Consider the following 124,814-nt stretch of genomic DNA (forward strand, 5'->3'; position numbering starts at 1 on the left):
TTTTATGCTGATTAGCCCAGTCGGGATAGCATTTGACCTTGCATTACGAGCTGCTCCAAATTGTATTTTTCTAATCTTTAGAGGGGGTCAATAGTAGTATACATTTAAAATCTCGACTGAATTCCACCGTTGCGTTAGCCGCCATCTTAATTTTAAACGAGAACCGTTTTTGATCAATATCTCCGCTATTTTCAACTTTTCGACAAAAACTGTAGAAGCTGAAAATGTGATTTTCTATAATTTCGTTTATTATATTTTTTTTCGTGCAGTCGATATTTTTTGAGTTATGGGGGGAAAACAGTGACAGAGCATAATGATTGAATTATCTCGTTTATTATTAGTTTTGCAGCAAATATCTACCCATACAAAAATTAGGAGAATTAAATTTTTTACAATTATTTTGATGTCCTTAATTTTTTTGGTAAAATCAATATTTAAGGTAGTACGTATCGGTAAAGGTGCGAGCGTAAGACTTGAGTGATTTTATAGCAATTGTTTTTGTTCAATATCTCCGCCATTTCAACTTTTCGACAAAAAGTGCAAGGACTGAAATAATTGTTGCTACATATTACAATTTTCCGAGAGAACCAGTGGCGGGTTAATGGGGAAATTTCCCCTAACAGGGTCCAAAATTTAAAAAAAATGTTGAAATATTAAAATATATATTATTTATGTCTTTTATGTACTTAGTTTGGTTGGTGTGTTAATAATAAATGAGACAATTCAATTATTATGCTTCCACTATTTTCCCCTTAACTCGGAGAATTTTGATCACATAAAAAATTGTGCAAAAGAAATTGTAGGAAATTGCATTTCCAACAATTTTAATTCCTACCGTTTTTGTCGAAAAGTTGAAAATGACGGAGATATTAAGCAACAACGGTTCTCCTTTAAAATGAATATGGCGGCTAATGCAGCCGCTGAATTCAGTCGAGATTTTAAATTTACACTACTATTGATCTCCCCTAAAGAATAGAATTATAAAATTTGGGGCAGTTCGGAAACAAGATTCAATTCAATAATTATGCTCCCCCACCACTTCTTACTATTTTTCCAAAAACATGAAGAGAAGTATCCATTCTCAAATGTGGTCTCGAGGTAACGAAGTACGAAAACTCAAAGAAGTACCACAAAATGTATATATTAAAAGGTCATACAAGGACACGTTTTGGCTCTTCACGAGCCATCATCAGCTTAAAAATACAGGAACAAAGACAAAGGACTGACCAGACCAGGAAGGAGAAAGAATCCACTAGTTTACATTATCTATGGTTCTATAGACTTCATTATTATATCTTTTATAAGTTATATAGACATTATGTTGTAATTTGAATATAAAAATTTAAGAAATTATTGTAAGACTTTCACGTTGGGAGGAACCATCTTGCGAACAGATCAGTGTAAGGAACTTTCTTACACCTTAGGAACTTTCTTACACCTGATCTGTTCGCAAGATGGTTCCTCCCAACGTGAAAGTCGTACAATAATTTCTTAAATTTTTATATTCAAATTACAACATAATGTCTATATAACTTGTAAAAGATATAATAATGAAGTCTATAGAACCATAGATAATGTAAACTAGTGGATTCTTTCTCCTTCCTGGTCTGGTAAGTCCTTTGTCTTTGTTCCTGTATTTTTAAGCTGATGATGGTTCGTGAAGAGCCAAAACGTGTCCTTGTATGACCTTTTAATATATACATTTTTTGGTACTTCTTTGAGTTTTCGTACTTCGTTACTATTTTTCCACTTGACTCGCAAAATATCAACCGCATGAAAAAAATTGTTAACAAGAAATTGTAGCAAATCATATTTGGAACAATTTTAGTTGAAAATGGCGTAGATATTGAACAAAAACAATCGCTATAAAATCAATCAGGTCTTACGCTCACGCCATTACCGCATACGTACTACCCTAAACATTAATTTTAGCAAAAAAATGAAAGAGATCAAAATTGTGTAGAATTTAATTCTCTCTATTGTTGTATAGGAACATTTGCGTCGTAAAACTAATAATAAACGAGACAATTCGATAATTATGCTCTAACTGTAACTATTTTCCGCCATAACTTGGATAATATCGACCGCATGAAAAAATTGTAATAATAAAAATGATAGAAAATCACATTTTCAACAATTTTGGTTCGTATACTTTTTGTCGAAGCGTTGAAAATGGCGGAGATAATGAGCAAAAACGGTTCTCATTTAACATCAAGATAGTGGCTAACGCAACGGCGAAATTCAGTCGAGATTTTAAATTTACACTGCTATTGAGCCCCCTAAAGATTAGAAAAATAAAATTTGGGGGAGCTCCTAATGCAAGGTTATGCCTGTTATTCGTCTAACCCGACTGGCCTAGATGTTCTTATCCTACACTATCGGGTTCAGATTTCGTATGCAGTCTCTTGTTTGTCCTAGTCCTAGTCTATTGTTTATATCATCCTCGCGGTTGTTCCTTTGTTTAATATTATAAAACCTAAATACTTGTACCTTAAGGCGGAGATACATATGCGCTCTGCTCGGTGTGCGAGCCGCTCGCGCGCAGCGTATTCGTCAGATTAGTACGTGTTTTCAAGTGACGCACAAACGGCACGCACACGGCGCACCACGATCTAAATTCTGTCGGTTTTTCAACAAACGCTTTGATGGTTCGCAATACGTATTTGGACGGGTTTGCGAGTAGTTTGTTGGTTTTGGCGCGCATGAGTTGAATATTTGTTAGTAATGGAATGGTCGGAACTGTCGGAAGGAAATTGATGTTTACCGTGGAAAATCATTATTGTGGGATCCTCAATAAAGAACCATTTAATTTAAAGAAAAAACTTAAATCCGATCTGAACGGAAATAGAAGCTGAAATAAAAAAATGTACATGCGGACCTTTTTAAAAAATGTTAGTTCATTGTTGTACTAAAAATAACATGTATTAAAAATAAGATTTATTATTTTATTTGGGCATAAGCCACAATTCGAGTTTGAAATCAAGTTTACTTGACCTTTCGACTTTCACTTCGGAAATAGTTATCAATATCAAAAAAACATTCATAAGCAGATATATATTAGGTTTGTTCGTAGTACGATCCAATCGATCAGCAACCGTTGCCAACCATCAGACGCATGCGCAGTGAACAGTTAGCGTTGCGCAGTTAGTTAGCGTTCGTAGACTACGAACGCGCATGCGTCTGATGGTTGGCAACGGTTGCTGATCGTTCTACGAACAAACCTATTATGTGTCACCGGAAAGCGAAATAGGTAACGCACGACTTGGAGAACCTATAGTTTTCTAACTTCGTGTCTGGTGAAGCAACGCAGTTGAAACAAGCGGATATATTATAATTGTGTCACCGGAAAGCGAAAAAGGTAAGGCACAACTTGGAAGACCCAATAGTTTTCTAACTTCGCTTCTGGTGAAGCAACAGAGTTGGAACAAGCAGATATATTATAATTGGGTCACCGGAAAGCCAAAAAGGTAACGCACAAATTGGAAGACCCAATAGTTTTCTAACTTCGCTTTTGGTGAAGCAACGGAGTTGGAACAAGCAGATATATTATAATTGGGTCACCGGAAAACGAAAGAGGTAACGCACAACTTGGAAGACCCAATAGTTTTCTAACTTCGCTTCTGGTGAAGCAACGGAGTTGGAACAAGCAGATATATTATAATTGGGTCACCGGAAAGCCAAAAAGGTAACGCACAACTTGGAAGACCCAGTAGTTTTCTAACTTCGCTTCTGGTGAAGCAACGGAGTTGGAACAAGCAGATATATTATAATTGGGTCACCGGAAAGCCAAAAAGGTAACGCACAACTTGGAAGAGCCTATAGTTTCCTAACTTCGCTTCTGGTGAAGCAACGGAGTTGGAACAAGCATATATATTATAATTGGGTCACCGGAAAACGAAAAAGGTAACGCACATCTTGGAAGAGCCTATAGTTTCCTAACTTCGCTTCTGGTGAAGCAACTGAGTTGGAACAAGCAGATATATTATAATTGGGTCACCGGAAAGCGAAAAAGTTAACACAGGGCTTGGAAGAACCTATTGTTCTCTAATTTCGTTTCTAGTGAAGCTACGCAGTTGAAACAAGCAGATACATTACAATTGTGTCACCGGAAAACGAAAAAGGTATCGCATGACTTGGAAGTACCTATAGTTCTCTAATTTTGTTTCTGGTTGTAGGAACAAGCAGATATATATCTGTAGCAGATATATTATGGTAGGGGAGCAAAGTATGCTAAATGTGCAGTCACTCGAGCGCTTTGGCGACCTATTGGGTTGTGATTATTAGGTCCTAAAACCAAAAAAGTTAAGTAAAATTTTCCATTTTAGTGGGGACTTCCCATTTTTTAATTTAATTTTCCATTTCCAACAATCTTTTTTCCGATTATAGCGCCATCTATCCATAATTCAAAAAAATGTTTCGAATAAAAGTTGTTTATTTTTATACAAACAATCCAAATCTGCAATAAGAAACGGGGTCTACCATTTAAGATTTTAAAGTAACCCCCCACCTCACCTCCGTGGGGGGTCGTGTTTGGAACCATTCGATAGATTTTTCAAAAACATTGATAAAGTTTATTTTGCAGTTTTTCGATATGATGTTTATTTTGCGAAAGATCGCGGGATTTGTATTTAAAATTTTAAATTTACCCCCCACCCCTCTCCGTGGGGGGTCAAGTTTGGTATTTTTCGATAGATTCTTGAAAAATATTGAACACGTAGTTTTTAGTTTTTCAATCTGACGTTCATTTCGCGAAATATTCGCTTTTTTTGTGAAACTTTTTGACTCACCCATTTCCGTACGCCCCGCTCAAATCGTCATATTTTTGAAATATAGACTCTTTTGCATGTACTTAACTTACCTTATCTTAATCTGACAATTTCGAATATTTTAAGGATAGATTTTTTTTAAAGCCCCCCTGAACGAACTCCCCTGTGTTAAGAGCCAATATATGGTGGAGGTACATCTGCAGGGTACCACGTTTCTCCCCATATGATAATCTGACGCGCTCGAGTAACTGCAAAAATCCCCGCTTGGGCTCCCCTACCATTATATTTGTGTTGCCAGGAAGCGAAAAAGGTAGTTCCCGAAATGTTCCCAAACTGTGGCTTATTCCACATAAAATAGTAAATTGCATAAGATGACACAAGAAAATAGTTTCAGAACAATACCAAAATAAGATGTAGTAGAAGTACAGGACAGAGACATGATTATCTACAATTACTAAACGTTCGTAAGTTTCCTCTGGATCGTCAAAATGAAAAATTTTAACGAACAATAACCGCGCCACGAACGCGCGGCGCACACACGGCGCGGAGTTCGCGGCGCGGATATGTATTTCCGCCTTTATATGAGCGAGAACATTTGGGATTTCAGAATAAGAATAGTTGTGTTTTCGTTGGATTGAGGGTTACTCTTCACATTGTGCAGGTAAAACTCCAAGTTAATTGTACAATAAATAAACAAGTTAAAAAATATTACTTTATTGGAACTTTTAATCAATACTCAGAGTTTTGAATGATCCTTGCATACCAAAATATTGAGAATGAGAATTATCACTGCCAGCTGGTCGTTTGGATTCATCCACTTTCCAATACTCATCATTTGTAAAATATTCTCTTTCATCTAGCATCTTTGTTCTCCATATCTTCTTCAGGTCTTCGCACGAACCAATTGTACCACCATATTCCTCCGGAAGCAAATCTCTTGGTATAAAGTCGAATAGAGTTTCAGAATTTGGAAGATGAACGTGAAGCTGTAATAATTTCAAAGAATATAATAAAAGTTGAGACAAATAGCGACAGCAATAAAAAGAACTGCCTTAACAAATAAAATCAAAACATTTGCAAAAATGTGGTTAGAGAGGATATACTGCTGAATAAATTCACTTTATAATGATGATACCATTTCCTCAGTATAGAAGGTTTGTAAACAAATGATTACAGAATAGAAAATAAAAAAGCACTCAGGAAACTAAAATTATTTTTTGATTGTCTCCTGGTTTTCCAGACATGATTATTACATAAAATCAATAGAAATCAGAGCAAATAAAACAGAAAGTGAAATATTAAAGAAATATTATAAATAATAGAAAATTAAAGAAGAGAAAGAACTACACACACCGGCAAAATTAGCCGAACACGTTAAAAATGGGACATGTTTGATATCTGGTATTTCATAAACTAGTGGTCCGATTTGAGTGATTCTTTTAGTATGTTATATTTAAGAATATCGGTGTAATAATATTGTTGCTAGACAGGTAAATGTCATTTTATACCGGGTGTAACAAGCATACTGTGTTTTTTTCTTAAAGTTCGGAACACCCTGTAGAATATTCCAGCATATATAAAATATTACAATTAAAACTCAATTGTAGAATTATGCTTTTTTAACATTTTCTTTTTTGATTCATTTGCTTATGTTGGAAAATAAAAAAGTTATGTGCTTTAACAACTAACCATGTTTTTTATCAATAAATCCTCATAGTAGGGGAGAAAAGTATGCTAAATTTGCAATTACTCGAGGGAGTGGATTGTGAAGAGTGGGTGCTACAACCAAAAAAAGTTAAGTTAAGTTTTCCATAAAGTGTGGGACTCTCCATTTTTCGATTTAATTTACATTTCCACCAATCGTTTTTTTCCGATTATAGCGCCATTTATCCATAATAGGAAAAAATGTTGCGAATAAAAATTGCTTATTTTTACGTCAAGGATCCAAATCTGCAATAAAAATTGGGGGCTCCTAGTTAATATTTTAATGTAACCCCCACCCCACCTCCGTGGGGGGTCGTGCTTGGTGCCATTCGGTAGATTTTTATGAGTTTTACGATCTGATGTTCATTTCGCAAAATATCGCAGGGTTCGTATTTATAATTTTTAATTTACCCCCCACCCCTCTCCGTGGGGTGTCACGAGCCCCACGGTGGTGGGGTGGGGGATTTAATTTAAAATCTTAAATAGGAGCCCCCAATTTTTATTGCAGATTTGGATTCTTTACGTAAAAATGAGCAACTTTTATTCGACATATTTTTTCGAATTATGGATAGATAGCGCTATAATCGGAGAAAAATGATTGTTTCAAATGGAAAATTAAATTAAAAAATGAAAAGTCCCCCACTTTAAGGAAAACTTAACTTCCTTTTTCTGATTTTAGCACATACTCTTCACAATCCAATAGGTCCCCATAACGCTCGAGTAACTGCAAATTTAGTATACTTTCCTACCCTACTATGAGGATTTATTGATGAAAAACATGGATAGCTGTTAACGCACATAACTTTTTTATTATCTCACATAAGTAAATGAATCGAAAAGGAAAATGTTAAGCAAGTATAAGTCTACAATCGAGTATTAATTCTAATATTTTACATATGCTAGAATATTCCACAGGGTGTTCCAAACTTTAAGAAAAAAACACAGTATGATTTGTACACCCGGTATAAAATGGTATTTACCTGTATAGCAACAATATTATTACAACGATATTCTTAAATAATAAGGCTATAACATACTAAAAGAATCACTCAAATCGGACTACTGGTTTATGAAATACGAGACATCAAACATGTCCCATTTTTAACGTGTTCGGCTAATTTTGCCGGTGTGTGTATATTATCGTAATGTGTATATAGGGCTTTTCATCGATTGTCATTTGTTTCGAGCTTCTGTCAGATATTGTATAATCTGTGTATAATATTTCTATACACGGATTATACGACATATGACAGAAGCTCGAAACAAATGACTGTGAATGAAAAGCCCTATAGGTAAATAAAAGTTTTTATTACCATTTTTACCACTTCACTTTTCAAAACAGGTCGTATTAGAAGCATTATTTTGTCAAAAAATGAGGTCGCATTGACAAAATGTATTTGCTTCAATCTTATTGGAAGTGCTTCCTAAAAAAAAGTTTTAATTAAAGCAATATTGTACCTTTATGTAATTAGAAAAAAAAATTTTTGAGCAGTGTGCGATTAACCATTAGGCAAAGTAGGCAGCTGCCTAGGGAAAGGGGGCTCGTAGGGCCCAAAATAAAAAAATAATATCAAAAATGAATAACCATTTTCAATTTCGTTGCAACACGAAACTACAGCCGCATCATTATTCCAGTTCAATCAGAGAGTGCAGCAAGCACCTCTACCGGTTTCGAAACTTATTAGTCTCTCATCAGGAGGCACATATGCTGCTCTCTCTGACCCAACTAGGACAAACCCCGGCGTGCAGGTACGGATTGCAACGAACGAAATGGCAGGGATGCGCGCTGAGCAGATGGGACGTGAATTATAAATTGTAAAATTCCCTCATCTTCCTTAGTCTCAGCATCCGTTACGGCTTGCAAATTGTAGAAACCTCTGAGGTGTTACCAGAGAAGGTTCCCATTGTTTTCAGTCTGGTAGGATGTAGAATAACATTTTTGGATGTTTTTTTTTATGTGCTATTAGAATGAAAACTTAGTTTTTTGATATCAGTTGCCGCTAGGGCATCCCTGCCATTTCGTTCGTTGCAATCCGTGACTGCACGCCGGGGTTTGTCCTAGTTGGGTCAGATAGAGCAGCATATGTGCCTCCTGATGAGAGACTAGTAAGTTTCGAAACCGGTAGAGGTGCTTGCTGCACTCTCTGATTGAACTGGAGTAATGATGCGGCTGTAGTTTCGTGTTACAACGAAATTGAAAATGGTTATTCATTTTTGATTTACATGTTTACTCCGATTGGAGTACGAATGGAACCTTTCTCGTTGAAACTTTACCGCGCTGAGCAGATGGGACGTGAATTATAAATTGTAAAATTCCCTCATCTTCCTTAGTCTCAGCATCCGTTATGGCTTGCAAATTGTAGAAGCTTCGGAGGTATTACCAGAGAAGGTTCTCATTGTTTTCAGTCTGATGTAGAATAACATTTTTGGATGTTGTTTTATGTGCTATTAGATTGAGAACTTAGTTTTTTGAAAAAATAATAATTAGAATTAAATAAAAAATATAAATGACATGTTGAAAAATTCAAATATCGCGCAATACAAATCCACAGCTAGTGAAAGCTGCCGCCAATGAAAATGCACGTGATGAAATAGAAATAGCTGAGGGAAACATAGCTTCCGTAACTGAAGAAGATGAAAAAACATACAATGACAATTATATACCAGTTCAAAAAAGAACCAGAAACCGAAACTAAGTTAGAAATTGAAGTTAAAGGTAAATTGGGCCCAGAATTCGGAAACAACATAGGATTATGGAATACCATAACTGAAGAAATATGGAAATTTTGGATTGGGAAAGGTTCTTCAGAATGTAAAAATCTTGATGGAAGTTTTTCAGCATCAAACAGAAATTTTGAGGGCATTACAAGATTTTTTACACAGTCTATGGTTTTTCGAAAATATACCAGTGTAACAAAAATTAAAAGTGGTTGGCTAACGTACTCTCCCTCAAATGGAAATGTTTACTTCTTTCCATGTATACTTTTTGGCGAACACTCATCGACAGGCAGCGCCTTCATGGTCGAATTGAGAGCTCTTTGGAAATTTAGTGTAATCAAGAACGAGATTACTGGATTAACGTTCTGAAGAGAGTAGTCTCTGTGGTTAAGTTTCTATCTTTTCGCGGATTACCGTTTAGAAGTGATACAGAGATCCTTGGTTCACAAAATAATGGGAACTACTTAGACATTTTGGAGCTACTTGCAGAGTACGATCCTCTTTAAGTTCTCATTTAGCTAAGAATGGCAATAACGGTATTAGAAAGCCTTCTTACTTATCTTCACAGATCAGGGAAGAAATAATAGAAGTAATGGGAAAACACGTTTTAAATACAATTGTTAAAGAAATTAAGGACGCCAAATACTACTCCTTAACTGTCGATTCAATACCAGATTTGTCTCATATTACCAGTTGACTGTTTATTAAGATGTGTAAATCCAGATGATGGTAAAGTGTATGAGGGTTTTCTCACATTCATACCAATATAGGGACCTTGCATAAAATTTTAAATTAAAAAAAATGTTATAAATCACAACAGAACATAATTTAAAACATGTATCAAAGATAAAAAGTTTTGTTTGTCTTTCGTTTGGCCCTAAAGACGATTAAAAATTCAAATTGTTCCAGCCAGGCCAAAACGCGTCGTGACGTCATCCGTTTATATGTTTACATTCATCCAACAAAGTAAACAGAATTTTAAATTAGACGTTATAAACGTCAGTAGAAAATACAGTTATGTGACGTTACCTTTACAAGTGTTTTTGATCGTTTGAACTATTCATAGAAAACTTGTACTTTTACTGAATGGTTTTATTTTCCGTAGTAAACCTTCTTTCCTTTCCTTCAATAACTATATCAAACTCCAATGTCAACAAACTGGTATATATTATTACAATGACATACGATAAATGTTAATAGAATATAAATATTTTTCCTTTATTACGCGACTAGGTATACCCCAAGTAGGTGGAGGCTAATAAACTAAAGAAGAAGAAGAAGAATATACCTAATTATAACCAATGACATATAAGAGGTTAGACACAGCAACAACTATAAAAAGTGTCCTAAACATATACTTCGCTGAAGTATGTTTTGATACGAAGTGGGAGAAATTTTTACGAACACGGCACGATCAAATATTGTTTTGTTTGTATGGGCGTATTTGATCGTTGTTTGTCTTGTGTTTATCATTGTGAAAATCAAATTATAATTTCAATTTTTGGAGTGTAGAGTGAAATTGTCTAATGATCTGTCGGACACACGATTCTGTGTCAGGTATAGGAGAGTTCTCCGTCCATCATTATAATCATAAACGGAACCATATAGTTAAACTGTGTGATGTCACGGGTCGTTTGAACTATTTTAAAATACAGATGACTTTAAATTTGTACTTCTAAGTTATGAGTTTTTGAAGCGTAAAATTTTGGAAATCTCATTTTTATACAAAACTGAACATTATTATGTAATAAAAAAAAATATGAAAAAATTATTTTTAAGAAACGCTTTTCTTTAGTTACGAGTGACTAAAATTAAACATATTATAAAAAAATCAAGCAAAAAACAAAAAAAATTGAAAAAATGTAACATTCGTCAAAGAAAAGCGTGGCGCGTCTTCATCGAATAAACGGTTTTCGCACCACGCTTTTCTTTAACGAATGTGTTAGATTTTTTCAATTTTTTTTTTGTTTTTTGGTTTTTGGTTGATTTTTTTATATGTTTAATTTTAGTCACTCGTAACTAAAGAAAAGCGTTTCTTAAAAATATTTTTTTCATATTTTTTATTTTTTACTTTTTAGTCTTACACTTTTCAAACATTAAAATATATCGTCATGTTTATTAAAATATGTATAAAACATATGATGTAGGTACAAACATGAAAAGTAGTCGGAATCGGCAAAAAATTTGAAACTTTATTGTTTATTTATGAAGCATAACGTAAACAATTAACGTAAAAAGTGAAATTATGTATAGTTCATGTAATTAGCTACAATCTGTAAAAGTTTCAAGTTTCTACATTGTAAAAAACAAGAGAATTTAAGCGTTTTCTATTAAAATCGTTTTTTTTTATTTAAACAATTAATAAACATAAAACTTTTTTTCCATTGACTATTCTTGTATTGTTCCAGCGAATGCATATGTCCTGCAAATTTTCATTCCTTTGCATCGAAGAAAAGTCAGTCAAATTAACGTCTAAAGATTTGATGCAAACTATTGAAGTAAAGAAAAGCGTTTAATAATAAAAAAAAAATGTGCAAGTTCCCTATTATGTAGCCATACTGGAAAATTTCTTTCTTTTGCTGTTTTAATCGTTTAAAAAGACTGTGGCATTGATGTAAACGACATGAGCGGACAATCATTCAGCAAACATGTCAGGCAAATGTAATGGTATCCAGGCTCATATATCTAAGATTAATAAACTTGCAAATTTACATTCCTTTTGCCGCACACTCGCTAAATTTAGTTGGAGTAAGTGCTGCTGAAAGTTGCGTTGGAGCAATATCGTATTTTGGGTTTGTGCAGTCCGTGTACAACTTTTTTTCAGCCTCTACCCACCGTTGGAAAGTTATGATCAAATGCTTAAATGAAACTCCACTAAGAGATCCCATTCGCCACGATCTAGTCATTAAAAGAACAAGCAGCATTAGATGGAGTGCCAGGGCTGACGCAACAAGAGCTTTGTCTAACGCTTTGGCCACACAGGCGATTTTTTACGGCGCGATAATTTACTGCGTCAATTGGTTTGACTACCTCCTCCAGCAATTTTAGATGAAATGATTGATTGATCGAGTAAAGGAATTCTACAAATTTTTGCTCTTTGCTAGCATATATGCCATATGGCGAAGATCAGTTCTTGCCAAACCGTGAAAGGACCCCGCACAAACCTTATGGAAAATAGGTCCCAGTGGATTTCGTTCATACTTTGGGAAAATACTCTTTGAAGCATCCTGATAAAAAGTTCTCATGGGCACAACTCAATCGTATGAAGGATTTTCAAGATATAGAGGCCCAAACTCGGAAAATTATAAGATTTACGGGGTATTCCAATTCCGTGAGTTACTGGCTATTTGGCAACATGTAGAAGTTTGGATCAAGGAAAAGTAATTGTAATCTAGGATTTTTTCCTGGCTATCCAATGGCGACCTTTACTTTTGACCTTGACCTTCAACGGACGTCATCTCCTAGAGTTTCGAGGGTTTTAGGCATTAAATTGATAGAAACAGATTACTCATGGGTTTTTGGGATCGCAAAACACGAATAGGCCATCAGAATTGCCCTCCGGATGACGTGGTGGCCAGGGCCACTGCAAGGGACGTCATCTTCTAGAGTTTCGATGGTTTTCGGCATTTAATTGATGCAAATGAATACTGGAGGGTTTTTTGAGGTCGCTAAACACGAATATGCCATCAGAACCGACTCCCGGGCACCTGGTTTCCAAGGTCAATGAAAGGGGCTCCTGGAGTTTCGAGGGTATTTGGTACTACATTGATGCAAACGGATTACCCATAGGTTTTTGGAGTTGCTGAACACGAATACTCCATCAGAACAAACATCGGAGTACCTGGTGCCAAAGGCACGTCATGCTTTGGAGATTCGAGAGCTTTCGGTACTAAATTAATGGAAACTGATTACTCACAGGTTTTTGGGGCTGCTGAACGTGAATTCGTTATCATATCCGATCCACGGAGCACCTGGTGTCTAAGACAGGTCTTCTTCTGGAGTTTCGACAGGTTTTGGCATTAAATTGGTGCAGATGGGTATTACTCATTAGTTCTTGGGGCTCCTAAACACAAATACGCCATCAGACACCAGGAGGCACGTCATCTTCTGGGGTTTCGACAGTTTTCGGTACTAAATTGATGCAAGCGGATTACTCTTGTGTTTTTAAGGTTGCTGAACCGAATATGACGTAGATAAAAGACTTTGGAGTATCTAGTGGCTACGATGAATACCACTATCAAAATAGAATGTAGTAAATCAATATTAAAATAAATGAATGAAAAACATTGTCAGAAATAAATTGAGTTTATATTTTTTATAAATAATTAAAACAACTGAATAGCACAACATAGTTATTTTAATAAAAATCTACAAATAGCGAAAAAAACTATTGATCAATTTATACGCTTTCTTTGAACAGCAACTCAAAAAACATCCGAGTACTCGGTGTGTACTAATCCGTGTGCATCGGTTTGGTACCGAAAACCCTCGAAACTCCAGAATATGAGGCGACATAGTGTATGTTCGGTAGTATGTTTGGCAACCCCAAAAACCTAAGAGTAATCCATTTTATTCCTCCGAAACTTCAGAAGATAACCCGTCTTAGACACCAGGTGCTCCTGTGTCTGTTCTGATCACGTATTCGTGTTCAGCAACCCCAAAAACCTATAACTAATCCGTTTGCATTAATGTAGTACCAAAGACCCTCGAAACTCCAGGAGCCCCTTTCATTGACTTTGGAAATCAGGTGCTCCGAGAGTCGGTGCTGGTGGCATATTCGTGTATAGCGTCTTCAAAAAACCCTCCAGTAATTCATTTGCATCAATTAAATGCCGAAAACCATCGAAACTCTAGAAGATGACGTCCCTTACGAGGCCCTGGCCACCACGTCATCCGGAGGTCAATACTGATGGCATATTTGTGTTTAGCGATCCCAAACACACATGAGTAATCTGTTTATATCAATTTAATGCCGAAAATCCTCGAAACTCTAGAAGTGACGTCCGTTATGAAGGTCAAGGTCAAAGTAACGGTCGCCATTGGATAGCCAGGAAAAAATCCTAGATTACAATTACTTTTCCTTGATCCAAACTTCTACATGTTGCCAAATAACCAGTAACTCACGGAATTGGAATACCCCGTAAATCTTAAAATTTTCCGAGTTTGGGCCTCTATATCTTGAAAATCCTTCATACGATTGAGTTGTGCCCATGAGAACTTTTTATCAGGATGCTTCAAAGAGTATTTTCCCAAAGTATGAACGAAATCCACTGGGACCTATTTTCCATAAGGTTTGTGCGGGGTCCTTTGCTCTCCATCATCAATATATATTCTACCAGCTGACCCTAGAGTTGGGAGCCCGATGTTGTATGTGGTCCTTATGTGGTGGCTGCTGCCTCTTCTGGGGACTGTTCATATTTTTGGCAAAAATGGAATAAAGTTGTTCTAGGCACAGAAATGCTGTGCCTCTTTCAAATATACAATTTTCTTTTCCCAGATGAATTTTATAGCTTTTGCCATTTTTTCTTAATCTAGGTTTTTCGTTTCTTGGTCGATTGTGAAGCCGACATTCTAAAAACAAATATAACACATAATGTTTAAAAGAAATAATGGCAAGTGAAAATAATGACATGTGAAAAAAAGACCCAATTATGGAATATTCCATAATTAGGCACTAACGACTGTCATTATTTGGATTTTTACACTAGCTCGCACTAGTATCAATAATTTTTGAAGTCGTAATGATTTAATTACAGAAGGTCATGAAATATTAAAATATAGGTAATATCGATGTACTCAAGAGATATCACAAGTCTGTATTTATGCATAATAATAACCAATTATGCAAAATAACCTCGTTAAATACATACCTTTGAAATTTTCTGCGAGACGATAAATAGTACATTCTTTCACGGTTTTTGCTCTAAATTTTAAAAAACCGCTTGGATGGACATGAAATTTGGCACACTTATAGCTTACATGTCAAAGAAAAAAAGTGATATTGTGCCGATGTGTGCTTTTGCCCTAGGGGTGACTTTCACCCCCTCGTTGGGGTGAAAAAATATATGTCCAAAATAAGTCCGGAAATGGGTAAACTGACTAATTTTAAGTAACTTTTGTTCTATAGAGCTTTTTCGCCAAGTCAACACTTTTCGAGTTATTTGCGAGTGAATATGTTCATTTTTCAACAAAATAACCACATTTTTAGACGTTTTTTCGCAAATAACTCAAAAAGTAAGTATTTTGTCGAAAAAACGTTCTTAGCAAAAATATAGCCTATAAAAAAGTAAAAAAATGGTGTTCGCGTTATGTTATACATTCATATTCACCAAATTTCAAATAGAATATTTCGACGTGAAATATTAAAAAAATTAAGCACTTTTTGGGGAAAACCCATTATAACTTTTTTAAAGTGTTTAAAAAAAGCTTTATTTCTGTTTTTACAAAAAGTTTCTAGCATTAAATTTAAGCAAGTTACGCTCAAAATAAAGTTGGTCCCTTTTATTTTAGCAAAGAAAAGAATGTGTGTGTACTTTCTACGCACGTAAGAAGATATTCTTCTATTATATAGGTAATTTCAACGAAGTAAATATACTTAACAGGTTATTTGTATTTTATTTAAAAATTAAACTAACTTTCTTATCTACCACTTTCAAAAAATTTTTATTAAAACAACCAAAAATAAAAAAAAATATGAATCGCCCAGGATTCGAACCCGCGTCATTCCAATCTCGGAGCTAACGCCCTAGCAACTACACCAGCGAGGTCCTTATAATTGACATGTAAGTTTTGGATATAATTACACAACACGGCGACAAATAGTGTAAATATTTTATTATTTTACTACAGAGAAACACAAATCCAAAAACACAAGAATTATAATAAATAATACATTTACTAAAAACACTAATATATTCTTTTAATGACTTATTTGCACGGATACAGATACATAAACACCTATCTTGAAAGATTAGCAAGGAACTACATACTGTCTGTGTGCGCAGGCGCGCAGATTTATGTACAATTTTACCCTCAATCGAATCGCGCCTAAAGAAGAATATCTTAAAAAATCGGGAAGACCACCCCTAATTAGCAACTTAAATGAAATGAATCGTTACCGCTCCACAAATTATTTTAGTTATGTTGTGTTTATATGATTTGTAAGTTTCATTGATTCAAAGTGCTTATTTTTGAAAAAATTTGGTTTCAAAGTAAAATTTTTAAAAATTTTAATTTTGAAAAATATGCTTTTTTTCAAAATAACTTAAAAATTGTTAGAGATACCAAAAATCTAGAAAAACAAAAAAAGTCAGCATTGCTTTTCTGAATATGATGTATTTTTTTGTTTTTCTGTTAGACAAAAATTGATTAAGATTTGGTGTTTCTTTTGCACACATTCGTGATCAGTGACTCGTTCAACCCCTTTTGACTACAGCCCTTTCAATAATAAGGACTTTGAACCGATGAAACTTACAGATCATATAAACAATACATACACGTACGACTCAAGAAACTTGTGAAGTCGTAACGACTAAGTTCATTTAAGATACTAATTAGCAGCGGCGGCTCGTGGGTCAATCTTCAGGGGGGTCATTTTGGTTTGAAAACTTCAAACTGTTGATTTTTTAAAGTATTTAAAAGATCTTTTAGCATTTATATTTTAGATAAAAAATACAGACTTAGATAAAACTCAATACTATTTACCCTAGTTTTCCGAAAATTAAATTTGTCTTTTTTTAGAGTAAATCTTTTAAAAAATATAGGAAAAATGGTATGAACAGGTTATTGACTGATATATAGATAGGAATATTTATAGTATAATAAATTGTAAATTTATTAAAACGAAACTTACTTTAAATATTTTTATATTTTAAGTCAATTCTTCTATCCTTTAGTTCTGCAAAATAGTCTATGACCTTCTCATTGAAATTTGGAATGCTCTTGACAAGCGTTTTCTCGATGCTCAGCATAGACAAGGCACTAAGTCTAGGTTGTCCCATCGTATTACGCAGGAATGTTTTTACTCTTTTTAAAGTAGAAAAACATCTCTCACTTTCCACGGTTGTCATAGGGAGTGTGCACAAAATATTTAATAACTTCACTGCTTCAGAAAATGTTTCAGACAAATTCATGTTAATAAAAAGCTGAAGTATGGCTACTGCACCAGCACTATTGCGAAAATCCTCACGACAATATAAGACTTCAAGTTCCGATTTTAGTTTGGAAATATTCACTGTGGGATAATTAGCCGTCACCATTTTTAAAATATTTTGCGGAAAGTTGGTAGTGTATGCTTCAAATTTCTCTATGTAGAATAACTGTGAAATCATGAGATGATCATTGAAACTAAACCTGTGATTTATTTCAGATATAATAATATCACAAATTTCAAGTGCAGTTCGTCGCTTTGGATCCTCTGCAGTAGTTTTTCTTTTTTTTGCTGTTGATGTGCTTGGTACTTCTGATTCCAAAATAGTATTTCTAATTATTTGGATATTGTTGTTAAAAGACAGGATACAATTTTTGACAGATATAACATCAATGTCTCGCATTTGCAATTGTTTAAACAATATATCAACATGGGGCATTATTTTATGGAAAAAATTTAACCAAAATAAAAAATGCTCATCTTCCAAATGTCTTTTTAAACCAGTTGCTTGATTTATATTGTTACCATCTTGCTCCTCATCAATAATTTCCTCTAAGCAAGATTTTAAATCATCTTTATAAGTGTATACAATTTCAACACATTTTGTATTGAAAGCCCATCGAGTAGGCGCAGCTTTAGGTAGCCTTACTTTAACCACTCTATCCAGAACCATCGTACGTTTTGGAGATCGGCCGAAAAAGGACGAAAATCCGTGTAAATTTGCAAAAAATATTTTTATCGGTTTGTGTTGACTCGCCGCTTTTTGGAGGATAAGATTAAATTGATGGGCATAGCAGTGAATGAAGTGTGCATTTGGGTATATTTCTTTAATTTTTGTTTGTACTCCTCCCAGTTTACCGCTCATGACTGATGCACCATCGTAACTTTGGGCAATCAATTTTTCAGGTGCTTCATTAATTTTTAATAATTGAAGTTCTTCCAATATTACATTAGTTAAATGTTGTGCTGTAGTACCTAGGGGGTTAACAAATTTCCAAAATCTTTCATGTACAATACCAGTTAATACATATCGCAATATGATAATCATCTGCGTTTTATTGGAGCTGTCTGTGGTCTCATCTACTTGAATGGCCACAAAATTTGTCTGGCCAATCTCCTTCATGATATGAGTATGCACAATGGCTAACATTGATTCTAAAATATCGTTCTGAATTGTTTTCGATGTTCCTTTAAATACTGTACTTTTTTCAATGTGTTCTTTAAACATTAAATCCAGTTCAGAAACAAAATCGATAAGGCCCAGAAAAATTCCACGATTATTGGAGCTGTCACTTTCGTCATGACCGCGCAATGCAATTTCGAAAACTCCACAAAATTTTACACAGTCGATTAGTTTGTTTAAAATATACCTATTTTTAGATACCAATTCATTAAAGTCATGCACAGATTTACGATATACACTATCAAGTTGCTGTCTTATGTTAACACGTCCTAAACTTGCGTAACTCATTGATGAATTTATATGAGTAGTTGAAGAGGCATGTTTTGTAATTTTCACTTTTAAATGCTTAATGTCAGTTACTCCATTTTTCGCCCATACAGCGTCATTCGAAAACAGTAAACACGGATAGCAAAAAAATGCATTTCTCACACTGCAGCCACAAATCCAATCACACAAATTGTACATTGATTCTTTAAAATATCTTTGAATGTCCTTACCCCTATCCTTTGTTGTTTGTTTTAAATTCATGTTTGGTTTTGGTCGACCACTTTCTTTTTTCTCAAGCCGCCGTTCATAATTTAGTGTTCCAGCAGATTTTAAGGCAATTATTTCGTCAACAACACTCATCTTGTTTTTGTTACAATCACAAAAAAATCCAACAAAACAAAATAAATTACGCAAATACGCCGCGATCGATATAGACCTGCCGTGAAGTGCGGTCAGCAGACGGTAACTAACTAAACGTGAGGCCGTCGACTCTACTAGAGGTATACGACGGAAAGGTCACTCCCACTCTCGCCCACGAAATTGCTATCTGCCGTCTCTTTTCTATTTTACATGCATTTGTCCATAAGCCATAAGAACTGTATATAGACAATTTAAAATACGGCCCAGCCACGGGCTTGTGTATAGCGCGAGGCGCGACGTTATTATATCTATTATATTTGTTTTGCCAATGCAGACTGCTGAGAGAGAATTTTATATTTCAGAGTGAAGTTTTAGATAAAAGATATTTTTAATAAAATTGGTATTTTTATGAGATTATTTTAGGGGGGTCATTGACCAATTGACCCTAAGGAGGAGCCGCGCTTGCTAATTAGGGGTGATTTTCTCGATTTTTTTACTAAAACAAAAAGGGACCAACTTTATTTTGAGTGTAACTTGTTTAATTTTGACGCTAGAATTTTTTTTAAACAAAAATTAAGCTTTTTTAAACACTTTAAATAAGTTGTAATGAGTTTTCCCCGAAATGTGCTTCATTTTTGGTCATTTCACGTTAAAGTATTCCATTTGGAATTTGACGAATATGAACCTATTTTTCATTAGTTATAACTCTGCTTCTGCTAGGTATAGAGACGTGATATATACACCATTTTTTTAAATTTTTTCCAGGCTATATTTTTGCTAAGAATGTTTTTTCGACAAAATACTTACTATTTGAGTTATTTGCGAAAAACCGTCTAAAAGCGTGGTTATTTTGTTGAAAAAATGAACATATTCACTGGCAAATAACTCGGAAAAGTATTGACTTAGTGAAAAAACTCTATAGAACAAAAGTTACTTAAAATTAGTCAGTTTATCCATTTCCTGACTTACTTTGGACGAATATTTTTTCACCCCAAAAGGGGGTGAAAACCACCCCCAGGGCAAAAGCACATATCGGCACAATATCACTTTTTTTCTTTGACTTGTTAGCTATGTGTATGCCAAATTTCATGTCAATCCAAGCGGTTCTTTAAAATTTAGAGGATTTGCAATATTTTACCGTTAAAGAACGGACTAAAAACAAAACACCTGGCACAGAGGTGTGAGTGCGATAGTCAAGAGAGCCAGAGAGCGAGTAAAATAGAAGATGGCCGTGTAGTGAGTTTCAAACTTATATTTTCGGAGAAATATAGGTATTCCATATTAGGATACTATTCCATATTTGGTTACTTTCCTCTATATAAAGATCTCAACTTATCAATGTATAAAATATTATCTGAATATTTTCGGGGAAACATACCTGAGAATATACTGCTTGTTTCCTCATAATCGGGAAGGCAAATTTCGTAAAATGTTTGATAGTAAAGTTTTTCATGTCAAATATAGGAACTTCGCCTTCTGATAGGCTACTTTCTTGAATCATCCTGACATCAGCAACCATCGTAAAAGTTTTTGCAGCATTTATGAAATTAAAGTTGTCGGCATCGCTCGTGTTTAAGCGATATACTAGTAGCTGGTACTTGTCTTTGGTCAATATGGGTAATGGTATGAGGTCCCTACAATAAAAAAACAATAATTTTAATGATATCTGATGGATACAGAGTGAGTTTTATGTATGGAAACCCGCAATTATCTCGGAAACGGCTTGGGCGATTTTTATAGATTTTGGTGGGTAAGGGTCTTCTCATGCGCATGCGGCCGATATTATAGTCGTAATTACATTGTTGTCAGGTCTTCCGTTTTTCTGTAAATCTAATGAACTTTCCTTTGAACACGCTGTATATTTTTTGCGTTTTGAAGTCTTTAAGAAATAAAATAAAAATTCCATTTTTTATTCAGTTGCAATGTGAAGGCAAAACAATCTTATTTTTCAATTAGAATACGGAGCGCAGTCCAGCCCTCTGAATCGACGATTTTCGACTCTTGTTAGAGTCTCATCGAAGAGAACGTAGGCCTGCTATACTCCATACTCCAATTGACCAACACCGAGAGTTTATCCCCCGGACCGCAACTGACGTGAATGGACTAGGTGACTAGCGTCATCTGGCAATTGAAAGATGAAGTAGTTTTCAATCCTAATAGCAATATTAATAATATTTAAAAATATTGAAATATTACTAAAAGATTTTTAAATTGAAAACTTATTGGTCCATTTTCTTGGTAACACCTCCATGGCTTCTAAAGTTTGCAATCCAGATGGATGCTGTAGCGAAGAAGACAAGAGGGAATTCAAAAACTTACAATTCACGACCCCGTCTGTTCAGCTGGTAAATTCCAACAGAAAATGGACCTAGTTACTCAAAGAAGTAACGACCAATATAAAAATAAAATAAAAATTCCATTTTTATTCAGGTTCAATGCGAACGCAAAACAATCTTATTTTTCAATTAGAATACGGAGCGCAGTCCAGCCCTCTGAATCGACGATTTTCGACTCTTGTTGGAGTCTCATCGGAGAGAACGTAGGCCTGCTACTCCATACTCCAATTGACCAACACCGAGAGTTTATCCCCCGCACCGCAACTGACGTGAATGGACTAGGTGACTAGCGTCATCTGGTCCGATGAGACTCCAACAAGAGTCGAAAATCGTCGATTCAGAGGGCTGGACTGCGCTCCGTATTCTAATTGAAAAATAAGATTGTTTTGCCTTCGCATTGCAACTGAATAAAAATGGAATTTTTATATTGGTCGTTACTTCTTTGAGTCCATTTTCTGTTGGAATTTACCAGCTGAACAGACGGGGTCGTGAATTGTAAGTTTTTGAATTCCCTCTTGTCTTCTTCGCTTCGGCGTCCATCTGGCTTGCAAACTTTAGAAGCCATGGAGGTGTTACCAAGAAAATGGACCAATAAGTTTTCAATTTAAAAATCTTTTAGTAATATTTCATATATATAATAGAAAACTTAAAAAACAACAAAGCACCGAGAGAAAACGGTATCATTGCAGAGTTTTTAAAAGATGGTGGCGAAGGGCTTCAAGAAGAAATCACCGAGTTAATATGCGAAGTGTGGATCAAAGAAAATATACCCAATCAGTGGAAAGAAGCTATCCTATGTCCTGTACATAAAAAAGGAGACGTTACAGATTGTAGAAATTACAGGGGAATAGCTCTACAAGATACAGTATATAAGATTCTGGCCATATTAATTAGAAATAAAATTAAAACAAAAGTGGAAAATTGTCTAGGTGAATATCAAGCGGGTTTTAGAGCACAAAGATCGGTAATAGACCAAATTTTTGCAATGAAACAAATTTTATCAAGCTCATATGAATTCAACCTAGCATTAAATATGTTATTTATTGATTTTAAACAGGCATACGATACCATAAAAAGAAGTAAAGTATATGAAACACTAGAATATTTTGAATTTCCACCAAAAATAGTAAGATTGACTAAATGCATACTTAGTGACACTAAAAGTAAAGTTATGATAGAAGGACGGGTTTCGGATAGCTTTATCACCAATAGAGGCCTGCGACAAGGTGACCCGTTATCAACAGATTTCTTCAATTTAATTTTAGAGAAGATTATACGAGAATGCAATATCTATACTAAAGGCACAGTTTATCATCACAGGCATCAATGTGTAGCATACGCAGATGATATTACCTTAATAACAAGGAGACCTGCAGAATTAAGAGAAATCTTCAATAGACTAGAAAGAACAGCCAAGGAATATGGTTTAGAAATAAACGAAGAGAAAACGAAATATATGGTGATGAAGGGAAATGAAAATCATCTGGGACAGTCCTTTAAGATACAAAGCCCAAGTAAAGAATATAACTTCGAAATTGTCGGCCAATTCGATCACTTGGGAGTAACACTAACAAATAGGAACGAAGAGAACCAAGAAATAGCAAAAAGAATGGCGAAAGGTAGTAAGAGTGCTGGAAGTCTAAATAAGATACTGAGGTCGAAGATAATATCCAGAAAAGCAAAAAAACGAATATATACAACAGTTATCCGACCTACGGTACTCTATGCTAGCGAGACCTGGACATTAAATAAAGATATGGAAGTAAAATTAGATAGATGGGAACGAGAGATCCTCAGAAGGATATATGGAGGCTTAAAAGAGGGGAATATCTGGCGAAGAAGAACGAATGAAGAAATAATGCAAATATATGGACAACCAAAAATAACAACACTCGCCAAAATTCAAAGATTAAGATGGCTTGGGCATATAGCAAGAATGGAAGAAGGAAGAGTTCCCAACCAACTAATAAACACGGAGGCTGGTACAAAAAGAAAAAGAGGACGCCCCCGAAGAAGATGGTTGGAGTCTGCAAAAGAAGATCTGAAGTCGCTGAGGGTACAAGATTGGAAAAACCTAGCACAAGACAGAAAGAAATGGAAGAAAACAATTGAAGCCTTGGGCCCCTAAGGCCTGTTGAGCTGAACTATATATATAATATTTTAATATTTTTAAATATTATTAATATTGCCATTAGGATTGAAAACTACTTCATCTTTCTTTAAGAAATATTGATTATTTTTTGTATACTATTCCTTATAGTATAATATGTATACATGCCATAATTTTGGAGTTATTGCTACATTTATTTAAAAAAAAAATATAAAGAAATTATTAAATTAATTTTTTTTGGCCCTGGCAGACATTATTTTATATTCTTTGAATCATTTGTAACAAAAAAGGTCGTTTTCATATTAACTTAAAACTGAAAAAAAAGGAAAAATGACGATATTCAAGGTTCAAAAACACAAGTAAAAAATATAATTTTTAAAATTAAGAAGTGTCTATTTTCAAGTTCAGTCCTTGATCTATTAGCTCCCTATAAGAATTTTTGGCATGTTTTATTATAAAACATTGTTTTTCTAATTGTTAATTAAACGCATATGAGAGGACGGACGATCCGGCTGCATTAACAACTAACAAACAATGTTTTAAAATGAAAAAAGCCAAAATTACTTATCGGAATTTGATAAAATAAGGTTTGAGCTTGAATCTAGGTACTTTGTGGTTTCAAAAATAATATTTTTTACTTGTGTTCTTGAGCCTTGAAAATCGACATTTTTCGATTTTTTTCATTTTTCAATTGTTTATACCTTAAAGAAAAATTACAAAAAACCTTTTTGTTCCCAGCGATTCAAAGAACCTAAAATAATGTCTGCCATGGCCAAAAAAAAAAATGATTTTTATAATTTGTTTATAAAATATTTTAAAGACAAATGTCGCAATAACTCCGAAATTACGGCATATAGGTACTTGTAGGGAATGTTACATAAAAAATAATCAGTATTTCTAAAGGACTTCAAAACGTAAAAAATATTAAGGGTGTTCTATTAGAGTTAAAGTTAATTAGATTTCCAGAAAAACTGAGGATCTGACAACAATGTAATTACGACTATAATATTGGCCGCATTAGAAGACCCTTACCTACCAAAATCTATAAAAATCGCCCAAGCTGTTTCCGAGATAATTGAGGGTTTCTATACATAAAACTCACTCTGAATATCCTGAACATATCTTCGAGTAAGCACTGCGCTGGGACTGGGAGAACTACAGGAAAGCGCATTAGTCAACGAAGTGCGACTAAACAATATTAGGTATGCCGACGACGAAGTAGTTTTTGCATATAGCCTAGATAGTTTGCAAATAATAATGTCGCGCATATCAGATATAAGTAGAGAACATGAACTTGATCTCAAAACGAAAAAAAAAGTAAAATAAAAATTTTATTTTTTTTTCAATTGGGGTATGGAGAACAAGCCTACGTTCTCTCCGATGAGGCTCCAATAAGAGCCGAAAATCGCGATTCAGAGGACTGGACTGCACTCCGTATTCTAATTGAAAAGTAAGATTGTTTTGCCTTCGCATTGCAACTGAATTAAAAATAAAATTTTTATTTTATTTTTATATTGGTCTTTACTCCTTCGAGTAACTAGGTCCATTTTCTGTTGGAATTTACCAGCTGAACAGACGGGGTCGTGAATTGTAAGTTTTTTGAATTCCCTCTTGTCTTCTTCGCTTCAGCATCCATTTGGCTTGCAAATTTTAGAAGCCTTGGAGGTGTTACCAAGGAAATGGACCAATAAGTTTTCAATTTAAAAATCTTTTAGTAATATTTTAATATTTTCTAAATATTATTAATAATGCTATTAGGATCGAAAATTTCATCTTTTGAAAAAAAAGTACATGGTAGACAGTAATAAGCGCGAAACATTAAATACACGGCTTTTGGTTAACAAACAAGCAATTTATTGATAGGTTTGACCGCTACACATACCTTGGTATCAACATAAACAGCCAATGGAACTACTCTTGTGAAATAAAACAACGCATAGGAAAAGCGAGACCAGCGTTCATAATGATAAAGTCTCTTTTCAGAAGTCACGATTTACCACTTGATACCAAAATCTCTATCATCAGGTGCTACGTATTTTCTACGTTATTATACGGAGTAGAGGCCTGGGCAATTTCCGAAGCTTCTTTAAGAAAACTGGAGGCATTCGAGATGTGGTGTTACAACAGCATTTTAAGAATTTCATGGGTGGAGCATGTGACTAATATTGAGGTCCTATACATATAATGGACAAGGAATGCAAGATAATTACCATCAACGAGCGCAAACTAGAATATCTTGGCTATGTTACGAGGAATGAACAGAGCTATGGCTTGATGTAACTCATTCTTGAGGGCAGGGTATTTGGAAAGACAGGACCAGGGAGAAGAAGAATATCTTGGCTTCAAAACCTGAGAAAGTGGTTCAGTACATTGACAAACGGACTATTCAGAATAGCAGCGAGCAAAGTTAGGATAGCCATGCTGATCGCCAACATCCGGAACGGATAGGCACCTTAAGAAGGAGAATCGAGTGTCATTAGTAGTTAATTTTTTTAATTGGTGTAGATTGTAGATCCTTATATTTTTTTTGTAAAAAATTAAAAAATTGTACATAGTTTGTCTCGACTAAAGGCTGTTGAGGTTGTATCACAGCCAGTAAAAGCATGTAAAATGCAGCTTCCATTTCTTTAACATATTATAGAATTTGGAAAGATCTATTAAATATTGTTAGCCCATACGTCAACGCGTCTCCCTGCCTTGACCCTCATGTATTTTAAACCCATTATTGACACATCATAATACTCGAAACATTTTATGTACTTACATAACTTGCCAAGCTTTATCTATATCTGGATGAGCAGGATCCCTATCTGAAAACAGTTCTGGTATTTGAAGTCTCATCGAATAAAACAGATCGATTAGTTTTTTCGCAACTTCAATACTTCCATTGCAGCAGTAAATGAAACGTGTAAGTAAAACATCATCTAAAACAAAAATAAGTACTACATATATACCTACAGTGTATGATGTCCACCATCCCATTAATTTAAACTATTTATTAGCATTAGAAAACAATGAGTTGGTATACCGACTATTGTATAAACATATTTTAGATATTAAACTTAAATGTAATTGTAAAATATAGAGTAAGCATTTATTGTAAATTGGTATAGAAAAAAGAGTATAATAAAAAAAATATAAAAAAATAAAAAAAAAGAAGGAAAAAATATATATATAAAAAAATATATTAAAAAAATAATAGAAAAAAAATATAATAATTAAAAACATTTTTCAAACATTACTATATTAAAAAATATATACGTAGATAAAAATGACAGACGAACTTGGATAGTCCATAGTAAAAAGATTTCGAATTAAGTAGAGGGCTAAAGAATGTTGCTGTTTTTGCTGTGGAACTCTGAGAACATAATTAAAAAAAATATATAATTAAAAAGAATACAAAAATAATTATTTATTAGTAGAATTATTTATTAGAGATATTACTATATATTACGCAAAAATGACTAATAAAATAAAAAATAGTAAAATTGGCGAATGGATTTAGTGTCCGCAGTCATATATAAACCCAAATAAACAACAATACCTACAGCTGTGTGTCGCATTTAAGATGAAGACACCCCTATATATTTTCGGCTATCAAAATAAATACACATTTTAATTTTACCACAGTCATAGAGGTTGAATGTTCACATTTTTTAAGATACTCAACTGGAATTTATATTATAAACGCAGCCTACTGCGAATACACAAACAGAGTACATTTTCGATATTGAGGAAAATGAAAAGAAATAAAACTCCGGGATAAAACAATATCGTTATAGAAGCCATAAAGATTAGAGGAGACAGACTTTTAAAGAACATAAAGGAACTGTGCAACTTATGTTTGCACCAAAGTGAAACCCCAACAAAATGGCACAGTGCACTTACCAACTTATTACACAAAAAGGACAATCCAACAGACCTCGAGAATTACCGACCAATAAGCCTATTGAACCACCTCTTCAAGTTATTTACAAGAATAATAACAAAGAGACTTAAAAGAAAATTAGATTTTGACCAACAGGCTGGTTTTTTTGACCAACTGGCTGCATAGAAAGGATTATAGAAAAATTCATCGAATACAATCGACCATTGGTCCTGGCTTTCGTAGACTTTTGCAAAGCATTTGATACTATAGAAATTACAGCATAATGAGTGCGTTGGAGGAAAGTGGTATAGATTATCGGTACTCCAAACTGATAGCGAAATACAATAATGCAACCATGACCGCCCGCGCGACTACACAAAGATACCAAATTTATAAATATCAAAAGAGAAATTAGACAGGGAGAGACGTTATCTCCCAAATTCTTTACGGCAGTACTTGAAAGAACATGCTTTCAAACAATCGGAGTGAGTGGGACACCCAAGGAATAAATGTCGACGGCGAAAGGCTCTCCCACCTACGATTCGCAGACGATATAGTTCTTATATAACAGACAACTTAAAAGATATTAGAACTATGCGTACTGAGTTAGATGCCGCCTGTAAGAAAGTTGCTTTAAACATAAATTTTGGAAAGACACCATACATGACAAACCTGGTGCCAAGAGAAAATCCAAAAGACATTTTCAATGAAATAATAGTATTGGTCCATAAATAATTAGGTCATGAAATCCAAATTGTCAGGGACAATCAAACTGCTGAACTTCAAAGAAGAATAACCTTATCATGGGCGCATATGGAGCTCTAACTGACATATTCAAGAACAACATGCCAAACTATCTGAAAAAGAAGACGTTCGAGAAATGTGTGCTTCCAGTCATGACTTACGGCGCCGAAACACTATCGTTAACCTTTAAGTACCCGCGCATCAAGTTATAACATAACTACACGCGTGGCGTACTTTATATGCCACAAGAAAATACACTTAAAAACAGCGGATTTGTTTATTTTTTTTTTGAAAAAATACACTTAATTGTTTGTTATAAACCTTATTTGGCATCAGTGAATACTTGGAGTTCCTTCTCAGTAAGCCAGTTGGGATTTATAACTGGAATCATGAAATAACTGGATTTCATGATAAATAAAATTACTAATAAAAATTTTTTTGAAATGTGATTTTTTACAGGAGAAAAAGTATTGTTTATAAAGAATAAATAATGACTAAAAAACAATTGAAATATTTAATTATATTACTACTTATATTAATATAATCGTGGCGTATATTGTCCACCACCGGAAACAACAAATAATAAACTGTAAATTACGATCTTCCCAGAACGCCGATTATAACGAAACTAAAACCAAATTGTACAGCACATTCCAGTGATAGGTTAGAGGGGTGGGCAAACTTTTTTTAATAAGGGCCACAAAAGTTTTTTGATATACTATCAAGGGCCGCAATGTTTTGGAATTTTTAACTTTGGGGGGAGGGGGATGTTAAGCAATTTTTTTTATTTCTTTGAAACTATGGTAGAATTATTTTATTTTTAAATTAAATAAACATATTCAATACAATTTAAAGAATATCCGAAAAAAATGTTTCAAAACCAACTATTGAAAAATAAGCCAACCGTGGCAAATTTTTACCGACACCTAAACAAAATAAGTTTCTCAGTAGACATCAGTGGCGGCTTTTCTTTATGTGCTGCTGAGCTGCAGAACTACCAAACAACCATAGCAAATCTTAATTATTAAAGAATAATTAATATAGTTTTATTTCAAATCTGCCATATTTTTTTTTTTTTTTTATTTGTGACTTTAGCACTTAGCTATTTAGCCAGATACAACTTGATAATAATTAATACTAATACAAAAAAAAAACTATTAAACCTAATACAAATTATTAAAAAGAAAAACATATTATTCTAATTTACTTAATACTAAATAAAAAAGTGTCTATCTATACCTACTATTGCAAACAGATCAAAATAGTCAAAAGAAAAAAAAAACCTCTTAAAAATTACTAAAAGACATTACTATAAATAGGGAAAAGGAGGGAAAATAAACAATTGGGTAAAAAAAAGGTTAACGAAATTGGCTAAAATTGATTACAGACATACATTTGTACTATGTATAAATTTGATTAGACAATCATATACTCTTTTGTCATTAGTAGCCAATAGGTTATTTATTTGGTACGGAGGAAATATTTGCAGCGTTTGCAAGCTGCTTAAAAGAGTTCCTGTATGCTGAATATATTTGGAACAGTTAAAAAAGATATGATTAAGATCTCCTTGTTCTTGACATGTTTCACATAAGTCTGAATTGTAAATTTTGATTTTAGCAAGATGAGTAGGATAACAAGCATGACCAAATCTCAATCTTATTAAGGTTGTTATATATTTACGGATGTTACTAAATTTCTTAAACCATCTCGAATTTGGAATTTGTGGTTGTATATAAATATATTGTGTTGTTGAGTGGTTACAAAAAGTTTGCCAATAAGTTTTCCAACGATCTATTTGATTTCTTTTAGAGATACAAAAAGTGTCAGGAATACAAATTCTCTCCTCTGGTACAATTTCAGCTGAAGAGGTTATTGCAGCTTTAGCTAAAGAATCAACATGCTTATTATATTTTATACCAATATGAGCTTTTACCCAAATAAAATTAGTAGTTTTATTTTTATTTTTAAGCTTGACAAGCATGTTCTTAATTTGGTAAATGAAAGGATTAGAATTATAATTGGGTAATTTTGAATTTTTGAGAGATAATAAAACTGACAATGAATCGGATATTATTAACACTGAATTATTGTTTAAACTATGGAAATATATCAAGGATTCAAGAATTGCAATTGCTTCTGCTCTAAAAATTGAGCAATTAGAAGGTAATTTGAACATTTTTTCTGTTGACTTAGATGGAATGTAGAAAGCACATCCGGTCCCTTCCGATGTTTTGGATGCATCTGTATAGATTACAGTTGCTTTGGGCCATTTGTCTATACAGGAATTCAAGATGCATGAATATAATAATGAACTATTATAATATGTAGGTATACGTATATCAGGTTCATAAAAAAATGCGAAATAGTCGTTAGTATCAAGGTTGTTGATATTGTTGATATACTTATTGTTGCACATGGTTCTAAAGGCTGTACACAGGGTTGGTGTATTTTTATGAGTCCAGTAACTGTTTGTTAGATCATCTGTGTTTAGTGAGCTTATGCTAGAATATAATGAATTATTGATACATGCAATTTTCACAACAAATTTTTCACTCAGATAATCTCTTCTAAAATTCAAGGGAGGTTCTAAAGCTTCAACATGCAATGGTGCTATTGGAGTAGACTTCATTGCTCCCATACAGATACGTAGAACAGTACGTTGAAATACATCAATTTTATTTAAAATTTGTTTACTTGCTGATCCATAAAGTATACATCCATAGTCCAGAATAGATCTGATGTAAGATTTGTAAAATAGTAAAGCTGTTTCTACATCAGCTCCCCACCAAGTTTTAGAAATGGATTTTAAAAAGTTTAGACCTTTATTGCTTTTGTCAAGCATATACTCGATGTGTAATTTCCAACTTAGCTTTTGATCTAGAAACATGCCTAGATACTTTATTGACTTGCAGAAATTTAAAGTTTGGCCATTTAATAAAATAGTATTTGTGTTAGGAATATTATGTTGTGAAAAAATACACACATTAGATTTACTAGTGGATAAATTAAAACCATTTTCACAAAACCATTTTGAGAAATATTCATGTAATTTTCTTAAGATTGTAAGGGAGGGTTCATATTTTGTCCTTTCTGTATATATGAGGAAGTCATCCGCATATTGGATTGTTTTGTAAGTAATACTTGGTGCATTAAGGCTATGAAAATCAGCCGTATACAAATTAAAAAGAAAAGGGCTTAAGACTGATCCCTGAGGTAATCCCCAACTATTATAACGTGGTCCAAGAAGTTCATTTTTATGGTTTCTAACGTATAGGCGTCTATCAGTGTAGAAATTAAGAATAGTTTGTGCTAGTTTTATGGGTATTTGAAACTGATTGATCATTTTGTCTTTTAATCGAGGTAAACACACACTGTCATAAGCGCCTTCTATATCTAGTGATAAAGTAGGCAAATAATTATTTCTAGAAAAATTACCCTGTATGTCCGCTACAAGTGTAGCTAAAGCATCTAAAGCTCCACATCCTCGTCTGTATCCAAATTGATTGTTTGGTAGTAACTTTTTAGTATGGACCCACCATTCTAGTCTGTTTTTTAACATACGTTCCAAAGTTTTAAATACACACGAAAAAAGAGAAATGGGTCGATAAGATTCGGCTGAATTTGGATCTTTTGTAAGCTTTAGAATCGGAATAACAATTATGTCTTTAAAAATATTTACGTCAGAATTGTCTTGAACTATACGATTAAAAAGGTCCAATAGAAAATGTTTTGCTACTTCTGGAAGGTTTAAAAGCATGGAGTATTTGATATGATCGTATCCTGGACTATTATCTTTACGATTATTTATAGCGAAAATTAGTTCATTGTAAGTAAAAGGTTTTAAGAGAAAATGATTTTTATCAGCTGGGGTTGATGCTATGGAGCTGGGAATTATTTGAGGGTTCGCAGTTGGGGGTGCAACTTTAATAAGAAAGTCATCCATCCATTTCTGATCTAAAGATTTTATGTTTGATAGCGGTTTTCTGTAAAGTTTTTTAGCTTGATTCCAAAGAGTTGTAGCGGATGTATTTTTATTGAGCGAAGAGACCCATTCAATCCAATGCTTTTTGGCTATACTTTTTAATGTTTTTTTGGTTCTAGCTGCAATCTCCTTATATTGAACATAATTTTCAAAATTACTTTTTTTCTTGTAATTTATTAGAGCCAATTTTCGTTGTTTGATAATATTGTCACAATCAATATTCCACCAAGGAGGTGGGTGCCTTTTACATTTATAAGGTTTATATTGGGGTATAGCTACTCCCGCAGCCGTATTTATATTATTTATGAAGAAGGAGTACTTATCAATTAGATTATCCGAGTGAAAATTGTTTGTATCGTGTAAATTTTGAATAGTAGAGGAATATAACGCCCAATTGGCTTTTTTAATATTCCATTTATTTTTAGGAGATATTTCATTTTCATTAATTGCAAAAAGAAGTTCTATAGATATGACATAGTGATTTGATCCTAGAGTGTCAGGAATGACATTCCAAGATGTTTTGTTAACCAATTCAGGTGAACAAAAAGTTACATCGACAGCCGAATCTTGTTGATCAGGACGTCTCAAAATTGTGGGTTCGCCATTATTTAAAATTGTTAAATTTAAATCATCTGCGACATTTATAAGTTGTGACCCTATGGTATCATTATTACGACAACCCCATATAGAGTGGTGTGCATTAAAGTCACCACCTATAATTAAAGGACCCTCAAATTGTTCAAAAATTTTAGTCCAATCGTCATATTTTGTTTGTATTTTTGGAGGTTTATAAACAGATAAAAAATTTAACAATAAAGTTCCATATTTAACTTGGATAGCACACACTAAAATATTTTCATTGTAATTTATATTGATTTTATGTTCAACAAAACGAAGAGATTTGTGTACCAAAATTGCCACACCAGCGTAGCCATCGTTTCTGTCATTGCGGACTATATTGTAACCACTAAAACTATATTTTTGATTTCTTTTGAACCAAGTTTCACTTATAATAGCAATGTCAATATTTTTATCATAAAGAAATTGTACCAGACTATTTTTGTTAGCTATAGCAGAACGTGCATTCCATTGCATTATATTTAAATTGCGTGTTTTGGGCATTTTATTGGTTTTTCAAAGTATCCTCCAATACCTGTTCTATGCTACTTGTAATTAATTTAATATCAATAGGTTGTCTATTGTTACTTGAAAGAATTTTATTTAAAAAATCCACGATAAAAATGGATAGGTTGCTAGCTATACTACTCTTCTTGGTTTCCAAACAAGCGTAGTTTGGTTTATTTGAATTTATCGGCAAAGGTTGTGAAGGTCCAAAGGAGAATGGAAATAATGGTTCATGGATAGGTGACTGGATAGTGGGAGAGTTTGATTTTCTCTTCTTTTTCATTGGAGGACTAAAGCTTACAGGATTGGGTTGGGAAAGGAAATTATTTTGATTGCAATTGGTATTTTTAGGAATTTGATTAGGTTGTGATAATGACATACGATGGTTGTTAGGAAGAACAGGAAAATTTTGGTCATAATTTGTTAGCGGTGAAAAAGAGTTGTGATTTACTAGACTGGATAAGGAGTTTTCAGAAATTTCTTTAGCTTCTTTAAAGGAGGTTTTTTGCTGTATCATTATATTTTTAATTTTTTTTTGATTATCGTAAGAGGGACACTTTTTTGAGATAGAAACATGATCTTTGCTTTTACAGTGTATACAAAAAGTTAAATTTTTATCACAATTATGTTTATCGTCTTTAATTTCTCCACAATTGATACACTTTTCTTCAGTACTGTTACACTGCTTAGATACATGCCCAAATTTAAAACATTTGAAGCATTGGGTCACTCTTCCTACAAATTGTTCGACAGGAAAAAAGACTCTATTAAAAGCTACTCGATCAGGTAAAATATTCCCCTCAAAAGTAACAACAATAGTTTTTTTTGGTACAAATTCAACTGTTCTGTCTTCTTTTTGGACTTTTCTATTTAATCTGTAGATATTAGTGACGCGTGAGTGTGATTCTATATTTTCCATAAGATAGTTGATATCGTAACGAGTATCAACATCTCTTACTAACCCTTTAATTTCAAGTAAGTGATTTGGAATAAATGCTTTGAAATTTTCTGACTTTAGGAGGGGATGTTTAACTAAATTATTTGCTTCTAATAATGATTTTAATAAAACCTTAATCCGGTTTCGGCCTATACTCTTAATTTCCAAAATGTTATTAAGTTTAAATTTTTTAAAAAGGATATGGGCAACTGTCATTGCATGCAATTTTCCTACATTATTTTCAGTGCTTTCTATGTATACCCAAATATTTTGTACATTGTACTTATCTGAAAGAATATTGAAAGTTTTCGGTTCCAACTGCTTTGTTTTCTGGAGGTTACTATCACTTGGATTATTACTAGTAACACTTGAAATTAAAATACTGTTATCCATATCAGCATCTGTCGTCACAAAAGACGTCGGTTGTGTAGTTTTGTCCCCCATCGGGGACCGATATTTATTAGTTGTCAGAATACACTTGTCTTCTTAATTGACTTTTCACTAAAATTTTAAAGTTTACCTATATAAATAGGTATACAATTTTATTCACTGACAAAAACTGTTACTTTTTCAACTCGTATGAAAGTTTAAATAATACTTTTTGAGCTAAAAATGTTAATTTTTACTAAGAGTAGATTTTACTTCGTACTATCAGTTTGAAGTTTAAAACGTCAATAATCTGCCATATTATCATATTAAACATCAACTATTAATAATAATTCACCAACAACGATGATTAATATTATTTTTTTTACGTATTTACTCCTCTAGTGAAACCGTATAATTTTTTTACGTATTTGGTGCTCCAGTGAAGCAATCTTTTTACGTATTTGCTGCTCCAGTGAAGCCGCGTCGATAACAACCGAAACACTGGCAGCGGTAAAATGCATTTATTAGGCAAACGGCGATCTTAGCCGATGTGCTTCGGCAATCGGCTGATTAACGGCCTCGGAAATGTGTTTGCGAGCTGCAATTCACGACAGTTATTCGTGACCGTTGCATCTGTGCCGTGTTTAGAAATTCTTAGGTTACAATTTTGTTTAATTTGTTTTGTTCGAGCGTGTTTAAAACAATGGAGTTTCAATTTAAATTAGGTGTAAATAAATTTCAAAAACTTCACTATCAACAACAGTTGATTATAAAAGAACGTGGCCGTCCTATGCCTGATCTTAATATTGAAGTGTCCGGTAAAAGCCGTGGAAAAACATATACGCGTAAATTTAATAAAGACATGTATCTACGAAATCAGTGGATTTGTGGATGTTCCGAAAAAAATGCTTTTTTCTGTTTTCCGTGTGCATTATTCGGCGCAGATAAAGAGGAAAAATTGTGGCGCGAGACAGGAGTGCGGGATCTAGTGCATTTAAGTGAAAAAATAAAGAAGCATGAAAACACGCAAACTCATATGAACAATGAAATGCGATTTGCATTATTTGGGAAACTTAATATACAGGCCCAACTTGACTCTGCTTATTGGATAAATATACAAAAACACAATGAAGAGGTGACGAAAAACAGGTATGTTTTGTCAAAAATAATTGACTGTATAAAATTCTGTGGGGCTTTTGAGCTCGCCTTACGAGGACACGATGAATCTGAAACATCAGATAACCCTGGAATTTTTCGTGGTTTAGTGAATTTTTCTGCTGAACTTGATAAAACACTTAGTGAACACCTTACAAATGCGACAATTTTCAAAGGTACCTCAAAAACAATACAAAATGATATTTTGGATTGCATGCTAGAAGTATACGCTGAGGAGATTTTAAACGAAATCAATGAAGCCCCATTTTTAGCAGTGATAGCTGATGAGACAACGGATGTTTCTATGAAATTTCAAATGGTCATTGTTTTTCGTTATGTAAAAAACGGTGCTCCAGTTGAAAGGTTTTGGACTTTTTTGCTTCCAGAAAAACATGATGCTGAAACCTTAGCTAACACAATTTTGAATGTTTTAGACCCAATATTAAAGAATAACAAAAATAAGCTCATTGCACAAAGTTATGACGGAGCAGCTGTTATGAGTGGGATACATGGCGGAGTGCAAACAATAATTAAGAGAAAATATGAAACTGCTCATTTTGTGCACTGTTACGCCCATCAATTGAATCTAATAATGTCAAGAGCATGTTCTATTAATTCCCAAGTACGCGTATTTTTTGGAGATTTACATGATATACCTGGATTTTTTAGTCATTCACCTCAAAGAATAGCTGTCTTAAATCAAATAGTTGGAAAAAATATTCCTCGTTCAATCCCTACACGCTGGAATTTCAATATTCGTACAGTAAATGTCGTTTACGAATATAGAGACTTTATTATTGAGTGTATGGAGCAACTAGAAGAAGAGTCAAATGCTATTACTTCCAAGGAAGCAAGAGGACTTAGACGTATTCTGGAAGATCAAAATTTTACTTTCTGGCTGACTGTTTTTCATTATATTATGCCACATGTTGACGTTTTGTACAATAATCTTCAAAAAAAGAACATGGACCCAACCGAAGCACAGAAAGCTATACATGTTTTTGAGCAAAGTATTAACAATGTCCGAAATAAAATAGACCCTATCATACATCAAGCTTCAAATTTAAATGCGGCGCCTAGTGTCCAAAAAAGGAAACGCCCAAATAACAGCCAACAGGATCACCGTATTGCCTGTCTAGAAGTTTGTGATGTTATTATAAACAATGCAAAAGAACGGTTTGCATATACAAATCATCTAGTTGCCGCAACACTTTTATCTTCAGAACATTTCGAAAAATATAATAATAAGTTTCCTGAAAATGAATTGGATTTAACTTGTACAGCTTATAACTTCTTTGATAAAAACCGTTTGCGAACAGAACTGTCAGTTTTGTATTCCAATATCGAGTGTAGAACATTAAAAGGTGCAGTGCCTTTACTAAAATTTATAATTTCTAATAATTTAGAGGACACATTAACAGAAACCAAAAAGTTGATACAAATTCTGGTGACTACGCCAATGACCACAGCAGAAGCTGAACGTAGTTTTTCAACTTTAAAACGGATCAAAACATTTTTAAGAAATTCAATGCGCGAAGACAGATTAACAGCCCTTTCCACACTCTCGATAGAAAAAAAGTTCATCGCTTCAATACCGAACTTTAACGATAAAGTAATCGAAAAGTTTGCGACAAAAAAGGACCGGCGTATTAATTTCCAATTTAGAAAAATGCAATAAATGTAAGTTAATCAGATTTTTATAGCATGTCGTTATTAGTTACTATTAATTAGTATTAAAGCTAATTTTATTGTTTTTGTTTTCGTATGTTATTCTATTTCTATTATTTTATATTGGCCGTGGTTCATGCAGCACACCCTATAGCAGATGTCACGAGCCGCCACTGGTAGACATCAGAACTTGTTATTGGATCATATGAAACAAAAAATTCAAAAATATTTTATTAGCTTATGAGTTTCTCGAGATAATACTGTCGAGTTTTTTTTAGTTTTGACGATTTTTGCGTTTTCGATATCACTCAGAAATGAGAATACCGAAATAGTGAAAATCAACACATTTGTTATTGTTACCTCACAAAATGTCTAAAGAAAATAAATGAAAAATTTCAGGTGGATCTGTCAAGTAGCCTTTGAGTTAATATATCCACCGCCTACAAAAAGCAGTTGAGCAGTTTTGAAAAAAACACGTTTAGTTTTGACAACTTTTATTTTCAATTTCTTCTCTCTGTCAAATAGTAAAGAGATGCACATCGGAATATGTATTTAAATCGCAGAGTAATTTACAAAGAAAATGAAACAGCTGTTAAACGTTTCTCACTACGCTCAACAAGCTGCTGCAAAGCGAGTCGAAGGTAGGGATATTAAACATGCTGTATATCTGGTAGTTTTCCTACGGTCAAACTGAAATTTTCAGAGAATATTTTTGAAATTATGTATTTTAATACAAAATAATAAAACAAATCGGAAATTTCAAAATTTTCAAACCATATCCCTACCACCCTATACCACATTCGCACTTATTTAAGCACGGTATTTGCCGCAAATATACAGGGTGTTTCATTGAGAAACGGGAATACTTAAATTGTGAATAGAGGTCACTAAGGCGGTTCTAGATATACTACAATTATTGCTTCAATGATTTTTATAACTGAGTTCCCACATAACAATGATGTTCGCATCATGTTCTAAGCATATACTACCAACATTCGTCGGAGTATATTCTTTTTAGTATATGTGTAGTACAAGCATAGCATCTACCTTAAAAAACATTCTAAATTTCATGTTCTTTGCATATACTTCAAAGTATATTCTCGTACCGAATATACTAAGTATATTCGTGTACGTAGGATCTTGGAATATTCGTAAAAGTTTATTCTTAGAATATACCTTTATCGAATATTCTTAACACATACTTATAAGTACATTCTTAACACATACTTATAAGTAGATACTTTTAAAATATCTTAAAAATAATTTGTATGTATAGGAAGTATAATATTAGCCTTATAGATTATCAACTTCGTTATTTTTTAGAATACATAATTAATAAAATTTATGTATGTAGGTAGTATTGGACGAATTTCATTTCAAAATTGTTGTAGGGTAAAAAAGTTTAAACATTAATTAATGACTTTACCATTTCGAGTTTATCATGAATCATTAGTATTTTTACATCCTTGGAATTTGAATTTAGGTACATTCAATTCAATAGGCCATTTCGCAGAACCAAAACGTGCCAAACTGCACAACCAAATGACCAAAGCAACCAAAGTCTTTGGCGTTGCCAACCGTCGAGTAAGCTTTTTCCGTCAACTTACCTTAAAAATTCCCACTTTTATAAAAAAAACTTCCCTCCTGTTTACAAAATCTGAGAAGATATGTTGAATTATTTTCAAATATTTTGAATTTTTCTTAATATTTTACAATTTGGACTGGAACAATAATTCCCTTTTGAGTTAACTTTTTCCCTTTATCACCTTTTATGTTGAAAATTCCCGCAAAAAGGGAAATTTCTCTCCGTTTGGCAACACTGACCACCGATTTTGTTATTCCACAATACATTCATAACATAACCCCCTCCCCCCCGCCCCATCATATTCTGACCATTTCTATTCCTACCTGAATGGATCAGGGATAGGAAAAAACCGTAAAATATGAAAAAGAAAACAGGCATTATTTCATTATTTGTATCATCTATGGATCTATGCAGTGTTAAGGATGAAGGCGAATGATGTAGTACTAGGACTAAAGAACATACATAATCTGTTTATTTTGTTTGCGGTGCTTCAAAATACATATAATCTATTTTGATAACTCAATATTACTTAAATAGGTAAGTACATATAAGTATTATATAAATTTTAGTTACTCATTATCCATAGTTTAGTTTAGCTAAATATTATATAATGATTTATATAAATAACTAAAATTTATAAATAGGTATGTACTTACTTTTTAAGTAATATTGTAGAATGTATAGGTACTAACTACATTCTCATTTGCAATTAAAATATGTAAATAGATATTTGGTAGAACCAGTAGAACCTAAGATGAGATTAGGTGATGCTGAAAACATACTTCTAAGCAATATAGCACTTGATAGCACTTTCTTAGAATATTCTTAAAAATATAATATTCTTCCCATACAAAGATGTGCGGTAGTACGTTCTTAGTATATAAATAGAAAGTTTATAGCACTTCCTTGGAATATTCTAAAAAGTACCTTCTTGGTATAAACTAAAAAGATGTGCGGTAGTATGTTCTAAGTGTACACATAGAAGGTTTATAGCACGTCCTTGGAATGTTCTAAAAAGAACATTCTTGGTATATACTGAAAAAGAAGTGCGGTAGTACATTCTAAGTATATACATAGAACGTTTAAGTACTGTAATGTAGTATATACTCAGTATCTGCTCTGCACATTCGCAATGGTAATTACGCACATTCTCAGTATATACTTTTTCTGAAAAGTATGTTCTATGAATCTACTAAGAACATGAAATTGTTATGTGGGTTACAAGGTGTTTTATCGATTTGCCCATGTCTTTCTGGAAGTATAACTTTAGAACCAGCTTGTATATTTTTTGATATTTGACATAGATATCTCTCATTTAAAATCCAAACCGCCCAACTTCTTATCACAAGAATAATCCAGATCCGGACTAAACAAAATTATTGGGAAATAATTGGACTAATTCTTTCTTTTTTATGTGATCAATGAATAGTTTGAATTTCATTACAAAAGTTTCATTTTGCGATCAACACATACATTTAGCAAAGTAGCAGTGTTTAATTTTTAGATAATTTTCTCCTCTAATTCACAGCATCTTTTAAGAACCTTTTCTAAACTTAATTATCGAATATGATTATTGATTGTGGTATAAGACATCAGTATTTTCTGTCTCTAACTCTTCCAAACAGTCTGTTCCTATTTCTATTTCTATTCTTCCAAAAATGCTTTGAATTCACGATGATTTAATCTTATTGAACTAATACAGTTAACAATATTAGTTATAATTGAAATGACGTTGTCCACTTGCAAAACATTTTTGCACAATATCATCTATGCAGTGGTTCTGCAAATGTTATGCAAATGTTATGTTCTGACAACTGTTGAACGTAATCAATAACGTTTTCTCAACGTTACAATATTTGCTCCTCTTTAATTTGGTGCTCCGTCAGTTGTTACTCTTACTAGGTGGTTACGGATTTAATTATCAATATAAATCTTGAAGTGAAAATAATTCACTTTTTCTCCTCGGGCCGCAAAAAAATGTCTAAAGGGCCGCATGCGGCCCGCGGGCCGCATTTTGCCCACCCCTGGGTTAGAGAGATAAACAAGGTCAAAAATTAAATTTTTAAATATATTTGCAGTAGAATTCTTATATCTGGCGTACAAAATACGCCAGCGCGTGTAGTTAAAGGTTAAACCAGGCCACAGCAACCAAACGTAGAGTTGCCCAAAGAAGAATGGAACGGTCACTATTTGGACTGACTCTCAGAGACAGGGTTACAACCGAGAAAATCAGAAGGACAGGCGTCACAGATGTCATAGGGCCAATAGAATGGCTGAAGTGGAATTGGGCAGGCTATGTAGCCAGAATGAAGGACGGGAGGTGGACCCAAAAAATTACATTGTGGAGACCACGAACAGATAGAAGAAGTAGATGTAGACTACCTACAAATGGACAGACGACGTCAAGCTTGGTTGTATAGTAATTTCCAGCCACTTCCAGTTGGTTAAAATGTAATCAAAGTAGCAAAAATAGTTACTAAATTCATTAGACAGTTAGGACTGGGATCAGCGAACCGACTGTAACAGCAGGAATTAAATGTTTACTATTTAGTAATTTAATAAATAAGTAAGAATGATTGTTAGTGTAATATTAGCGTAATTAACTAATTCAATATAGGTAAACGTACATTTCATTTTAACAAATCACCTATAACCACACATGCAAGGTCATTTTAAAGATAATTTTTTAGCAATTATGTACGTAATAGGAGTAACAACTAGGTACTTATTAAAACGGTTGTAATGTATTTTGGTTTGAAATAAACAATAATTTTAATTATTCCACTGTCAAAGAACCACCGCTTAAATATAATTATTGGTTTGTAAAAGTTGTTGTTGGAATACGTTTATTCAGCGTGAATTAGAAAAATATTTTGATTGATTAATGAAGTAATTCCCAACAAATATATTCAAAAGCAAACAAACGTTCGTAATCTGTTTTTTTTGTTTGTTTTCTGGCCTTGGTTTTTAACCTCTAACAACGCAATTACATGTAGTTTTCACTAGTTCAGGGGTATAATGTGTAGTGTACGTGTTGAGCAAATGCCTTGTTACTAAGTAAAGTCGACTTCATTGTCGTTACAAAGAGACGCTTTTTGTATTCCAACGTCAGCGGCCCCTGTTTGTAATTTGTAAGGATGGTGGCGTTCAGCGGTGAAAGAGCATAAAGTGATCTGAAGGATCACAAGTCGCTCCTTCACGCTGAACGACCTTTGCGTTGTGCGCTACATCGAATGAACATCGAAATTCGATTCGAAAATGTAGCGGAGCGGTCGCCATCTTTTGGAGCGGTGTTTGGTGGTAATACTTTAAGTGTAGCATAAAATGACGCATGCGTAAAAGCAACAAACAGGTACTTTTGGTCCCGATTCGGGTTTTTGAGGTTATGTTATTATTATAATAAGTATTATTTTTCAAGAAGTGTTGTTCCCGTCGTTCATTCGTGTTTATTTTATAAATCAAACAGCTTTAAAATGGCAAGTCGAAGTAATTAAAGTTTGGTTAAGTTCTTGACAGCTAAATAAAATATTTGACATTTGACAAACAAATTGGAGCAGAAAATGTAGCGGAATATAAAAAGCAGCATAGGGATTACGAACACTCGATACGAATCGTATCCGCCATGTTTTCCCGTAAGGCGCTATGGGAAAACATGGCGGATACGATGCGTATCGAGTGTACGTAATCCGGGCCCTGTTCGTTCGATGTATCAGTAGCGTAAATTGATCACTCACCGCTGAACGCATCCAAGTCAATGTTGGAATTACTGGCGGTTCTCCAAAGTTGTATTCCATATGTCCACACAGGTTTGAGAATGGCCTTATACAACAGTATTTTGTTGTCCAATGATAATTTATATTTGCGTCCAATCAGCCAATACATTTTGCTAAATTTAAGGCCTAGCTGTTTTCTTTTGGTAAATATTAGTCCAGGGCGCATCTGTTTTGAGATGGACGTTGAGAGGTGACTCAAATTTTTTTGTAGAAATTGCTTGAAAATAACTCAAATAACAATATTTCCGTTATCCTTCCTCTCAAAATGGCCCGGCCCGGAACATTGTTTAAATAATCAAAGTGTCAAAATATGACGGAAAAATTCGATTTTTTATTGGTTTTTTGATTATAACTTTAAAAATATTCATTTCTGAGAAAAGTTGTACTGACATAAAAGTTGCGTGATTAAATTTCCTACAATGTAGAATTGGTTAAAAATTTAAAAAATAGTCACCCTTGTGGCGAAAAACTTGTGGCGAAAAAAGTCACTTGCGAAAAAAAAAACATACAAAAACAAGTATTCGCATTTTACATTTTTCAACCATTTATGCTACACATAGGACCTTCACATTTTACCCAGAAAAACTTTATGATCTAGTAAAACAACACTGTAAATTTTATTAAGATAGGATTAACATATTTTGCAAATGAAAAATTTGGAAATCGAGCTTTCGCAAAAAAAATCATTTTTTTTTAATGCTGCAGGACTGAAAATAAAGTAGATAGCAAGTTGAATTTTTTTTGCTTATAGAAGTGTACTGTACCTTTCATTTGCAATTTACAAAATTAAAATCGATTAATTACCACGGCGTCAGGAAATTTTTTAAATAAACATTAATTTTTGGAGCTACGCGCAGGACAGCGGTGTTCGATTCACACAAGTTGATTTCCACCAAAATTTCTTCCAATCTTTATCTAATTAAAGAATAAATATACAGTGCTAGTCAAAAAGTCCGTACCCCCCCTCGTATCTTTTGAACGGTTATACCTATAATAGTGAAATTTGGAGGGAGAAAATAAACGGACGTAAGCTTCTTAACTAGTTATGACAGGTGACGTCATAGTGACAGATGACGTTACAGAGCCACTGTGACCGATAATTTTAAATGGGACCTTATGGCAAGTGGTACCTCGTATGAAAGGTATTTAAAATACCTATTCAGTCATACTAATTTTGTTTGGGTTTATGCAAATTTTGATGAATAAATGAAATAATTATAAAATTGTAGTTTCGCATTTAATTAATAAAAATTCAAAATTCCGCCTATGATTACTTGTCAAACAGGTTGACGTTGACGTAAAAACTACTAGAGAATTAAAAAACGTCAACTTTTTTGACAAAAAATCCATAGGCGGACATTTGAATTTTTATTAATTAAATTCGAAACTACAATATTATATTTATTTAATTTATTCACCAAAATCAAAATCAACTTAAACCCAAAAAAATTAGTATGACTGAATAGGTATTTTAAATACCTTTCAAACGAGGTATCACTTGCTATAAGGTCCCATTTAAAATTATCGGTCACAGTGGCTTTGTAACGTCATCTGTCACTATTACGTCACCTGTCATAACTAGTTAAGAAGCTTACGTCCGTTTATTTCCTCACTCCAAATTTCACTATTATAGGTATAACCGTTCAAAAGATACGAGGGGGGGTACGGACTTTTGACTAGCACTGTATTATTTTCTTACTCTATATTTTGTTGTATTTTAATATTTTAATTCTACAAAAATCAAACTAATTTTATTATTGTTTGTGAAATATTGTTTAAACAATTTCATATGTTTAAAATAATAAACTTTTATTCTCTAAGTTAAAATATATGAACAAAGAAAGTTTTTGCTAAAAAAAGTGTTATTTCAAAGGATAGAGTATGTGTTTTTATTTTGCAATAAACAAATTTATTTATTTATATCGAAATGTAATAAAAATTAAAATGTATCAATCATTATCAAAGGTCATTGGAATGCCCAATCAGAGCAAACTATCCGCTGTCCTGCGCGTAGCACCGATAATTAATGTTTATTTAAAAAAAATTCTGACGCCCTGGTAGTTAATCGATTTTAATTTTGCAAATTGCAAATGAAAGGTACAGTACACTTCTATATGCAAAAAAAATTTCAAGTTGCTATCTGCTTTATTTTCAGTCCTGTAACATTTTGAAAAAATGAATTTTTTTGCGAAAGCTGGATTGCAAAATTTATTTTGCAAAATCTATTGAACCGATCTAAATGAAATTTACAGTATTGTTTTAATGTAGGTATCAAAGTTTTTTTAAGTGAGTTTTTTTAAGTGAAATATGAAGGTCCTAAGTGTAGCATAAATGGTTGAAAAACGTAAAATGCGAATACTTGTTTTTGTATGGTCTTATCGCAATTATTGCTATTTTGCAACAATGGTGACTATTTTTTAACTTTTTAATCAGTTCTATATTGTAGGCAATTAATTACGCAACTTTTATGTTAGTACAACTTTTCTCGGAAATGAATACTTTTAAAGTTATAATCAAAAAACGAAGAAAAAAATCGAATTTTTCCTTCATTCTTTGACATTTTGATTATTTAAACAATGTTTCGGACCTTTTTGAGAGGGAGGATAACTTAAATATTATTATTTGAGTTATTTTCAAGCAATTTCTGCAAAAATTTTGAGTCACATCTCAACGTCCAAATTATGTACTAATATTTTTACAGATGCGCCCTGGTCATGTTTCTTACAAATCAGCTGTCAGTCCAAATGCATATTAAGATATTTAGCATCGTGAGCTTGTGTGAGGTAGCAGTCGTTAATTTTTACTGGTGGACATGTTTCTCTGCGTAAAGTAAATGTCACTTATGTAGATTTCGTTTCACTAACTCTGATACGCCATCTTTTTAGCCACTTTTGGGTTTTATCAAACCCAATTGGGTTTTTCTTTGAGCCTTAGTCCGAAATCTTCGATAACAACGTAATATTTCATTCCGGGTGTAAATTTTTCAAAAATATTTATTAGTTTTCTCAGGATTTGAAAAAAAATGAATCCCATTTAAATAACATTGAAGCCGAAAGTTTGTACCTATCCCCTTAAGTAGATCGTGTTTATTGTGAAAGTTTAAATTCAGCGTTTTTTAGGTATAGGTTTAAAACGCATCATATTTGTTGCAAAAACTCAAAATCGACATTTTATGTTATAGATTTTGAAAATTAGGCTCTAACAATGCATGGAAATTCCACAACGACTGGTTAATGGAAGTGATACATTTTATTGATCTCATGAGAATCGTAAAAAATTGCAAAAATCACATAAATTAGTAAACAGCTGCCACTCTTTACCTTTACAACACATTTTGATTTTTGTCAATGGAACCTCCTGATCAATAGATATTGAGTTTATACCATTAGTACGTTCTTTAACGGTAAAATATTGCAAAACCTCTAAATTTTAAAGAACCGCTTGGATTGACATGCAATTTGGCATAGGTTAACATAGCTAACACGTCAGATAAAAAAAGTGATATTGTGCCGATGTGTGCTTTTACTCTGGGGGTGAGTATCACCCCCTGTTGGGGGTGAAAAAATACATGTCCAAAATGAGTCCGGAAATGGATAAAATGACTAATATTAAGCAACTTTTGTTCCATAGAGTTTTTTTGCCACGTTTCGAGTTATTTGCGAGTGAATATGTTCATTTTTCCACAAAATAACCACGTTTTTAGACGGTTTATCGCAAGTAACTCAAAAAGTAAGTATTTTCTAGAAAAAAATATTCATAGCAAAAATATAGTCTGTAAAAAAATTGAAACAAATGGTGGTGAATATGTTAGGGCTCTATACCTAACAGAAGCAGAGTTATAGCTAATGAAAAATAGGTTCATATTCGTCAAATTCGAAATCGAATATTTAAATGAGAGATTATCAAAAAATGAAGCACTTCTTGGAGAAAACTCATTTTAACTTTTTTGAAGTGTTTAAAAAAAGCTTTATTTCCGCTTTATAAAAAAATTTTTAGCGTCACAAGTAAACAAGTTACGCTCAAAATAATGTTGGTGCCTTTTGTTTTAATAAAAAAATCGGGAAAATCACCCCCTAATTAGCATATCTAATGAACTTAATCGTTACCAATTTAAAAGTTTTTTTACTCGTATATGTATTATTTATATGATCTGTAGGTCTCATCGGTTCAAAGTTTTTATTTTTGAAAGGGCTGCAGTTAAAAGGATTTGAACGAGTCACTAATCACGAGTGTATGCAAATTTAGAAACACCAAATCTTAACCAGTTTTTGTCTTACAGAAAAACAAAAAATACAAAATATTCAGAAAAGCATAGCCGACTTTTTTTTGTTCCTTAAGATTTTTGGTATCTCTGATAATTTTTAAGTTATTATGAAACAAAGCATGTTTTTCAAATTTAAACTTTTTTTAAATTATACTTTAAAACCAAATTTTTTCAAAAATAAGCACTTTGAATTAATGAAACTTACAGATCATATAAATACAACATAAGTAAAGTCAGTTGTAAAGCGGTAACGATTAATTTCATTTAAGTTGCTAGTTAGGGGGTGATCTTCCCGATTTTTTTTGCCAAAACAAAAGGGACCAACTTTATTTTGGGCGTAACTTATTTACATACTTTTAATGCTAGAATTTTTTTTATAAAATAAAAATAAAGATTTTTTTAACAATTTTAAAAAGTTGAAACGAGTGTTCCCCAAAAAGTGCTTTATTTTTTGGATGTTCACGATAAAATATTCGATTTGGAATTTGACGAATATGAACCAATTTTTCATTAGCTATAACTCTGCTTCTGCTAGTAGCGCAGTCACTGAAGGATTTCACCTCCGATTTCGTTGAACCTCCATCGATTTTCATGAAAATTGGTGAGTAGTTAGAGGATACCTCAAGGAACAAAGGTGGCATGATGCCAACTTGCGCTTTTACCCTGGGGGTGGATGTTACCCCTTCTCTGGGGTGAAAATTATTATATTAAAAATAATACCATAAATCAATAGAGACAAATTCTAAGCAACATTTGTTATATAAAGTTATTAATATAAATCAATACTTTTTGAGATATTAAAAATCAAAGATTTTATTTTTTCGTAAAAAAATGCATGTTTTAAATCTGTTCTTCACGTAGAAATGCAAAACAGCTTTTTTCTATTAATCAAAAACTATTTTGCAAAAAAAATATTATTACCAAAATTAAAGATAATAAAGAATTGAATACACTCCTCACTTAAAGAACTAAACTAATGTTAATTTAAAATGAGTTATGAGTAATTGAATGTATATTTTTTCCGACGAGTACTCAAATCTAAGTATTCAAGCTTGAATAACGGGAAAACGATGCATTTTATAAAATATACCTGCTAAATACTTGTCGTAGTAATTTGGAATACCTATCAACTGAGCTCCAGAAGAAGTTAATAGCATCAAAATTAAGCAAGTTATGATGAAAATAAAAGAACCATTTCGGATTTTTAGTAAAAAATGAAAAATAAAACATACGCCATTTCCACAAAAATTAAAATTTATAATAATCCTTACAATAATTTCTTTATATTAGCATACGTAATGATTTCAAGAATTTTGACCGGTTTAGAATGCATATTTTTGAAAAAAAAAAGATATAATTTAAAAAAATCAGAATTTTTAAAATTATCGTAGTTTTCATTTTCTTTTGATAATAACTCCGAAAGTACGCAATATACGTGAAAAGTTACAAATAACCAAATTTTAGTTTTTTCTGTATCAAATATTTTACCTGTTTTACTATTTCTGTAGTGTAAAAAATAACCGAGATAGAAACATTTAAAGCTTAAATTTTGCTGCGAGAACCGTGTAACCAGTGCCATTTAACCTTTTATTTTTTAAAAATTCAAAGATTAAATTCAACGTAGTTTAATATTCCTTGGAACTAACTTTCAAATGGTTTTTAGTTAAACCTGATATCGTAAAAAATCAACGGAGTTATTAAAAAAAAACAATAACATTTTTTGGAAAAATTTTTATAAGATAAATTTTGAAACATTTTTGGAGCATAAATTTTAATGATATCAACTTGTGCGGGGGCTCGTTTGATAGATATTTCTATGTACTTTGACAAATGTTTCATAAGTATATGTTATAAAATGCATCATTTACTAGATTTGGGCACTCGCCGAAAAAAATATACATTCAATTACCTATAACTCTATTTAACATTGAAAAGGTTTTTCTAGTACGGAGTTTATTTTATTTTTTATTAGCTTCAATTTTGGCAATAATAACTTTTTTGTAAAAATTTATAGTTTTTGAGTTATTTATGAAAAATCGGTTAAAAACATGCATTTTTCTCAGGAAAAATTAAAATCTTTGATCTTTAATAACTCAAAAAGTTTTGACATATTTTAAAAACTTTATATAACAAATTTTGCTTGGAATTTGTCCCTTTATTTAATAATGGGGTTATTTTTAATAAAATAATTTTCACCCCCGAGAAGGGGTGGCCTCCACCCCCAGGGTAAAAGCGCAAGTTGGCACCATGTCACCTTTGTTCCTTGAGATATCCTCTAATCACTCACTAATTTTCATGCAAATCGATGGAGGTTCAACGAAATCGGAGGTAATAGCTCATATCCACCTTCAGTGGATACCATTTTTTTCAGTTTTTTACAGGCTATATTTTTGCTAAGAATGTTTTTTTCTAGAAAATACTTACTTTTTGAGTTAATTGCGAAAAACCATCTAAAAACGGTTATTTTGTCGAATAATGAACATATTCACTCGCAAATAACTCGTAAAGTCGAAAAGTATTGACTTGGTGAAAAAACTCTATAGAATAAAAGTCGCTTAGAATTAGTCACTTTATCCACTTCCGGACTTTATTTGGGCATATATTTTTTCACCCCGCTATAGGGGGGTGAAATTCACCCCCATAGCAAAAGCACACATCGGCACAATATCACTTTTTTCTTTGCCATGTTAGCTATCCGTGTGCCAAATTTCATGTCAATCCAAACGGTTCTTTAAAATTTACAGCAAAACCGTGAAAGAATGTACTACATTGAGTTGATACAATTTTTATTTTAAAATGTAAATTTCGCGTGTAATATTCAAAATTGCTGGTTGCTTCAAACGTTGTTTTTGAGAGAATGGCCAATTCTACATAAAAAAAGACGAGCGGTAAGCTCGGGGTAGGGGTGGAAAACTTCTTTGCACCTTTGTTGGTGTCCCAAAATTGACATTCTCCTCAAAATTCAGCTTATTCGTGTGATTTTTAGAGGTTTAGTGGCATTTTCGTGTCTTATGACTGGACTAATAATTATAATCAAAGTTTGTATTTCACAAACTACCAATAAATTAAGTAAATAATGCTCTGTGAAAAGGTATGGAAAAATTATTGACGTCATAAGTTACTACTTCAGAATAACTAATGAGCCATATTTCTTGGTTATTTCTAAAAATAATATTTGTACGAATATATTTAATTTATTATAATATAGCATCTGATAAAAACGAGTCGAGAGAATAAGATTACATAAGAGAGCTAAAAATTGATACAACTAATGCAAATCATTTAAAAATTGGAATGGGCAAATTTTTAGAACAAACTAGCTATACAGGACGGAAGGAGGGAAAACGGAATCTTCAGAAGTCGATACAACAACGAACTTTAACAACTTTATAAGGAAGCACCCCTGTCAGACTTCATTAGAATACAAAGATTGCAATGGGCCGGACATGTGCAGGGCCGCGTTTAGGTCAATTGACGTCCTAGTCAATTCTCTAGTAGCCGCCCTTCAAACATGTACCATTTTTGCGAAAGAAAATTGCAGAAATTTTTATTTAAATGAGAATACACTAAAAATGGATTTAAACTACGATATTTATATACCTATAATAGAAAAAAATTGTCATTCTTCATTGAAAAAACATCTTTTCAAAAAAATACTTTTCAAAAAAAAATTTTGTTCTTGACAAAATCGACAAATTGTTAACACATTCTTGCGTCATACTTAATGGGAAAATATTTTCAATTCTTGACATTTTCGAAAATGACCTTTCAGCGGACAACTGGGAAGCACAAATAAATGTGCAAAGGAATGTCAAAATTAGGGAAAATATCTTTCAATCCACTTAGTGCAGTCACTGATTGGTGAGTAGTAATAGGATACCTCAAGGAACAAAGATGACATGATGCTAACTTGCGCTTTTACCGTGGTAGTGAAAACTACCACTTTAAGTGGGGTGAAAGACATAATACCATAAATCGGTAGAGAGACAAATTCTAAGCCAAATTTGTTATATAAAGTTATTAACATAAATCAATACTTGTTGAGTTATTAAAGATCAAAGATTTGATTTTTTCGTAAAAAATCCATGTTTTAAAGCTGTTTTTCACGTATAACTCGAAAACTGTAAGCTTTTACAAAAAAGTTATTTTTACCAAAATTGAAGATAATAAAAAGCTGAATACCTACACTCCTCACTTAAAGAACTAAACTAATGTTAATTCAAAGTGAGTTATGGGTAATTGAATGTATATTTTTTCGACGAGTACTCAAATCTAAGTATTCAAGATTAAATAACGGGAAAACGATGCATATAAAATATACCTGTTAAGCACTTGTCAAAGTACTTCGGAATACCTATCAAATGAGCTCCAGTATAAGTTAATAGCATCAAAATTAAGCAAGTAATGATGAAAATAAGAGAACCCTTTCGATTTTTTAGGAAAAAGTGAAAAATCAAACATACGCCATTTTCACAAAAATCAAAATTTATAGTAATCCTTAGAAAAATTTTTTTATATTAGCATAAGTAATGATTTTAACAATTTTTACCGGTTTAGAATGCATATTTTCGAAAAAAAAGATGTAATTTAAAAAATCAGAATTTTTAAAATTATCGTAATTTTCATTTTATTTTGATAACACTTAACTCCAAAAATACTCAATATACGTAAAAAGTGATATATATATATATATATATATATATATATATATATATATATATATATATATATATATATATATAGTCTTTTAAGTCCCTTTTACTTTTCAGTGTCGGGACTAATGTCTATTCACGTGTGCACAAACTTTGACCATTGTTTTCTATCCTGCGCCAGTCTACTTGCTTCTGCTACGGTTTTCCCTTTCTTTTGGATAATCTTCGCAATGGTTGTATCCCAGTTTTCTGATGGTCTTCCTCTGTTTCTTTTTTTCTGAATTCTTGCTTCCCATACTTTCCTTACTGGTATGTTTCTTCTCATTCTTTTCATGTGGCCCCACCAACTCAGCTGTTTTTCTTCGATGTATTCTAGGAGTGGTTTAGTTTTGAGCTCCGCTCGTATATCTATATTTCTTAGTCTGTCTCTTTTTGATACTCCTTTTACTCGTCTTAGGTATTTCATTTCCAGTGCCTGGATCTTACTCTTCATACTTCTTGTTAATACCCAAGACTCGCACCCGTATGTAAGTACTGGTCTGTATATCGTGTTGAAGACAGTTATTTTGGTTTTTCTGGATATTTCTTTTTTGTTTAAAAATTTGTTGTTAATTGCGTGGAATATTTTAGACGTTTTGTTAATCCTTTCTTCTATATCTTTGTGTTGTTTTCCGTTGTTTTCCACTGTTACTCCCAGGTATTGAAAGTAGTTTACCTGTTCTATTGTTTCTCCATTGATTTGTATGTTTAATACGGGTTGTTCTTGTGCTACTACCATAATCTTTGTTTTGCGTGTGTTTATTTTCATCCCATGCCTATTTAATACCTCATTCCATGTTTGTAGATTATTTCTTAGATCTTCCTCTTTATCTGCCATGACAATTACATCATCAACAAATGCACATTCTGATATTCCTATTCTTTCTAGGTTTCGGTAACCTACATGTAGCTTTTTTAATTGTGGTATACATTCTTTGATTATTTCGTCCATGAAGATGTTAAAGAGTGTAGGGCTCATGACTCCTCCTTGTCTTAAGCCTTCAGATGTTTTAAATTGTTGCGATTTCATATTTTTATGCATTATGTAATTCGTGTTTCTTTTATATAGACTTTTGATGACTTCTATTAGTTTTCTATCAACTCCTCTTCTAATTAGACTGTTCCATATTGTTTCTTTTTTCGCTCTGTCGAATGCTTTTTCTAGGTCGATGAAGGCCATGTACGCTTTGGTTTTAGTCAGTAGTGTTTTTTCTGTTATTTGCTTCACTGTGAATATGTGATCTTGCACCCCTCGTCCTTTCCGGAAACCACTCTGGGCTTCTTCTAGTGTCGTTTCTATTATATTCTTCAGCTTTTGTTCTAATACTGTTTCATATACTTTCAGTGCCGTACATAATAGTGTAATTCCTTTATAATTGTTACATTCTTTGATATCTCCTTTCTTATGTATGGGCAGTATTACTCCCATAACGTAATACCATCACAAAAGTGATATATGTATAACCAAATTTTAGTTTTTTATACCTTTTTACTATTTCTGTAGGGTAAAAAATAACCGAGATAGAAACGTTTAAAGCTTAAATTTTGCTGCGAGAACCATGTAACCGGGGCCATTTAACCTTTTATTTTTTTAAAAAGTAAGGGGTTTAAAAGATTAAATTCAACGTGGTTTAATAGCCATTAAAATTAACTTTCAAATAGTTGTTAGGCAAAATTGATGTTAAAAATTAACGGAGTTATTAAAAAAAAACAATAACTTTTTTGGAAAAATTTTTTAAAGATAGATTTTGAAAAATATTTGGTGCATAAATTTTAATGCTATCAACTTGTTCGAGGGCTTATTTGATACATATTTCTAAGTATTTTGACAAATGTTTTATAACGTTATGTTATGTAAAATGCATCATTTTCCCATTATTTAATCTTGAATACTTAGATTTGGGTACTCGCCGAAAAAATATACATTCAGTTACGTATAACTCACTTTTAGTAACATTAAAAGGTTTTTCCAATACGGAGGTTATTTCGTTTTCTATTAGCTTTAATTTTGGTAATAATAACTTTTTTGTAAAATCTTATAGTTTTTGAGTTATTTATGAAAAATCGGTAAAAAACATGCATTTTTCGCACAAAAAATTAAAATCTTTGATCTTTAATAACTCAAAAACTATTGATTTATTTTAATATCTTTATCTAACAAATTTTGCTTAGAATTTGTCCCTCTATCGAATTTCTAATAAAATTTTTAATTTTCAGGGGATATTTCTAATAAAATAGTTTTGAGTCCCGAGAAGGGGTGGCATCCACTCCCAGGGTAAAAGCGCCAACTGGCATCATGTTACTTTTGTTCCTTGGCGTATCGGAGGTATATGGACCAAGAGCTAGCAACGTCGGAAAAAAAATTATTTTAAGAGAACGTGGGTAAAAGCACAAGGGTACAAGGGTTACCCAGGGTAAAAGCGCAAGTTGACACCATGTAACCTTTGCTCCTTGAGATATCCTCTAACCACTCACCAATTTTTATGCAAATCGATGGAGGTTGTACGAAATCGGAGGTAATAGCTCATATCCACTTTCAGTGACTGCACTAACTCTTCTTTAAATATTAAGTTATGTCAATTGGTGATTTTATTGTGCTATCCAAATGACCCTTTAAGTGAATGCATTCATATATATGAATGATGTATCTTGGTCGTCTTTATTTTGTATCAGATTTTCAGCTTCTTTAATAATTTCTTCATTGCTTAATTTTGGCAAATAAGTCGATAAGATTCCAGACGTCTATTCAGGTCTCTTATCAGAGTGTCGATTATAACATAGAACGTGTGGATTTTCATCTCATCACTAGCTAAAAAGTTTAGTTCATCATCGGCCCCCTCGTCAAATTGAATTTCTCTTTCTATTTCTTTATATGTTTTATTTGGGCACAATTTTTTGGCTCCCTTGCGGTAATAGTCCAGGGTGCATCTGTTTTGAGATGGACGTTGAGAGGTGACTCAAATTTTTTTGCAGAGATTGCTTGAAAATAAATCAAATAATAATATTTGAGTTATCCTCCCTCTCAAAAAGGTCCGGAACATTGTTTAAATAATCAAAATGTAAAAAAATGAAGGAAAAATTCGATGTTTTTCTTCGTTTTTTGATTATAACTTTAAAAGTATTCATTTCCGAGAAAAGTTGTACTGACATGTAAGTTGCGCAATTAAATTTCCTACAATATAAAATTGGTTAAAATTTTAAAAAATTGTCAGCCTAGTTGCAAAATAGCAATAATTGCGAAAAAACCATACAAAAACAAGTATTCGCATTTTACGTTTTTCAACCATTTATGCTAGACTTAGGACCTTCATATTTCACCCAGAAAAACTTTATGGTACACAAAAACAATACTGTAAATTTCATTAAGATCGGTTCAATAAATTTTGCAAAATAAATTTTGCAATCCGGTTTTCGCAAAAAATATTCATTTTTTCAAAATGTTACAGAACTGAAAATAAAGCAGATAGCAAGTTGAAATTTTTTTTGCTTATAGAAGTATACTGTACCTTTCATTTGCAATTTGCATAATTAAAATGGATTAATTACCACGGCGTCAGGAAATTTTTTAAATAAACATTAAATTTTGGTGCTACGCGCAGGACAGCGGTGTTCTATTCACACAAGTTGATTTCCACCAAAATTTCTTACAATTTTTATCTAATATATTATTTTCTTACTCTATATTTTGTTGTATTTTAATATTTTAATTCCACAAAAATCAAACTAATTTTATTATTGTTTGTGAAATATTGTTTAAACAATTGCATATGTTTAAAAATAATAAACTTTTATTCTCTAAGTTAAAATATATGAACAAAGAAAGTTTTTGCTAATAAAATTGTTATTTCAAATTTATGTGTTTTTATTTTGCAATAAACAAATTTATTTATTTATATCGAAATGTAATAAAAATTAAAATGTATCAATCATTATCAAAGGTCATTGGAATACCCACTCAGAGCAAACTATCCGCTGTCTTGCGCGTAGCACCAATAATTAATGTTTATTTAAAAAAATTCCTGACGCCGTGGTGTTAATTGATTTTAATTTTGCACAATTGAAAATGAAAGGTACAGTACACTTCTATACGCAAAAAAAATTTCAACTTGCTATCTGCTTTATTTTCAGTCCTGTAACATTTTGAAAAAATGCATTTTTTTTGCGAAAGCTGGATTGCAAAATTTATTTTGCAAAATCTATTAAACCGATCTTAATGAAATTTACGGTGTTGTTTTACTGTATCATAAAGTTTTTTTGGGTGAAACATGAAGGTCCTAAATGTAGCATAAATGGTTGAAAAACGTAAAATGCGAATACTTGTTTTTGTATGGTTTTTTCGCAATTATTGCTATTTTGAAACAAGGGTGACTATTTTTTAAACTTTTAACCAATTCGATATTGTAGCAAATTTAATTTCGCAACTTTTATTTTAGTACAACTTTTCTCGGAAATGAACACTTTTAAAGTTATAATCAAAAAACGAAGAAAAAAATCGAATTTTTCCTTAATTTTTTGACATTTTGATTATTTAAACAATGTTCCGGACCTTTTTGAGAGAGAGGATAACTCAAATATTATTATTTGAGTTATTTTCAAGCAAATTCTGCAAAAAAATTTGAGTCACCTCTCAACGTCCAAATGTACTAATATTTTTACAGATGGGCCCTGGTCTATAAAGTAATTTGAAAGAGATACTCTTTAATGACAAAACCTAGATTCATAATTTTTATACAGGGTGTTTCATTGGGAAACGGAAATACTTTAACGGTGAATAGAGGTTACCGAGCCGGTTCTAGATATACTACATTTTTTGCCCTGTCGACTTTTATAACCGAGTTACAGGGTGTTTTATCGATTTTGTCCATTTCTTTCCTAAGCCATAACTTTAGAACCACCCTGTATATTTTTTTGATATTTGGTACACATATGTCTCATTCGAAACCCAAACGACCGACATACTAAACATAAGAAAAATCCAGGTCCGGATTAACAAAAAATTATAAAGTAATTGTGACCTTAAAACAACACCCTGTATATTCAAATTTTGAAAATCTGTTTGCATATTTGAAAAGAGCACAAAAAAGTAAGTTTAACGGTTCGCTTCAATTTTTCGGCCAGACAATTTTATGACTTTAATTTTGAAATCATATCGACGTTTTTAAGAACTCTTAGATTAAAAAGCAGGTATTATTAACTTTTAGTTACAAATTATTAAAGTTAATGAATAAATACTCATTTTAAAAATAATCAATAATTATTTACCACATTGGAACGACCCAATTACTAATGACAAGAAAAATCCAGGTCCGTATTAACAAGAAAATATAAAGTAATTGTGACCTTGAACCAACACCCTGTATATTGAAATTTTGAAAATCTGTCAGCGCATTTTAAAAGAGCATAAAAAACTGTGATTAAAGGTTCATTTTAATTTTTTCGTCGTTGATTTAATTACATCAATTTTGAAAGTGTATTGAAATTTTAAAAAACTCTGAGATTAAAAACCAGGTATGTATTATTAACTTTTAATAATTTGAAGTTAATAAATCAATACTTATTTTAAAAATACTTAATACTTATTTACTACGCTGGCTTCATGGATTCTCTGGATTTGTAGCTGTATGCACATCATTAAAAATTAGAATGGCAAGAATTGGGATATTTTAATGATTTAGTAAAGAATTAAAAAAACAGCTATATTTAATAAAAAAAAATCGTTTAAATAATTCAACAATTTAACATAAATTAAAAATATTTGAACTATAACAATTGCTCAAAATGTCCGCCATTTTGTTCGATGCATTTGCGTGCTCGTTTTAAAAGACTTCGAATCGATTTTATAATTACATTGGGATTGTTCTTCATTTTTCTGGCAGCTTCTGGTGACCTTGAAAGAATTAATCAATATGATTTCAAAATTGCCGTAATTAAATTATCTGCGCAAAAATTTGACATGCACCTTTTAACGCAGTTTCTTATGCTCTTTTAAATTACGTAAACAAATTTTCAAAATTTCAATATACAAGGGTGTTGTTTCAAGGTCACAATTACTTTATATTTTTTTGTTAATCCGGACCTGTATTTTTCTTGGCATTAGTAATTGGGTCGTTCCAATGTGGTAAATAAGTATTGAATATTTTTAAAATTAGTCTTTATTAATTAAATTTAATAATTTAGAACTAAAAGTTAATAATATCTGCTTTTTAATGTCAGAGTTTTTAAAATATTCAATATAATTTCAAAATTAAAGTCAGAAAATTGTCTAGCCGAAAAATTGAAGCGAACCATTAAACTTAATTTTTTGTGCTCTTTTCAAATATACAAACATATTTTCAAAATTTGAATATACAGGGTGTTGTTTTAAGGTCACAATTACTTTATAATTTTTTGTTAATCCGGACCTGGATTTTCTTATGGTTAGTATGTCGGTCATTTGGGTTTTGAATGAGACATATGTGTACCAAATATCAAAAAAATATACAGGGTGGTCCTAAAGTTATGGCTTAGGAAAGAAATGGGCAAAATCGATAAAACACCCTGTAACTCGGTTCTAAAAGTCGGTAGGGCAAAAAATGTAGTATATCTAGAACCGGCTCGGTGACCTCTATTCACCATTAAAGTATTTCCGTTTCCCAATGAAACACCCTGTATACAAATATTTTTTGTACAGGATTTTTGCCGCCCTCTCATAATGTGCCGCCCTAGGCAACTGCCTATATTGCCTAATGGATAAAGCAGCCCTGGACATGTGATAAGAATGGGAGAGGATAGACTACCAAAAAGAGCACTGAATGCTAGAATGCAGGGAAAGAGACCGGTTGGAAAGCCAAGAAAGCGCTGGGAAGACACAGTAAACAGCGACGCACAAGCCCTTTTAGGAGTCCGTGTATGGAGAAGAGCAGCCACAGACAAGCAAGGGTGGAGGTAAAAAATAAAGGAGGCCAAGGCTCAATTTGGGCTGTAGTGCCGTAGAAGAAGAAGAAGAAGACCTCTTCAGTAGGGCTACATGAACACCTCTGAATCGAAACGAAACCAAGCTGCCTATTTAAGCAGTGCCGGATTTACCACTAGGCCGACTAGGCCGCGGCCTAGGGCCGCAACCAAAAGGGGGCCGCATCGATCTGCAAAAAAAACTTTTTCGGTAAAAAAATTTTTACTAATTGAATTGAGATCAGTAAACAATTTTTCAAGTAAGAGAATGGCTATTCTACTAAGCACGTGGTACGATATTTTACAATGTTTTGACAAGAGTAGCAAAACATTGCAAAAACTGCTACAGACTTGAATGTGACTTGCAACATACAAATCTCTAAAGGAGTACGTATTGAGTCTGAGAGACAACTTTGATTCCTATGAAAAAGATGAAAGAGTTGTCTAAAAATGAAACCTATATTCTTGAAATAAAACGACGCCTGAAAAGAAAAGCACTCCTTGGCTAAGACAAAGAACAAAGAAGATGAATCCACTGACCCCACTTTAATGGTAAAGAAGACTAAAAGATTAATACATTCAATGTTGTAATTGACACGCTTTATTCAGAATTTAATGAAAGGTCCGAAGTATATTTCAGTCTTAATGAAAAATTTGGATTATTAAACAACTTATCGTCAATTTCCAATAAAGAAATCAGGGTAAAAGTTTCTATTTTGACTAAAAAGTATCGAATCGACATAGATGGTGACTTTGGAGAAGAGTGTGTACAGTTCAAAGGTTTTGTTGAAGGTATATTTGATGAAAAAAGAGAACTAATGACAATAAGATTACCAAGCCTCCGAGGATTACCTACACTTTTGGAGTATCTGAAACTCATTCATGAAAAACAGTTAACAACATTATTTCCGAATATGGACACGGCTTTGCGCATTCTACTATGCCTGATGATATCTAATGCATCTGGAGAAAGATCATTCAGCGTGTTCAAAAGAATCAAAAACTACTCGAGGAACTCGACTTCTGACGAAGATTCTAAATTGTCTAGTTTGACTAGTTTTGTTTCAAATGCTGAGCTTTTTCAAGCCTTAGGGCCGGTTGTTCGAACGCTAATCAACATTGATCACTATCAAATATTTAATTACTGCCACAACTGTCAATGTCAACTTTGGTTGGGTTGCTGAAAACATAGTTAATTATAATTATGAGATTAGTTAGTCAATTAACATAACAATTATTAACATAATTGATTAACTAATTTCATAATTGTCATCAATAATTATGTTTTCGGCAACCCAACCAAAGTTGACATTGACAGTTGTGACAGTAATTAAGTATTTGATAGGGATCAATGTTGATTAGCGTTCGAACAACCGGCCCTAAGGGCCGGTTGTTCAAACGCTAATCAAAAATGGAATGAACTGATCATTATCAAATATTTAATTACTGTCACCAACTGTCAATGTCAACTTTGTTTTTGTTGCTGAAAACATAATTGGTTACAATTATGAGATTTATTAATCTATTATGTTAATAATTATTGTTATGTTAATTAATAATTAATTAATCAATCAATTATGTTAATTATCATAATGATAATTAACATAATTGATTACAATCAACTGATGGACATACGAATGAGGGGTGTTGTTATTTGATGGTTGTTAAGTGGATTTAATTATAATCAACTTCTTGATTAGCGTTCGAACAACCGGCCCTGAGGGCCGGTTGTTCGAACGCTAATCAAGAAGTTGATTATAATCAATCATTTATTGTAATCAATTTTCTTGATGGGAATCAAATCGCGACATGAAAAATACATGTAAAACACTAATCAGTTATTGATTGTAGGTAAAACAGTAGGTAATTAAAATATAGCCGCAGCTCTTAAATTATTAAAAATTGCTTATTATTATTATTGATTTGTAAGTAAAAACAAGAAATTAACATCAGAAAGAGTTTAATTATGTTTTATTTTAAATTAAAACCAAAATAATAAAATAAATCAGTCAACATAACCTCAAAATGCGACATCTGTCAGAAGTACGCTTAATCAAATATAATTGTAATTAAATATTTGATAATGATCAGTTTTGATTAGCGTTCGAACAACCGGCCCTAAGACTTTAAAAATTTTATTAAAGATTTTGCAACCAATAAAGATAAAAAAGTGAGTGTTTAGAGTTTAGATATGATATTTATTATGAGTGTGGAGTGGAGTGAGTGTCAATGTTAATCACTAATTTAACTTTATACAAATTAAGAATTTAAGAACACGACATTGACGTTTTTCAGTATAAGAGAATAATGAATAATGAATTGAACGATCTAGAGGTTTATTTGTTTTATTCTTATGCCTGAAGTGAGCTGGGTTAAGCTGGATCTTGAAGAGTTGTTGGTGCAACCAGGCATTAATATTTTAATTTTTCAGTACCGTAGCCTATTACTAGTACAGTTCATATTATTTTGCTTGTTCTTTTAAATATAATGTCTTTTCAACTCGGCTTTTTTAGTCTTATGTTGCCATCTGTACTTTTCCCTCGGAATGAAACAAATGGTATTTAATTTTAACAATTAACTACAATACTAATTAATAATACAATAATTTTAGCAATATTAATAATTTTACAATTAACTGCTGTTTGCTAATATTTTGATTTATATATTATTTTCTATCTTCTTTTTAAGGTGCCTTCTCCATTACTGAAGGTTGGCTATAACTACAGCAAATTGCTCTCTATCTTGAGCGGTTCTTAGTATCGAATGTGTGTCCATACCTGTCCAGTCTCTCACGTTCTTCAGCCAGGAGCATTTTCTTCTTCCTGCCTGAACCTCTTCTTCCTTCCACTTTCCCTTCCATTATGAGTCGTAAAAAGTTGTATCTTTCTCCTCTGTGAACTATGTCTAGATAACTCGTTTTTCGGTTTTTACAATATTTAGGAGTTCTCTCTCAGTCTCCATTCTCAGTCTCATCCTTCGAAAAACCAACATCTCAAAGGCTTCTATAAATATAGAATTCTTTCTATAAATTTTCTTTTTCCAAATTTCTATAAATATAGAAATTTTTGTTAGAGCTGTTTTGGGGTTTTAGCCAAATTTGCTAACCAAGATTATTTAATTAGTGAATATATTTCAACATATTTATGTTCCTATTCAAATATGGGCCATTCCACGAACATACGCCTGTTTTGGATTACTTCGACAACGAATATTTTACTGTGCAATATAAGAAGTACGAAAGTAAATGGCGCTAATAATTATTCCAATAAACAACAATGTAATTTGCAATTTACTTTCGTTCTTCTTATCTTGCACAGTAAAATATTCGTTGTCGAAGTAATCCAAAACAGGCGTATGTTCGTGGAATATAGAACATTAGAGGCATTTCTATTCATTTATGTTATACTTTGTATATTACGAGATTTAAAAAGTAAAATTAAAATAAAAGTTTTAATTATTACTATGATTATTAAGTCTTTGTGCTTTAATTACATAATCGTGAAGGTATCGGGGGCCGCTCGGGGTAATTTGGCCTAGGGCCGCAAATATCCTAAATCCGGCACTGTATTTAAGCAGAATTATAAAAATAATTCTGCGTATCGGACGTTGTAGCGGTAGCGACATCTATTAGAGAGAAATGAGAAGTCCCAGATCGAAACAATAATTTCGTTTTAGTTAGCATTCAAATTATTTTCTGACAGACAATTTAACAGGAAACAGGCACTTTGGCTTATATGCCAGTTTGTTAAAACTGGCATCACTACGCCAGTCAATGGGAGCAAAAATAGGATATTACCTCCGAATTATATCCTACTGCATGGATTTTAATGAAATTTTGTGAATAGCCTCTACTTATCTCCTTATTTAAAGTCTACCCTATGCCGATACCCTTTTACCTTCTCGGCGGTAGAAAATTTCTTGGTTAAAATAACCACGGAAGGGGCTAGAGAACTTAATTATAAGCAAAAACTGTTCTGTATTTTTTTTTGAAAACTCAATCTTTTTTGAGTTATTCGCGGTTGAAAATTGGCCATTTTCATTGAAACATAACACCTTTTCGAACTGTTTTTGCAAATATCTTAAAAACTATGCATCTAACTAAAAAACTATACAAAATATTTTTGTAGCTTATAAAAAACCAAAGAGTCTAGTTCCTTCATAAATCTTCTAGTTATAATATAAAAAGAGATATGGTAGGTGAAAATAGTTTGTTTTTTTTGGTGCATGCTCAAATCGTTGTATTCAACTTGAAATAACAGACAAACGGTCGATTTTAGGTGTATAATGTTACCAACACCTTTTGTAGTGCTTAAAAAGATCTTTAAAATAAGCAATATTAAAGGTATATTGCATTCAAACTAAGCGAGATATGCTGCAAAAAAAATTGATGATTAATGTATTTTAAGAAAAAATGAGAAACCTCTCATCCACCAGAATTTCAATGTATCATTTTACTTCTACAATACCTTTTATTATAGTATTATGGACGGGTTCAAAAAGTTAGACGGGCTTAAAATAAATGGTTTTTGAAAAAAAAAAAATAAAATCAATTTATTGAGCGCATTTTTAGATTTCCTTCAAAATCTTCTTTTTCTACATGTAACTTGAAAATGATAAGAGATACAATAATGAAACATAAAACAAAATTTCTACTTAACAAAATCCTACATTTTTGTGTGGTACCTTTTTTTCGTATATCTTATCATTTTCGAGTTACATGAGAAAAAGGAAGATTCTTAAAAAAATTTAAAAATGCGCTCTATAATTTGATCTTATTTTTTCAAAAACTATCCATTTTAAACCCATCCAACTTTTTGAACATAGAAATAACACTGTTATAAAAATTATTAAAGAAGGAAAACGATGCAAAAGACTAAGTTTTCAATCTAATGGCATATAAAACAACATGTTCTCTACATTCCACCAGACTGAAAACAATGGGAACCTTCTCTGGTTACACCTCCGAGGCTTCTACAATTTGTAAGCCATAACGGATGCTGAGACCAAGGAAGATGAGGGAATTTTACAATTTATAATTTACGTCACATCTGCTCAGCGCGGTAAAGTTCCAACGAGAATAATTCCCTTCGTACTCCAATCAGAGTAAACATGTAAATCAAAAATGAATAACCATTTTCAATTTCGTTGCAAAACGAAAATACAGCCGCACCATATTCTAGTCAATCAGAGAGTGCAGCAAGCACTTCTACCGGTTTCGAAACTTATTAGTCTCTCATCAGGAGGCACATATGCTGCTCTCTCTAATCCAACCAAAACAAACCCCGTAGTCACGGATTGCAACGAACCATTATTGCTGGAACTTTACCGCGCTGAGCAGATGGGACGTGAATTATAAATAATTGTAAAATTCACTCATCTTCCTTAGTCTCAGCATCCGTTATGGCTTGCAAATTGTAGAAGCCTCGGAGGTGTAACCAGAGAAGGTTCTCATTGTTTTCAGTCTGGTGGGATGTAGAGTAACATTATGTTGTTTTATATGCCATTAGATTGAAAACTTAGTCTTTTGCTAGCGTTGCCGCTAGGCATCTACGCCATTTCGTTCGTTGCAATCCGTGACTAGAGGCGAATAGAGATAGCGAGACAATCGTTTGTCAAAATGAAAAAGTTCCTATGCAGCCGGGACATAAATATAAACTTAAGAACAAGAATGTTGAGGTGCTATGTTTTCTCCGTTCTGCTGTACGGCATGGAAGCTTGGACGCTGAAAAAGATAAACATCAAAAACATTGAGGCATTCGAGATGTGGTGTTACAGGAGAATGTGGAAAATACCATGGACAGAAAGAGTAACAAATCAAGATGTTCTGCTGAAGATGGGGAAGGAATGCGAAGTCATAAAAACCATACAAACGAAAAAACTGGAATATCTAGGCCATATAATGAGAGGAGAAAAGTACTCTCTGCTAAGACTCATCATCCAAGGAAAAATCTCGGGAAAGAGAAATGTGGGACGTAGGAGGATTTCCTGGTTGCGAAATTTAAGAGAGTGGTATGGGTGCAGTTCAATACAGTTGTTCAGAGCTGCAGCCAAAAAAGTTAAGATTGCTGTGATGGTAGCCAACCTCCGATAGGAGACGGTACTGCAAGAAGAAGAAATCCGTGACTGCACGCCGGGGTTTGTTTTCGTTGGATGAGAGAGAGCAGCATATGTGCCTCCTGATGAGAGACTAATAAGTTTCAAAACCGGTAGAGGTGCTTGCTGCACTCTCTGATCGGACTAGAATATGGCGCGGCTGTATTTTCGTTTTGTAACGAAATTGAAAATGGTTATTCATTTTTGATTTACATGTTTACTCTGATTGGAGTACGAAGGGAACCATTCTCGTTGGAACTTTACCGCGCTGAACAGATGGGACGTGAATTATAAATTGTAAAATTCCCTCATCTTCCTTGGTCTCAGCATCCGTTATGGCTTGCAAATTGTAGAAGCCTCGGAGGTGTAACCAGAGAAGGTTTCCATTGTTTTCAGGCTGGTGGGATGTAGAGTAAGATTATATTGTTTTATATGCCATTAGATTGAAAACTTAGGTAGTCTTTTGCTAGCAGTTGCCGCTAGGGCATCTATACCATTTCGTTCGTTGCAATCCGTGACTACACGCCGGGGTTTGTTTTGGTTGGATCAGAGAGATCAGCATATGTGCCTCCTGATGAGAGACTAATAAGTTTCGAAACCGGTAGAGGTGCTTGCTGCACTCTCCGATTGACTAGAATATGGTGCGGATGTATTTTCGTTTTGCAATGAAATTGAAAATGGTTATTCATTTTTGAAAACGATGCATTTAAATTCTGATGGATGAGGGTTTAAAATGACTTCACATTTTTTTTTAATCGACATTTAATGTGGCTCTTCTAAAGGTCTTTTTAATCACCACAAAAGGTATTGGTAGCATTATACAACTAAAATCGACCGTTTCTCTTTTATTTTAAGTTGAATACACCGATTTCAGCATGCACCAAAAAACAAACTCTTCTCACCTACCATATCTCTTTTTGTAATATAACTAGAAGATATATGAAGGAACGAATCTCTTTGTTTTTTTATAAGTTACTCTTAATCTCTGTTTTTTTTTCCGCCCGAAAAGGTGTAATTTTTCAATGAAAACCTCCAATTTTCAACCACGAATAACTCAAAAATTATTGAGTTTTCAAAAAAAAAATATTGAACAGTTTTTGCTTAGAATTAGGTTCTCTAGCCACTTCCGTGGATATTTTAACCAAAAAATGTTATACCCCGGAGAAGGGGTGGGAACCAACCTTAAGATAAAAGTGCACATCGACATAGGGTAGACTTTGTTTCTTGAGCTATTCTCTACTTATTGTGAAAATATCAAGTAAATCGATGTAGTAGGATGGAATTCGGGGCCAAATAACCTCATTCACTGCCCTACACGTTAATATTGAAAATATTATATGCAAACCGGATTATTTTCCAATAATTTAACTCTAGGATGATGAGAAAAAAGTACTGTTGTGAGATAATTCAGTTTTTTTTGCATGATGCGTAAGGTTTCACGTTAAAGTATAGTTAAGAAGCTATTGCCGCATTGCGTGATAGATCTCTCTTCTGTTAGCAAAGTGGCGACTCCTACATTATACAACGATTATATACAAACAGGCCCAACACCTTTTGACGAACTTTTTTAACCAAATTTTATGGCCGTTTAACATCAAAATTATCTTTTGATACCAAAAGGTATCTTAAAAATTGATTTTTTGCACTTATGCCGATTTGATTTCACAGCGATATGACTAGATTCGTTATAGCTAGGGTTAGTCGTCGTCGCCTTTTTGTCTTTTAAAATTCCCCTGTAAAATCCCCATCCAATGTTATGAGTTTTTTCAGAATTTACATAGATCCATACTTTCATAATATTACCTGAGAACAGCAGTTCTCGCCAGTGGCGCTCACCCACACCCCCCTACACGCGACGTATATATATATATATATATATATATATTATTGTGTTTTCAATTTATCAATCAAAGGCAAAATGAAAATTAAATTAAATTTTTTTTAATAACGCGGGCACATAAATTTGATACACCCTGTATATTGAGCTATAAATATTTATTAGACTTTAGTTTGGATGTAAGTGGATTTCTCTTTTTAATGAGCTTTCCGATGAACCATTAAAGACTTTTGTGAATAAGTAAAGTGAAAAGGACGATGTATTTAGATTTAAAATGAAAATAGATTGTTTATTACGAGAACTATAGAATCCACAGGTAGATGTAATTATCACTTTCTGGGAAAGTGGCTTAAAAAGAAAGTTTGGAATTTTAATATCTTTGTTCAACACGAGTAAATGTTGTAGAGTTTCCCCGAAAGTAATTAGGATGGTCGGAATAATTTTGAAAATGACTTGTTTGTTTGTCGAATGGAAAAGATTGTTTCTGATTCTTGGCAAGTTGGAAGGGGAAAGGTAGTTTGAATGATTGAGAGAGTTTGAAAAAAAGTCATTATGTTTTTGGCATCGCTGAGGAGCAGTTCGACGTTTTCGTGAATAGATAGTTAGCAAGTACCAGTGATTTGTTTGATAGTGGAAAATAGTGTTGAAAAGTGGAACGAGAGACAGATCAAATTGAGACGAAATACCTCTTTGATTCTGTATTATTGTGAGAAGGAGAGCAGAGAATTTTTGGAGTTTTGTTTGAATCGAGTACGTGTCAAAAGAGGCCCGGCTTGTTGGAGAATTGGTGCTGGTATGCTGATAGTTTTGAAGCTGGAGAACGGAGAGGGCTTTGATGAGTAGCCTTTAACATAGTCAACGAGGGAGAGCTGTTTTTGGGTCACGAGAAGACATCAGAGTGATTGAAGCAAAAGGTCAGTCAATTTATGTGAAAGAGATTTTTATGTTCGGAAACTAAATTTTTGAGTAAAAAGCATATGAATTAAAATTCCAATATTTCAAAAAGTAAATAGTAAATATAGGTAATCTTGCGAATACATAAATTTGTTTTGTTTAGTTTGTTTTACCAAAGTCATTGGGAACAAACCGATAAATTGTTTTTTTAACTATAATAAATTTAAGTGGTAAAAATTTCATTCGGACATCTGTGTCCACAGGTTTTAGATTTGAGAGATTTTAGAGTATTGATTTTGATAAATAAAAGACAATTCTGTATGTTTATTTTAATATTTTGCTTTATTTCTTTTCCCTATTTTATCCCGATTAGGATCAACTAAGAGATACTGAACCCACGAGAGAAGATAAGTATAACGTGAGATAATTTAGATTTTTTTTAATAGTATAAAAAGGCACCCTGAGATTTTTTATTCATTTTTTATGTATGATTTGCGACAATTAAATAATTAATCAAATAAAGAATAATTAATATAAAATTAATAAGAAGCAGATCATAACAACATGGCGAGCCAACGTAGGACATTAAAGTATCTCTGGTTGTGAATTTGAAAGGAATAGGAAACGGAAAAACAGGTGAAGGAGAATTTATTTGCCCGTCGGAAAAAGTTTGATATATTTAAAATTTTTGAAATATTTGTTTGACTTAATTTTTTTTATCTAGGTACAATTTTACATATTTATTTTATTTTTGATTGATTTGAATTTTGAAATATTTAGAAATTTGTGGGATAAATTGATTATATTTGGGGAGAGAAAAATTTTCGTCTCGACAGCATACAAGGTATTTTCGAATTTCATATTAGGCGGGGATAAATTTTAAATACATGTCGATAACAACCAGAAGCAAAAGCAAAGAAAACAAAAAACAAGAAGAACATATAGAACAAGAAGACATTGTTGAAACAACAATCATGGCATCAGAACAACAGGAATTATCAGGAATAGATAAAGTAATACAACTGATGGAACTCCAGTTACAAAAATGGGATGAAATATTAAATAAAAGGGATACAAATCAGGAAGAAACATCAAAGAAGATGGATAAAATGCAAGAAAATCAGGAAGAAACAAAACGAGCGATGAAGGAAACACAACAAAAAATGGATAACAATCAACAGGAAACAAAACAAGCAAAAGAAAAGGAACAGGACATTCTGGAAATGGACAAGGAACATGAGAAACGGAAAAAGGATAATTTTGACAAAAAACAAACGGTGGAAATGAATTTGGCAATGAAGCAAGGACAGAGAAGAAAGAGGAGAAAGCAACAGAAGATAAATAAAAACAATGAAGCCTGGGATTCCTCGAAAAAAGAGAGGAGCCCAGAAGAAGGAAAAGAAGAAAAAAGAGTGACAAAGGAAATTGACGATTGGAATTCCTCGAAAAAAGAGATGAGTCCAGAAAAAGAAAATGAAGAAATAAAATTGATATGTGGAGAAACAAGGAGAAGGAACTGCGTGTAATATTGAGGGAATGTGAAAATTTAATAAATGAAGAAAACAGAGTAGCCAAAAAGTATAAAAATTCATTTGAGACTAAAGACTTAGGAAATTTTCGATCGAAAACTTACCATATCCCATCTAAGTACAGACACTGGGAAAAAGAAAGCAATTGTTTTTCAGGTGGGACTCAATATTTTGACACAATAGAAAAGTGTTGTTGTCGAGAGAAAATCATATTTTTGTTGCACTTATTAATACTGATTTTATCTCAAAACAAGGCGGGGATGTTATTGTGTTTTCAATTTATCAATCAAAGGCAAAATGAAAATTAAATTAAATTTTTTTTAATAACGCGGGCACATAAATTTGATACACCCTGTATATTGAGCTGTAAATATTTATTAGAATTTAGTTTGGATGTAAGTGGATTTCTCTTTTTAATGAGCTTTCCGATGAACCATTAAAGACTTTTGTGAATAATTAAAGTGAAAAGGACGATGTATTTAGATTTAAAATGAAAATAGATTGTTTATTACGAGAACTATAGAATCCACAGGTAGATGTAATTATCAATTTCTGGGAAAGTGGCTTAAAAAGAAAGTTTGGAATTTTAATATCTTTGTTCAACACGAGTAAATGTTGTAGAGTTTCCCCGAAAGTAATTAGGATGGTCGGAATAATTTTGAAAATGACTTGTTTGTTTGTCGAATGGAAAATATTGTTTCTGATTCTTGGCAAGTTGGAAGGGGAAAGGTAGTTTGAATGATTGAGAGAGTTTGAAAAAAAGTCATTATGTTTTTGGCATCGCTGAGGAGCAGTTCGACGTTTTCGTGAATAGATAGTTAGCAAGTACCAGTGGTTTGTTTGATAGTGGAAAATAGTGTTGAAAAGTGGAACGAGAGACAGATCAAATTGAGACGAAATACCTCTTTGATTCTGTATTATTGTGAGAAGGAGAGCAGAGAATTTTTGGAGTTTTGTTTGAATCGAGTACGTGTCAAAAGAGGCCCGGCTTGTTGGAGAATTGGTGCTGGTATGCTGATAGTTTTGAAGCTGGAGAACGGAGAGGGCTTTGATGAGTAGCCTTTAACATAGTCAACGAGGGAGAGCTGTTTTTGGGTCACGAGAAGACATCAGAGTGATTGAAGCAAAAGGTCAGTCAATTTATGTGAAAGAGATTTTTATGTTCGGAAACTAAATTTTTGAGTAAAAAGCATATGAATTAAAATTCCAATATTTCAAAAAGTAAATAGTAAATATAGGTAATCTTGCGAATACATAAATTTGTTTTGTTTAGTTTGTTTTACCAAAGTCATCGGGAACAAACCGATAAATTGTTTTTTTTTAACTATAATAAATTTAAGTGGTAAATTTCATTCGGACATCTGTGTCCACAGGTTTTAGATTTGAGAGATTTTAGAGTATTGATTTTGATAAATAAAAGACAATCATGTATGTTTATTTTAATATTTTTCTTTATTTCTTTTCCCTATTTTATCCCGATTAGGATCAACTAAGAGATACTGAACCCACGAGAGAAGATAAGTATAACGTGAGATAATTTAGATTTTTTTTAATAGTATAAAAAGGCACCCTGAGATTTTTTATTCATTTTTTATATATGATTTGCGACAATTAAATAATTAATCAAATAAAGAATAATTAAAATAAAATTAATAAGAAGCAGATCATAACAATACACGAAATTTTCGATTTTCTAAATCTGACGGAATTGAAAATTGTACCAATTCCCATCTTAAACTTCAGGAAAAGACTCACATATTCATATATCAACCATCCATTTTGGTCCAAGGGTGTGGATTTAACGGCCCTTTCTATTTAGAGCCTGTTTTTCGTTCTCGTCCCCAAAACTCCCAAAAGCTTAGAAAAATTTAAGTCCGACCTTTGCGGCGTCTAATAGTACTGATTATTACCTTTCCAACGCATGACCAATTTTGAAAATCGGTTATACCATTCAAAAGTTACCGAGCTCAGAAGTATGACTCAATTTCTATTTAAAAAAGGGAAAATGTTTGTGGATATGTATGTAAGTGACTGGGAAAGTTAAACCGATCTGAATTTTTTTTTCTGTGTTCGAAGAGGGGGTCAGGGGCGATTCAGAACCGGTGTAGTTTGTGACTTTTGACTACCCATAGCCAGCTATAGGACTTGGTAGGTACAAAACGGCATATTTTTTGGAGGTATATATATTCGGTTCAAGAGGAGACAGGAGAACCGCAAATACACCAAATGTGTCTAAGCCGTCAGGATCAGACATTCACACGGCTCAGTATGGCCAAAAAACTGAAAAACTAAACTTTGAAAATTTTGGTTTTTCGACAATTACTCAAAATTTCAACCTACGAATTGCGATAATAACTAAGCTTTTGTAGAACGACTCTAGACAAATCTGACGGTGTATACCTCATATCCGGGAAAATTCCAATTTTTAAGTTACAGGCTTCATAAGTATGATCAAATCTATTTCCTATGGGAAAAATGGTTTTTCAAGCTCAATAATTTCTATGATAGCTTCAGATATCATACTTGACCTTAGATGCCTCATATACTACTTGTCAATACGTTTCAAACTCATTTTTAGTGATCAAAATCGGTAAAGCCGTTTAGAAGTTATTAAGCTACAAAAGTATAATAAAATTAACGATTATTCCCGAATTGGTTTATGTAGCTGTAGTGGCTACATCCGAGTCCATTAACCGGCCATCCCAATAATTTTTTCAATCTATTTCGAATAGAAAAAAATCTAATGTACATTCGATGTACACTAGATCATTTGGGAGATAATGCGACAAAGGCGACCATTTATAAAGCTTAACGTGTAATCGAGAAAAATTTCATTCAACTTCATACATTTAATTTATAAAAAAAACTTTGAAAAACTCCTGATACAAGAATAAAAAACCGCTAAACGCCGTAAAAATGAGTGGCCCATACAATATTCCAGCTACAAAAGATCTGATATGAATATTACGTGGCGCGAAAATGTATTTTCATTTTGATGCAAAATAAAATTTTAAAAAAGTTTCTCCAGAATATTTGCTAAATTTGAAGTAAACGCGCCACAAAAAAAGCTTCAAAATTCAAACTGTATCAAACTGTATTACTCTTTTGTGGCGCGTTTTATTTCAAATTTAGCAAATAATTTGGAAAAATCTTTTTAAATAAGACTAAAATTTTATTTTGCATCAAAATAAAAATACATTTTCCCGCCACGTAATATTCAAACCAGATCTTTTGTAGCTGGAATATTGTATGCACCACTCATTTTTACGACGTTTAGCTGTTTTTTTATTTTTTGTAAAACTATAAAACAAACTTTCATTATGTAGTAGGTATCTGGCTAGACATAGACCTATTAACCTATTTATGCTGATACGCTGATAGGTTACCTACTGTAAGAAAAAAGGTTGTGATATTTTCAGATACCCGATATACTCGCTTTCTACGATTAATGCACAAATTTACCTAATTTACCTACAATCCAACTTATGTAAGATTTATCTTACATAACTGACTGTTGATGTATTGTTACTTAGATACTCTTAAAACTACAAAAATAATAAAAATAATCATATTCAAATTAACATTTTATTTATGTTAGTAAATATCGAAAAAAGTAGGTTATTGTCACATTTTATCGTTGAAATAATTGATTTGTGGTAGTTTAAATAAGAGAAAATGCTTGTGACTCTACACACACAAACTTATATGGAATCATCTGATATCTCTTACTATTTCGTGCGAATTTAAAAGAACGAACAAACGAAGTCAAACAATATTTATTTTCAAGCAAATTAATAACAAATACATAACAATTAAATAAAACAATAAAGTATTTAGCAAACAAATTGAAAGTAGTTGTTTATGATGGAATTTATCCCACAAATACTCTATTATAGGATTAAGCTCGGGAGAGCAAGCAGACCACTCCAAACAAGGGATACCTTCTGCTTCAATGATGTCTGTAGTCACTCTAATGTTATGTAGAGGTCTATTATCAGGCAATAAAATTAAAGTTTCTCCTGTTGCACCTCTCCAGAGCCTGACTACAGGTTATCAACATACACATGTGAGCAGTTAAAGGTGATTGGATGAAAATTAAAGGAATTTTTTTACTGATCACAATTCCTCTCCAGAACATTACACTTCCCCTTGTATATTTGTGAACAGATCTGACAGTTTTCGTTGTTGCTTGTCTAAGTACACGATTTTGTGAGTCATCTGATTTTACACAAATCCTGACTTTTTTTGAAAATAACATATTTTGTCAATTCCCAATGTTCCAGTTTTGGTGGTGAAGACACCAATTTAGGCGATCAATCTAGTGCTGCCTGGATAACTCGGGAACCCATAACTGTCACCTGCTGTATACTTCTTGGTACGAACTCTTCTTCTTATCGTTCCAACTAAAATAGTTACATCTTTAGCTTCCAAAAGCTGCCTTTGGAGCTGCAGGTGAGAAATGGTTGGGTGTCTTCCAGCTGATTGGACAATTAAACGATCGTGGAGAGCCGTTATTACTTTTGGCGACTTTCCCTTGCTTTGTTTGTTTTTGAGCTTTCCTAGTTACTGTTACCTAGCATAGGTTTTGGACAGTATTCACCTCTGAGAACATTACTTTCTCCACAAGACCAATAATCTTTTCACGTTGTAAGTCATATAACCTCACATGAGGCATATTTTAGTTTTTGGACGCAAAAGTTAGTTTATTTATTTTCATTCAATTTGCAACTCAAGCAAATTAATAACCTATACCGTACTGAGCTGTACTATCCGATTGTCTTATATACAGGGTGTTTGGTAAAGAATGAGCATAGGTTAACAGTAAATTCCTGAAGTTAAAATAGGTGGATTTAAGCTAACTTACCTTAGTACGAAAGTTGATAATAACCGAAATACAGGGTGTCAAAGTTAAACTTTTATTTTATTTATTCTTGAATATTTTCTGACAGGCATGGAACAACAACACGAAACTTGGTAGGTGGTGGTGGCACTGTACACTAGGGTTCATCGAAAAGGCGAAAAAAAATTTTGTTTTGCGATGGAAAAGTAATACATCACAAAAGTTGCCCAATCAACTGTTAAGTATTTTGGTAAAATTTTTTCGAAATTGGAAAATATCTTCTGCCCCCCCAAGACAATTAAAAATTTTGAAAAAATGTTAACAGACGAAAAAAATTTTTATTTCGAAACGAGAATGTAATAGCTTACAAAAGTTGCCTAACACACTATTTAGTATTTTAGTAAAATTGCGTTTTTTTTTTTTTTTGTTATGCTTTATTTAACAATCAGAATACATTAGCATCCTATAAGTTAAAGTGTTGGCTTCGGAGCTGGGCCCCTCATTGGCGTGAAGGGATTCCCTCCAATGAAGGAGTCCTAGATAGTCTTCATGTCAGCTGGCCATAATCTCTTCAACCTTCTGGCAATTGGAGCTTGTACTAGCGGCTGTAATACTGCGTTGGGGTGTGTTTCCATTTTCTCGTGGTGTTTGTTGTACCTATCTTTAATGACATCTGTGATGAATGGAACCTTCAGATCTTCATGTAATGTTAAATTCGACACGAACCAAGGTGCATCTGTGATCATGCGTAGTATTTTTGACTGGCTCCTTTGGATGATAGCAATATTAGATTTGCTTGCACATCCCCAGACTTCGATACCATACATCCATATTGGTTTGATTATGGTGTTGTATATCAGCAGTTTATTTTCCAAACTTAGTTTTGATTTTCTACCTATCAACCAGTAGAGTTCTTTAACTTTCATGTCTATTTGTTTTCTCTTCTTTGTTATGTGCACTTTCCAAGTAAGTTTAGAGTCTAGATGTATGCCGAGGTATTTGGAAGAGTTGTTTTTAGCAATAATTTTGTTATTTATGTATAGTGATGGACACTGATCTTTTCTTGTAGTAAAGTTGACATAGACGGATTTAGCCTCATTTATCTTAATTTTCCATTTTTTACCCAATTTTCTAGGTTTACTAAGTCATTTTGTAGGATGTTGGAAGCTTCTACTGGATCTTGGTGAATTGCTAAGATGACGGTGTCATCCGCAAAGGTTCCTATGACAGTGTGTGGAGACGTAGGAATATCTGATGTGAATAATACATATAGAATGGGACCCAGGACACTGCCTTGCGGAACTCCGGCCTTGATTGGGAATTTTTGCGAATATTCATCATTCACTTTTACAAGAAACTGTCTGTCGTGAAGATATGATGCGAGCAGTCGATAGAAGGATAGTGGAAAGATTTTAGATATTTTGTATAAAAGTCCATCATGCCAAACCTTGTCAAAGGCTTGGCTAACATCCAAGAATACTGAGGGACAGTATTGTTTTTGTTCTATTGCTAAATTTATTGAATGTGTTATTCTGTGTATTTGCTGAACTGTTGAGTGGCCTTGTCGAAAACCAAATTGGTGTGATGGAATCCAAACCTCAGGGACTACTTCCTTATTTATTCTTTGAAGTATGAGTCTTTCTAGTAGTTTTGACATAACTGGCAATAAGCTGATTGGCCGATAAGATGAAACTTCGTTTGGGTTTTTGCCTGCCTTCACTATTAAAATTATTTCTGCTGTTTTGAGTTGCGTCGGCCAGTAGTTTAGTCTCAGGATAGCATTGAAAATGTACATCATGAGTATGACTCCTCTGCGTGGCAGTTCTTTTAACATTTTGGAGGTTATTTTATCGATCCCTGGAGATTTTCTTGGATTTAGGAAGTTTAGTTCATTTTGAACTTCCTTTACAGAAAGTTGTTTGGTTGCGGGTATGTTGTTTGGGATATTTGAGAGATGTCTAGCTATTTCGTCATCAACTACATCACAGTTCGGTGTGAATACATTGGATAAGTATGCACCAAATAGTGAAGCCTTTTCTTTATCGCTTCTTGCCCATATAGCTGCAGGATTGCTGGAGTAGTAAAATTGCGTTGAAATAAAAAATATTTTCTGCCCCCCACGGCAACTAAAAATTAGAAAAAATACATTATTATGCGAATTTTTTTTTGTAAGGGAAATGTAATACCTTATGGAACTTGAATAAATAAATTCGGTTTAAATTGGAAAATATCTTCTGCTTTCACAAGGCAATTAAAAATTTGACTTAAGAAAAGTATACTAAAACATTATTTTTATAACAAAATAGCCTAACTTATCCGTCTTCCTGATGTCACCCAAATTTTTTAATACTAAAATAAATATAAAGCAAAATACAAAATTAGGTATATAAATATTACAAAAAAATATGGTAAAAGCATTCTATTCGAAGATGTCTTCCGATTTAGCATTAAAGTGAGGCATAGTTTTTCTGGAATCAATTAGAGTTTTTATTAATCCATCCCTCAAATACGCTCCACAAACTGCTAGAGAAGCTTGTGTCACAAGCTTGACACATCGTTCTACACATTGTTTGTGGCAGTGATATTTCTCAATCTCAATGTTAAAAGGGTCCAAGTTAGGATTCTTAATAAAATCTCGCACATTGTCACTCGAAAATCTAGAGAATATAGGTGGTTCTGTAAGGTGATATTGAGTGTCACATTTGCATGATGCAAAATCGAAACGTGTAGTTTCACTTTTGTTCTTAAAGAATTTTATTTTATTTTTGTAAAATTCACTGTTTTGCCTGTTCTTAAATAATGGTTTCATAAGTTTCATATATTTGTCATGGTAGGCTTTTAAAAGCTGAATAATTCTTGTATGTTAAATTATTGGAATTAAAGCCATGGCAATTTAATTGCAACCTGTTGGCAATAGCAGAAAATTCTAGCTCCTTCTTGCTGAGTTTTTATCCTCTTGCAATCACAAATTTAATCGCTTGTTTGTATTTCGGTAAAACATTTTCAGGTATATTTGGTGGTTGCCCAAAAATGGGGCCGTCCACAGCACATCTTGGTTTTATTTCCCATGGCCCTGGTTAATCTATTTTAAAAATCTTTAATTTACAAACAACAATAATAACAAAGTAAGGTATCGCACCAAACATAAGTGAAAATTATACGCACGGACACACGGACTCACGAAGCGGGACATTTCAAAGGGGGTGGGGAAATTGAAAAACCAAATAAAACTTTTAATATCGCTTAAATTTGTAATTGACAACATTTTAAGTGTTCTTTTATTGATCTTAGATCGAGTTAGCACATATTTTATTCCAAATAATATAAATTGAAATTTCTATAAAAATCAGATATTTAATAAAATTTAAGGTCGTTGGGGGGCAGAAGATTCGCTTAGAAAAAAAAAAATTAAAAATACTAATATGCGGAAAAATAACACTAGCAACTTTTTCACGCTATTAGATATAAAATTTCCAACTTTTATTTTTTCGATGCACCCTACTGTACACCCTAGTAAATTGTGTTAAACAAACGTTTCTGGCTACTACCAGAGGCGTACGACGGGGAACGTGAACGGTTGACCCTTTCCAAATTCTACGCCAATGGCGGAATTTCTATTTTAGTACAATTTTTGGGTTCTCCAATACTTTCTATGTAAATAACATACTCTTCATTCGTAACGATAAAGCGATTAGTTTTCGAGATATTTCAAGCTAAAAACGAAGGAGCATAATACATTAATCAAAATAATAACTGTGCCTTTTCATATTTAACTTCAAATATCTCGAAAACTAATGACTTTATCGTTACGAATGAAGAGTATATAAATTGCATCAAAAGTATTGGAGAATCTAAAAATTATACTAAAATAGAAGTTACGTCAGTGGCGCAGAATTTGGGAAGGGTCAACTCTTTACTTTCCCCTGTCGTACGCCTCTGGTATTAACCAGAACATAATTTAGTAGGGTGTAGAGTACCTACACATTCTCCCAAGTATCATAAGGATACGTCAAATAGTTTTAAAGTACCGGACACAAACAGTTTTTAAAGTTTTAAATAAAAAATAAATTATTAAAAAAATAATACTTTGAATAATAATACTAATCAAACAATTTGACATATCCAAGTCATACTTGGCAGAAAGTGTAGGTACTGTACACCCTACTAAATTGTCTTAAATAATCGTTTCTGGTTAATACCAGAGGCGTACGACAGGGGAAAGTGAAGGTTTGACCCTTCCCAAATTCTACACCACTGACGTAATTGCTATTTTAGCATAATTTTTAGAGTCTCCAATACTTTCTATGCAATTAATGTACCCTTTATTCGTAACGATAAAGTCATTAATTTTCTAGATATTTGAAGTTAAAAATGAAAAAGCACAGTTATTTTGATTAATGTATGCTCCTTCGTTTTTAGCTTCAAATATCTCGAAAACTAATCGCTTTATCGTAACGAGTGAAGAGTATGTTATTTACATATAAACTATTGTAGAATCCAAAAAATGCACTAAAATGGAAATTCCGCCAGTGGCGTAGAATTTGGGAAGGGTCAACCATTCACGTTCCCCCGTCGTACGCCTCTGGTGGTCGCCAGAAACGTTTGTTTAACACAATTTAGTAGGGTGTGCAGTACCAACACCACTTACCAAATTTCGCGTTGTTGTCCCATGCCTGTCAGGAAATATTCAAAAATAAATAAAATAAAAGTTTAACTTTGACACCCTGTATTTCGGTTATTATCAACTTTCGTACTAAGGTAAATTAGCTTAAATCCACCTATTTTAACTTCAGGAGTTTACGGTTAACCTATGGCTCATTCTTTACCGAACACCCTGTATTTGTTTATTTTCAATAAAAACGTTTATTCTTCGCAACAAAAATAAGTTTTATCAAAAGAAATAAATATTACTTTGAAATACATGGTGATTCCATATAAGTTTGGGTGTGTGTATTTTAAATGTATTTTCTTATGGACATAGAAAATACAGATACTGAATGACAACAAAAAGGCAAACACCTTACGTATATTTACTAGAATTCATTAATGTTTTACGTATCGACTTTTCATGCCATGGATAACAAATTATAAACAACCAAAGTTATAACAAACAAACTGAATGAAATTATAACATTAGCAGAAGAACAACAAGGTTTTAGGTCGAGAAGATCATGCACCTACGCTATATTTATAATGAGGCAAGTTCTAGAGAAATCGTTAGAATCGTTTTGTGGACCTTAAGAAAGCATTTGACAGGGTCAAATTACAGGACGTTATCCATTTGTTATACTCAAGAGAGGTACCTCTAGGAATAATTAATTAATATTGAATTAAATATTGAGTCCTTTATTGTTCAACCTGATCATGGATGAAATACTAAAAAAAGTAAGAACTAAAAAAGGATACCAAATGGGAGAAAAACAACTTAAAATAATCTACTATGCAGACGATACAATACTAATCTCTCAAAGTGAAGATTATTATTTACAACATATGCTGCATCAATTTAATATAGCCGCCAGAAAATTTAACATGTTAGTTTCCCCAAAAAAGACAAAATGTATGGTTGTAACAGCGAATCCAATAATATGTAAATTGAAACATGAGGGTCAGATAATAGAAAAAGTGATGGATAAATATCTAGGCATCACACTAATCTATACTCCGTCTACCCAACAGACGGAGTAATCATGTGAATAAATAACAATATTTCTTCAAAATACCTTAACGCACGGCCTTCTACACAATACCGATAACAAGGTATTCGGTAATTAGTGTTATCGGCATTGTGTACAAGGCCGTGAGTTAAGGTATTTTGAAGAAATATTATGATTTATTCACTTGATTACTCCTTCTGTTCGGTAGACAGAGTATAGCTACGGAAAGCTCGAATCAGAAGTGGAAGATCTAGTGAATAGAGTAAACAGAGCCGCAAGTTGCCCGAATAACACAATATGGAAAAATAAAAATATCGGAAAAGAAATGAAAGGTAGAATTTACAAAACAGTCATCACACCAATAATGGCATAGGCCAGGGGTCACCAATTAGTTTCCCTGAGGGTCCGTTTTGAAAACCTATGAGACTTCCGGGGTCCGGATTTATGCTGCCTGTGTCTGTTCTGATTCGGTTTCTTTGTGGATTCTTGTTAAAAAATATCCCCTATAAACAAATCAGAAGGGTGCCGGGCGAAATTTTTGGGCAGAAATTGTTTAATATATTTTTTAACAAATTCAAAACATCACCTTTTTGACCGCGAAAATATGTTTTTAGCATTTTTGGGTCATCTTAAATAAAATAGAACTGTCGTTTTATTAAAACTTAAGAGTTTTCAAGCATCGCAAATGCATATTTTCGCATTTTTCAGATTTTAAATCGCTTATAACTCGAAAACTATCAACTTTTCAGAAATATGACAAGAGACCTTTATTGTTTATAATTACCCAAGAAACCTAAAAATACATTTTTCGAAGCAAAAAAGTAATTTTGAATTTGCTTAAAAAATTGTTTCACCCGGCACCCTTCTGATTTGTTTAAAGGGGACATTTTTGAACAGCAATCCGCAAAGAAATCGAGTCAAAAAAATTTTTCATACGAAAGTTGCCTCACACATGGACTAATATGGAAAGGAAAACTAATAATATCTGATTGTTTTTTGGTTACTGTATACTTTTCTGTAAGTTTTCCTGGTACAATAAATAAAATATAAATTCATTGTGTATTGTTTTGATGTTACTATGAGTATATTTTGAAAACAGCAGTACTGTAAATTGTTACTGAGAATGTTTTAAAAAATAGGAATTTATATTTTGCATGCTAATGAAGTTTTTACACATCTTTAATTTTGTAGAAAGGAAACTGAGGAAATTAAAATAAATAATGATAGTACAAAATGCTAATTAACATCCCATATAGCACACAACGTCCGATGGACGTCCATATAACGTGCATTTAAAGTCCAAACGTCCATGGACCAAAACTGGACGTACTATGTACGTCCATTACGCGACGTCCATTGGACGTTTGATTTCAACGTACATTGGACATCCATTTGTGGTCCATGGAGATTTTACACAAAACGCGACTATTATTATCAGTAATTATATATAGCTTCTTGTTTTAATCAAAGCAATATTATTAGTAGAATACAAGAAGCTTCTAATAAATGTAGTCACATATTTTTTCATCATCGAATTAAAACACTGAACCACTAAAATTATTTTAATTAAACCTGTATAATATTAGATGATGATAAAACGATGGTAAACTTTTTCAGAATAACGGAGCTACATCGCGCTTCGGTAATTATAGAACTTACAATAATTAGACACTACCAATTTAAATCTTAAATGTGCATTTTGTAACTGTTAAATTTCCCGCCAAACTAAATGAGAATCTTCTTGACAACGTTGTCGCTCTTCACGCTATCGGTCGTAAAAGGTAGTATTAGGCAGGTACTTTTAGGGGATTATCGCTGTTAATTGTTGTGGAATACTGAAGGAGGATTTATTTATGATAATTCACAGAATGGCAAAACCGCTTGCAATATACAACCGTACTGACTCTAAGTTCTAAGAAATAATGTTTGGAAGGAAACAGAACACTCAGAACAGAACAGAAATAAACCTCTTTTAATGTGCATGCTTCATAGGGCGCCATTATCTAAATTTTGTCTTTATTAAGTTATTACATACAATATAATACATCCTGTGATATCTTTGTGTTTGCTGTTTATCGTGCAAGTGCAGTCGTGTATTAATGAAGTTCCTATAATAAAGTATACATAATAAGGTTATAATAAAGAGAAATAAAAAAGGTATTTTGTGTAATTTTTTAAAGTATAAGTTTAGTATTATAGGAACTATTTCCTATGGAAATAGTCTAAAGGCTTTTTGCTATGTTTGTATTCAAAAAATTATGGACACTAGATTGCTTTCTGAAAAGTGCCCTACAAAAATGTCCATAAGACGTACATTGAATGTACATCAGATGTACATTGAATGTACATAAGATGTACAACAACGTACACTGTACGTTTGTAGCGGACGTTCTATGGACGTCCAATTTTGTGAACTCTGGACGTTCGTTGGACGTCCATCGGATGTCCATTGTACCTTAGCGGGACGTCCATTGAACGTTCCAATGTACACAGATGTACGTCCATTGGATGTCCATAAAACGTACTTGTGCTATCTGGGATGTTATATTTTCTACATTAGTTTCAATGTAAGGTGTTTGTTGCAAACTTATTAAATCTGAAAATTATTTTAATTAAATGCACATCTGAAAAGTACTCCTACTTAACATATAGTAGAGAGGAAATGAATATAAAAAAATGGACATGACAATGTTATATTAAAGCTTACTTAATTTCAAAATTAATGATTAGTAAGTATAACAATAAGGGGAAAACTCTTTACAAAATTAAATTATTAGAGAGAAAAATGACATTTTTTTACGTACAACCTGTCTGAAGTTTGGAGTGAGTTTAGTGCAACTGAGTCTCATTAGGGAGTTGAGGTATTCATCTGTTCAGTGAGATCTCTACCGACTTTTAATAAAGTTCATTCCTGATAAAGCGGCTTCGCACACATAAGTTGAGCCAAACATAGTACACACTTTCATGGCCAAACATTTTCAAAATTGCCAAACACTAGGTATATTCTGAATTTATTGACACACAACTGGCACAATTGGCACAAAACTAGCTCACAGTCCAGATGCGGACCTCGGTCCGCTAATTGGTGGCCCTTGGACAGGCGACAGAAACACCACCTGACACAGAGAGGACAAATGCAAGGTGGATAACATTAATAACTGGGTAAGAAACAGAGGAATAGAATGGAATGACCACATAAGCCGAATGACAACAAATAGAGTAGTAAGGACAGAGAGAGACGGTTCCCCAATAGGAAGACGATCAGTGGGAAGACCACGCAAATGATGGAACGACAATTTACTGCAGGCTCGTTAAAAAAAACAGACATAGTCATGTCTATACAAAAAGAAGAAGAAGACTTCCAATCCGAAAATCATTCTCAGAAAAAGAAAAATTAGAAAATCAACTATTGTTGAATTTCTATGTAAATATAACCTTAGGTTAATATAAAAATGTAATTATCATTACAACCAAGTGTGGCTTAATCCCATCAAAAATATAATTGTTAAACATGTCACAAGAAAACAGCTTTAGAACATTTTTATGTTGATTAGTTCTTATTTTAATATGTATTTGTCGGAGATTGAATTTGCTTAAAAATCAGAAGAAAACCTAACCCATTCATTCATAATTTAAATTGAACTCAACGAACAAAATATATTAATTGTTTACGTTTACATTGTTTGTTTCTTAAAATCCTACTTGTCTTGCGATGAAATTCTTAGAAGAATGACGTATTCAAAATAAAATTTTTCCACAACGTTCAAAATTCGGATGACCTGGAAGCCTTGTCCGGGACGCCGGGACACGACTTTGTAATACGGGACATGTCCCGGATTTTTCGGACTAGTTGGTCACACTAGTAATGAGAGATACAACATACTTCAATTAATTATACAAGGGAAAATCCAGGGCAAGAGAAGTGTACGAAGGAGAAGAATCTCATGGTTGCGTAACTGGAGGGAATGGTACGGATGCACATCAAGCGAAATATTCAGAGCAACAGCATCTAAGATCAGAATAGCCATGATGATTGTCAACCTCCGTCGCGGAGATAGCACGTAAAGAAGAAGAATGACTTATAAAATTGTTGTCATTATGATCTTCATTGGCTCTACAGGCCATGGTGGGTCGTGGCCTGTTTAGAATCAGCTTCCCTTCCTTCCTATCCTTCACCTTGGTTTTCCAATCTTGTACTCTTAAGACTCGTAAGTCATCCTTCGCCTGGTCCTTAAATCGATATCTGCGCCTGCCTATTCTCCTCACTCCATCCGGTCTTTTACTCTGGGCTAATTAGCAAAATACAAGGAAAAGATATTTACCAGCAATTTTATTGCTGGAATCGAATCTTATGATTGTATATATTAATAATATAGGTATGCAAAGTCCGCAGATAGTGTGCTACTTTTTTTATAAACAAAATGACGCCCGAAAATCGTGTTTTCTTCAATTTTTGCTCTATAACTCCAAAGATTTTAACTTTACACCAAAAACTCTCAAATAAAAATTCACTGTAATTAAATTCTGCATAGAGAAATTTTAGATAAGTAACTGTTTATCAATAATTAAATAACTTGGTAATATAAAAGCTCTTTTCGTATATATTATAATTCCAGAAGCCGATGGAAATTGAATGAACAGTTTAGCAACAATTTAATTGTTAATTAAAAATGTACGGTCGCTATAATAACTATAATAATTATGATACATAAGAATTGATATGATTTTTTTATAAGAAGACACTGTACCTATATATGTACATATATTACAGAATTGAAATTGGACTATTTAAGCGGCCTCAGGAATATTTTAAAATTATAAAGAATTTTCTGGTTCATAAACAAATAGAATATCTCGGGAAATATTAAATTACATTAAATCGTGAAAACGGTACTGGAAAAAGCGGCAGGACGCTTCTTTTAAAAGAAAAAATGTTTAATTGTGATTATTGGTTCCTGAGATACAACCGGTCAAACTTAACCGGCATTTACGGCAAAGATATAACCAATAGGATCATAATTTTCGAACTACCGCCTTTTTATTTTTGTCCTCTTTCTCCACACCAATTTTCATATCTTTAAAATACTCATAACATATATTATTATAATAAAAACTATCGATATTACGAATGAAAATTGCCAAAAATAGCAAAATTCCAATCAAAAATTAGGTTGGAGAAAATATAATCTCAAAGTTCAAAATCGGTACACGTTAAAAAAAATGCATTTTCTCGGCTTCCCATGAAGCAATTTTCTTCATTCTTTTTTTGTTCCCAAGTAACTCGAGTAGAACCATCTAACTAACGCATTATTAAATGTCAAACTTGCTTTGTTTTGTTATAATAGATTAATTTATCTATAAGAAAAGAAAACTACATATTTTTCCAGTTGTAGACTTTTTTCGTTGCTCAATCTTTTAAGTTATATGTATCAGTCCAAAAAAAGGTGTGGAAAAATATATTAGTGTTTTTAGTAAATATATTTATTATAAATTTTGTGTTTTTGGATTTGTCTTCCTCGGGAGTAAGGTAATACGTATTATTAAAACATTTTTATTTAATACTTCACTTCGTCAATTTGTTACCGTGGATTGTCATAATGTCCGAGAAACCGTCAAAACAATGCCTTCGTAGCCTCGTTGGTACAGCATTCGACTACGAATCGAGAGGTCCCGGGTTCAAATGCGGACAATTGCTGTCTTTATTTTGGATTTTTGGAAAGTGGTAAGTAACTATTAAATCAGTTTAATATTTAATAAAATAAAAATAAATTGTTAAAATATTTTATTTCGGTAAAATCAAATAATAGAAGTATAACTTCTTACGTGCGTACAAGGTACACACACACACACATTCTTTTTTTTAGATAAACTTACTACAAGTGCAACTTTTAACGTTAAAAACACAAATATTCTCATTTAATTTGAACTGTATAATCATTTAAACAATCTTTATTTAAACAATCTTTATTTAAACAAATTAAAAATTTTTGTTATAATAAATAAATTAATTTATTATAACAAAACAAAAGCAACTTTGACATTTAATAATGCGTTAGTTAGATGGCTCTATACGAGTTACTTGAAAAAAAAAATGAAGAAAATTGCTCCATGGGAACACGAGAAAATGCATTTTTTTAACGTATACCGATTTTGAACTTGGAGGTTACATTTTCTCCAACCTAATTTTTGATTGGAATTTTGCAATTTTTGGCAATTCTCACTCGTAATATCGATAGTTTTTATTATAATAATATTATGTTATGAGTATTTTAAAGATATGAAAATTGGTCTGGAGAAAGAGGACCGAAACAAAAAGGTCATGGTTCAAAAATTATGATCCTATTGTTTATATCTTTGCCGTAAATGCCGGTCAACTTTGACCGGTTGTATCTCAGGAACCACTTATCACAATTTATTAAACGTTTTTTCTTTTAGAAGAAGTTTTTTTTCAGTACCGTTTTCATGATTTAATTTAATTTAATATTTCCCGAGATATTCTATTTGTTTATAAGCCAGAAAATTGTTTATAATTTTAAAATATTCCCGAGGCAGCTTAAATAGTCCAATTTAAGATCAACTTCAGAGAAAAATTATAAGAGACCTTTTTTATCCAGACTGGTCCAAAAAATTTACAAAAACATTGTCCGGGCCAAAAATATTAATTTTTACAATTTGATTAAAAAAATTGTTAGGAAAATTTAAAAATAATCCGGAGTTCACCTAAATTTTTAATAAATAAAAATATACGAAAAAAATTTTGAACCTAAAACAATTGTTAGAAAGTAGTTACAGTGATAAATTCTTATTTCCGTGGTCTAAGCTATACTAAAAGCGAATGACCCCGTTTAGTTCTTTATATTGTTTTTGATATTATTATTTTTATTGTTCTTATTTTTATATATAATAATACTTACTATTTTTATGCGGTAGATGTGGTTGTTGCTTTATCCAATCTTTTAACATATCCACTTTTTCTGATACACCGTTTTCCATGTTTTCCTTTTCGTTTCACTTGCGCTTTTAGTTAACTTACTGTGACACAATTATCTACTACAGTTATTAAGTAGATACTTTTATTATAGGATACGAGCATGCAATCATTCACATTCAAATCATTCACTGTAACATAGTGCGCTACTATGCACGGAATCAACTCAACGTTGATTCCAAAAGCATGACTATATGTATGTATATATTCTTTAATTATTTCGATATTTCAATATAAACCAGTCGAGTAAACTTTCAACAGGTAGGCATTCTTAATTTTGGTCAAGGTTCTCGAGGTTCATACGAGGAGTTTTAGTCTGGGCAGATTATCGAAAAAAATGCCATTTTTGGGAAAAGTTATTTACCGGCTATTTTGTTGCTAGAATCGAATCTTAAAATTGCATATATTAATAACATGGGTACGCAAAGTTCGCAGAAAGTGTGCTATTTTGTTTATAAACAAATTAGGGCTCCGAAAGTGCTCTTTTTTCAATTATTGCTGTGTACCTCGGTTACTCGAAAGATTTTAACTTTAAACCAAAAGCACGCAAATAAAAATTCACTGTAATTTAATTCTGCACGGAGATATTTTTTCCGATTTCCTTTGACGAAAATTTTCCTCGAAAAGCCAGGTTTTCCCAACAAAATTTTTATTTTTCAATTATAATTTTAGGGAAGTAATTATTTATCAATAATTAAATAGCTTGGTGACATAACATAAAAGATTTTATTTAGTAGATTATATTTCCGGAAGCCGGCGACAATCTAAGAAATAATTTAGCAACAATTAAATTGTTAATTAAAAACTTACGGTAGAAATAATTCTTCTTCTTCTTCGTCTTCTTCTTTTTGTATACACATGACTCTGTCTGTTTTTTCAATGTGCCTCTAGTAAGTTGTCGTTCCATCGTTTTCGTGGTCTTCCCACTGATCGTCTTCCTATTGGGGAACCGTCTCTCGCTGTCCTGACTACCCTATTTGTTGTCATTCGGTTTATGTGGTCATTCCATTCTATTCTTCTGTTTCTTACCCAGTTATTAATGTTATCCACCTTGCATCTCCGTCGTATATCTGTACTTCTAGCTCTGTCCCATAGAGTCTTACCATCGATTTTTCGAAGGGTTTCCATCTCCGCTGTTTCGAGCCATCTTTTTGTCCTCTCTGTGTGAGGTAGTGTTTCTGCCGCGTATGTCATTATGTTGGTCGGATGACTGTTTTGTAAATTCTGCCTTTCATTTCTTTTCCGATATTTTTATTTCTCCATATTGTGTCATTTAGGCAACCTGCGGCTCTGTTTGCTCTATTCACTTGATCTTCCACTTCTGTTTCGAGCCTTCCGTAGCTAGATAGTGTGATGCCTAGATATTTAAACTCCATCACTTGTTCTATTATCTGACCTTCCAGCTCCAATTTACATCTCATTGGGGCTGCTGTTATAACTATGCATTTTGTCTTTTTTGAGGAAATTAACATGTTAAATTTTCTGGCGATTATGTTGAATTGGTGCAGCATATGTTGTAAATCATCTTCACTTTGAGAGATTAGTATTGCATCGTCCGCATAGCAGATTATTTTAAGTTGTTTTTCTCCCATTTGGCATCCTTTTTTAGTTCTTACTTTTTTTATTATTTCGTCCATGATCAGGTTGAACAATAAAGGACTCAAGGAATCCCCCTGTCTTATCCCATTGCCGGATTCAATTGGGTCAGTTAGTTCATCTTCCACCTTTAGTTCTTTCCACTAAAAATATGAAGAAAATTGAGGTCATGAGAGCCAGAGTGGCCTAACTTATTTTAACATTACTGTACATCATCAAAGAAAATGGTCAGAAGCTAACAATATTCGATTGTTTTAGTAGTTTTAGGTTGACCAAGAAGTATTATTGGTCAACATACAATAATTACTAAAACAATCGGACATTGATAACTTCACCCGTGTTGAGATGCCCCCCCCCCCCACTTGCAAAAAATAAAAAAACAAATAGCCCTGATTTATGAGCTCTCATATTCCGCAAATTAAAAATTTTGAGCTCGTTCCACTGAGCAGGAATTTAATATTTTAGTGGGGGGAGGGGCTGAGTCAGCCCCCCACTACTTAAAAATAGGAATATTGAATCGATTTTTGCGGCAGAATTACGAGCTATTTATGAGCTCTTGAAATGATATAGTTTCGATTTTTGAGCTCATCCCTTTCACCCCCCAAACAACCCTTTAATTGATTTAAATTAAGAAAAAAATGCTGAGAAAACTTAAAATATATCGTATTGCGGATATAATTCCTATAGCTTATATGTTCTAAAAATAAACTATTAAATGACGTGTATTTCGATTATTGAGCTACAACCCCTTCGCAAGAAAACTACCCCATCTTCCCGGCTTAAGAGAGAGTTGTACTTAAAATACATTAAATTAATTATTTGGCGACTACATATCATTTAATAATTTATGAGCTCCCAAATTACGCGCATTTAAATCAGTAAATTGCAATTTATTTAAGCGCATTTAAGTCTAAGTAATTTTATTTGTTTATATACGATTAATATTAAAAGTGGCATGCGCCACTTGAATCTAACTTCAGCCCGTGAGTAATGAACTATTACTCACGGGTAAAGTAATGGGTGCTATTATCTATTAAAAAGTAGCAAATAATAAGCATATTATTAAACGGTCGTAGAAAAAATATATTATGTTGTGAGTCTCTTGAAGATATGAAAATTGTATTTAGATAGAGGACCGAAATGAAAAGGTAATGGTTCGAAGATTACCATTTTTATTTTAACCTTTTCGTGGCCGTGCGGGGCAACTTGTTTACCCCAGATGCGGTTTTGTTTTTATAACTTTTCAAAATATTTTTATTTTTTTTATCCCTCCAGGTAATCTTAGAAAATATATTACTAAATCGTCTTTTTATGAAAATTATCAAATACAATTTAAATTTTATACTAAAATTGAAATTAACTCCTCGGGGCACACAGTGCCAGAAACCCCTGCCAGAGACATTCAACAATAGGTATACAAGTCGAAGATGCAGCTTTTGTGCCAGGGCACGTGATAGAAAGACTCAAATATCATGTAGTACATGGAGAAAACCAATTTGTACCATACATCGAGAAGAAAGTAAAACATTTTTATGCCCTGACTGTAAAATTCAGGAATAAAATCAAATTGTAATTAAAGATAAAAATAAAAAAAGGAAATCTTTTTAATAATAAAAACAAATTATTTCAGTTACTAGTGCCTTATTATATAACTTTCCAAACAATAATGTAAAATTTAAATGAATTATTAAAGTATTTTAGTGGGGTAACATAGTTGCCCCGCACGGCCTGCAGCGTAAGTTTTTATAGCACGGTTCCGGAAAGGTTTTAAAAGAAGCCGCGTCCTTTCTCATACCGCTTTCTTACTTTAATTTAATCTAATAGGTGTCGAAATATTCTATTTGTTTTTAAGGCAAAAATTTTTTTATAACTTTAAAACAGAATAACGTTAAGAATAGAACGTTACGCTTATGGAGATCAGTCTTGACACACTTCTCGGGCACGGGTGGCTACTCGACTGCCGATATACGATTCATTTTAATCAGTACGGCTTGGCATCGGCGCGCTTCTATCGTTCATAAAAAATGCATGGGGCTATCTTCGCAATGTTCTATTCTTAACGTGAAAACGTGACCTAAAGTATAGGTATAGGTATTTATAGTGCCTTTTATACGAAAATCATAGTTATTCTGGTGTAACATAATTATTATTCTGGTTATTATTGCCACCGTAAATTTTTAATTAACAATTTAATTGTTGCAAACAGTTTAATTGTTTAATTGTAGGGGAGCAAAGTATGCTAAATTTGCAGTCACTCGAGCGTTATGGGGAACTATTGGGTTGTGATTATTAGGTCCTAAAACCAAAAAAAGTTAAGTAAAATTTTCCATTTTTTAATTTAATTTTCCATTTGCAACAATCGTTTTTCCCGATTATAGCGCCATCTATCCATAATTCGAAAAAATTTCTCGAATAAAAGTTGCTTATTTTTACGTAAAGAATCAAAATCTGCTATAAAAATTTGGGGGTCCCATTTAAGATTTTAAAGTAACCCCCACCCCACCTCCGTGGGGGTTGTGTTTATTAGCATTCGATAGATTTTTCAAAAACATTTTGAAAGTGTATTTTGCAGTTTTTCGATCTGATGTTTATTTTGCGAAATATCGCGGGGTTTCTATTTAAAATTTTAAATTTACCCCCCACCCCTCTCCGTGGGGGGTCATGTACCATTCGATAGATTTTTGATAAATATTGAACACGTATTTTTTACTTTTTCGATCTGATGTTTATTTCGCGAAATGTTCGCTTTTTTTGTGAAACTTTTTGACTCACCCATTTACTTACGCCTCGCTCAAATCGTCAGATTTTTGAAATATACACTCTTTTGCATGTACTTAACTTCCCAGCAAACAGACCGACGTGTTAATTACGTGAATTTTGGGTACATTTGTCAGCAATATACGTAAATTGCTTACGTGAATTTCACGTGAAAATTTGGTTGGAATGTCACATTGAAAATACGTCTTTAAATTACGTGAATAACTCGTCTTCAATAGACGTGTTATTTACCTTAAATAGCAATAAAATGTTTCGGGAGATTCACGTTGCAAATACGTGTTGATTAACTTATATTTTAGGGAATGTATATATTAGTATTCACGTGAAAGATACGTCCTCGGTTCACGTAAATAATTCGATCTTAATTAACTTATGAATCACGTAATTATTATCCTCATATGATATAAATAAAACAAGCATATAAAGTATTAACAATGTATTTATTTAGTAGAATTTAGAGACTTTAAAACATTTGTCTTGTATAATTATTATACAAGATAATGAGCCAAAAATTATGGTACCGACCTAAAGACACATTAAAAAATTTGCCAACACAAAACACAACACAGGTCACTTTTTATTTCGAGGAGGACACTTCGACACTTTCTTGTTTTTGTAATTGCATCATCGGCACTTCAACCCTCGAGCAGTGAGGTAAACGTTAATACGAAAGACATTATTGTAAATAAACCCGCCTAAAATAATAAAACGAGGGAAATAAAGCTCTTCACTTTTCACTTTTTGTTGTGAGAAATGTGAGAAGCTGATATTAGAGGTTATGATAATCGATTATAAAAATCGATTATTTTTAAATTACAGTTAAACTATTCTACTTACTTTAAATTAGTATTACGTATTTTCTTTTTGTTTTTAAATTTCTTCTATTATTAACTAATTGGTCTTACTAAAAATCTATTTCAATACCAGAATAATATAAAAAATAATCCTATCGAAACGTATCTATTATTCGATAAATCGATTAATTTAGTTTTCGAACCAACTATCTTAGTCACATACCGTGGTCACGGGATAGTATTTAAAGGAGGAGAAAGGCTTGGTAGTACGTCATCACCACGCGCGATTTGAAAATTAGACTCAACATCATTTTAGCTCCTGTGATATTTTTAAAGAAAAAAATAGCAAAAATAGCTTCAAATCAAGGTTGGATTAAAATAGTTATACTAAATGATTTTAAAAGCGAAATCATAAACTTTTTGTTTAAATATTGGTATTATTTACATTACTTTTACGTTAAATACATCTAATTTTTCGACGTCCATAAAATACAGTGAGTAAAATTCAAGCGATACGTGTTTAACCAACACCGTTGTAAAATTTTGTTTTCCAAAATATTTCTCAAAATTTAACCAAAGGAAGTTATTTCTGTTTCGTGATTATTACGTGAAATAAACGTACCTTTGCGATGTAATCGACATTCACACCTATTATAAAAACATGTACTATATTCATCATTATGATTTTATATTATTGTAATGTCAAACATGTATAAAGGAAGCACTAATATATAGGTGAATGATTTGGCAGTGAAATACGTTTTCTTCCCGTCATAAATAACCGAGTTACGTATTCGTTGAAATTTGCCATAAATTTAACGTAATCATCACATAACTGGGCTCAAACCTGTTTGCTGGGTTACCTTATCTTAATCTGGCAATTTTAAGTATTTTTAAGGATAGACTCTTTTTTCGGGCCCCCCTTAACGAACTTTCCTTTGTTAAGAGCCAATATACAATATATGGTAGAGGTACATCTGCAGGGTACTAGGTTTCTCCCTATATGATAATCTGACGCGCTCGAGTAACTGCAAAAATCCCCGATTGGGCTCCCCTTCCATTAGGAGCGCTAATTTGTTTATACTTAAACAAAAGAGCACACTTTCTGCGGACTTTGCATACCCAGTTATATTACTAATATATGAAATCTTAAGATTCGATTCCAGCAATAAAATAGCTGGTAAATAACTTTTTCTACGAGCGTTCAAAAATGTCTACTTTCGCGCACGCATTTTAGTTTAGACACTTTTCCGCACGCGTGTTACTTTTCCGCACGCGTGTTACTTTTCCGCACGCGTGTTACTTTTCCGCACGCGTGTTACTTTTCCGCACGCGGTTTTTACTTTTCCGCACGCGTGTTAATTTAGATATGTTAATATGGCCTTAAAGTAATTATAATACATGCAATAAACTAATATTTAGATATTATTTACTAATTTATTTCAAATATATCTTATTGTGTTCCTGTTTTAATGAAATTAACGCAACAATTCGATGAAATAAAATTATTTTGACATAATATTCGAAAGTCAAATCAGTAGACAATAACAGTCGTTTTACTTACTTACTTTTTCGTGTCTGGATCCGACTATAGTTTTTCTGCCCAATATCGGGCTACGTCTACACCTTTTGTATTTGCGAGCCATAAATCATCGAGGGTGCACTGTGATGGGCAAAGTCTGCATACTCTCAGATGCTCCACACTCTGTATCTCCCCACATTCACAAAGTTATCTGTCTTGATGCCCCATTTAATAAGGTTCTGTTTTACAGGGCAACACCTGTGCGTATTCGGTTGAGTGTCCGCCAGGTTCTCCAGTCCAGGTTCATTCCATTAGGTCGTTCTGGATGTAGGGGGAACAGTTTGGGTGGTTCGACGCTGACATTTCTCATAAACCTTTTCCTTGATTTAAGTCGGCTGATTCCTGGCGGTTCTTCAAACCCGTATAATTGGTGCCTTTCGTCGAAAGTTTGCCTGAACTTCTCCACATATTGTGAGGCGCATCTACGGTCGTCTGGTGATGCGAATCCAGCTGCCCGGTACAGTAATGGTAGAGGGGTAGGCTTCATACAACCGGTAATTATTCTACATGTTTCATTTAACGCCGTGGTGACTTGTTGGGCGTGTCTAGATCTACCCCAGACGGGACAAGCATATTCCCCTGTTGAGAAACATAAGGCCTCAGCTGTTGACTTTAAGACCTGGGGGTTTGCACCCCACTTGTTCCCTACAAGTTTCCAGAGAAGGTTGTTTCTCGTAGAAACCTTTTGTCTTGTGCTCTGACAGTGGAATTTATAAGTTAGTGACCGGTCAAGTATCACTCCAAGATATTTGGGCCTATCAGTATGTTCCAAGCGTTGTCCCTCCCAAGAAACATTCAGTTTTACATGCGCCAGATGGTTGTTGAGGTAGAATGCACATACTTGAGTTTTGTTTGTAGTAAGCTGACATCATGTTTAAAGCCTCTTCCATTGTCAACTCTACTTGTGTGAGTGTTTTCCCCTTTACGGTAATACCAAGGTCGTCAGCGTACACAAAACTCTCAGTCCGGGGGTGCATTGGTTGGTCATTGGTGTAGATGTTAAATAGGGACGGCGCCAGAACGCTTCCTTGAGGTAGGCCATTTTTTTGGGTTCTCCATCTGCTCTTCTTTCCATTTAGCACAACGTAGAAGCGTCTATTACACAACAGTGATCTAATGATATTTACCAGGTCATAGTCAAGCACAGTGTTATAGATCTTAGTTAGCAAGGTTCTGTGGTTTATCGTATCGTAGGCCTCTGTAAGGTCTATCAAGGCTACTCCCACTATCTCCTTCTGCTCAAATCCCTCCTCTATGTGCTCTGTTAGGTTCAGCACTTGGCCTGTGCATGATTTACCTGGTCTGAAACCTGCTTGTTGTGGGATTAGTTTTGCATCTAATGTTTCCTGGATGCGGTTCAAAATGAGGCGTTCATACAATTTATATAAATGACATAGAAGAGATATCGGACGGTAGCTACTCGGTAGTTCAGGGTCTTTACCAGGCTTCAGAAGGGCTACTACTTTTGATTTACGCCACATTTGTGGAATCTGGTAGGTAGAGCGACATATGTTAATCTGCACCGACAGATCGAGCACCCATTGCCTCGCTTTTTGCCCGAAGTGTTTTATCTGCTCTGTTAGGATTTCGTCCACCCCAGGGGATTTTCCATTTTTCATACAGTCAATACCATTTTTAAGCTCTTCGATGGTAGATGGGTTTCGCAAGAGAGTTGTTTCCTGGTCTTGAGTTCTTATAATCTTTGGCGTTTTGCAACGATTGTTTGTTTTGCCAAGCAGTTGGTGGGCTATCTAATTTGGCGTTATTGCACATGGCTCTTTCACCTCTGTGGGATCACCATTAAGTTTTTTGATCATATTCCAAGCCTGCTTACTACTGTGCGTCATATCCATTTTACTTAAAGTCTCGCTCCACCGTTCTTGTCTGGAGGCACTTAGTATTTGCTGCAGTCTCTCCCCTATCTCTGCCGTAACTTCGCTAAATGGGTCTTTACCATATTCTTCGGTGTACTTTGTCATAATGTCTTTTGCTTCATCGTTCAGACCAGATATGTAATGTTGTTGACATCCTCTGGGTATGTGTTTACATGAGGTTCGTTTTACAAATTTGATGAACGCATCATAGTTTTTGGGGGTAGGGACTATATTTTTCACTTGTGTTTCCAATTCATCAGTATATTTTCCCAGTTCGCCTTTTTGAAATTAAACAGTCGTTTTGAATCATCGTCATGGAAACCAAGATCGTCGTCATGCTAACTAATTATATTGAAAGTTTGGTTTTGACAACCTTGTCAAAGAATTAATTTGTGTATGTATTTTCATATTAATTAAATTAATTGATTAAGATTTGGTAATTTTTTAAAGACTCTTAGAAAAAATATTGTTCCTAACTCTTGCAGAAAGTCCCTTTTCCGCACTCGACTGCTTGCCGAAATCCCGCTTCGCGTCGTTCGGCAAACTGCAGTCGCGTGCGGAAAAGAATGACTCTCTGCACTTGTTGGGAAAATAACTATTTCCTTGTTTTTTCTAATTTGCATAGATTATTTATCCCCGTTTTGCCTGTATATGTATAAGATTTTTACGCGATTTTTTTTATTTTTAGATATTAAATATTTCTTTTTATGGTTGAATTTTTTTTAAATGGTTTGTTTTTATCATTAATAATTTGGTTTTTAGGTAGGTAGGTAGGTTAACAAACATTTAAATAGTCAAATTTGCTTCCATATAATTTAATAGAAGAAACTTAGGTATTATATAATAATAAATTATATACTAAAATAATTATACACGAACTGTGCTCGATAGACACAATATTATTAGAGAAATCGTAGATCTTAAGAAATTTTCATTTTATTTTGCAATCTTACTTGTTTTTTCTTATTTAACACTATAACTTCCAGACCCAGAAAAGCAAGATTCGCTGTTTGACCATGCAGGGTGTTTAGCACAAAATAAATCGATTCTTAAATACAGCACCTAGAAACTTACAACTTTTTGCATTAGGTTTAGGATGATGTTAAGGAAAAGTCTACAATAGAAAATGGGTGTGCATAAAATGCATCCAAAAGTGCATAAACATGTGAATAAGGGTGTGTATTAAGGGTCAGATTTTCTTACTCGGAGGTAATGGGGTCGCTGAAAACGAATACGCTATCAGAACCGACCGTTTTCTTTATGGCCTTTGGGAACTGCGTCTATTTAGCCAGCAACACTTCTTGAAATCGACGCCTCACCATACACCAAGACCATTACGAATCCATCTCTGAATCCATTACAAAAACAATCCAGGGTAGGTAAAGGAAAAAAAAATTTTCGCGCCCAGATCGTTCAGGGTGACTAACCACATACTAAGTAGGGATACGGAGTATTATTAATTTACACGAGTAATTCTATAATCTAAAGTTTCAATTTAAACGACTTAACATAATTTAGAAGAATCCTAAAGATTGACGGTTTGTTCAAAGCTAGTAAGTTCATCAGATTATATGGGGGATAAACGTTTTCTTCGTTCTTCTTCTTCTTGTAGTGCCTATCCGTTTCGGATGTTGGCGACCATAATGGCAATCCGCACTTTGCACACTGCTGCTCTGGACAGATTTGCAGAGGTTGTGTTAAACCACGTACGTAGATTTTTCAGCCACGAAATCCTTCGTCTTCCTGGTTCTCGCTTTCCCTCTACTTTTCACTGTAAGACCAGTTGCAGCAGTCCATATCTTTCACTGTTCCTCAATGATGTGACCGAGGTATTCGATTTTGGCTGTTTTTATTTTGATTAACAGCTCTTTTTCTTTTTGCATTCTCAGCAAAACACCCTCATTAGTAATGTGGTCGGTATAAGATATCTTCAGGATTCGACGGTGGCGTCTGTGAGAGTCCACGACTCAACTCCGTACAACAGTATAGGAATGATATAACATCGTAATAATCTGACTTTTGTGGGTATCGACAAATCATGACATTTGAACAACTTTGCCATTTTTTGAAATGCAGATTTTGCTTTCCCTATCCTACATTTGATTTCTATAGAATGGTCCCAATTTTCATTGACGTTCGTACCAAGGTAGGTATATGTTTTTACTCTTTCTATTTGTTGACCATTCACACTGATTCGTCCAAATTGCTGTTTGTTCTTAGAGATAATCATACATTTTGTTTTCTTAGTGTTTAGTGAAAGTCCGTATCTCTGACTGACTTCTGCGATTCTGTTCATTAACTCCTGTAGGGCTTCAGAACTGTCAGCGAATACCACAGTGTCGTCCGCGTATCTTATGTTATTGATACATTTTCCTTTCACAGGTGTCAGGTAACATTCCTTTCTCACTTAAGCGAACAAAGATAATTGCAATTCCGAAACCGGGCAAATCAAACGATAAGCCAGAAAACTACCGCCCCATAGCTCTACTCAGCATGGTATATAAACTATTAGAAAAGCTTTTCCTCAACAGAATTAGTCACAGGATACTAGAAAATGTCCCCATTGAACAAGCTGGCTTCCGCCCTCATCGAAGCTGTACGGACCAAGTGCTGTCATTAACAACTTTTATAGAAGCTAGTTTTCAAAAGAAACAAAAGACAGCAACAGTATTTATAGATCTAACAGCAGCATATGATACTGTTTGGAGACAGGGATTAATATATAAACTGGCCCGCATTATCCCCTGCAGAAAGATAATTAACCTCATTGACAACATGCTGACCAACAGAGCCTTCCAGGTTATAATGGGAAAGGAGACGAGTAGACAAATGAAACTTAACAATGGTCTTCCACAGGGTTCTGTCCTTGCCCCTTTACTTTTCAGCCTCTATATTGCTGACATGCCTGAAACCGAATCTCGGAAGTTTGGATATGCTGACGACTGGACCCTTGCAACAAGCCACCAATCTTTAGAAACTACAGAAATCACTCTCACGAATGACTTATCCATCCTCAGCGAATTCCTTAAGAAATGGAGACTACAGCCAAGTACTACAAAAACTGAAGTATCAGCTTTTCATCTAAACAACAAGTTGGCAAACAGAGAATTGCGAGTGTATTTTAATAACAAGCTGTTAAAACACAATAAATACCCGAAATACCTTGGGGTTAATCTAGACAGAACGCTCACATTCAGAGAACACCTGACGAAAACAGCAGCAAAATTGAAAATACGCAACAATATAATACAGAAACTCTGCGGCACTACATGGGGGTCCACAGCATCAACATTAAGATCCTCTGCTCTTGGCCTGATATATCCGGTGGCAGAAAACTGTGCTCCAGTGTGGCTAAATAGCAGGCATACCCACCTGGTCGACACCCAACTAAACCGTACTATGCGTATGATAACAGGCACAATTAAGCCCACCCCTACAATGTGGCTACCTACCCTTAGTAATATAGCACCACCCAACCTACCCCGCGAACATGCATTGGTTAAAGAATATAACAAAATAATAGACAGTCGCCAGCTTCTAGTCCACAACGACATCCCCGATATTCTTGGAAACCGTCTCCGATCCAGGTTACCCCCTCTACAATCTGCTCAAGCGCTGCAGCAATCCAACTTTGACTTAAATACCCGATGGAGGGAAGATTGGGAAAGTAGGACAGATCCGCATTACCATAGTCTACCGGACATCATAGGGAAACCTGGCGAATTTGAACGTCCCCGTAAGATTTGGGCAGCCCTTAATCGAATTCGAACAAACTGTGGAAGATGCGCCGACTCCCTCCACAGATGGGGTAAACTCCCCTCGCCTTCTTGTGACTGCGGCGCTGCAAGACAGACGATCAGTCACATTGTTCCGGACTGCCCACGCAGAGCATACACAGGCGACCCTATAGACTTTGTAATGGCAACCGAAGGGTCAATCGAATATATAAAACAATTGGACATCTGTTTGTGATGCATTGTATAATGCATAAATCTAAATATATTCTGTGATATACTTAAGCCATACGCTAAATAAAAATAAATAGATACATTTTCCGTTAATTCGAATTCCGGCTTTAACATCATCCACTGCTTCTTGAAAGATTTCCTCAGAGTATATGTTAAACAGCAGTGGGGATAGTATACATCCCTGACGGACCCCACGTTTGATTTTGATATCGTCTGATTCTCCTGCCTCTGTCCGGTTAGAGGATGTTTGATTCCAGTACAGATTGCTGATAACCCTTAAATCACAGGTGTTAATTCCAATATTGGTTAATATCTCCATCAGCTTGTCGTACTTTACTGTATCGAACGCTTTATGGTAATCAATGAAACATGCATAAATATCGCAATTTATACCTCTACATCGTTGAAATAGTACTTGTATACTAAATAGAGCCTCTCTTGTACTCACTGCATTTCGAAAACCAAACTGTGTTCGGCTGATTTTTTCTTCGCACAGTCTATTATATCCTTCGATGTATAATTTTTAGAAACAGTTTTAAAATATGGCTCGTTAAGCTGATGGTTCGGAAATCACTGCAGGATACGGGCTTTGTTTTCTTTGGTAAAGCAACAAACGTCGACTTCAACCATGTTTTTGGTATTACTCCGCTTAAATATATGTCGTTAAATATTTTGGTTAGGCGTTGAGTACCGTCGGTGTTAAATAGTTTTATGAGTTCAGCATATGCATTGTCAGGTCCAGGAGCTTTGCCATCTTTTAGTTGTGATATTGCTCTTTCCACTTCATCTGATGTGATTGGTAAGTGGTCATCACATATGTAGGATGGAGGTTGTTCGGATCTAGTATCATCAAAGAGTTCCTGTATGTATTTTGTCCATATGCAGATTTTTTGATTTCTGTCTGTGATGATATTCCCTTGTTGATCTCGCAATTTGCTAGCTGTGTTGGATTTTTGAAGACCAGCTGCTTGTTTCACCTTTTTATGCATGTTAAACGTATCATGTTTTTGCTCTAACGACTCTATCTCTTCACACTGTGATTTTAACCAATTTTCTTTGGCCTTTCTTATTTCAGTTCTTATTTGTCTCTGAATCGTATTGCACATTATTTTGTTGTTTTTGATTTTCTTCTTTCTTCCATAAGTTGTAGTATATTGTCGTTCATCCAACTTTTTCTCATTTCTTTCTTTTCTATTAGATGTTCTTCTCTGATGCTGTTAAAGGTTTCGCATATATTTTGGAGTGATTCTTCGGCATTATATGTTTGCTCCATATTAATTAGCTTCTCTGAAAGAATCTGTGCGACTGTCTCTTTTGTTTTCTTATCTTTTAGTATTCTCATATCGCACTTTTTGTTGCTGTTCTTTTTTGCAACCTTCTTGAATCTAAACCTAAATTTACAAACAACAGGAACATGATCTGATGATACGTCAGCACCGGGGTAACGTAACCCTTAACTGATAGGCATCCATTACGGAATCTCTTGTTCATCATTATGTAGTCAATTTGATTCCGTATTACGTTTCCTGGTTGATCTTGGTTTCCTGGTTTTCTTCCAATAGTTGCATATTCAACAAATTTATTTTTGTCACATATTTGTCACATTCAAAAAATATATGATCTAAGTCACTTATTGTATTGCAATTTTCGCACAAATCCGATTGTGTTATATAGATTTTATAAAAATGTGCGGGATAACAGGCATGGCCAAATTTTAGTCGAGAGATCAAGGGCGGATCCAGCAACCTTGCAAGGTGGGGGCAATGAAATAAAAAAAATTTCGTCACTGGCGTACGCAGGATTCTTTTTTGGAATGGGCTGTTATTTTCTTTTTCTTCATGTACCATGTCCTCTGAGAACGTTGGTTACCATCATAGCTATCTTAATTTTATTTACTGCTACCCTAAATCAACCACGAAGTGTTTCTTCGTCTTACACTGAGTTTGCCTTATATTTTGACTTGCATAATATTTTGTAGCAACCTATATTTGAGATCTCTCATTACATGTCCGAAATACTCCAGCTTGCTCTTCTTGATGCCTTTTATAATCTCAGTAGTTTTGCTGAGACGTTCTAGTATTGTGAAGTTTCGAATCTTCTCCACCCAAGAAACTCTTATCACCGAAACTCTTATCTAATCTCGAAAGCTTCAAGCCGATTTAGATCGATTTTATTCACAGTCCAAGACTCGACACCATACAGTAAGACCGAGAACACGTACTTCGCTTTTATCAGCGAAGTAGGCGGATCCTTGGTAAAGTTTATCAGTAGTCATAGGCATAACCAGGATGGCCCTAAAGGGGGGTTACAAGGCCCTAAGGGGGTTTACAACTACTGGAAGGTCTCTAGCTCGTATGGTGTTAAGCGTATAGAGCTCAAGGTACATCCCAATGGGGGGGGGGGTTATAACCCGCAAAACCCCCCTCCTGGTTACGCCTATGTCAGTAGTACCCATGATACTATAAATAAAGTATGTAATATGTTATTTATAGTATCATGGTAGTACCTACCATAAAAACCAACTATATTATTTGTAATTTAATCACTATTAGACGAAGACGCAGCATTGCCCGAAATCTTTCACATAAATAAATTAAATAAATTGTGGCAATATATAAGTGAAAGTAATTTCATTTTATCATTCATTAATTATATAACAAATTCTAGTCTATGACTTATAGTTTGGGCAAATCTATTAATATTTTCTATATTAATTTCTAAATCAAAATGAACATAAAGTGAAGTTAGACCTAACAATCGATCCTGACGTTTGTTTCTAAGCCAAGTTTTAAGGCCTTTGAAAACAGAAAACGATCGTTCTGCAGGCCATGTACTAAGAAGCAAAGTGAGCAATATTTGTAATAGTATTTTACAATGTGGAAATACGTCTTCATCGCAAAATTTAAAGCTTTGCATGGCTGAATTTTTACTGTTTGTACTTCATATCTTAAAATAGATGAAAATGAAATTATTTTTTGAGACGAAACTGACTAATTAATTTGCCACAAAGAAAAAACAAATTACTATTGTTCAGTGGCGTAGCGATAAATCCGGGGGCCCTGGGGCAAGTCCACTCACGGGGCCCCTACTACAAAAAAGATCTTGGTCCTTGGTTTGAGAAGTGGAAGCAGTTAAACAAGCGTTTAAATTTTTTGAACTTCGTGCAGCTTCATCGTCTTTTCGTTTTATCTCTTTGCGTTTCTGAGACCCACTTTCATAAGTTCGCTTCATACTCAATTTTTTAAAACTATTTACAAACTATACACAGATCAGATTAAATAGGCCGCACGTACACGCACCATACTTTTGTAACCAAATAAACGCTAAAACACGCACACACAGACTACAGCAGAGACAGGAGTGTTGACGAACTGATTACTGACTACGTACTGAGAACAATAGACACAAGGTCATTCGCTCTTCGCCGCTAGGGCTGCGATCCCCTCCCCACCCACTACCTGCCAGGCAGCCACTCACCACAAATATATCCAAGATGTCCCAATATTCGTGTCTTGAAAAATCTAAATTTTTATGCCAATAATCTGTCGGGGTTTTCGGATGTAAAAGAGTATATATACCTTGTCGGACAATTTATACAGTATTGATTCCATTAAAGTTTCCAGTTATCATGTAATCTGGTTTTACTTATGGTTATACATTCTTGAAGTCCAATATCATTCAATGTTTCCTCGCCACTGAAAATGCTGTCTTTTGCCAACTGATCTACTTTTTCATTATTTTCGAGTCCAATATGAGCTTTACTCCACGTGAATACTATATTACACTGCATAGTTGTTAGATTAGATAATAGTATCTTTAATTCTTTGATGTAGGGATTTACGTTAACAGAATTTTCGTCTAGTTGACTAGAGAAACTTTTTAAAACTGATAATGAGTCGGATAATATGTTTATTTGTTTTAGATTTTTATTTTCGGCCTATTGGCATGCTTTCATGATAGCTATGGTTTCTGCTGAAAATATTGATGTATATTGGAATTCAGTTTAAATTTTTCTCAGAATTCAGTTTAAATTTTTCACAGAATTTTCGTCTAGTTGACGACTAGAGATCTAGAGACTAGGTACTTGCCAGTTCAATTGGCACAGACCAACTGAACTGCTTTTTCGAGCAGGGAAGCATGTGGCCCGTTAAGCATGTACTGGTTTTAATCTTTTAAAATCGACTGGTATTCACCATATCTTTATTAAATCTAACATGTAAACCATATAAATATTATGATGTTACCACTTTAACCCTTAAACGCCCAAGGGTGGGTAAAAAATGTCCACCTAATGCGTATTCCCTTGTAACATATTTATTACGTGTTAAAAATTTTTTTAAAAAATATTTATTGTTAAAAAGACAGCCCTTTATCGAATGTTAATTTGGTTCTACCGATATTTTTAAAAATAAAAGTAGCATCTTGAGTTAAATATGGGTGGGCATAAAAAGTACACCCTTGGTAAAACTTGTTACTAAAGGTTTATATGTAATTTCTCGTTGGCAGGAAGATAATCCATATAATTATCGACGTATAATTACATAATCTAGATAATTATCCGCCAATGAGGAGGTTGAAAAGAAGAATGTGGAGAAAATCGACAAATCTGAATTGCTGGCTTTTACCGATATCTTAATTTTAAGGTACATTGTAATTTTGTTCTAAGGTTTGTAAATTGTTTATATCAATATTTTAGAAGATGCTGTGTTTATTAAGCATAAGATTCTTAAGTTTAATCCATTTCTAACAACTCTCAATAAATATATTAGCTATTTTCGAGGTGGACATTTTTTACCCACCCTTGGGAGTACAAAGAACCTAAAAAAGGTTGGGCGTTTAAGGGTTAATTAGTGTGCTAGTTTCAACTACTTAGCAAAATGCACTGAAGATGTTCTGAATTAGAACGAAAACGTTTTGCACGACATTTTATGAAGTTTTTTAATAAACGATTTTATACCAGTATACAACTTGAAGTTCTTACTTCTGTATGAGTTTTTTAAACTATGGTATACAGCCAACTATTGGAATTTCTTCATTGATTTTAAACAAATAAATGACCAAAACATGTTTTTTAATAATTTTTTTTAACCAACTTAAACGTTTTCTTTTCAAAAGTACTCATCAGGGAACAAAACCAACTTGAAAAAATGTAACTAACTTAAAAAAAATAATGTAATGTAAATTAACTATAAAAGTTTTCTTTTGTGTGGTACTCCTCAAAACATGACACTACGCAAAGGCCGACTCCGCATCTTGAACACACGTATCTCGATTCGCTTCTTTTTTCTGGTCTTTTCTGTGGCTACAAACGCTTCACCTTCTAGCAGCTACCTATAAGCGTTGCCACCGATGCTATTATATAGCATATATCTAAAATATGTGAACAAATATATACGGCAATGGGTCTGCATGACCTGTCTTAGGGGCCAACATTTTGAGGCTTTGGGAACAATAATCTAACATTTTCGGACACATTTCTACGGCATTGGGACACCAATGAGTCTAAAATTTTATAAGCAACGCATATTTTTGGCTTTGGTAAATTGAGACCATAACACCTTGAACGTATATACAGTATGTCCCTGTAAGTTGTATCCATATGGAAAACTTTTTTATTATTAATTTTACGAAAAAAAGTTATTCTTTATAAAAAGCTCTGCATGGTCCAAAACCTAAGATTTAACCATCAAATATCAAATTTTTTGAATATTATACGAGGTATGTCAAAAAGTTTGAATTTCACTCAAGAGTAAAGTAGCTTTATTTTTCACAATATTGAAAATTGCTATTATGAAAAGTTGTTTGGAATTAAAAAATGTATTCTAGTATGCAATTACATCCTTCTAATTGAAAGTTTTTTTTTGAAAAATTATGGATAACTAACATTATTTTCAGTTATTTTAATTCAGATAACTCTTTTATTATTAATTTTACGAAAAAAAGTGATTCTTAATAAAAAGTTCTGCATGGTCTAAAATCTAAAATACAACCATCTTTTGTCAAATTTTATCAATTTTATACGAGGTATGTCAAAAAATATGAATTTCGCTCAAGAGTAAAATACGTTTATTTTTCACAATATCGAAAATTGTTATTATGAAAAGTTATTTAGAATTAAAAACTATGTTTCAGTATGTAATTACATCCTTCTAATTGAAATATTCTGAACTATAAAGGTACTTTACCTTTGATCTAAATTTATCTTTTTTGACATACCTCGTATAAAATTGATAAAATTTGATATATTATGGTTGTATTTTAAGTTTTAGACCTTCCAGAACTTTTTATTAAGAATCACTTTTTTCGTAAAATTAATAATAAAAGAGTTATCAGAATTGAAATAACTGAAAAAATAATAATAGTTATCCATAATTTCTCAAAAAAAATTTTTTTCCATTACAATGATGTAATTGCATATTGGAATATAGTTTTTAATTCCAAACAACTTTTTATAATAGCAATTTCCAATATTACGAAAAATAAAGCTACTTTACTTTTGAGTGAAATTCAAACTTTTTGACATACCTCGTATAATATTCAAAAAATTTGATATTTTATGGTTAAATCTTAGGTTTTGGACCATGCAGAGCTTTTTATAAAGAATAACTTTTTTTCGTAAAATTAATAATAAAAAAGTTTTCCATATGGATACAACTTACAGGGACATACTGTATATACGGCGGCTGAGAATGCAGACCCACTTTTTCAAAAACATATATGTGCAGCGTTGGTACAGAAAGGGTTAACTTACATACAATCGACGGATACCACACTTTTTACGTCATGGGTGGCATTTCTTGTATTGCACCAAAACATGCAATAGCTCCTAAACAATCCATTCCTCGGCTAAAAACTAAACCCGCACCTGAGGTTTATGGAAGTCAGAGAGCTGTTCAACTCATATACATTTTGAAAGGACAAAACCTCAAGGTTTATCAGAAATCAAGATCCGAAGGGAATGTTCACACCAACTGAAACTGTGACTCCATCTGTGCCTGATCTTCTGTGGCTCTAAGGGAAAAGCAGAGACATTCTCGGTATTTTAGGATGGAATGGATTCATGGAAGCTGTGAGAAGAGACATACCATATTCATATAATAATACTTTTTTATTTTTATAAAACCAAATAGGTGGTAAGATATGAAAAACTTATCAATTGCTTTTTTTAAGGTACGATCATTAACTTTGCATTTTGTTGAATTTAAATCTATGTTATTGAATAGGCGTTTTGATATTGTAGGTCTTCAGGAAACTCGTTTATCTCCTGACCTATTGTCTGAAAATTTGTTGATTCGGGGATATAATTTTATTCGATGTGACAGAAATACCAATGGAGGAGGTGTAGCTTTTATATAAATTGTAACATTTTGTTTGTAGAATTATTTAAAAATATTTCAAATCACTTAGAACACATGGATAACGATTAAAGTTAATAAAAGCAAGTTTTTAATTGGTAACTTTTATAGGCCGCCAAAGCAGAATTTTGTCGAATTTCTTAACACGTTTGAAGACACTGTTTCTAGCTACATACCTGAATATGGTTATGGGTAGAGATTTCAACATTGACATGTTGGATGTTACTGAAAGAAAAACGGTTCTCTTTGGTGAGTCTATTGATTCATTTAATCTGAAACAATTAATAAATAAACCTACTCGCTTCACAAGAACAACATCTACTTTACTGGACTTGATTTTGGTTACAGATAATACTCCAACATTAGAGGCAGATACTATAGTTGTGGGGGCCTCTAATGATCTACCCGATCTTAAGACAAAACCCCCGAGATTCGAGTTTAAATAAAAGACTTTGTACTTTTACTTTCTATAATCAGCTTTAAGAGTTAACAGCTTGCAAAATTATTGAATGACGAAAAATTAACCGTATATCTCTAAAATGGATAAGTTCTAACACACCGCGTATAATTAAAATGTTAGTAAATACCATAATCCGGAATGTCAAACGTGCATTACAGTATTTCTTGTCGAACCTATTATTACCACTACACGATATCTTAAAAAGGTTCCCGATTTTCCGGAAACGTTCTTTGAATGCTAAAATGTGTTTTTTATTACGCGGCTCGGAAAATCTACTCGATCACCGTCTTGACTTATAAATTCACATTTCAACACTGAAAACTATTTACGACGCTCTCATTCTGAAATTCTTGTTACGAACATATATGTGTCAAAGATCTGCAAACTTAGCATGACGTGATTTCTTCGAAGTAGATAATTATTATCAAAACAAAACGTATATGTCTGAGCAGAAGAATGTGTCTATTCAGGGTTTTTGAAACTCCTAACATTATAACGATTTTTGAATATAGGGTGGTGCTTTAAACCAGACAACAATTAATTAAATATTTAAATGGCTCGAACATTCTCCCACCTGAGACATTCTCTTTTGTTACACAAAATGAACATGGCTCACAAAATTAACAGAGACATCAAAATACCATGATCATCAAACAACAGTAACATAACATAAAATACAAAAATAAAAACCGAGTCTACCTCGTATACCGCAGCGGGGTCTTGACTTCACGCCCACTCCGCGTTACACTTATTTTCGCTTCGGGTACTCTGCTCTTAGACACTCCCGGCTCCGCGACACACACACGGCCATAGCAACTCCCGCACTTTCGCACACATTCTCTGAAGGCGGTCCCTGGCTGTTGCTCGACTCCACACTGATGTCGTCACGTGGCATCTGAACCCAATCTGTTGGGCATCCAATGGGTAGAAACGCTGGATGCGTCTGAGAAACTGTCCTGTATCTATAGCAATCTTCTCAAAGCCCCCTTGACGAAACGCGCTCTTGGTACCGACAAAGTTAGTCCCATTGTCACTGTCTATAGTCTTCGACCGACCTCGTCTGGCAATAAAGTATTTGGTAAAGTCTACACCCGTCGTCTCGAATGCTATCGCGTCCCGGACACGATCTATTATCAACAGTGTCGCACTCACCCCAAACGACCCGGTATTATGTCTTTTGCAGACGACGCACTTGGAAATCGCGGATTCTATAGCGCGACGACCACCTAAAATCCAATATCATTCGCGCACGATAGCCATCAGTCCTTGTGTTCCGACATGACACGACTTGACATGTTCTCGAAATAGTAGGCTATTCACTATAAAATGCTTGGCTGGCAAAACTACTGGAAAACGAAAATATTCATCGTCGTTTCTATTACTGATGCGAGACTTCAATCGAATCAAACCACTCTTGTCTTTGAAGGCTCCCATTCCACACAATTTTTTATCGTTTTCGTCCGAAAACGTCTCTTTTTGTACTAGCTTGAGTACCAATGTTTCAGCTTTATCAAGCTCCTCAAGGGTTAACTCTCCCTTATGTTTGTCGTCCTTATTTCTAGCATTATTGGTAAATCGACAAATCCATGCGCACATGCGCAATGTCTTCAGATACTGAGAAAAGTCATTAAGATGCCAATCAGCTAAGGTCATGCCATCTTTCTCACGGTTAACAAGGACCGTAACTAGCTTTTTCTTTTTCTCCTTGTTAATCTCTTCCTCATCACAGCTGTGATTGTCTCGGGGCCAAAATGATGGATCTTCATAAAGCCATTGCGGACCCTCCCACCATTTGGACTCTAGCAACTGTTTAAACACGCGCTGCGCTTGTGAGAGTATGACTCTTTTAGTTATAGGGTTTTCAAGAAGTAGATCTTTATTTTCATCCTCTTGTCGTAGACACAAGGTGTCATCTATCTTGTTCCATTTTATTCCCAAGACTTGGGTCGAGGCATCAATAGTGTCATCGGGGGGTTGGCCTGTATACTCCCACCCTCTGAGATCAAACTTGCCTTCAGCCATTATTATATTCGACTCTTCTACAAAAATTCGCAGCTCCTGTTCATTAGCAACACTAGTAACGCAATTGTCAACGTAAAAACTATGCGACAATTTTAAAATAGTGTCTTCCGAAACATTCAGCAGTTTTGACGCACATCTTGTTAACATCAAGGAAAAATGATGTTCTAGTGAAGCTCCTAATAAAAACGGACTACTGCTAATCCCGAATACCACACGACAGTGGCGGTACACCTTTTCTTTCCCTGCATCATCTCAGTGGCGGCTCGTATAACTTTAGGAAGGTAGTGCCAGAATCCAGGCAGCTGCCTAAATTTTTTGTGGCGGTTTTACGATATGGTCAAAAAGGATATAAAATATAAATAGAGTATCACGATAAGCTGAATTTAATTGGGTTTTTATATTTAACTTACCAAGCATTGAAAAGCTAAAAACGTTATTTATGTGCACTTTAGATTTTTCATGGGATTTCAATTTCTCCCATATATGTACAAGATCATCGGTGCCTTTGTTTGACCAAGTCTCGTCACCTCCAAACAAAACGCATACAAAACAGAAGAGTTTATTAGTTTGTTCGCAACCACACAACCAGCTATTTTTATCATAAATAATTTTATTAAACTTACGACAGCGAAGTTTTTGTCCATTTCCACTTTGTTTTTCAATTTTTAAATCGGGTAAAGGCCGACCGAGTTCTTTAATTTGTAGTTTTTTTTTCTAACGAAAAACCACCAAAAGAGTTTTTTAATATACTAATTTGATTCATTGTCAATAAATAAATTAAACGTAGAAAATAATCAAAATATTATTTTTATACCTACGACACCCACGATCACAACGCACTAACTAATAATTACAAATTAAAAAATATAGTAGAGTATAAACACAAATATACAATACAGTAGTAGACAATAAACACAATAGCGTCAAGCGAACGCGTAAAGAAACTAGAAATATGTAGATCTAAAACATTGTATCTTAAGATCCACTAACTTCCTTTTCGAGATTTCGAGCCTGGCACGGAGACTCCAATTTAAACGTATGTTAAAAGTGCAATACCGCTCTCTCTCTGTCACTTACACAGGATGCTCATAAAATCTTTCTCTTTTCTCACGAGCCACTATGCCGTTCGGCACTGGGATTTTTATGATTTTCATCCTTTATCCGGTCAGCTGTGGGTGGCCAGAGTCGGTAGATTTGCATTGCGCTACACAGTTGCCAGATTTGATATAATTTATAAAAATAAAGAGAAATATTCACAAAAAAAAATAAACAGGCATTAAAATGTTTTTAAGATAAAAAATATGTTTCTGCATAGTTAGCAAGGTAGTGCCATGGCTCTATGGCACTACCTCACGGGCCGCCACTGCATCATCTATCCAAAGAAAACGAAGAAAATCTCTGTCAGCTTTGTGTATCCCAATCTGTAAAAAGGCTTTGCGAATGTCTGAGATTACACCGATTTCTTGTCGTCTGAATCTTAATAAAATAGCAGGAATCAATTCAATCAAGTTAACCCCCTTTTCAAGGCACTGGTTTAAAGAAGGTTTGTCTTTTTCTTTCGCTGAAGCGTCAAAAACTGGTCTGATTTTTGTGGACGCGCTATTAGGCTTAATTATTGGACTGTGGGGTAAATAATGACCTCGGTTCGGCTGCTCCTCGAACACTTCCTCAATTATATTTTCATCCAGCCATTCTTTAAATATTTGGCCGTAGGCTTCAAGATATCCATCTTTGTTTATCTTCTTCAACGTGGTATCCAGCCGTTTCTTAGCCATCTGGTAGTTACTTGGTAATGCCGGATGTCCTTCTAACCATGGCAGTCTGGTTTCATATCGTCCTGTGGAATCTGTTGCAACAGTCTCAAAGAAAAGTTGCTTTGCTGCTAGCGCTGTTTCTTCCCTTGTCTTCCTTTCAGCCGGATCATTGATACCCAAAGCATCTAACTCCCACAGTTGACTAATCGACGCGTTGCTAATAAAAAGTGAAACCGTTGTCGCGGTGCGATTGTCCTGTTAATCTAAAGGTATCTTTCCCATCAAAGTCCAGCCCAATAAGGTTTCTACAGCTACCAGTCCACATCCTAAAATATGTCTTCTTCCGGTATAGAGTTTTCCTGCAATATCTGCACCTATTAAAACCTCTATAGGAGATGTATCACCGGAATCTGTTATCTCTATATTCAGCCTCTTCAGTTCTTCCATCCAGGGACCATTGAATACGGAAGAAATATCGCTACAAATTACGGGCTGATCTAGTGCTTCAAATGTGCAACTGTAGTTATTATAACTCAAGTTAACGTCATAACAATCATGTTTTTGTGCTAGTTCGCTACCTCCGAATAATCCATGTACAAGGTTAATCTGTCGTTTACATGGATAATCTAATAATCTAGCAGTGGACCTCAGAATATACGTCTTTTGAGATCCGGTATCTATTAAGGCGCGTACAACTCGCGTCTTGCCTAAGTGGTTCATTTTGACGCGCAAAGTTTGCAAAAAAACATTAGTAGTAGCACTATTGGCCAATGACTGATTTATTTTCGGCACAGCTTGACCATCATTCTCTATCTTATTTTCCTCTTCCTTTTTTGCCTTGCCCATCGAAAATTCTCTGCACATTAGGGGCACATGTGGTTTATGACAAAGTAAGCAAGTTAATTGACCACGGCATCTTCGAGATTGGTGTCCAATTTTCAAACACCGGAAGCAAGCACCTTTCTCTGTCAAAATATTCACTCTTTGGTCATAAGTCAACTTCTGAGCCTTGAAGCATTGACTGCTTTCGTGTGCATTTTCGCAAAATACACATCTATGATTTGTACTATGGGAATTCACCAAACCCATCGCCGAAGGAAACTGGGATTCTTCCTCTTCAGGCATCCTCTTTTTCGGACCATTACGTTTAGAATTCCCAGACTTAGTACCTGATACGCCAAAGCCTTCGATCGCTAAAGAAACATGCTATTCATTGTCGACTTCATTTTTCAAGAATTGCATTAAGCTTTTGAGTCGATTTTCTATGGTGGAAATACCGGCACTATTAATAGACGTTTGTGACCCAACATCTTCCGGAAATCTTTGCCATATCCTTAATAAATCCGCGGGTAGACACGATTCGACCAAAGGAAATAACATAGCCGCGTATTTATCCGATTTAATACCTAGTGTCTCCAAAGCCCTTAACTGAGTCTCTAACCTATCATACAATAAAGAAATGTCTAATTTATTGCCAGACGAAGTATTATTTATTACCAATTTGAGCAATTCCCGAACATATACCTCGATCTGCAAATCGTCGCGGCCAAAACGCGAAATTAGACAGTCTATAATCTTAGTGTAATTATCTCCAGTCGCGGGAAAACTATCAACTAGTTGCCTTGCCCTACTGCCCGGTACAGTAGCTTGAACTAAATACTCGACTTTATCGCTTAAGTCTATGTCTGAATCATTATGTATTTTTTGAAATTGTGACCAAAAGGGCAACCAGCTTTTAATGTTCCCATCGTACTTCTTGAATTCTAGCATAGGTAATTTGAATTTACGCTTACCTTGTAGGCTCCCTGTGCTCTTACCAGTTGTCCCAGAGGCCACCTCATCCTCCACGGACGCAGCTATCCTTGGTTGAACCCGTTCCTCGAACTGTATACTCAGGTCCGCAAACTTTCTGATGTAGCTGTCACTGTCTTCTATTTCCTTCAACAGGTCTTGTTCACTGGCATCCTCGTTTAACAGGAGATCATAAATTTCTTCATCTATTCTCCTTAGATCATCCATTTTCTGTCGTAATAGATCTATGGATATTTTGATCTGTCGTACCTCACCTTCTTGGTCTTTTAATAGGTCCTCTAACTCTTTTGCTGCTTTGCTGAAAGTGGTACGAAGCACTTTGCGATGCTTTTCCTTGTTATCCATTTTCACTGCAAACTAAACACACACGTTTACCGAAAAAACTAGAAGCGAAACGTGATAAGAGTTCAGCGATCCTCGATACGCTTTTTCGTCACACCTCGTATGCACACACGATTAACTTTAACTTAAAGCCGTCCTGTCCACACGGTCGCCACAAAATGTGGGGGCCTCTAATGATCTACCCGATCTTAAGACAAAACCCCCGAGATTCGAGTTTAAATAAAAGACTTTGTACTTTTACTTTCTATAATCAGCTTTAAGAGTTAACAGCTTGCAAAATTATTGAATGACGAAAAATTAACCGTATATCTCTAAAATGGATAAGTTCTAACACACCGCGTATAATTAAAATGTTAGTAAATACCATAATCCAGAATGTCAAACGTGCATTACAGTATTTCTTGTCGAACCTATTATTACCACTACACGATATCTTAAAAAGGTTCCCGATTTTCCGGAAACGTTCTTTGAATGCTAAAATGTGTTTTTTATTACGCGGCTCGGAAAATCTACTCGATCACCGTCTTGACTTATAAATTCACATTTCAACACTGAAAACTATTTACGACGCTCTCATTCTGAAATTCTTGTTACGAACATATATGTGTCAAAGATCTGCAAACTTAGCATGACGTGATTTCTTCGAAGTAGATAATTATTATCAAAACAAACGTATATGTCTGAGCAGAAGAATGTGTCTATTCAGGGTTTTTGAAACTCCTAACATTATAACGATTTTTGAATATAGGGTGGTGCTTTAAACCAGACAACAATTAATTAAATATTTAAATGGCTCGAACAATAGTTATTCCAGAAGAACAGTCTGATCATTTTATTGTTTATTGTTCTCTTAAGGAATTTGTAAATAAATCTGAAATTCAAATGATATACAGAAGAAATTTAAAAGATATTGACCTTGAATATTTTCAAAATTTGTTACTTTACTCACCATTTTTTCATATTTTAAATATTCCTGATGTTAATGAAAAGGTATTGTTTTTTAACAGTATTTTAACAGATCTTTTTGATTTTGTAGCTCCTTCTAAATTAATTAAAATACAGAAAAATCGGCCACCTTGGCTCACAGACAATATTCAGTTAATTATTACACTTAGAAATACAGTGGAACCTCGATAACTCGGATTAATCGGGACCGCGGCCGATCCGGGTTATCGAAAATCCGAGATAGCCGGAGAATATGGTAAAAATTAATAAAATACGGTATACTTACAGATAAACTCTGTTAGAATTGAAATAACATGAAATGTATTTATAAATATGCACAGTACCTACACATCAAAATTACTAAAAAAACACCAAACACAAACGTAAGCAAACGGAAGCTAACAATACAAGACACACAATACAGTCACAACGATGTAATGTTATTTAAGAACAGTGAAAACTAAAGACCATTGTTTATAAAATAATTTTTTAAATAGTCTTTCCTAAACAATGCTAAGACAGTTTGAAATAAAAAGGAATAGGTACTACAGACGGGTGCCTGTTGTTTCTGCGGCGTGTGCTATGAGTCATTTTTACTATCGTATAGTTCAAATTACACCCATATACATTATCTCTCAAATATTATATTACATACATTTTTATTGTTGAAAGGTTTTTCTGATAATTAACTATTTTGATGGGAAATAAGCCACAATTAAATTGAAAAATAATTTTATTAACGTTTCGCGACGCCCAAATCGGGTCGTTGTCAAAATACAAAATATTGAAAATCAAAATGTTTATCTGATGAAAATCGGTCCGGGTTAGCCGGACTTCCGGGTTATCGGGGGCCGACTTATCGGGGTTCCACTGTAAAGCATTTACACGTTGTAAAAGGACAAAAAATTTAGCTCATTGGAATTATTATAAAACTTTAAGGAACCAAGCCAATATTATGTTACGCAATGAGAAGAAATCTTATTTAGAAGTAAATTTCTTGGGGGGTAATTCAAGTAAAATAATGTGGAAAAAATTTAATCAGTTAAATATTAACAGTACAAAGAAAAACAATATTCTACCAGAATTTTTGAATAGGCCCAATGAAATAAATTCTCATTTCTTGTCTAATGCTCTAACAAATATGCCACTTGATCTAAATCTTTTATACTTTTATAATAATAATGTTAGAAAAATTTTTTCACATTTGTTTAAGTTTGAGACTGTTGGGGAAATATTCGTCTCTCAATTACTATTAGAAATAAAATCCAAATCTACAGGTTCTGACTTACTCACTATTGATATGATACTTATGTGTTGCCCATTCATTGTTCGTTATGTAACTGACATAATTAATACTTGTTTGGCAAATAATGTTTTTCCCGATGCTTGGAAAATTGCTAGAGTTCTACCAATTCCTAAAATAAAGGAAGTAAAAGAGCTTGGTGAATTAAGACCTATTAGTCTGTTACCTGTACTATCAAAAGTTTTAGAAAAAATTATGTACCTCCAAATCAAAAGTCACTTAGATAAATATAAAATACTTCCTTCCTTCCAGTCTGGCTTTCGCAGTGGCTATAGCTGTAGCACTGCTTTGCTAAATATTGTGGATGATATTCTAAAAGGGACAGACCTAAATAAATGTACTGTATTGATTCTTCTTGATTTTTCTAAGGCATTTGATACTATTTCTCATGAATTACTGTTTGGTATTTTACACTATGTCGGATTTTCGTTAGATGCGATTAAATTATTGAAAAGTTATTTTAGTAATCGGCAGCAATATGTCGAAACTAACGGTAGAGTTTTTGATTTATTAAATATATCTGGAGGTGTTCCGCAAGGATCTATCCTTGGGCCACTTCTTTTTAGTATTTATATTTCTAATTTAACATCCAATTTAGATAATGTTAGTGTTCATTGTTATGCTGATGATACTCAAGTGTATTATACATTCTCTCCTAGTGATTTGGCAAGTGCTTCAGAAAAGCTTAATAGTGATTTATCTAAACTCGTAATTGAATCTGAAAAACATCAACTAAAATTAAATCCTATTAAATCATCCGCTATGGTTTTCGGTAAAAACAAAGACAGTATTAGGAGAAATATTCAAATTTTGTTGCAAAATAACAAAATTAATTGCACTGATGTGTCCAAAAGCTTGGGTTTATTCCTAGATTCTGATCTTAAATTTAAAAAACATGTGTCGACTTGTATTCAAAAAGCATACAGTTCATTAAAAATATTATTTCAGCATCGACATATTTTAAGCTCTAGGCATAAAATATTACTAACGGAGTCTTTAGTCTTATCGAATTTCAATTATGGAGATGTCGTGTATGGTCCTTGTCTTGACCAGTTTGATATAAATAGAATACAAAAAGTGCAGAAGTCATGCCTTAGATTTATTTACGGTATAAGGAAGTATAAGAGTGTCTCCTATAAGCTTAAAAATGTCCGCCATATCTATATGACAGAATTAAGTTCAGGACAGACGTTCACAATATTAATGTCAGATCCAAAGGTTTGATATCTCCACCCACGTACAAAACAACAACATTCCGTAAGTCATACTCTTATAATATTTACAACTTGTATATCTGCATCAATGAAAAAACTACCTATTAACTCATTCAAAAGAAAAATGAAATTACATCTTCTTGAGTCAACACATAATACCCTATAAACATTACTTTTCATGTCCTATCACCTGTATTGTTTCTTTTTTATTTTATTTCTATTATTTAAATTTAATTACTGTAATATAACTGTTATATATTTGATTTATATAAGCCAGCAGAAAATGTTCTTTAATTGTTAAAAAAGGTCAGAGCTTTGATCAGCAGGCACAGCATTCGTGTTGTGCTATGTTGTTCTCTTGTCCCTTTTACAGAGATTTCTTTTTTTTCCTATATTGTTATATTTGGTACTTGTACTTCTTTATTTTGTCTCTGTAATAAAGAGTTTATTATTATTACCTATTATATTACGAATTAACATTTATTATTTGTAACGAAAACTAGGAGAAATTTATCAAATGACAGCATTCTAATAAAAAGTAAAGTTTTGGAATGCAATAAGTGGGCTTTGCAGAGACCGTTAAAAATTGGCAATTTTCAACTTGCACTTTAGACCGAACGGTTCGTCTGAAAAAAAAAGTAAATAGTGATATTTGTAGATACTTTTAAGTACTTTAATTTCTGTTGACAGACCATTTACTAAAAGTTAATAGTTTTCGAGATTTGAGCAAAAAAGCGAAAAAAAACTGAAATTTTTCGATTTTCTCGCGATTTTTTCAATGTTCCGGCAAGAAATTTTGTCAGCAAACCTCATATTCGGATTCAGCAGCCCAAAATCCATATATAATGAAAGAAATCAGAACTACCCCAAAACTTTTCCACTAGGGAGCTCGTAGAGTACAAATTGACTGAATCAATTTAAATTTTTCAAAAACATTAATTAGTTTTCTCAAGATTCTAAAAAAATTAATGCATTTAAATAGCAGTGGATTCCCTTAGACCCCCTTAGGCGCAAACAAGATTTTGCGCCTATCCCTTAAGGGGATGGGTACATATTTTCGGGTACAATGTTATTCAAATGGGTATTTATTTTTCTTGAATCCTGAGAAAACTAATACGTATTTTTGAAAAATTTAAACGCAGAATGAAAGATTACGTTCTTACCGAGGGCCGAAAGTCCCTGAAAACTTCTATAATGTTTATTTTAATAAATTACACGGGTGAAAAACTAAGAGAAAATGTAGTGTGATTTTTAATTTCAAATATCTCATTCAAAAAAAACTTTTTATTTATTCTAAGGGACTTTCGGCCCTCGATAATAATTAATCTTTCATTTTGCGTTTAAATTTTTTAAAAATATTTGTTAGTTTTTTTAGGATTCGAAAAAAATGGACACCATGTCCATGGTGATATTTTCCAAATCAAACATTCGCTATCTTTGTCATACAACGCACTGAGTCAAATATGATGACAAGACAGTGACAGTTTTAAATATTTGACATGGCATCGGGAATATTTTGAATATTGATAGTGTATTTGATAAATAATTGATTTAAGACGTGAACCTAATAACAAGTTATTTATTATGGAAGATACAAGCAGAGAATACATCAGGATATATTCTGTGATCCAAGTATTTTTTTTGTTAAAGATGTTCAAAATTGTAAGCGTTCCATAGTAACAATATATTATTAAAAAATCACTTAAACACTTTTCCTCTTTTCTCGATTGAGTATTTGTTTTTGTTGTACATATAAATTATTACAATCACTGAATACATAGTTAGTAAAAAAATGATCAGTAGTAATTGCATAAGAGCTCTAAAATTATCGAATTTTTCCCGAGTGACACTTTGACAGTGACGACTCGAAGTTGAGTTAAATTATGTCAATGTGTCACGAGGGCAAAAATTTGCCATCTACACGATAATTGTGAAAGTATCCGAAGTAAGAAATTAATATTTCATTAATAGAACGTTAAAATGATTAGCAAAATCTTTAAAAAATCGATTACAATTTAATTACTTTTTTGTGTTGTTAATATTAAGCGATAACAATTAAATAATAAATTTAAAAATTACCGGTGAAAGTTGCATTAGCAATCCGCTAGGAGCGACCCCAGCGAAGCTCAGAGCGTATAGTATTTGATTTTACTACACGTAATTGCCGTGTAAAGACAGAAAAAGTAGGGGCAGTCGTAAAATATTTGCGAATTATGTACCGATGGCCTTAAATAAAAATAAAAGTAAGTTAAGTTTCAATAATATTTAATGGGCGGCATTTCGAAGACTTGCATCATATTGAAAAGATGTACCGCACGGCTCTGAGAATATTAAGAAAAAAAGTGATATCTTGCGCGAATTATACAGCGTGTCTACTTAAGTTGGAAACATATGGGAAACTTTTTTGTTATGCATTTTACGAAAAAAAGTTATTCTTTAAAAAAAGTTCTGCATGCTCTAAAACCTAAGATTCAATCATCAGATATCAAATTTTCTCAATATTATACGAGGTATGTCAAAAATATGAACTTCGTTCAAGAGTAAAGTACCTTTATTTCTCTCAATATCGAAAATTCTTATTATGAAAAGTTGTTTGGAATATAAACTAAGATCAAATATGCAATTACATGGTTCTAATTGGAAAAAAAATATTTTCCAAATTTTTCTCAAATTTATTGATACTAACTTCGTTTTTATTTATTACACATACGATAACTCTTTTATTATTACTTTTACGGAAAAAAGGTATTCTTTATAAAAAACTCTGTATGTCCTAAGGCCGAAGATGCAACCATCAGATATCACATTTTATTAATTTTATACGAGGTATGTCAAAAAATATGAATTTCATTCAAGAGTAAAGTACCTTTATTTTTCACAATATTGAAAACGGCTATTAAAAAATTTGTTTAGAATTAAAAACTATGTTTCGATATGCAATAACATCCTTCTAATTGAAATATTGTGAAATATAAAGGTACTATAATCTTGAGCGAATTTCATATTTTTTGACACACCTCGTATAAAATTAATAAAAGTTGATATATCATGCTTGTGTCTTAGATTTTGGACAATGCAAAGCTTTTTATGAAGAATAACTTTTTGTCATAAAATGAATAATAAACGAGTTATCATATTTGTAATAATTAAAAACGATGTTGGGTATCCATAACTTTGAGAAATTTTTTTTTCCAATTAGAAGCATGTAATTGCATATTTGATCTTAGTTTTTAATTCCAAACAACTTTTTATCATAAGAATTTTCGATATTGAGAGAAATAAAGGTACTTTATTCTTGACCGAAATTCATATTTTTTGACATACCTCGTATAATATTGAGAAAATTTGATATCTGATGATTGAATATTAGGTTTTGGGGCATGCAGAACTTTTTATAAAGAATAACTTTTTTTCGTAAAATTAATAATAAAAAAGTTTCCCATATGTTTCCAACTTAAGTAGACACGCTGTATAAAGAAGACATCAGTGAAGAATTAATAGACGAAATTTATCATTTTTTTGAGAGCGATATATATGGATAATATTGGTGAATCTCAACTTTCTCCAATAGATTTAGGTCATCATCATAGTCATTAACATCTTAGTAGATGTGTTGTGGTTCATAATTGGGCTTCAGCAGCTCGGACAGTTTGATTGATAATATTTCTCCACTGGTCGCGGTCATCAGTTACATGTATTGCCTCAGTATACTGTTTGTTGAGAAGCTTTTTAGTAATGTCCGCCCATCACTGTGGAGATCTTCCGCGTTGGCGTTGAGTCTGAGGCCTTCCTTGGACCACCAACCGCTCCATTTTGTGATCACTTCGATGGATATGACCAAAGAACTTTAAAATTCTAGAGTAAACGGTACTGGAGAGACGCTGATCCGGTTTAATTTCATCCAGAACCGAGATATTTGTACGGCGAGCCGTCCATGGAATTCGAAGCAGGCGTCTCCATGTCCACATTTCAAAGACGTCTATACGTCGTCTATCTGATTCTTTGACTGTCCATGTCTCGCATGCATAGTAAAATATGGAAAAGACCAGAGTTGAAACGAGTCTCTTTTTGTTTGTCATAGTAATGTGACGATCACGCCAGACCCCGTTTAGTTCACTCATTGCTGCGCTTTCTAGTTGAATGCGTCTTCTAATTTCGGGTTCACAACTGCCTGTGTTGTTAACTAGAGCTCCAAGATATATCATAGATGAGACTACCTCGCATCCCGCAATAGTTTGGGTTTCAGGAAACTGTTGTTGGCGATCAATAACCATGATTTTGGTTTTGTTGTAGTTAACCATGAGTCCAAATTTAGCACTTTCTACCTCGAGTTTTTTTAATAATTCAGTAATTTCTTCTGGAGTAGAGGATAGAAGTGTAGTGTCGTCTGCAAAACGCAAGTTAGATATCTTAACACCACCTAGGTTTACCACCTAGATTTAGGTACTCATACTGAAATCAAAATAAAGATACACTAGAAATAAACAAACCAAGACACGTTGAATGTTACGAGGAACACTCCCGAATGATGATTTACAAGGTATAAACTTTGTAAATCATGATTTCTTCTTCTTCTTCTTCTTGACTGGCTTTACAACTCGGGGTGAGTCTTCGCCGCATCCACTATGGCCCTCCATCGTCTGCGATCTTGCGCTTCGATTTGCCATTGTTGTACCCCAATCCTAGATAGATCGGTTTCAACATCATCCTTCCATCTTTTTCTGGGACGGCCCACTTATCTTCTACCGTCTGGTCTCTCGAAGAACACTGTCTTTAGCACTCTGTCTTCCTCTGATCTTACTACATGACCTGCCCATCTTATCCGATTAGCTTTTATATGTCTGACGATGTTTTCAGTACCATATAGAGTCACCAATTCAGCATTGCGGCGCCTTCTCCACTCTCCTGTCAATTCATCTCTTTGAGGACCAAATATCATTCTGAGGACTTTCCTTTCAAATATCAGCAATTTATTTATTTCTCGCTGATGTAGAGTCCATGTTTCACTCCCATATGTAACAACTGGGCGAATAATTGACATGTACAGTCTTAATTTAGATTGTCTTTTCAGCAGCTTAGATCTTAATAATGATGATAGGGAGTATAATGCTCTATTTCCCGCAGCTATTCTTGCTGAGACCTCTTTTTCTATGTGATTGTCCTCTGTGATTACTGCTCCCAGATATTTAAACTCTTTTACTACTTCAAAGTTGTGGTCATTAATAGTTACGTTCTGTCTAACTCTTGGTCTTGGATTTTTGGTCACCAGCATGTATTTCGTCTTCTCTTCATTTATTCGAAGGCCCAGGTTACCTGTTTCCTCCTCGAGCTGTGAAAACACCTCTCTTACGTCTCTTGTAGAATGAGCGACTGCATCTAGATCATCGGCAAAGGCCAACAATAGTTTTGATCCTCGATTTGCGAATCCCCCTGTTAGTTCAGAAGATATTTTACTTATTGCGTATTCTAAAGCCAAATTGAATAGCAATGGTGATAAAGGGTCTCCTTGTCTAAGCCCTGATGTTATACTAAATGGCATCGATGTTATGTTTCCTATCTTTACCTGTGCATATGAGTCTGCCACGCACATTTTGAGTGAGCTGCACTAATTTTCTTGGTACAGTGGAACCCCGATAAGTCGGCCCCCGATAACCCGAAAGTCCGGCTAACCCGGACCGATTTTCATCAGATAAACATTTTGATTTTCAATATTTTGTATTTTTCAATTTAATTGTGGCTTATTTCCAATCAAAATAGTTAATTATCAGACAAACCTTTCAACAATAAAAATGTATATAATATAATATTTGAGAGATAATGTGTATGTGTGTAATTTGAACTGTACGATATTAAAAATGACTCATAGCACGCCGCAGAAACAACAGCCACCTGTCTGTAGTATCTATTCCTTTTTATTTCAAACTGTCAGCATTGTTTAGGAAAGACTATTTAAAAAATTCTTTTATAAACAATGGTCTTTAGTATTGTGTGTCTTGTATTGTTCGCTTCCATTTGCTTACGTTTGGGTTTGGTGTTTTTTTTAGTAATTTTAATGAGTAGGTACTGTGCATATTTATAAATATATTTCATGTTATTTCAATTCTAACGGAGTTTATCTGTAAGTATACCGTATTTTATTAATTTTTACCATATTCTCCGGCTATCTCGGATTTTCGATAACCCGGATCGGTCGCGGTCCCGATTAATCCGAGTTATCGAGGTTCCACTGTATTCCCATTTCTAGCATTGCTAGCCATAGTCTGCTTCTTTTTATCAAGTCATATGCTTGTTGGAAATCTACGAAGATTTGGTGTACATCTCGGTTGAATTCCCAGTTTTTTTCTAATATTTGTCGGATGGTAAATATTTGATCTGATCCCAAATATTTGATATTTGATCCCAAATCATGATTTGGGATTTACAATGTATATTATACATTGTAAATCATGATTTGGGAGTGCTTCTTGTAACATTCAAGTGTCTTGGTTTGTTTATTTCTAGTGCATATTTATTGTAATTTTAGTATAATAAAATTAAACATCTCAAATTGGAATCATTATTCCCTAACGTCGTTATATTGCGTTAAGAATATTTTACACATTACCGGTGACAGTCGCAGAAGCGGAAAGCTTCTTTAGTTGTCTTTCTCGCATAAAAAATGCGATGAGATCTGCAATGAAAGGAGGATCGGTTAATTGGCCTATCAACTCTGTGCATTGAGAATGATTTGGTAAAATCATACGATTTTTCGAAAATTATTGACATCTTTGGCAATCAGAAAACTCGAAAAGCGTCTGTATTATAAATATTTTCACTCTTATAAATATAATCAAAATTGAATAAAACTTATATTGGAAATGTTTCTTATGATTGATAATTTTATTTCTACAAAAATTAAACAATTTTTTTCGCTCTTCACTTTTTGCCGGGGGCCCGCTCTTCAGTTTTCTTACCGGGGCCCGCTGATCTCTCTCGGCGGCCCTGGCTTTATACAATCCAGCTGTATGCTATATGTTTTTAATGATACTGAGTTGGTATGCTGAGATACTCTATTGAGTTGGTCTGTGCCCATTGAATTGGCAAGTACCTAGCATCTTCGAGCAGAGAACCATGGCACCCTTTTAGCATGTGTTCCACTTTATCTATCAACATCGACTTGTAGTCATAACATTTTAATATATTACATTATGTAAACCATATACGATGATGTTAACACTATTTACAGTGTGCTAGTTTCAAAATACTCGGCAGGATGCACTGAAGATGTTCTGTTTAGAACGAAAACGTTCTGCAATCCATGACATTTTATAGTTTTAAATAAACGATTTTATACCAGAATAAATCTCGAAGTTTTTACTTCTGTATTGGTTTTTTAAACTATGGTATACACAGCCAACTATTGGGATTTTCCTATTGATTTTTTTTTAATGATACTGTTTACTCGTTGGCTCCTACTGTCTGTAGAGACTCGATTGGCCTAATTCCTAACGGTACTTGAAATAGATTCCAGAAAAATTGTTTGACCTTCGCCGAACAAGTACCTAAACAAAAAACTAACTTCTTCTTCTTCAAGTGCCATCTCCGCGGAGGTTGGCAATCGTCGTAGCTATTCTGACTTTGGAGACGGCTGCTCTGAAAAGTTCGTTTGATGTAAATCCGTACCATTCTCTCAGGTTGAGCAGCCACGATATTCTGCGTCTCCCTATGCTTCTTTTTCCTTGAATCTTTCCTTGCACAATGAGTTGGAGCAAGTTGTATCTCTCTCCACGTGTAATATGTCCGAGATATTCCAATTTTCTGGTTTTGATTGTATTTAAGACTTACATTTCTTTATTAATCTTTCTCAGAACCTCTTTGTTTGCCATGAGCTCTTTTTAGGATCTCTTCCGAGTAGGCATTAAAGAGAACTGGCGACAATACGCATCCCTGTCTCACCCCACGTCTAATTTCAATTTCCTCTGACAACTATTCGTTAACACGTACAATTGCGCTGGGCAATAATTTTCTTTGTGACACGGTGACAGGAAAATACAGCGTGTTTTATATGTTCGTTCATGGGTATTCTTTCATTTTTCCGACTGTACTTTTGCTCGCTGCTTATAGTATAAATTAGATATGATCCTGAGGTCATTGTATAGTCTATCTTTTTTAATTTTAGGACATTCATTAATTGTTCATGTCGTACTTTAAAAACTGACTACCTACATACTAGCAAATACCAGAAAATTCTATTTTTAACTGTATTTAATTTATTCCGTATCAATCATTTTATTCTATACCCTTTTTGAATTGTTCTGGAAAACTGTAAATTGTATAAATAGCAGACAATTTTGAATGGAGATGCGGTTATAATTTAATCGTGTTATGACTTATTTTTGACTTATAAAATGATTTGTAAATAGATAATTATGTATATATGTTATATAGACGTTGTAGAGTTTTTAATAAATTAGATATTAAGGTGATACAGTAGCGATCAACAGGTGGCAACGA

The 124,814-nt window shown here is 33.5% G+C and overlaps 1 protein-coding gene across 2 annotated transcripts; it reads right to left on the minus strand.

The window, feature by feature from the left end:
* Nucleotides 1-5,464: 5,464 nt before the first annotated feature.
* LOC114344392 (alpha-tocopherol transfer protein-like) lies at nt 5,465-86,726 on the minus strand. Of its 2 annotated transcripts, XM_028295220.2 has the most exons (5): nt 86,449-86,726; nt 26,358-26,517; nt 20,526-20,781; nt 7,784-7,894; nt 5,465-5,752 (listed from the first exon to the last, which is right to left on the minus strand). In XM_028295220.2, exons 1-5 carry the CDS (start codon nt 86,525-86,527, stop codon nt 5,492-5,494), a joined length of 867 nt encoding a protein of 288 aa, XP_028151021.1. In that variant the 5' UTR covers nt 86,528-86,726; the 3' UTR covers nt 5,465-5,491. The 2 variants fall into 2 exon arrangements, with proteins under 2 accessions (XP_028151021.1, XP_028151022.1); XM_028295221.2 differs by lacking the exon at nt 7,784-7,894.
* Nucleotides 86,727-124,814: the final 38,088 nt, after the last annotated feature.

This window comes from Diabrotica virgifera, chromosome 8 (assembly GCF_917563875.1).
Source record: "Diabrotica virgifera virgifera chromosome 8, PGI_DIABVI_V3a".
NCBI classification, from domain to species: domain Eukaryota; kingdom Metazoa; phylum Arthropoda; class Insecta; order Coleoptera; family Chrysomelidae; genus Diabrotica; species Diabrotica virgifera.

What these genes read in the sequence shown, in the direction of transcription:
- LOC114344392 (XM_028295220.2), bottom strand. Translation starts at nt 86,527, where the DNA reads ATGGAAAACGGTGTATCAGAAAAAGTGGATATGTTAAAAGATTGGATA. An exon ending in ACATCTACCGCATAAAAATA is followed by an intron (nt 26,518 to 86,448) that starts GTAAGTATTATT and finishes TTTTTGTTTTAG; the next exon opens with ATGATGTTTTACTTACACGT. An exon ending in GATAAAGCTTGGCAAGTTAT is followed by an intron (nt 20,782 to 26,357) that starts GTAAGTACATAA and finishes TTTTTATTGTAG; the next exon opens with GGACCTCATACCATTACCCA.